The 101853-nt window shown below is 41.4% G+C and overlaps 5 protein-coding genes and 2 long non-coding RNA genes across 9 annotated transcripts; 5 read left to right on the forward strand and 2 right to left on the reverse strand.

Moving 5' to 3' along the window:
- Positions 1 to 24000: 24000 nt before the first annotated feature.
- Positions 24001 to 37747, reverse strand: LOC122779488 (core histone macro-H2A.1). Of its 2 annotated transcripts, none has more exons than XM_044041904.1 (9): positions 37429 to 37747; positions 35518 to 35712; positions 35176 to 35282; positions 34897 to 35088; positions 34317 to 34424; positions 33051 to 33150; positions 29206 to 29295; positions 26524 to 26698; positions 24001 to 25449 (listed from the first exon to the last, which is right to left on the reverse strand). In XM_044041904.1, the coding sequence occupies exons 2-9, from the start codon at positions 35687 to 35689 to the stop codon at positions 25284 to 25286; spliced, it is 1110 nt and encodes a 369-aa protein (XP_043897839.1). In that variant the 5' UTR covers positions 35690 to 35712; positions 37429 to 37747; the 3' UTR covers positions 24001 to 25283. The 2 variants fall into 2 exon arrangements, with proteins under 2 accessions (XP_043897839.1, XP_043897841.1); XM_044041906.1 differs by lacking the exon at positions 33051 to 33150 and adding an exon at positions 31725 to 31815 and having other exon boundaries at positions 37429 to 37745.
- A 2403-nt stretch (positions 37748 to 40150) lies between these two features.
- faxdc2 (fatty acid hydroxylase domain containing 2) lies at positions 40151 to 48747 on the forward strand. The gene is made up of 9 exons (XM_044041907.1): positions 40151 to 40241; positions 41394 to 41437; positions 42473 to 42570; positions 42819 to 42922; positions 43569 to 43690; positions 45511 to 45716; positions 46723 to 46828; positions 47171 to 47337; positions 47718 to 48747. Exons 2-9 carry the CDS (start codon positions 41396 to 41398, stop codon positions 47872 to 47874), a joined length of 1002 nt encoding a protein of 333 aa, XP_043897842.1. The 5' UTR covers positions 40151 to 40241; positions 41394 to 41395; the 3' UTR covers positions 47875 to 48747.
- A 526-nt stretch (positions 48748 to 49273) lies between these two features.
- On the reverse strand, positions 49274 to 81546 carry larp1 (La ribonucleoprotein 1, translational regulator). Of its 2 annotated transcripts, XM_044041909.1 has the most exons (22): positions 80795 to 81545; positions 72803 to 72841; positions 68974 to 69038; positions 67425 to 67490; positions 64546 to 64617; positions 61460 to 61610; positions 59546 to 59680; positions 58988 to 59140; positions 57965 to 58127; positions 57425 to 57569; positions 57145 to 57323; positions 56859 to 57021; positions 56120 to 56215; positions 55703 to 56029; positions 54736 to 54859; positions 54439 to 54644; positions 54245 to 54351; positions 53723 to 53880; positions 53442 to 53586; positions 52888 to 52997; positions 52656 to 52783; positions 49274 to 51995 (listed from the first exon to the last, which is right to left on the reverse strand). In XM_044041909.1, exons 1-22 carry the CDS (start codon positions 81198 to 81200, stop codon positions 51762 to 51764), a joined length of 3372 nt encoding a protein of 1123 aa, XP_043897844.1. In that variant the 5' UTR covers positions 81201 to 81545; the 3' UTR covers positions 49274 to 51761. The 2 variants fall into 2 exon arrangements, with proteins under 2 accessions (XP_043897844.1, XP_043897843.1); XM_044041908.1 differs by lacking the exon at positions 72803 to 72841 and having other exon boundaries at positions 56120 to 56230; positions 80795 to 81546.
- Positions 56224 to 59430, forward strand: LOC122779491. The gene is made up of 2 exons (XR_006361573.1): positions 56224 to 56283; positions 58966 to 59430. It is a non-coding gene; the product is annotated as an uncharacterized LOC122779491 (long non-coding RNA).
- A 1014-nt stretch (positions 81547 to 82560) lies between the features above and the next one.
- Positions 82561 to 84425, forward strand: LOC122780117. The gene is made up of 3 exons (XR_006361656.1): positions 82561 to 82611; positions 83951 to 84078; positions 84293 to 84425. It is a non-coding gene; the product is annotated as an uncharacterized LOC122780117 (long non-coding RNA).
- A 2601-nt stretch (positions 84426 to 87026) lies between these two features.
- On the forward strand, positions 87027 to 91515 carry zgc:56585 (uncharacterized protein LOC393297 homolog). Its single transcript, XM_044042722.1, has 7 exons — positions 87027 to 87197; positions 88487 to 88610; positions 88935 to 89041; positions 89158 to 89254; positions 89338 to 89414; positions 90657 to 90814; positions 90916 to 91515. The coding sequence occupies exons 1-7, from the start codon at positions 87105 to 87107 to the stop codon at positions 91034 to 91036; spliced, it is 777 nt and encodes a 258-aa protein (XP_043898657.1). The 5' UTR covers positions 87027 to 87104; the 3' UTR covers positions 91037 to 91515.
- Positions 91516 to 92292: 777 nt separating this feature from the next.
- znf346 (zinc finger protein 346) lies at positions 92293 to 97914 on the forward strand. Its single transcript, XM_044042721.1, has 7 exons — positions 92293 to 92396; positions 94281 to 94384; positions 94819 to 94908; positions 95231 to 95378; positions 95467 to 95748; positions 95856 to 95955; positions 96489 to 97914. Exons 1-7 carry the CDS (start codon positions 92339 to 92341, stop codon positions 96742 to 96744), a joined length of 1038 nt encoding a protein of 345 aa, XP_043898656.1. The 5' UTR covers positions 92293 to 92338; the 3' UTR covers positions 96745 to 97914.
- Positions 97915 to 101853: the final 3939 nt, after the last annotated feature.

Here is a 101853-nt window from a genome sequence, read left to right on the forward strand (position 1 = left end):
GACCACTGACTTTTACACCGCACACACACACACACACACACACACGTGTCTGGACAGCATCAGACCTCACTTCAAAGTGCAGGATCCCCCTTTTTTTACAAGCCATATTAGGCTCACATCAAAGCAGGTTGAGAGTTTTCTGGTCTGTGCCTCACATCGCGGTGATGAAACGCCGCCGCACGTCACCTCAGACCTGACAACCAAACATCTACACAGAAATATTACAGCACGGACGCAGACCGGGGGCACGAGACTCTGACCTTTGACCTGTTTATTACGAGCGGCTGCATGTGATGTCACTGAAGTGAGATGTTGCTCTTGTGTCTTTTCAGACGTGGAGACTGAGGAAACATGGCTTTGATTGCTTTTGGTGATTCTGCTTATTTTTTTTTTATTTTTTTTATTAAGTTATTTTAAGCGTCATAAACTCAACATAAGTGTGGCTGCATTGACACGTCAGCGTCTCTGCCCGGTGCACTCGCTGCCATCACTGTGTAAAATCTACACCTGTGTCACTTTATCTCACTGTGTCCTAAGTAACCAGTGAGGAAATTCTTTGTGTCGTCTCATCTTTACAAAAGGAAAACAGCAATAAAAAACATGAATATAAAATCATAAATATTAAAAACAGTTTAAATGTCTAAAAATGAACTGGAACTTAAAGATTTTTCTCTCTCGGTAGCTTTGAAAAAAAAATTATGTTTATCTTTTATTTTATTATTTCTTTCTTTCATTATTTCTTTCAAAGTGAACACATTTTCTAGGGATCAAGGCGATAAATGAAGGTCATCTGCGTCAAATGTTATTGACATATTGACATTTAAGACACTTAAATGAAGACATTTGAACATGAAAGACGTACACATGAAGCAGCAACTCTATCAAATCCAAATAATTGTTCAATATTTATTTAAAAAAAAGGTAAAAACAGTCATGAAAACTTTTTAGATTTCATAAATTCAACAATCTGTTGTTTGTTATATACAGTATATCTATATATAAAACTTTATACACAATGTTTTCTTCATTTTATAGATCAAATTTATTTGGGTGGAGAAGAATAATCAGTCTAACAGCAACAAAATTCAATAATCTGCCACATTTTTAGATTGATATCGTAAAAATGACATTAAAATGTTATTAAAAACCCGCTGTGTCAGTTTTCCGGCGACTCGCGAGTTGATCTGTAACAAAACCTCCTTTAATATTCAGAATAAACTAAACGACTTAAAGCGAGCAGATCTTGTTAATCTCAGGCTTAAATAAACTAACACGTCATTGCCAGAGTTTGTATAAGCGCACATCTGATTCCTTCATCGACACCAAAAACCTTTTCCACTCATTTAATGTTTGGTCTTTTTTTGTCGTTTCCAGGAAACAATGAGGTAAATTCAAGGCTTTTTTTTTTTCGTCGTTAATCTCCTGATGAAAAGCACTTCAAAGCGTCACGCACCGTCCCACTCAGCCATTATTGCCTTAGCGTGTTTCACGCCTGGATTCCCATGCAGTGTGGCGTCATGGCGACGACAATGATGATGATGATGATGATGCTGAGAATCCCCACATACATCAAGCTTCTCTCCGACTGTCGTCGTGATAGAAACCAAATAAATAGTGAGTTGGGTTATTACACGGAATGGTGTTGACAAAGAGCGGCGATCTGTCTTTTTGACAACAGGCGAGTCCTTTGATAAACACAGGCCGAGCCCACGGCTGCTTTCAGATACTGTAACGCTTTGTTTTTCACTGGTTTCATGTCAGGAAAAGTGTACACAAGAAAAGCTGCCACCGTGTAAGTGCTGCAGCTACCGGAGAATATCCAACTATTAATCCTCACAATGACTTTGAAAACTTTATTTTTTGGGCACAAAAGTTTTGTTGGAGATGTCACGTAAACTTTGACCGCAGTGTCAAAACAGAAAGACAGCATTTTTCTCTGCTCTCGCACCTCACTCGCCACTCCTCGCCCTGCCAAACACACACGTAGGCCGCCTATTCATCCACGCTGCTCTGCTATTTGTTTTAGACCCAACGTGTTGTTTCAGCGCGTCGCGTTTAAGAGGGAAACTCCCTTCCTCCAAGTTGACTTTGTGCAACCGTACGTGTACCACCCGTCTTGATTCAGAAGTCCCACAATTCATCACTTCCTGCATGTCACACACACACACACACACACACTACGTCAGAGCGTCTTCAGAGGACACGCCTCTAAGCTATTGTGCACTGCTCGTTTCATAACGCACAACACTTTCCCACGCAACATCATACCACAGTTATGAGAGGAGAGCAGGGGCGTCAAACTCGCTTGAGGTCAGGGGTCACATACGACACCAGTACAATCAGAGCACGATGACCTATAAACAACAACATCTGCACATTCTTCCCCTTTTTCAACAAAACTTTATGCAAAAGTTTACCATTCACACACATTACAGCAGGCAGGCCGGATTGGACCCTCGGACGGGCCGTATGTTTGACACACCCCTGGAGTAGAGGGTTGATATTAAAAAGTTTGAGGTTCTTGTTCATTAACAGCTGGAAATGCACTCGTTTTGTATCTAATGAACGTACGGATATGAAATCTTTCAGATGCTGTACTTTACCAGGCGTATGTGGCCAGTTCACGGTCGAGCAGAAACACATCGGGGTTGTAACTGGAGGGTTCTGGAGGGCCGGGGTTCCTCCTGAGCACCGGTACCTGATCCTCATTTTTAATGTCCAGTTCCACGCCGGGATAAATGGCATCCGGTGGAAACATCTCATCATCAACTGTGGCGACGACCTCTCGAGAGAAAAATGGTGTGAAAATGCAACTTCTTTGTCATCAAAAGAAAATATAACATGTCAAAAACTCAGGCTGCTGATAAGTTTAGTTTAACTTTAACATGAAGTCTTACAAGAAACAAAGTGTCATGGTGTCACCTGGTCATCACATCACAAACATCAGGCCTCTCTCATGTTCTCACTCATGTTCTCTCTCATGTTCTCTCTCATGTTCTCTCTCATGTTCTCACTCATGCTCTCTCATGTTCCTCACTCATGTTCTCACTCTGTTCTCACTCATGTCTCTCCTCATGTTCTCACTCATGTTCTCTCTCATGTCTCACTCATGTTCTCTCCCTCATGTTCTTCTTCATGTTCTCCTCATGTTCTCACTCATGTTCTCCTCATGTTCTTCTCATCATGTTCTCCTCATGTTCCTCTCATGTTTCTCATGTTCTCTCATGTTCTCTCTCATGATGTTCTCTCATGTTCTCTCACTCTCTCTCATGTCTTACTCATCTTCTCATGTTCTCTCTCCTCCATGTCTCTCTCATGTTCTTTCATGTTCTCTTCTCATGTTCTCTCTCATGTTCCTCACTCATGTTCTCACTCATGTTCTTTCATGTTCTCTCATGTTCTCTCCCATGTTCTCTCATGTTCTTTCTCATGTTCTCTCTCATGTTCTCTCTCATGTTCTCTCTCTTCTGTGTCAGAAGAGTCAGTCTCGACCACAGTGTTCCTCCTCCAGGGAACCCGTCCTCCCTCTGCTCGTCCTGCACACGGTGTCACCGGGACGACGGTCCCTAAAGTCATCAGAGCAGCAGAGAGTCAACATCTGAAACAAGAACACCGTCTTTCTAAAAATCTCCGAACAAGAACAATTAACTCACTCTATTCTGCACTTTCAAAAATTCAAAGGCTTTTATTGTCGATTTTTCCTATGAACAGGGCATGCAGAAAAATCCAAATCCGGTTTCTCATCTCTACAAAACTAGGAGGATATGTAATAGAACAGCAGATATCATATACAGTCAGACTTCATGAATGTGTAGTTTCTAATGAACGTTTTCTACAATAAATGATTCCTGTTACACTGTAACCTCATCATGTCATTCAGTGTATAAGAATCTGGTAGATGACTCAAAGTAAATGTTGAATTAATCAAAACTAGTTCTCAATTAGAACACAGACGGTATTGTTGAGGTGCAGTTAAACCAAGGAGGAGCAGATTGATACAGAACGTACTCACACCTCTGGTCATTCATGACGACAACACAAAGTTATTTCCTCGCAAACAATGAAAATGCTACATGCATCACAATTTTGCACATTTACATGCTTTGTTATTTTTTTATTTGATTTTATTCTCTCATCATCATCATCATGGTGGTCTTTGTCTTTTTAGATTCTTGTTTTGTAAGCAGAATGACTCACTGCAAGGCGTTTTCACAGCAGAGTAAACTGCACAGGCACAAACTTCCTCCCATTCATCATGCAGGTATGTGTGAGTGTTGTCTTTGCACACAGGAGGAGGGATGCAAAGAAACAGGGTGAGTGTGAGTGTGAGTGTTTGAGGCTGTGCCCTCTCCAAGCCTTCAGCCTTCATACCATCTGTGGCTCGTCCTATCTCACACACAGAGGAGGCCTGGGGTGTGTGTGTGTGTGTGTGTGTGTGTGTGTGTGTGGGGGTGTCCTGCAGAAACCATTGCAGGATTATCACAAAGTCCTCTAATGGAGCCTGAGGTGCAGAGTCTTTGCACATGGCAACAACATTTAAAGATCAACACTTAAGCCTCAGGTACTTTAGGTTAGTGTGCTCCGCTCCTGGTGTTCAGCAGCACACTGTCTGTGTCTGTGTGTCCTCGTCATTAATTAGGAAATGAGTCATTAGGAGGTGTCAATTTTCTGCTGTCTGAGTAATTATTTGATTCAGTACAACGTGGACCAGTCGTCTGTTTCTGCTCAATCCTGACGAGTCCTAATCCAGGTTTAATTCTACATGTATCTTTCTGCAGCTGCAGGTTTCACCAGCCATTTTCTACAGATCAGATCATCTAAGGACAGAGGTTTCAAGGTTTAAGTGTAACTTTATGGGTACTTTCCACTTATTGCATGAGGTTTAATAAGAATCAAAGAATTACAGAACTAGGATTAGCAAAATGTGCAGAATTCATTTTCATTTATTTTAATGTTGCATGGCCCATCAAATAATCCAGAGATGAATTGTTTAATAATTAATAATAATAATATGATGTGGCAAAATTTCTTAGTAATGATTTGATTCAGTACAACGTGGGTCAGTCGTCTGTTTCTGCTGAGTCCTAATCCGGGTTTAATGCGACATGTATCCCTTTCTGCAACTGCTTTGGTTTATTTTCAAAGTCAAACACAGAGTCACCTCCTCTTTTCTGCTCTTCTGCCCCAACATTCTAACGACCGTGTCATAAATTTAAAACTCGTCTCCCATGTGAACCATGTGATCTGCGGCTGTTTGAACACGACTCATATCTCGTCCACAGAGACACAGAGGACAAAGAGGTAAAGCCAGATAGGCCACGTCCACCAAATCCTCCCTCACTCATTCATTCATTCACCCAAACCTCTATCTCCAAGTCAACGGGGCATTAACAAGGATCTAATGAACTAATTGCCATTAGTAATGGTTGTTATCAGCGGGGGCTTTAGGGCGGCCTATCACCCTGTGCCAAGTGTGTGTGTGTGTGTGAGGGCCCTCGCCCTGAGGAGAGGCTCTTGGGTAATCCTGTATGTTGACCAGAGGGCTTCGTGGTCCATTACAGGTCACGGCTCTAGACGGAGGGTAAACAAATTCCTAACTAACGAGGGATGAGGAGGGAGGTGGCCAGCCTTCAAACCCTCCTCCTCCTCCTCCTCCTCCTCCCCCTCCCCCTCCTCCTCCTCACTCGTCACTGTTCCTTTTGTCACAGCGGCTCATGACGCTTCAGATTGTTCTCTTCATTTTCTAATCTCATGTAAATGAACAAAACTTAATTATTTTAGTATCAGTGGGGAAAAAAGATTTCATTGAATATATATTGTTCTAGAAAAGAAACGTAAAAAATGATAATAATAAATGTTTATATAATAATTACATAAACAATATCACTGTAATAATATCATTAGAATTTAAATTTTCTTACGTGACATCTGACTCAATATTAGCAAGGACGATCATTCCAGACAAATAATCCCATAATGATTGTTTATTATTTTAACGTACTTGTTATGGGATGTTTTATGACTACATGATATTATAACGGCTGCTGTTTCTCACAGAAGTCGTGCACAGACCTGTCGCGGCTTTACTCTGCTGTTTTAACTCCCATTTACACAGGAGCACAAAACACATTTCAGGGAGGAAAACAGCTCAATCTGTCTAATGAGGAGGACTCAAGACTTTAACTCTGATCCAGAAATTCTAATCTGTAAATGTCCAGTTACTACAAACAAAGAATAAACTGAGATTAGCAAAATGTGCAGAAAATATCTGATAGTTTTAAAGTTACATGCCCATCAAAGAGCACCATTTTAAATGTTTTAATCCACAGATGAACTGCTTCATCATGTGATAATCTGGGCCAAAATAGCTCATAGAACCCCAGACCCAAATATATTCAATTGTTATTGCATTTAATCTCTAGTTGTGCCCATGTATGGTTAGTTTTCTCCATTAATCACAGTTTGTTTTTGTCAAACTGTCACATGTGATTTAAAACTAACAAGCAGATTATACAGATACTGATTTAATCCGATCATTTTCTCTCCTCGTGTCGCTCTCTGAAATCTGTCACCTCTGTCGTAAACTGAGGCGTCAGCTGTTGATTATCTTTAAACCTTTTTTTAGTACCGATAATACGTTTAAGCCTCACACGCACACACACGCACGCACACACACACACACGCACACACACACGTACGCACACGCGCACACACACACACAGGTTTACACAGCAGCTGCTGACAGTGAACGGCTTCCTCTGCGTTAACATGCAGATCAGATAAGGACGACAATCCCACCCTCACTAAGACTCAATCACACACAAACTCATCCTCTCACTCAGTCACACTCAAACTCATCCTCTCACTCAGTCACACACAAACTCATCCTCTCACACAGTGACACACAAACTCATCCTCTCACTCAGTCACACACAAACTCATCCTCTCACACAGTCACACACAACTCATCACTCACTTCACACAGTTCATCCTCTCACACAGTCACACACAAACTCATCCTCTCACTCAGTCACACACACAAACTCATCCTCTCACACAGTGACACACAGTCACACACTCATCCTCTCACTCAGTCACACACAAACTCATCCTCTCTCACATCCTCTCACTCAGTCACACACAAACACTCCTTCACAAGTCATCCTCTTCCAGTCACACAGTCACACAAACTCATCCTCTCACACAGTCACACACAAACTCATCCTCTCACTCAGTCACACACAACTCATCCTCTCACTCAGTCACAAACTCATCCTCTCACACAGTCACACACTCAGTCACACACAAACTCATCCTCTCACACAGTCACACACAAACTCATCCTCTCACTCAGTCACACACAAACTCATCCTCTCCTCAGTCACACACAAACTCATCCTCTCACACAGTACACACAACTCATCCTCTCACACAGTGACACACTCATCCTCTCACACACACACTCATCCTCTCACACAGTCACACACAAACTCATCCTCTCACACAGTGACACACAACTCATCCTCTCACACAGTCACACTCAAACTCATCCTCTCACTCAGTCACACACAAACTCATCCTCTCACTCAGTCACACACAAACTCATCCTCTCACACAGTCACACACAAACTCATCCTCTCACTCAGTCACACACAACAACACTCATCCTCTCACACAGTGACACACAAGTGACACACAAACTCATCCTCTCACACACACACACAAACTCATCCCTCTCACTCAGTCACACACAAACTCATCCCCTCACACAGTGACACCATCACACATATCATCATCATACTGAGCTGTCACTTATGTCAGGTTCATTTTAACACCTTGGGTGGGACAGGATGGGGGGTGGAGGGAGGGGCGGAGTCCAGTTGACAGACGGCCTCCTCTGACCTCACGTTCACCGCTCGCTGTGACACACGACCAAAGTATGACGACGACATCGAAACGTGGAGATTTGAGGAGTTTAGAATGTTCACTCGCTGACTGTTAAAGGTCATGTTTTATTATATAAATGAAGAACTTTCATTTATTTTATTTATTTATTCCTAAACTGATAACGTTTCGTAGCGTTTTATGTACAAACTGCTTTGTGGCAAATACATTTCTAATAAAGTTTCTCTAATCTAAAAACTGACCTTTTATTTACAACGTTGGATTCAATTGATATTTTCTTAACCCTTTAACACCTAATGTCCTTTGAGTTAAGTGTAACTTTTGTGCATTTTTTCCAGAATAACTGTCACTATGTGGCAGTTGTTTATAATTTAAAATGATGTTTTATTGAGCAAAAACACCAGATTTTTGTTTTGTGTTACATGAACATAAATTAAATAAAACATATTTAAATAACATTTGTTTGAGTCTTTTGTCTAAAATGTCCAAAAAAATGGAAACTTTTAAACAGGTGTTTTTTCCAACTCTCTCGTCCCTGTCAACAAAGACACTAATTTGAGTGAAATTACCGTAATAACCAGACGTTGCTTTTGACGTGCGACCTCTCAGCTTTCACAAACTGTGGCATTATTACGGTAATGTTACTTTTCTCTGGTTTCCAGATTGTAGAATATAAATCTGAACTCACTTGAGTAACACGACTGTAACAAGTGACTGATACAGTGTTAAATAATATCGGAGTCTCTTCACCTTTAACCTGCAGTTTGCTGTATTTGTGTCATACACAAAAACTCCATGGAATTATAATACGGTATGTGTGAGAGTATTTTTAGTGGGTTGTCGTCACAGTGTCACAGAGAGAGAGAGAGACAGAGACAGAGAGAGAGAGAGACAGAGAGAGAGACAGAGAGTGTGGGATTGTTGGTTTAGGAAAATGCACGTTTGTTGTTTTGTTCATGACACAAAAACACACACAAACTTCATCGCCTCGCAAACACGAGAGCATGAGGCAGGCGGCGCTGTGACGACAGGAACCATCAACACACACACACACACACACGCACACACACACACACACACACACACACACACACAGAGTGTTGTAATGTGCAAATAATAATCTGTACTTTACTTTTACTCCACTAAGTTTCCTCTAACTCTCTTTGTTACTCGTTACTAATCAAATAAAATCACAGGAATAAGAAGTATTATGGTCTGTATTTATAGAGAGCTTTTCACTACACTTTTCACCCATTCACACAGGAATTGAACACACAACCTTCCAGCTGTAAGACAACTTGCCCAACCACTGAGTCAACATGTCTTTTATAACTTAAGTACAGTTTATATCAGAATGAAATGACTTAAGTGATACTTAAGTACAGTAAAAGTCATATTTTAAGACTTTTACTTGATGTAATATTATACAAAAGTGAATTTTCTGGTCACATCCTTGTACTTTTACTCAAGTATCACCTTTAAGATCATTTATAAAAGACCTTAAAATAGTAAGAAATGTTTTTAAATGGGTGATTCATTATTATAAGTCTCCTTGTGTTGATATGTAGGTCATTAAATGGATGAGTAACCAGCGTGTGTGTCACGTCTGCACTGACACTCACACACAGATTCACCTGTGAATCCACGGCCGTGACGATTCTGTGTGTGTGTGTGTGTGTGTGTGTGTGTGTGTGTGTGCAGCTCAGGTCAAACATTCACCACGAGTCAACAACACACACACACACACACACACACACACACACACACACACACACACACACACACACACACACACACACACACACACACACACACACACACACACACACCAGTTTATCCTTCTACACAATATAAAACTATGTCATAAAAATTCAAACTAACTACATTTATTTTTCACTGTTTATCTTGCACACTTGTATAGACCAGGGGTTTTCAACCTGTGGCTCTTCAGCCCCTCTGCAGTGGCTCCTTTATGAATGACATAACATCTAAATATTGTTTGTATTTGTTTGGTACAATGAAATGTCAACAGTTTTCTTTTTGTCGTTCTTAAATTTCATAAATGTGAATAACTGTAGCGCTTTCAATATATTACATACAAATACAAAAACTGTTACCTACATTTTAAAGGTCAAATGAGGTTTTTTTTGCGCCTCTAAATTCACTTTTATTAGGGTGGAGAGAGGATGAAAATGTCTCTTTTCATTGTAAAGGACACACACACTTTCTCTTCTATCTCTTTGTCTCTTTCTCTGTAAAATATAAACCCTGAATAAAAGAATAAACGTGAGCTTCAGGGTGAAATAAGTGTTTGCCACACGTCGACAAACACTGAGACAAAACCTGCAGCAGCAGCAGCACAGAGAACACACAGAATAAGCCCCTGGTTCTCAGCTCCCATGTGTTGTTAATTATAAATAAATACACAGTCTGATGAATGCGTCCACAGACGGATTCACAAGATTCTTTCCTCCTGTGTGTGTGTGTGTGTGTGTGTGTGTGTGTGTGTGTGTGTGTGTGTCTGTCTCATCCATCGTGGATGAAACAAATCTCATAAACGCTGTCATCATTGAGGGGGAAACAAGAGCGCGTGCACCTTAACAAGGTAACTCTAGCACAGACGATGTGGACCAGCTGTGCAGACTCATCTGTTACCTTACAGGGGATTTGGGGGGCGAGCATGTGAACTTTAATTGAGCATTAATTCCAAACAGTGCAGTTTCTCTCAGTGCGTGATTAGGGTTTGGATTCTGAGTTGAGTTCCTTTTCTTCCTGTCACTCTGGGTACGATTAAACCTCATTATTTCACTTTTCTTTGAGAAATCTGGAGACTTGTATTTAGTGTTTGGCTGATTTTAAACACAACAATTAAAACAATATTGTCATAATCATTTCCTATTGACTGTCTCTTCATTCACTTTAAATAACTTAACATTATAACAGAATATTTAAACGTGTGTGGGGGGGAAAAACACCTTTTTTCACTCATTTATATATTGATTTTGTCTGTAAATGAATATGAGTTACGTTGTCATGTCAACTTACAACAATTAAATGAGTTATTTTTATTGAAATTAACCATGTGGTATCTAAGTTATCAAATGTAGCCCATAATTATGTTCTTTATCAACATTGTTTTGATCAAATCCTGTGATCTGACCATTAAAAATATGTTTATTTTGTTTTCCTCGACATTTTATAACACATGACTTTGTTTATAAGCAGTGCACACATATAAAGACACATTTAAACAACTAATAAATAAAATCAAAGCATTAAAGCACACGTGTTTGACTGTGATGTCATCTCTGAAACGGTTCATTTTGATTTGATGTTTTAGGTCAAAAACTCATGTTGGAATGCACGAGTGAGACGTTATCACATGATCAGGGTCGGCTTTTATTCTGTGAGTTATGACGGCGCTGCTATCAGGTATCTGCTCAACACACACACACACACACACACAGATATAATCTGACTGAGCTTTATTCACTTCTTTATCAGCCGTGTCCTCTCTCAGCTGTGAGTGTTTGTTTCAAATACAGCACTTGACCCAGACCTGTGTGTGTGTGTGTGTGTGTGTGTGTGTGTGTCCACTTCCTCCTCAGATTTATGAGCTCTCGTTGTAGTGATATTAAAAGACACACAGACCTGATTCTGTTGCTGCAGCAGCTGTGAGATGATCTGTCAGGATGTCTTCCCCCTGCAGCAGCAGCAGCAGCAGCAGCAGCAGCAGCAGCAGCAGCAGCAGCAGCAGCAGCAGCAGCAGCAGCAGCAGCAGCAGCAGCAGCAGCAGCAGCAGCTGTTCTGTCCTCTTCTGTGTCCCGTGGAAGCCACAGATGATCTGGAACACCTTCAGCATATTAGAAGCTGATTTCTTTCACCTGTTGGAGGCTTTAAAAAAAAAAAAAACCCTCTCTGAATTACACATGGTCCGTATCAGCAGCAGTCTGTGAACACATAATTGCTTTTAAACGTGTTGTTTTCCCTCCATAAAGAAGTTTAATCCGATCAACTCACAATGGACTTCTGGTCTCTCGTCAACACTTGATCTTTGATGGTCTGACATTTTCACATCCGTAGTTTATTTATCTGACATATTGTCTTTTCCTCAGAGTTAATAACAATAAGAACCCTTATATGAAAGTAAACATCGACAGTGCATTGTTTTCTCAGTTTTAATATCATAAAGCCAAGTATAAATGAAGCTATAATCTACAGCATAATCCAGACTCAGAGAATAAATGATTTACATACAGAAACAGATATAAGTCCTTTATCAGCACCACAGAAGAAATTCCCTAGCCACTGATTTGGTACATTTGTCAGGATTAATCCAGCCCTTTTTTGACCTAGTGAGGACTCAAACCAGCAACCCTCTGGTTACAAGTCCAGTTCCCTTTCCACTTGGCCATGAGCTGCTCAGTCTTTGTTCACTGTTCCGTTACAAACATGAAATCCAGTGTTTGTACACTTGTTTCCATGATTCCTGGTGAGAAACAAACACAAGTTTAAATTCTTTAAACGTCATAGAATGAACAAAAGAGAAAAAGAGAACAGCTGATACAACAAACAGGAAAAACTCAACTTATAACACTCTGTGGATCTAATGTCATCATGATTCGTCTGTCATTTTGCTGCTGAAATGGATTATTCTTGTACTTTTATGTTTTCCCCTAAAACCTTGTAAGGTGTTAAATATTAAAAACATTGATATAATAGTTAAATCAAAGTCACCTTGACCTTCGACCAAACTTCAGACGTAGACACAGAGACACAGACTGAGAGAAGACATTTCTGTTCCACTAGATCTGCCTCATCCCTCACTGTCACTGTCGGAGAACACGACCATGAAGAACATGTGACGTGTGTCACCTGTGGCCTCCTGACCACATGTCTCTGCTCGTCAGCCGCTCCTGAACAAACGTCCCCACGAGGTGATTTGGTTTCACGCTGCTTTGAAGCGGCAGGAATCGATCGTGACGGCGGTTTCATCCGGCGACCGTGACGCAGTGATTTCCTCCTGATGTCACGTCATTCCTGCGCCCTGCTCGTGTGTCAGTGTTTGAGTCGTTTAAAAGACAAAGCACATGTTTGAGCTGCTGGAGCTGGAACGCGAACACTGGATCAGCTGCGTCAAACACATTAGACAAAGATATCACTTCCACTCAAAGATGCTTCTGCTAATTTATGTATGAACCATAAGCACAGGTGGAAAATAATGAATTACATTAGTAATCATTTTACGCTGACTTAAGTATGTTACTGTAACTTCACTATGTTACTGTGTTAAATAAAATAATTCAATAATAAAACAAAGAATGGCAGGTGAATTAATAAAGGTCCCTGAGTGAGTGACATGGGTGACCTTTGACCCATGTTGACTGACACATTATGTGTTTATATATTTTATTTTGTAAAGTTTTTAAAGTCTTTGTTATAAAAGTAACTAAGTAACTTTTACAAAAGTATATATTAGTACGCTCACTTCCACCTCTGACTATGACATCACATACTTTTCTTACTATTACTGTATAAGTCGCTTAAAAATAACGCCTTTGAAAATGTGATTCTTCTACAGTTACAACTACTGTTGTGTTAGTCTGTGTGACTCAGGTTCCAGCCCATAATATCTCTATTTAAAATAATACAGAGTGTTTGGACGAGTGTGAAATATTTTAAAGGCGTTTCCACATCACTGATGTCGTCTTGAGCCTTTTTTATATTGATATTGTAACGAGTGATGTTTTCATTTGGAGACGACACTTTGTCTCATTGTTACTTTTAGACTGAATAACTTTTAATTGATAATTGATTTGTATGCTGAATATTTGTTGTTTGTGTGTGTGTGTGTGTTTGTCTGTTTGTACTGATGTTTGTGTGTCTGTGTGTGTGTTTGTCTGTTTGTACTGTGTGTCTGTGTGTGTGTCTGTGTGTGTCTGTTTGTACTGATGTTTGTGTGTGTGTGTGTGTTTGTCTGTTTGTACTGATGTTTGTGTGTCTGTGTGTGTGTGTGTTTGTCTGTTTGTACTGATGTTTGTGTGTCTGTGTCTGTGTGTGTGTGTTTGTCTGTTTGTACTGATGTTGTGTGTGTCTGTGTGTGTGTGTGTTTGTCTGTTTGTACTGATGTTGTGTGTGTCTGTCTGTTTGTCTGTTTGTACTGATGTTTGTGTCTGTCTGTGTGTGTGTGTGTTTGTCTGTTTGTACTGATGTTTGTGTGTCTGTCTGTTTGTCTGTTTGTTATGATGTTTGTGTGTCTGTGTGTGTGTGTGTGTGTGTGTGTGTGCTGCTAACAGGAACAGGAGGGCGATGGCTGACTCTTCTCTGGTTTCAGATTGATTCAGCTGCATGTTTCTGAGGATTACAGCCAGTAGCCAGTCAGTCTAGACTGCTCTCCTGTTACACTGGACACACACAATGATGGGGACGGAGACAAGACAGGACACTGTGGACTCTCTCTGTCTCTCTGTGTCTCTGTGCATGAGTGCAGCCATGTGGACGGTATGTATACTGTAGTACATCATTATGTGCAATACAGTATATTGTCTAATATCATTTATCAGTAAAAATAAATCATTCATGACTGAAATGACAAATAAATTAAAAATATGTGTCACTTCAGCAGCTCTTTACATTACAGTTAAAAATGCTAAAACTATGGTGAGTCATAATTTAGTCATACTGAGGTAATATTACAGTAAACCTGGTAATAACAGTGGTAATAAGGACATATAACAGTAAAATAATGTTATTTTTAAGCTAATATCCAGGTAACAGGTTGATAATGAGAATTACTACTGGAGTATAAAATAAAATGATTGCGAACCAACACTACACACACACACACATATATATATATATACATATTATATAAAATAAAATTACAATGAAATACACAACATAAATAAAAATAATAAATAAAGAAATAAAGCTTTTTTTAAAAAATGTAATCAGATGTAATTACTTCAATAGGAATCAGACTTAATGCAATTCTGAGCCACCACTCAGAATTGCAGTTGCAGAATTACAACACTTTAACATTAACTCGTGATTGTCATCATTTCCTTTTCCTTTTTTCTTCTTCTTTTGTTCAGTTTGAATGTGTTTGTGTGTCAGTAACACACGCTGAACAGTGCTGTATAAATAAACTTACCTAACATGTTCTCTATGGTAAAGGAAAGGAGTAAAAATACATTATTACAAAGACAGGAGCACACACACACACACACACACACACACACATGCTCTCCTCTGTCAGTATTTGTTAAGACCTGTAAGCTCCTAATTGTGTGTCATTGTTCTGCTGGACTTTGAAATCAGAGGGCGACTCGATGACACCCAGACCTCTGTGTGTGTGTGTGTGCGTGTGTGTGTGTGTGTGTGTGAGAAAGCATAAAGGGGGGAAAAGGCTTAAAGCGTCAAGAATCCTGACAGCCACAACACGCACACAAAGACGTACATGTGTGGCCCGAGCAGCCGGGGAAAGATGATGCTGCACGCACGCACACACACACACACACACACACACACAGGTACATGTTTACATATCTCCTCCACCTCTGAACCAATCAAATATTAAGATTTTCTTCAGATAATCTGGGCTGAGATGCACTACACAGTAAAAATCTGAGTTTTGAGCATCTGTCAGGTGGAGTACAGAGCTGTGGAATTAGATTTGTGTCAATGTTTTATGAATTGAGCAAACAAAAACTAAACACACAATCAAAATATACACATTTCTGTCCGTCTGGAAATGGAGTTTTGTCCACGTCGTCATTTGACAAAATAATTGTAACTATCTAATGTTTATAATGACAAACGTTACATACTTACAATCATTTTGTCAGATGTCGTTGCAGACGGACAGCGACTCAGAGCCTGTGACTACTTCCTGTCGCCCTAAAACTCAGTTTTTAATGTCATCACGACTGACTGCAGCAGGATACTGTAGGTGTGTGTGTGTGTGTGTGTGTGTGAGACACTGATGTAAACACAGGTGTAAATAATGAACTTAATTAGATTGACAGAGCTGTGATAATTAAGCCTTTATCAGCAGCACCTGTGCTTTTCCTCAGGTACAGTGTGTGGCAGAGTGTGTAGTACAGTGTGTGGTACAGTGTGTAGTACAGTGTGTGGTACAGTGTGTGGTACAGTGTGTGGTGGTGTGTGTGTACAGTGTGTGGTACAGTGTGTGGTACAGTGTGTGGTACAGTGTGTGGTACAGTGTGTGGTACAGTGTGTACAGTGTGTGGTACAGTGTGTAGTGTGTGGTACACAGTGTGTAGTGTGCAGTGTGTGGTACAGTGTGTGGTACAGTGTGTGGTACAGTCTGTGGTGTGTAGTACAGTGTGTAGTAGTGTGTGGTGCAGTGTGTGGTACAGTCTGTGTTACAGTGTGTGGTAGAGTGTGTGGTACAGTGTGTGGTACAGTGGTACAGTGTGCAGTACAGTGTGTGTGGTGTGTGGTACAGTGTGTGGTACAGTGTGTGTGTACAGTGTGTGATACAGTGTGTGGTACAGTGTGTAGTACAGTGTGTAGTACAGTGTGTGTGTGGTACAGTGTGTGGTACAGTGTGTGGTACAGTCTGTGGTACAGTGTGTGGTACAGTGTGTAGTACAGTGTGTGGTAGAGTGTGTGTTACAGTGTGTAGTACAGTGTGTGATACAGTGTGTGGTACAGTGTGTAGTACAGTGTGTAGTACAGTGTGTGTGGTACAGTGTGTAGTACAGTCGCCTCTCATTCTCACTCACTTGATACTTGGTACAGATTGGTAAACTTCTTTTAACTTTCTTTTTTTGAAGTGTGTGCAGGCTCCCACATGTTTACGTACGAACACACACACACACACACACACACACACAGACATGAAAAGCAACATTCAAACAAACAGAAAAAAGAACCTGAGTCACGACAGCCTGAGGTGCCCCCATCATCTGCCCTCTCTGCTTGGGTGGGGGTCACCCTGGCGTCACCTGTCTCCTTCTAAAGGTGTCAGAGTACTAAGGTGAGATCGCGCTCACTCCTCTGAAGATCCACGTCGCCAGAGGCCGACCTCCCTCCGCCCCTCACAGGGATCAACGCCCTGACTCTGAATCGAGCATTTTGTCTCGTTCACTTTCTGTTTGGATGTCACCTTGTCTCCTCTCCTCTGCTCTCGCTCGCTCGCTCACTCGGGCCCCTCCCTCCACGCTTTGATACCCTTCATTTAGCGTGTCAGTGGCGATGACACACACACACACACACACACAGCCATTCATCCGCCCCCCTTGTCTACATTGTTGAATGTGTTTTCCTTGAATCAAGCAGGAACAAGCACGGGTCCTTTTGTCTCCGATACTGAACAATTTTCTGCCCAATAAACCTGCAGACATTCACACGGCACAATCTGTGGCCTTTTCACAGCGGGGAGAGTAACACAAAAGCCAGGAGGGAGCATCATTTGTGCGGCGTGTTTTCACAGAGATACCCCTCCTGTCAAAGGTGAAGAGTCTTTTATCTGCTGGGGTCTGGAGTGGCTCTCGTGTCTGGTTCAGAGCCGAGCGGCAACATGAGCGGCAGCGAGGTCGACGGCAACGGCAACATCGCACAAATCCTCCTCTCTCTGACCCACAATCCTCAGGAACGACTGAGTGAGCTGCTGCGAATCACCTTGAGCTTAATGATTTGTGGATAGACTGAGAGAATGGGGGGGACGGGACGGGACTGGACCCTCCAGGGCCGGAGTTTATCTCTGGACCTGACCCTTTGATCTGGCCCACAGATTAACCCTGCTCACAAAGAGGTACGGCCTCTGTGAGTGTGTGTGTGTGTGTGTGTGTGTATAAGAACTGACAAAGCTCTTGTGTACATATATCCAGTGTGAATATATGTGAGTCTGGAGAGGTTTGAGTAACCTCCGTATGACCCCGAGACCCTGGCACGACCAATAAAACGCCATTTACAAGAGTGCGCGGGCGCGTCAGACGAGCCTGTTCTCCTGTCGCCTGTTGTCCGTCGTTTAACTCACACGTTTGTTCTAAATAAGACGCTTGTTTGACTCTGTGCTCGCCAGGTTGTGATCAAACGGAGTGGAGTTTATTTAGAGCAATATCTGGCATCGAGTGCGTGTGAGCAGAGCGACGAGTAAACCTCTCGTCGCGCGTGTGGAAGCAAACACTTTCTGTTTTCTGACGTGTTTTAATAAAGAAAAAACCCACACTGGACCAAACTGGTGCTGCTTTATTCCACTACAGTGAAAATGCTGCTCTCCAAACTGTGGACGCAGACATCACAGCGGCCACCCACTGAGACGATGACTGATGGAGCAAGAAAGAAAGAAAGAAAGAAAGAAAGAGAGAAATAAAGAAAGAAAGAAAGAAAGAAGGAAAGAAAGCTTCACTCTCATGAGAGAGAGCGGCTCCTCCCTTCACACAGGAAGTCGTCAGTGATGACAAACACATGTTTTATGATCCTAAAGATGTAATAAGTAACTCACTTATTAGTAAGTCTGGTGCGTGAGAACTAGTGACACTTACTGGTGGGATTGCAGAAAGCGACAAACGTCCGCTCGGCCGTGTCTTTCTCCAGAAATGAACGTTGATAAAAGTCAGATAGTGAGATGTTATTCTTCTTTATTTGACGAGTAAATGTAAATCCAAATCCATTTAGGCAGAAATGGAATATAGAACAAAATAAAACAATCTCACCGAGGGCCGTAGTTTGGACACCCCCGATCTAAGACAATGAAAATGAAATGATTGTTTTATTGGGTTCTATATATTCCATTTTGCTGAGTTACTTTTCCCGTCACAGATCAGAAGTCTGCTTGTTGTTCTCCCCACAGCAGCATAAGACTGACGGCTCTACTAAAGCTGCAGACACCGTGACACCGGCGCAGAGATCACCACGGAACGTCTCCACCTCCGAGTCCTCACAGTGACTGACACATGCACTGAGACTTTTATTCCTGCCACACAAAAGCCACGTTTGAAACCATATTCACAGTTTTCTTCACGGCGGAGCAGGAGCGCTGCATGGATGGACGGGGATTGTGGAAGAGGAGAGCAGGAAGGGAGGGTAAAGCTCCCCAGATGAAAAACCTAAATCAGTATGCCCCACTGCCGCAGCTGAGGCCTCGGCAGGGATTGGGTTTAATTTATTCTCCTAAGCCCGGGAATTGGCCATCAAAAGGAACCAAACTCTCAGGTTTCCTGCACTAAATGGCCAAACAGTGATGTGGCCCAGTCTGGGATCTGACTTAACCCTTTGGAGGTGGCAGGCGAGCGTCAGAGGCGGGAACCTTCCATGTCAAGTCTAATTTATGTCCTGCCACCTCTGCACGAGCTCAGTGAAGACATGTGGACCGAAGGGGACACGAGTGTGGACAGAGAGGGGACGGTGGCAGATGTTTAATGCTTGTGAATCAGGGGCTTAAGGGACACAGGCTCCTGCAGAGGTTCCTTTCTCAGTAACCTGTGGAAACATCAGCGCAGTCTCTCCAGGAATTCCCCCTGGATTATTGTGCATTAGCAAACAGACTTCCTCGTTTCTGCTGTTTGTGCAGCGAGACAACAACGTGAGGACCGTGACACCAACGTTTACATCAGCACCAATTCATTCTCAGTGCTGTCTCTGTGGTTTATGTGTTAGAGCCAAACTTGGGGAATAAAGTCCTAATGTTATTCACGTAAAACCTGCGTCAAGCTGCGAAACGGTGGCGCATTTGGTGAAGTTACACTTTGATTCTGGAGCTCCACAAATAAAGAAATACTTCACCTCATCGTCACATCAGCACCAGATTATCTTTAGCATCAGGACCTTACAAACCTAATCTAAGTAATCTAACCCGTCGCAGGACAAACAACAATTCACTCTCATGTTCACACCTGCGGTCAACAAGAGTCAGATTAACACAGATTTGCCCAATCTGTGTGGGAGGAAGCTGGAGTTAACTACAAGAACCCACACGCAAGACCCTTGGTCAAAACCGGTGACTTTCTTGCTGTGAGGCAACAATGCTGGCCACTGCACCACTGTGTGACCCTTACCATGTTTTCTGCTGCAAAAGCTGCAAAACAAGCTGCAGTTTCATGTGATAACAACAATTAATGTTTGATTATAACCACACATATCCATGATGAGTGTGTGCATCCTGCAGAAAAAGGATCAATATCAATATTAAGCTCCAATTTATGTTTATCCCGAAGACTCAAATGCGCCTTATAACATATAAATATATGAAAAGTACTGTCAGAGTTGTGCGAGAGGTGGTTTGATGTTTGGCATTGGTTTGGTTTGAGTGACAGGAGAATTCCGTCGGTGCTTTAAATCACACTTTCAGTCATTTATTGCTTTATTGCTTGTGTTTGACTCACGGTCGGACACTGGAGGAGCACAGTGACGAAAAAAAGGAAGAAACAACCAGAATTAGTTCTAAAAGTGCGGCCACAGTGTGAGATACAAGAGAAAAGACGGCTGCCAGGACACGATCGCTTTAAGAACCCTGTGAACATGTGTTTCCAGGGCTTTAAAAGAGGCTGGCATTGACGGGTAGGAAATATAACTGAACTCGACAGTGGGTTTTTTTTTGCAAAATCAGCCAAAATCAACGTTGTGTCTATGGTGATAGGTTTGGAAAACGCTGAGGAAAAAAAAATGTGCCAAGACCTGATTACATTCACGTTTATTTCAACATCCACCGGGAAAAAAAAAAAAAAAAAAAAAACAGATGCTGACAAATTTACATCGACTATTGTGTGTGTTTTCATCTTTGTTTGGTTATCTTAGAAATATGTTTTAATCATAATCTCCTGGAAGTTTAGTTTAGTTTCATGATGTCGACAGGCAGGAAACAGAAAAGATGAATTTTTAGCTCTCGTCATGTTTGTCATTTTAAAACCAACTAAAAGTCACTGTTTAAGCACAAAACACACACACACACACACAAACCTCCTCCTCAGCTGAGTCTCAGTGTAACCCAAATGAGCATATTCATATCTTTTAAAGATTTTAAATAAAGTTGTGCACAGACATTCGATTTTAGATTGGTGTGTGTTGTGCTCTCATGATGAATGAATGAAATGAAACTGAAGTTTTTGTGTCCAATCACGGTGTAAATTAAACAAAAAAGACTTTTGCTGTTGTTGTTATCAGATTCACTCACTCACTCGCTCACTCACAGGCATAAAGAACATAATACTTCTCTCTTATTATGAACACACTGAAACTCTGGGCAGATCAGCGATGACCAGCTCCTTACCCCTCTGCTCCTCTCCTTGATCTTCCCCTCAGTGTTTGCTTTATTTTATTTCTGTTTTTCCTCGCCCCCTCCCGCGCTGATTTTTTCGTGCAAAGAATAAAATTTCATCGGCGCGGGCTCTGGGAACGGCGGCCCTCGGATTGGCCCTTGCCCGTACAGATGCTTTGAATTTACGGGGGGCTTTTCTGCCTGCGAGGAGAAGCACAGAGCGACGGTGGGGACGGATGATGGGATGGAGGAAGGTGAACGGAGGGGGTGAAACCTGCCTGTATTTCCTGAGGATTAGGCGTCAGATGGGCGCCCTCAGAGGAGGTCTCGGGTCCCGGCCTCCCTGGATGGCTGGGAAACTGACCCCCTCTGACTCCCCAGTCCTCTGCCAGCATGTAGCCCCAGGCAGACAGCGAGGCCCGGGCTGATGACCTGGCAAACTCTGCTGCTGCTTCAGCCTGACGTTATTTTAACCTCCACAGCTCTTCTCAGGACTCACGACAGGGCACCAAGCCTGGCCTGGTCTTCCTCAGGAGCGGGCGTGAAGTGATAATGGCCAAAACGTGTGATGATGTTGGGGTTTACTAATTATTATTATGTCCTGAGACTTTGATTTTACAGTAACAACTTTAAAGCATTAATAAGTAATACTATGTGATTTCATACTAATGCTGCAATGTTGCATGTTAACAGTTTTTATTCAAATTAGTATCAAGTGGTCAAACTGGCTCCTAAACTACAAATACAAACAGTTACAAATAACAAAATAAATAAAAAATAGTAACCAGTAAAATCAACTGATTCTAACTTAAATTATGGTCAAATCTAAAGGAAAAAGTCTGAGCCCAAATGTGTTTTGGTCCTTTAACATAACTATGCCAAACACACATATATATATATATATACATACATACATATAATATTTGCCTGTGTTCATTTTGGCAAGATTGTGTATTTTTATTGGATTATTTGTTATTTCTAGCTCAGCTCCTACAGTGAGGCTACAATGAACTTTGTACAAACAAGTGTTACACTCGTACCATTGAGTGCAAAAATGTCCCGCTGAAAACCCATTCAAGCTTCTTTTTTTTTACTACTCTCCACTAGGTGGCATCATTTTAACCCTATGAACAGGAAAAAACATGCTATTTCCACTAGATGGCACTGTCACACGTGTTGCTGCTAATCACTGACATAATCACAGGCTGTAATAATAATAATAATTCAAAATGTAGTAGCACGTAGAATCTAATTCATATTTTCTGATTGTTGTTTTTTTCATCTAAAAACATGGTGGCATCATGACAGAAACCTGGCATTTAAAGGGTTAAAATCTTCATAGGGTCAATAATTAGGTCAGATGTAGGTGCGTCCGCTGAATGAAAGTAGAATATAATAAAAATAAATTATATAAAATATAATAAAATCGTTTTATAGTCTTACTTTTTTAAAAAGCACATTTTTGGTGCTTAGCATCATGAGTGTGACTCAAATTAAAATTAGACCACGCCCTGAGGGTTAAAGCTGGTAACAACATCAAATTCAATGTGTACAGCGATAAACACACGCAGTCAGATGATAAACACAGGGTGTAATAAAAGTTTTTATTCTATTGCTTTCATCTTTACTGTTTTTGGTAAACTCCCAGCCCAACATGAAAAGACACAAAGTATAGTTGGTGGAGACTAAAACAGAGAATAAAGCAGAGTGAATATTGGACAGAGGACTGGTTTGCTGAGGTCTTATTTTTTTGTATGGAGTTTGCTTACATGGCTCCAGTTTGTTCAGACCACAGGCAAATCTGACTTTGTTCCAAACTCAGATTATTTCCAGTACACTGTGTCCGCACCGTTAATTGCATGTGATCAAATTGGATTTTGGACATTGTGTGTCCAGACATTATCTGTTCCCATGGTAACGATGTAAGTGTAGCCGTGTTTGTGGTTTTGCAGCTTTGGAGAAAAAAAACGAAGGGCCGATCATCTCACGCTCCAAAACAATCGCCCTGTCAAGTCACCGGTGCCAAACCCGGTGTGTCACATGAGATACTGCTGTGTTCTGTCATGTTGTCACAGTCAGCTTCATTGTGTGGTGACTGAGAGGGGTGTGGCACTGACTTCTGTCACCGTGCTGTTGCCTTAAAAGTGATGCAGAATCCTCATTTCAAACCAGATCCAGGTGTGGTTGGAATCAGATTTGACATCTTATCTATCTATTCATGTATCGCCGTTAAACAAGTGTAGTTAAAGTTCCAGTCAAAGTCGTTCAAAGCAAAAGCTTAAAGACTACATTAAGATCCTGTGAGCCGTCCACCAGTCTTACAGCTGTAACACTACAATTCATCAGAAAGAAAGAAGGAAAAAAAAGGGAAAGTAATTGAAGTGAAGGTCTTTGTTTTCTTGTTCGGAGGCCGTTTGAGCCTCGTAAGATCAGCACAGGAACACAGATGCCTGAGGATCTCCAGGCTTTAACTGTGGCTTCCAGTCAAATCAAATAAATGTAGCATGTCATCCCTCTGTTTTCTCCTGAAACACTTCAAATTAATACAGCAGCGATGGATTTATTGTTGCCTTCACAACACAACACACACAGCTGTACTCGACACGGACGTCGACCACAGGACTGCCGGTCCTGACAAGGTCAGTGCTCCAGAAATGGTTCTTATGACAGGTTTGCACGGCTGTTCCTGTCAGGACGGCGTTGCCTTCCCCTCACTTTGACAGCCAGACTAAAGCTTTAACCCTGAACCCAATCATAACTAGTTAATACCAGGCTTTAACCTTAAGTAACCTTAAGTAAAGACCAGGCTTTGGTCCACATGAGGACGACAGGTCATGAAAAAAAAACGAGTGCGTTTAAAGCAGAAAAGGTGTTTTTTTTAAAGTTGTTTTATTATCGGAGTGTGTACAGACCTTTTGTAGAATCAATTTCAATAGAAAGCATTTTACATGGTTATTTTTTGTTTTGTTTTACGTAAGAAAGTCGAGCCGCTGAAAAGTCCAAATGCAGCAGAGCAGTCTTTGTACACATCCGTCAATCTCAATTCAAATCCCAACTCAAATCCACCAAGTGTCTGTTGTCTGTGTGAAGAGAGGCCTGCTGCTGTACAGGAAACAAAATCCAATTCTTGATTACAGGGAGCCACCTAGTGGCAGTTTGAGTGAACGCGCATAAAACCAAACCTTCTTCTTCCATCAACTGATTTATGACACACAAATAATGACTCTTTTTCTTTTTTTTTTCCTCCTTCAAAATCACCTATACAATCAGTGTTCAATCAGAAATTAAAATAGAAAATAAAAATCTATATTACAGACTTTAATATCTTTGCTATAACAAATTCACAAATACTCCATCTATAGAAACACAGATATATCAACACACACTAGAAACCAAGTGCCCTGCAAAAACCTGCAAATCTCTAATTTGTGTCATAGTTTAATTTTTACTGAAACTCACGGCCAACCAGAGTATATAATATATATGTGGGTATTTACAGAACTTTCTTTTTAAATGTAAAGGACATTTTTTGGGGACACTCTGAGGAAAACTGAGGATTATGTGACACGAAAACACAACACAAAACAGAAACTCAAGTCTCCTGACGACCAAAACTGAAGCAAACTGAACTTTTCTTTTACGCTTTTACCTTTTTTACCGTATACAGTACAGTCATCATCATCATCATGTGACACCAAAAACACACATAATTAAGTGTCTTGTGTTTGTGTTTGTGAGCTTGAGAGGAAGAGAATAGCTGTTTGTTTTTGTCTTAACATGCATGAACCCGTATTTGTCCCGGCTTCTCGTCAAGCCGTTGTAATTGAGGTGTTGCCATCGTACATAATAATAGTAATATTTTTGATAATCATAATGAAAATGATTCAAATTAAATACTGAAGTGAGCCTTCTCACTCGCAGAATCCGCTCTGTGTGCGACTGTTTGTGTTAAAAAAGACGTCGAATGAACAGCACACGAAATTAAAAACAATAACAGGAAAAAATAGAATGCAAAACCAAGTTTCCCGGCCATTTTTTCTTCTTCTTCTCTTCGTATTTAACCAAATCAATCACAAAAAAACACCTTCCTTTTTTCCTTGCAGGGAAAAAAATAACAGGAGCAACGAGGCTTTTGTTTCATCCCCAGATTCTCTTAGCTCGTCTCCAGCTTGGCCATTTCCTGCACGTAGATGCCGATGCTCTCGCTGTCAAACAGCACAAAGTAGACGGTCTTGATGGTGGAAGACATGGTGGCCACAAAGTAGCTGGATATGGCCTTTAGGATGAGCTGGGCCGCCGTCTGCTTCGGGAAACCGTTCCTGAGAACACACACACATTTGATCAAATCTCACAGAACACGTACAAATATTCATATTTACTGAAACAAGCTTCATTTATGACAGTTACTTAAACACAAAATGCAGTGTTTTAAAGTACACAGGGCATACTTGCACAGTTTAATCGCGCTAAGTCCGACTAAGACACACAATTATACACGAGTGTACAGCCAGAGGAGAACAAGGATCTAATGGCCGTGTACGTCAGACTCCGCCTCGGTATAAGCTAGTGTGTATTGAATCCGTTTCCCGTCGGCGTTTACGTCACAGAAAATCAAAACTGTGAACGACGAGCTGGACGTTGCTGTGCTTGAGTATTTCTGTGTTTCGTACCTGCTTTACTGTACGTGTTAATCGTGAAAAGTCCAAAAGTGGGTCTTCTTCACAGCTTTCACTCTCGCCGACGCCGTCGTGATGTTTGTTGTTTGTTGTTTGTCTTCGTCTTCTTCCCCTACTTCTACGTCCAGGTCACAAAGACCGCAGCCGTAATCAGACTATGAATCACATTATCCGGGTACGTTAGTCTGACTAAGACTAGCTCCATTTTAAATCGGACTAATGTGTTTACATGACATTAAGAAAACCGAACTTTTATCATGCATGTAAACGCATTGATTTCTTTTTACTATTAAAAAGGTTTATTTCGTCAATTTTGTCCCTCACCGTGATTTGTAAATATTGGCTATGAAAAAAAATCACTAATAAAAAAGTCGCCAACTATATTTCATTATTTTTTACCCTTTTCAAGATCAAATTTTGAATAAAACAGAAGTTAGACCTTTTCTTTTCCACAAGTTGAAAATGTTTTTAAATTATTATTATTATTATTATTATTTAAGAGTCTGAAAGTGAAGGTGTTTATATTTGGGAACAGTGAGATTTTTGTTGGATCAGAAGAGAATTAAAAGGCCTTAACATCACAGCATCTCGCCAACATTTACTGGTCAGGTTGTTATTATTTCTGCAGCCATTTGTTCAAAAAAAGAAGATGACATTTCAGGAGAATCTAAATCTTTGATTGTCATGTGTCATGTCAGGTGGATTTTGTCCTCCTACCTTCCGCTGCCGATGGAGGGGAAGGCCACAGACTTGAGTTTCTTCTCGTCGGCCAGAGCGAGGCAGTTCTTCACCGTCTTCTCCAGCATCTCATCACACTTGTCCGAGCCCCAGCCTGGACTGTTACAGTGTATGACGTACTTGGCCGGCAGACCAAAGCCAGCGGTCAACACGGCTGAGGAGGAGCAGAGAGAGACAGACGGAAGGACGGTCAACCAGGAGAGACGGAAAAGACAATGCAAACAATTTCCTTGTCTTAAATCCCTCAGAATATGTTATGTAGTGTCGTCTCTTGTTATATGTCACGACGTGAAGCTACATTTGTTCAGTCAGACAGATTTCTAATACTTTCTGTCACAAATGAAAGCTCAAAAGTTCATTTGGACGATGTGTGATGATACAGGAATCTGTGTGTTTTATCAGCCAATGTACAGAAGCTCAAGATGGTTCAATTCAGTGAGGTCGACCACAGAATCAGCAAAGAAAAGGAGAAGAGGAAGAGCAGGGAGGACAAGAAGGAAAGACAAACTCCAGGAGTCTGAAGTTGGAACTCTGGACAAGTTTATTAGTCCACAGTGGAGTAAGAGGAAGAGGACGAGCGGAGTTCCAGATGGAGAAGATGGACAGACTTCACACGGCAGAGCGAGAGCCAAGAGCATGAGGTAAAGTCACGATTACACTTTTTAACAAGCGCCTGCAAAGTTCAATTAGTTTTCTGCTTTGTGAAGTGAGAACATGTGAAGATCACCTGTCAATCTAAAAGATATAATATACAGTTCTGCATTAAATTCATCCGAAAACAAGCCAAACAAGACAACAAATCCCATGATGCAACTCTGCTTCATGTCTCATGTCATCAAACTAGGTCGTTGTTGTTGTTATTGTTTGGAGCAGAACTTAAGCCATGTCGATGTCGTACCTCATGAATAGACTCATTAGAATTGAGGCTTCTGTTTCAAGAGCAGCAAATGACAAAGCTTCTATAAACTCAGATTTAGCTTAGATCTAAAACAATTACTCGATTTTTTTTTCATGATTAAAACAAGATCTCAGATTGTGTCAGCTTCTTAAATGTGAATATTTTCATCATTTCTTTGCTCCATAAAACAAAGAAATCATTAATATTTCTTTGTTTAAAACAAAAGTTTCCACGTTTGACAAACACTGACATTTTATGGACCAAACAATGCCTCAATTAATCAGGAAAATAATCGACCCATTCATCGATTACGAACATCAACGTTAGTTGCAGCTCTACTAATAATTCAGAATACAATAACTACTGAGTTATGTTTATTGGAGCTCAAATCCAACTCCTTTTATGTGTTTTGCTCTTCAGACTGTGCTGAATGTTCTGACCACAGAGGGATCAGGTTTTGTTATCATGTATTGGCTAAATTGCATCATTGTAACATCATATGACCATGTGCTGCTCAGTGATGAGCAGACTGTCAGCAGACTGTCAGTCTGTCAGCAGCAGATCACTCTGACGATGAAAGTTCCAGCTGTTTAAGACAAATCTACTTCAATAACTTCCCGGAAAACTCTTGTACCCGACATGAAACGGAGGAGTTTGCTCGTAAAACTCCAGATGAATTAATACTTGACATCTTTTTTGAAGGTAACTCTGGTCAAAGTGACCGTTTGGCTGATGTAAAATCCCTGAATTGCCGACAGGCTGCGCTGGCTCTGTGCTCAGTCCCTGTACTAATCTATTTATGAGCTCCATGCAGAGACTGGGATTACAACGCTGAGCTAACTTGGCTGTTTGAAAAAGAAAGAGCAAGCGATGAATAATGAGAGCGACAGATGGAGAAAGTACGAGAGCGACGACAGAGAAGAAGAAACAAATGAGCCGGAGAATAAAATAATCTGCGAGGGCTCAAACAATACGATTCTCACACGACTAATAAAACCCGTAAAGTCACCGGGAATATTATGAGCCAGGACTAAATGTCCAAAATAACAAGCACTGACACAATGTTTCATTTGCAGAAGTTCAAGGACAACGTGAACGATGACAACATTTATTTTAACGATAGAAGAGCATGTGAGTGGGGAAAAAGGTTTTAATTACTGGTTAATTATTCAGGAAATGTCTTTGTTAAAATAAACCAATTACAATGTTGACGTTTGGTTGATCACCTGTGTAACCAGCAGAGAACCGGTTTCTCACATTGACTGGACTGATTAACGTGTTTGCTTTGCAGAAAACAGACGCCTCGAGCGAATCACCGTGCACTCTGCAGAACCTTCAGTGTGGTGTCGCTGAAGTGCAACGCAGGAAGAGAGTGAAAAAGAAAGAAAAAAGTGTACAAACAGCAAAACAGAACGATGAAAACACAAGCGAAGAGATGGTTGTAACTAACAACCACACCTGTGAACCATATCATTGATTATTTTATTGTTTTTATTGTATGGTATTGTATTGTATTTCTTCTTGTGTTTTGTTATGATCTATAATCTTATTTTATTTCATTTTTACTTAATTAGTCTTTTATTTATTCTGTACAGCACTTTGGTCCACTGTGGTTGGTTTTAAAGTGCTTCACAAATAAAGTTGGATTGGATTGGTGATAATGACCTTAGTCTGTGTGGAATTTAAACCTAAAAGGTCAAGACCCAAACACAGACTTTACCATTTTTATACAAAACTCAAAGACATTTGCTCTCTGCACTTACCACCAGCCACCTCCAGGGGGCCGTTCTTCTTCTTCAGCTCCTGCAGTGCATCAGCAAACTCCTTCCCTCCCTTCTTTTCCAGAGCAGAGCCTGGTGAGCGGGGAGAAATTTAAAAAAATCAGGGTGAGTGAATCCTCACAGGTCGCCCGACAGACAGACAGACGGACAGCAGGATAATGGACAGGGGATGTCATGCAGACAGACAGGTGGACAGGCAGAGAGGCAGACAACACCACTGTTGATCACTTCATGTAGCCTCTCTCTCTCTCTCTCTCTCAGTCTGAGATCACGCCTCTCACATAACAAACTGAGGCTCAGTTACTTTATTTGTGAGGTGAAAACGTCTCATAAAAGTGCTGCTGTTTTCCAAAATGACTCATCCTGACTCAGTTAGTGTGGTGGTGTCTTTTTTTTTTTGGGCAAACTGGAGACCACAGCGTGTCACAGATGAAATGATGTCAAAGCTCACTTCAGCTTCGTTTTACAGCACAGGCTCAGTTTCAACTGTGAGAAAGAGGAAGATGTTGTGAGACCAGTGGGGAGTGATTACACGTCCTTCCGTCCGTCTGTCCGTCCGTCCATCACTCACACCATTTCACATCATACTCTCAGAGCTTAAGAGAGAGAGAGAAGCTACAAAGGAAACCATAGAAGAGAAGACGAGAGAGGTGATTCAAGTCCACCACAGCCAGAAAAATAAAGGCCTGGCTGCCATATAATTAAAAACAGACAGGAGGGGGGAAGAAAGGGCAATAAAGTTAATATACTTGCAAAAAAAAAGTTAGTACAGTACATTTTTTATGCAGCAGATGAAGAAAATGGTGTAGTTTCATAATTTGTTGTGTCGCTCAAGAATCTTAAATTTAAGTCTCAACTTGGTGGCGTTTCTCTGTGAGACAGAGGTCACAGAAAAATGAAGTCCCAGATCGACCATGTTTCAGTCGAGTGGGGGGAAAACAACAAGCAGCAGCAGCAGCAGCAGCAGCTCAGTTTTCAGTGAATTACTTTATGAAAAGTAATTCTGTAAACTGTAAAGATAAGATTTCTCTTTCATTTAATGACTAATGACTAACATTTAATGTTGCCTTGAAGTCTCTCTCAAATAAAACAATAACAATAGTCCTAGTTCGATTACTTTGGGAAGCAGTATGGAATCGAGAGCTTTGGCTCTCTTTCTGATTATGTGACAGATCCTCTGTCTTTTTCCCTGAAGCTGCTTTATAATCCACCTTTTATGTAAGTTGCATATCCCACACATCAATCAGCTCCCTGTCTCACTGTATGTCATTAGTGATGGTGAGTGTGATTAGACGCAGCAATACAGCGCTGCTGAAAAAAGGTGTTCAATGCCGAATGTGTCACAAACACAACACGTCCTGTAATAAGGAAACATTTAGAAAAGGAAACATCTGCAGGACCAGCAGACGTGCAGCTTCATAGTGAAGTCGAATAAAAGCGGGTGACATTATTACTAATCTAAGTACTTTAAGTACTTTTTTTCTAAGTACTTTCTTTAAAGGGCTTTGTCTCTGCTTTTATACTCTTGGCCATTTGACTGGACTCATGCTGCATGTTGTGAACATTAACTTGCAAAGTTGCTGCAGTACGTTATTAGTTTATATAATAAGCAGCATTACAGAGTTACAAATAACCATTTTTAAGATGCATTGTGATGCGACACATAAGTTTAGTAAGTAAACGGACATTTTTTAGACATAAATAAAAATCTACCTGGATCGATTTATACAACATACCACTACTGATACCAACGCGAAACCATAACACAAAAGGTCATCCCTCTGTCTGAATCCTGCTTGTTGATTTTTCAGTATTCATATTTAATATATAATCAGATTACTTATACTTTTAAATGAAAACATGATGCATAAAACATCAGGATGCATCGTGATATCGGCTCAAATTCAGTTCACAGGAAGTTTTAGAAAAGTTGAGCAGAGTTAAGCGTTGTTTTTTTTTTTATTTCTGCTTATGTCTCATTTTCACTAATTTCGCTTCCTACTTGTGAGCAGGCAATTTTCAAGCATTAATCTGAAACAGAAACATTTTTGATGCATTAACCTGACAAATTCACCCCATATTTTTCAAAAATCTCCACATTTATGCTTCTTTTTTCTGTATTGAAAACACAAGCTCGTTGGCAACCGACTATCAAATCAGATTGCACAGGTTATGGCTCCGTAAAATCACTTCCACTCATGATACATGTTTCAATCTGTGTTTAAACTAAATGACATAAAAAATGTAAATAAAAAAACTACAGAGAAGAAGGGATGGGTGTTGTGGGTTAAAGGTTGTTGTCAGGCAAATTAACTTCTTAGCAGTTCAGAATAAAAACTGTGCTGCTGCTGTAATGTTTGTCCACAGACTGCAAACGTCAGGAAAATGCAGAGAGAGTGAGAGCACAAAGAGGGGGAGGGGGGGAGGGAGGGAGAGAGAGAGAGAGAGAGAAGACAGGCAGCCATGCCTCGACGTCTCGGTGGTGTTAATAGTTCCTTTACCTACTTCACCACCTGTATAGAGGGAGGAGTTGGTCGGGTGAACGACAGCGTCGCTCTCCACGATGGAAATGTCGGCTTGGACAACTTGCAACTACAGACGACAACGACGACAAAACGACAGGCAAACACAACACAGTGGTAAAAAAAACACAGTGAGTGGTCCGGAGCGACAGGATGGAACAAATAAAAGTGAGAGGAAATAAAAAAGAAAGAAAAGAAGAAGAAGAAGAAGAAGAAGAAGAGACAACAGGTGAGCGTGCTCCTTATATTGTCTGAGGATATCACAGGAAACAAGGAGGCCACTGTGGACACGGTGACACACAATCAGGAAGCAAGACTCCACAGTCAGTCAGAACTTCACTTAAGTTTGTACACATGCATTTTAAAGTGTTCAAATGTTTTTTTCGGTGGTTTAAAACCTGAGTTCATTACGAACACAAACAATGATTTAATTAGTTTTTCTGACTAATTGCGTCGTCCTGATTTCATGGCTCATTAGGCTGAGCGGAGGAGTTTTTTAACGACCAGGCGAACAACCTCACACAGCCAGGCTGCAGCCAGCACACAACAACAACAACAACAACAACAACAACAGCAACAGCAACAGCAACAGCAGCACCTCACTTTCTCATATGAAGGTGAAGTTAACTTCAATAAATCATCCTGAATCCTGTTATAGTGATTTAATATAATGGTTGAGCACTGTGTGAAGGCCTGGTTGCCGTGTGAAAGGAGTGCGTCCCCGAGAAATCAACCCTCAACACATCTACACAAAAAAGGAAAGAGCAAGCAAAACCACGGCTCTAAAAATCCTTGAATATCCACTGAAAATTATCTTTTTTTATTTTACATTTTGAGGAGAAAAATGCATGTTTTTGGTCTTCACTTTAAAAGCAAAGAGCAGCATCGTCATGTATTCACACTGTGAACAACACCACAGAAGAGGCGACTAATAAGAAGACTGAACATGTGTTATATTTTAATATAATGCCAATAATACTTGGAGAACGTCTGCTTCTTGCATTGGAGTTTGTGCACACGTGTTACACCCAAAGCTAATTTCCACTAAAAATACCCGCATGTCTGGAACAGTTCAGCTTTAAAGGAATTTCACTTCACATTAAATGTTCACACCGGTAAAACATGAGAGAAAAAACCCTAATGAGCAGCAGATCATGCTCCTTTTGGCACTTCAAAATGACAACGACCAGATTGTCCACAGTGTGAATAAGAAAAACATGTTTTAGAGCTGTTGAACATTCAAGGACTTTTAATATCTAAAGCCCTGTGGTGAGCAGAGTGGGGTTGTGGGGTGGGGGATCTCACCTAGATCATCTTTAAGTTCAAGTTCAGCAGTGGTGGGGTTGATGACCCCTTCCACATCAAAGCCAGCCAAGTTGCTGACCTCGCTGTGGATAAGGTTGAGCTGCAGAGTGCCGGGGGCGGGGCCAGGGTGAGGCAGGACATGCAAAGGAGGAGGAGGAGGAGCAGGGAGGAAGATAGGAGGAAGCAAAGCCATTAAAACCAGATTCAAACTCACTCACTCACTCACTCACACACACACCACCACCAATTGAAAAGGATACCTTGACGTTGTGAGGAGTTACACAACTGTGACACAAAGAATGTGCTCCGTTTGTTTGGCATCAGACCTCTGAGTAAACACTGTAAACACTGTAATAATGTATATTTTAACAGCTAACAGAAGACAAATGAGCAGCAGCAGCAGCAGCCGTCATAATGTGAAATGGAACGAGTGCAGACACTGACGGTAGAACATTACTGCGCACATGATTCATTTCATCCACTGACACGGTTGGCCAAGTCTGTCAGCAGAGCCGGCCAAGAGACAAAATATCCTCAGACTAAAAAGTCAAAATGTCAAGGTATCCCTAATTTCAGCGAGGTAAATGCTGTCAGCGCTTAATTTGAGATTAACTTGTCATTGGTTATACAAACAACATAATTCACCAACAAGAAGTGAAGAGCAACAACAGAGTAGGAAATGTGAGAATAATAATAATAATAAAAGTCTTTTCCATGTGCAGGTGCATTATCTTAATCAGTGGGAGGTTGACAGCATTTATTTTTTGGTTCATTGTCACTCATTGATTTCAAACGCTGCTGTAAGTGAAGCACTCAGCCAGACGAGGTTTAACGACAGCAGGCGAATGAGCTCAGGCTTACGCTCAATTTCACTCAATTCAGGTGAACAATATTCTCAGCGTGTGATGTTTCTTTCCCAGTGTTCTTTTCAAAAAACACAGGGATGGGGGGGAAAAACACTGGTCTTTATTTTTTTTCAATTGTTTCTTTAATTAGATGTTAATAAAACGATGAAAAAAAAAAAGAAGAAATAACAGCCAAATCAATCAGTCTCTAATTCAATACCACTTAATCATCGACTAAAGCATGCAGCACATTAAGAAGCTAAGGCAAAAACAGGTGAGACACATCAGGAGGTAAACTTATAACACTAATACAGTTCACAAAATCAATCTGTATTATTATATTATTTCTAGAACAGAGTCCAGTACCTCTTCATCATTCATTACAGTGAATTGTATATTCATTCATTCATTCATTACTGACCTTCTGACCCAGGAAAAGGCTCTTGGTGGAGAGAACGGTGAAGCTGTCTGTTGGAGATCCCTCTGTGGTGCTGTCTGCCGACGCCGCCTTGCTCACCTCACTCTGTTTCTGATGACAACACAAAGACAGAGCGCAGAGGTTCGGGGTCAGTGACGGTAGAGATTTAAAAGAATAGTTCCTTGGTTCTGGCTGTGGGGTGATGCGCTTCAGCTCACTTACTGATTGTGATTGATCCTCTCTGTCTCTCTCCCTAAATCACACCACACAACCATCTGCTTTTTAAAAACACCGACCGGCCGACTCGACCTCACACTCTCCACACAAAACGTCCTGTACTCGCTTCAAAGTAAAAGCATTTCTGTTTCTATTCATCTTTTTCAACAAGGCTTCTATTGTGAAACATTTGCTGGTGTTTTCTTCAGTGTGGAGGAGCATTCAAAACTTTATTAATAATGACAATTTTCGGAGTTACCTTTAATATAAAAAGGGATTTCTGTGGTGTTGGAAACATTTTGGTGAATGTCTAATTCTGTACACAACAACAGCGTTAAATCTGTATTGTGTTCCTGTGAAGACTTACCTTAACCTTTCCTCCTCCCTTTTTCCCGCTCAGCTTCTTGGCCGCTGTTTTCTTGACCGGCTTGGGCTTCTTCTCGGGGGCAGGTGACACGGGAGTCTCGAGTTTGCCCTTGGCTCCTCTCTTCTTGGCCAGCAGCTCTGGGTGGATGTTGGGCAGAACTCCGCCTGCTGCAATTGTCACGCCTTTAAGCAACTGAGACAAGAAGGCGCAGGTCCATGACAAGATTCAAATAAGCTGCCATTAAATGTACATGTTCTATATTGGGTCAATATAACTGACCTGGTTTAACTCCTCGTCGTTGGCGATAGCGAGCAGGATGTGGCGCGGTGTGACGCGACCCTTCTTGTTGTCTCTCGCTGCATTTCCTGCCAATTCCAGGATCTCGGCTTCACGGTAACAACAAAACATCAGAGTTGTTCATCAATAAACACTGACGAGCGCAAGCATCTTAGAAAACAGAAGTTCACTGAAGTTGATTAACAAGAATATTTATGTACTTTTGGGTCCAAATATGACAAAAGTAGGTCACGGTATGTTGTGCCTTGGATGTGAGAAGATATAACCACATATAAAAGATGTTAATACATATTATGTTACATTAACACGTTCACAAATACTCACCAGTAAGATACTCGAGTACAGCAGCCAGGTAGACGGGCGCTCCCACCCCTATGCGATACTTGGGCAGACCCCTCTTGATATACCGCAGCATACGCCCGACAGGGAAGATGACCCCGGCCTTAGTGGACCGCGAGGTCTTGGTCGTCTTCTTCTTGCCTCCTCGACTGGACATGGTGATGAAACCAGTGTGGCACTCTGCAGGGACAAAATCAACCAGGATTCATTATGAACTCATTTGAATATCACACATTTTATTTCCTCCAGTTTCATGTTTTGGTTTTCTTGAACAGAGCAAAAATACATTCAATAAAAAATGTTTTTACACATCAAAACAATGCATAAATCATCCTCTAGATCTCTTGTCTCGCTGAATACTACTAAATCTACTAATCTACAATGGGATACTTTATTGTAAAGACACTACAAATACATAAATCACACTCCCCACTTAAAAAAACAACTATTCTCAATTATTCAGCATCTGAAATCATTCAATCAGACTTATCTGACAACTTAACCTCATTATCCCTACTCTGTGGTGAGCAGGACTTTAGACTTTGTACTACCTACCACTTATCTCTGTTAGCGGACGGACACACAAACACATTTGTAAAAAACACTGTAAGAGGAAAACAGTCTCATCACTCTATGAACAAAAACTCCACATGTGTTGGTGGTTAATTACCAAAATAGGTTTCCATTAAAGGTTTTACCAAGTAAATTCACATTAGTATGTACATGTTTTTCTAGCCACTGCTGTTTGTTCACCAAGATAAGTAAACATCTGTTTCACCACAGATGGATTTGTTGTTATGTTGTGGTGTTTTTCATTTCTGCGGCCACTATTCCATCCACTATTGAAAGATTTCACACAAACACGCAGTCCAAATACATGCAGATCAAGCGAAAAGGCCACAACTACACGTTTTTAAAGAAATAATAATCATTAAAGCCATATTTATATGCAACATGCAAAACATTTACATTCTGTAAAAAAAAACTAACTGGTAATTGACTGTAGGTGTGAGTGTGGATGGTTGTTGTTGTTGTTGATTTTTTTCTCCATGTGGTCCTGTGATGGACTAGGGACATGTCCAGGCTAATCTCAGCTGGGATTGGCACCCTCGTGTGGAGGACTGAAGTGGTAGAAGATGGATGGATGAACGGGTGGATTTATTCCCCCCTTTTTGCTGTCGGGAATTATCAATAATTAACTATTCATTTGTAAAGGACTTTGATCATGGAGGGAAAACTACTAAAAAACATCATTCCAAACCAATTCGATCCAATCCAGTGGGTAATTTCATGACAAAAATAGAAAATATTATCATTGTACCGGATGCACCAATTAGCTAAATCTGTTACTGACGATCAATTAGCCACGAGCACAGGCCACACATGTCCTCTGTCAGCTTTAATGCAGGGACTCACAGCAAACACAGAGACAGGCATGTTGACGGACATCTGCAGCCTGTCTCTGTCCCCAGGTTTCCGTCCAGGTGAAGGTGTGTTTCACCGACACCCCGCTTGTTGTGTGTCCCCCCCCGCGCGCGCGCTTGTCCACAGCGATTTCCTGTTTCATGTTAACAGCTCCGGCGCGTGTCCCTCACAGGCAGCGGTGCTTACAAACACACACTAACGGCTTAAAAGCGAGCTAACAGATATTTTTCACGCTAAAGTCAGCGAGCTTTGAGAGTGTAACTAACCCCGGCGGAGGAGAGGCAGCTGCCCGCCGCCGCTCCTGCTCCTCCTCCTCCTCCTCCTCCTCCTCCCTGTTGTCAGCTCGCGCTCCGGCTCTCGGCCTCTCAAATGCCAGAAAAGCACGAAATGGCAACACAAACGCTTTAACGCTTCGGTTCAACGACGACAGTAGCCGCGCTCGACGCGGCAGAACTCCGCGTGTTTACTTACAGACAGAGCGGAAAATGTGTCCCGGTTCCTCCGGTGAACAAGCCTGGGCAGTGTCCTCCTTCCTCCTCGACTCCCACAATCCACAGCGAGTTGAAATGTCGAGCGCGAGCCAGCGTCTGCCGAGTGTCCGCCCGCGGAGCGACGAGAGCCGAAGCACTGGATCCGATCCGCGACGAGATCTGATCTTTTAACCCCTTATCGGACTCCACTTTGCACAGGAAGACACGTGGACTGCTGATGTTGACGGTTTCCTGAGCAGATCGATGTCAACTATCACATTAAACCTTTTTTTATTTTCCTACACGTCATGTTTTAAATATAGCTGATTCACGAAAGCCCGCAGTGTGACTCTATGAGCAGGGGCGGCACTAGAAAATCTGGGTACCTGCTGGGGATGGAACGATATAGATACCGATACCAGTATCACAAACTCAAGTATCGACTGATACCGATATCCAGATGTGGAAAGAGTTACTGAAATATTCTACTCAAGTAAAAGTACCACTATTGTTGATATGATTTCACTTAAGTACAAGTAAAAGTGCTGCTCTAAAACTGTACTCAAGTCATTCATTCACCTGTCCTCATCAATCACCTGTCCTCATCAGTCACCTGTCCCTCAGCCACTAGATCTGAGGCCACAATAGAAGTAGATAAAACAGTTTGTTGCCCAAGATTCATTACCACTTACTAATTTATTATTCTACCTTCATTAAAATGCACATATTTATAAGTGACAGAGAAAATATATAATATATCAGCTTTCTCACAAGAAAGCAAATGAACTGACTAAATATATTGTGTCCTGTTTTGATTTAATTTACATCATCATTTACACCTTCTGCTCCTATTTTCAAATTGTGACCTATCCAAACAACCTTTGACCTTCTGATTGACCTCCTATACTGACATGATGGTCAGATAAGTCAGCTACTGAAGTATGATTAAGCAAAACAAATGTTGATTATGAAGCACTGAAGGTGAAGTTACTACATAATTCAATTAAAATCCACACGCAACTGATTTTTTTACATGTTCCAAACCCTGTGCAGCAGCTCACTGATGCAGCGGCAGCAGCTGAACACTAGAGGTCAGCCTCAAACTGTACGTCTAACATTGCACAACAGCATTTTATTCTGGGATAACTTAATCTGCCAAATGAAATACAATAAAATAAAATACAGCTCCAATAACAGTGGGATGAATATACAACCTCAGCTCATTTGTAGTCGTACATTTCTCATAGATTCATATAGAAAAAGCTCAGAGTGACAATATTTAAATTCAGTTGTAAAAATTGTGTACTAATTTTTGTCATTTAATAAAAAGCTTTGTTTTTATAAAGTGCACACAATGTCAAAAGGGTTTCAACTAAAAGTCTGTTTTATATACATTTTGACCTTGACCTCCTCACGTCTTTAAAGAAAGGTCACGAGTGATGTGGGAAATAAAAAAATAAATCATAGCACCATATTCATAATGATATTTCACAGAATTTCAAAGTAAAAGTGCTTGTTGTGACATGGAAGAGAAACACATTTCACAATAAAACAACATAAATAAATACTAAAAAAAAATAATAACATATGGACAACTGCAGGTGACTGATGTGGACAGGTATATGATGAGGACAGGTGAATGATGAGGACAGGTGAATGATGAGGACAAGTGAATTGGCCTGAGTGAGTGACATCTGTGACCTTTGACCCATGTTGACTGACACATTATGTGTTTACATATTTTATTTTGTCAGCACTTTAATTTGTAAAAGTTTTGCCTTTAATTAAAAACAATTAACGTGAGATTTGTGTTCCCTTGTCCTTTTTGCACGACACAAGAAAGGACCTTGTTACTAAAGTAACTACGTAACTTTTACTCTGGGTACATTTTAAACTTTTTTTACTTTAAGTTGAGTACATTGTTAGACCAGTACTTTTACTTGTACTTAAGTAAAATGTTAATAGAGTGATACTTTTACTTGAGTATAATATTTCAGTAACTCTTTCCATCTCTGGATATTATATTATGAATACACTTACATAACATTCATTGTTAGACCAGTACTTTTACTTGTACTTAAGTAAAATGTTAATAGAGTGATACTTTTACTTGAGTATAATATTTCAGTAACTCTTTCCATCTCTGGATATTATATTATAAATACACTTACATAACATTCATTGTTATACCAGTACTTTTACTTGTACTTAAGTAAAATGTTAATAGAGTGATACTTTTACTTGAGTATAATATTTCAGTAACTCTTTCCATCTCTGGATATTATATTATAAATACACTTACATAACATTCATTGTTAGACCAGTACTTTTACTTGTACTTAAGTAAAATGTTAATAGAGTGATACTTTTACTTGAGTATAATATTTCAGTAACTCTTTCCATCTCTGGGTATTATATTATAAATACACTTACATAACATTCATGTACACTCTTCTCTTAAATGCTCTTTCTTTTGCTGTCATGTGATTGGCTGCTGCTTGTGTTGACATGCAGTTGAACGGGTGTACCTAATAAAGTGGCTGTGGCTGAGCGCAGTTTCACTCCCTTCAGACTCAGCCATCGCTCTGAGACTCAACCTTCACCTGGATCCATGTGGATGTGGCCAAGAGTGGAACCTGCGTCAGCTGACGCGGGCAGCAGCCAATCACAGAGCCGCGCACGGTTGTAAATAAAGGGCTGGTTTGAAAACGTCCAGCTGAGTCCACGGAGGAGAAGACAGGGAAGAGGAAGAAGAAGAAGAAGAAGAAGAAGAAGAAGAAGAAGAAGAGCACGCAGGAGACGAGAGTGTTGCCGGTGAGTGGCAGTGACTTTGTTTCCTTTAAAAGATCTTTAAAAACAACAGTGTGTGTGTGTGTGAGACATTTCTTTGTCTCTTACGTCATCATTGTTACTTGTCTTCTTTAGTCATGTTGCATTACATTTGCATAAACACGATAACCACGTGACTCGTTGTCGCAGCAATGACGATGATGTAGATTATTTTAGATTTTGCCCAAGCCAATAATAATTTTAATCCATAAATGTCAGCTGGATTACACGATGCTCAAAAAGTGAGGCTGCAACAGTTAGTGATTTGGTTAAAAATCTATTATTAAATAACTAATTATAACAATATAACAACACATTCTATCGCTTCTTACATGTGAAAATGTAAATCAACACACATTTAATTTGAACTCCTTTGTAATAGTAACATTATAATAGACTATTTCTACCATTTTTTTGACAAAATAAGTGACAGTCATGCAACTATTATATTATATATTACTATTCAGCCATAAAGGGTGTTTAAATAAAGTTATTTAACATAGTACAGTTAAAGAAAACAACTGTCATGTTTGCATATTTATAAATAATCTGAAATAATTGTGACTTGAATAAAAGATAAATGAAAATGTACTGAATTGAGTCCATAATAAATCTGCTGATGGTGTTAGGGATTGAAATCATTATCAGGGAAGTTTAATTTTATTCAAATACATCTGTAATTGTGTGTAAAGTTGTGTTTCTCTGTCTCAAATGTTCTGTTTTTAATCTTTATTTTTTCCTCAGGCTCCGACAGTTTAACTCTTACAACGTATGAATTGAATAAAATAATCACAGTAATATAAAGACCTCTGTAGTTCATGTAAACTCTAACAGAGGCACACACAGCGTGGATGTGGGTCACGCGATTATGCCAAAAATGTCTGTGAGAAAGTGCTCACTGTAAAATTTGGATTATTACAGGATTACATTTAATCCTCTGGCTGTATTTTATTTTCCTCTCTCTCCGTGTAACTCTGCACTCACAGAGTTCTGTGTTGTGTCACAGAATGTTGTTGTTGTTGTTCATTGAAATATTCAAATTCATGGAGATTTATTAACTTTTTGCTGAAATACACGTCCTCATAGATGAATAAACGACAGATATTCATGTGTTAATGAAGTCACCTGTGTTCACAGACATGAGCGGAGCTGCCGTGATGAAGAGCAACGGTAAACAACAGGTGAGAAAGTCGTTATGTTACATGTTATATTATCACCTTCTTCTTCTTCTTCTTAGTCCTGTGATCGACTGTGACTTTCATTCAGCAGATGATGAAGATGAAGCACTTCTGTTGTGTGTAGATACTGTGACATTTCAGTCAGATTCCTGTCTAACAACCTCCATTTAATACATTTTCTATAACATGTTTATGTGTATGCACCTACAGAATACATACAAATCCTCTTCAGATGCCGAAAAATGCCTTCAAACGGCTGCAGAAACAAACTGGCACCCGGCTTCATAAAACTCTGTTATTGCACACGTGTTTTTCCTCCAAATCCCAGATTGTTGATAATCTGCGTTAAGGTCGACAGAACGACTGCAGTCGCTCTTCTTGCCTGTTGTTTAGAAACTCAGTGTGTAAATGTTGTTTTTGGCTTTAAAAAAAAAAAGCCCAAAGTACAGCATGTCATATTTGAGACTGTTCCCAGCGTTGCCGTGGCGATCTGCTGCTGGGGCAAAGAAGGTCTGGTGAACAAATCCCAGGACTTAAATCCTGCTGAGGGAGCAGAGTCGTTTTACTGAATGCTCTGTGGGTTCATTTGTAGAAATAAAAACTCTCGATTGTCTGCAGCAGAAGATTCAAATAAACCTTATAATCGTTGCACCGCAGTGTAGAAACAATAGACACACAACTGACAAAAGTTGGTGCAACTAAAAGAAGCGACAGAGCAAATTCTGAACTCAGGGTCATCATAATAATAAATAATAATAATAATGATGTTATATAAGTCTAAATACTCGGACGTTGTAGAGCTATTACAAATGTTTAATGTAGATTTAAATGCTAATTATTATGGGATGTCTGCAACCACATGCACGACATGCACTCAAGTGCCTCACCCAAATGAAAACACCTCCCCGCTGTTGTCTTCTCACTGGTTTCACTGTTGTTGCAGAGAAATATCGACACTGTGAAAGGTTTTTGTTGGAAACCCTGATGATGTGGATCTCACACACACACACACACACACTGTTGTTTTCCTCTGCTCAGGAAAGTCCTACAGGACTCTGGGACTCTGTGAAGAAGGCGGTGTTTGTCATCGGATCTGGGATCTTTTTCTTGGCCGCCTTCGGCAACTCGTTGACGTGGTGAGTTTTCACTCTAACGTGCAACACATGACAGATGTGGACAATAAAAACGAAATAGAAAAGACCGGGATTAAAACGAATTAGAAAACTGAATCTATGCGACATGAAACGCCATCATATATAAGCGTGTGATGAACATGTCCACACCTGCCAGACCAGGATAGGACGAACCTGTCAAAAAGGACAAACGTGACATGATGGATATTAATAGCCATAATAAAATGACTTTAAGTGTCTGTGTCCTGCAGGCATCTCCAGAAGTTCTGGGGAGCATCCGGAGACTTCTGGCAGAACCAGTGGTCCAGGCTGTACGTGACCTTTGAAGGTCATGAAGCTGCTTTGTTTTACCTCGGTAAGAAACAGCTGGTTACTTTTTTACTCGACTCTTCTCTCATCTGATCTAAAAACAAAAAGGAGGATCGTTATTGACTCAACAGTGAGATGTTTGTGAGGACAGGAACACGTCGTCGTGTTCACGGTCATGCTCTTTGTTTGAAATGACATCACATGCATGATCTAAAACAGGCACAGAGTCATATTGTGTGCGTGTGTGTGTGTGTGTGTGTGTGTGGTTTCACTGAAGCACCGTGTCGTGACCTCTGGTGGTGATTCACTGCTCTTTTTTACGATCACGTTGTTGTTGTCACACAATCTGACGTGACACAGACGTTATCTTTGTCTGATTATTATCTCTATTACGGGATAAGGTGCTTGCCGTCCAATTATTATATTAGTGATTATGTAAAGGTAACACTGATAGTGAGCCTCTTTTGTGATTGCAGCTCCTACCTCATAACCTAAACGTTGTTTTTTTGCCTGGATTTCAATCGTGAGGCTAATATTTGGCAGATTATACCTCGCCCAGTCCTCTGTACTTGTTGCAATACACTTAAAGGGCCAGTACAACTCATAAAATGTGCATTCCCACTTGCCACTAAGTGACTGCAGCTCCTACCTTGTGGCGTAAAGTTTTTAAAATCACCTTTCACTTCCAACAGGGACCATGTTGATGCCCACTCTGGTTTTCTGGATACCGAATGCTCTGCTGCTGTTTGTCGACGTCACCGGTAAACCCTCGTTCATCACTCGCTACCGCATCCAGATGGACAAGAATAACCCGGTGAGCTCCACACTCACACACACTGTGTTACGTCTCATTATCACATGTCTGGAACCTGTAGATGTATGAAAACGTCGCTGGGTGCTGCATGAATACAGACAGAGTGCGCTTGGTTGGTTTGTTGATGCTCCTGCTGCTTTGAACAAGAGCTGGTGTCGCTGGAGTCACTGCAATATCTGGGAATGACAGGGGAATATGTTGTTGTGAGAGGATGAAAGTGTGGTTTACAGTAAGTGCCGTCATATGGTGCTTTTACATTATGCATTATGCAAATAACTCGTTCCCACGTCTTAGAAACTACGACATAAGTAACTCGTTCCCACGCCTTAGAAACTACGACATAAGTAACTCGTTTAGAAACTACGACATAAGTAACTCGTTCCCACGCCTTAGAAACTACGACATAAGTAACTCGTTGTTACGCCTTAGTAACTACGACATAAGTAACTCGTTGTTACGCCTTAGTAACACCTATGTCACCAGAGAGTCTCCGTACAAACATACTAAATGTTCCACAGTGGACCTTTAAGGTCTTCTCTCTGTACCCAATGAAATGAGGTTTAACAGATGAACCTGTGACCAGAGAACTGCTGCTGTTGTTGTTGACGCTGCTGTTGTTGCTGCTGCTGCTGTTGTTGCTGTTGCTGCTGCTCACTGAACTATTTTCTCATGACGCGTAGAGACAGTTTGTGCTGATGAGATCTGTGTGATGATGGCACACGATGCCCCTGTAGTAAGTGAACTGTACTGTGTATAGATGGAGAAACAGGTGAAACAGGAAGGACATGATCTGTAGGATAAGAAACACTCCCTCCTTGACAACAGTCTTACATATTTTTAGATTAGGAGCGATGATGAGGTGATCCGGTTTGTCCTCATGTCCATCTGTCCAAAGTCCCTGCACTGTGTTTGATTAACAGACGCTGTTGGACGTTGCAGTGATAAAAGCCAACATTGCTGATAACAGCAGTCGGACATTACTCTGATTATCGATTACCTTTCAGAGATTATAGCCATGATCAGTGTCATAATAGAGATCAAAGTCACTGCATGAGCTCGCTGCATTAAAGGTGCAGTGTGTGAAATTCTGATTGTATTAATTATTGTTTTTCATGACTCCAAAATGAGCCTTTTATATTTGTATCAGATCTATTTTGGACCTTAGCCTATAATGGACAATATGACATACGCTTCCATAACTTTGTCACTTTGTGGAGATCATTGGTGAAAACTTGAGTGTTCGGGTAGAAACGAGTCTCTACGGTCCATTACTCTGATGACAGTCACAGGAGTTCACTGACCGACAGTAACCATGATCTGAAGTGTCGTATCGTCGTAAACAAAGCCAGGATGAGCCGCCATGTTGCAACAATGTCACTTAACAGTCACAATTTATCGCTGTTTGTTTGTTTGTTTGTTTGTTTGTTTGTGAATAGCATAACTCAAAAAGAAAATGATGTAGATCTCTGATTAACTTTCCTTTTCCACAAAAAAGGAAAGCGTAGATCTGGGTCTAAATGTTTTCAGTCACGGCGTTCATTAAACTTCTCATCCCTGCATTAGAATAAAAAGAGTGATTTCTCGTGTGGTAAAACGTCATTAAAACATTCATTTTGAACTGAATCAAAAAAAACTATTATCCCAAATTAAATTGCAATAAGAAATGTTTATTTTCACTCAGATATTTCTTTCTTTATAACCTGTAAACATGTGAAAACACCTGTTGTTTTCACAGATTTCATTTTTAAAATAAATAGTTGACAACACGAGACACGAGAACGTAAATAAACTGTTATTTTCTTGCTGTCGTCGTGGTTCAGGTGGACAGAGTGAAGCTCCGTCACGCTGTGAAGACCGTGATCCTGAACCAGCTGCTGATCTCAGGCCCGATGGTCGTGGCCGTTTATCACATCACCAGCTGGAGAGTGAACCCCTGCGGCCCCGAGCTGCCCACCTTCCACTGGGCTCTGATGGAGCTCGCTGTGTTCGCCCTCGTGGAGGAAATCATGTTCTACTACTCACACAGGTACAAAGAACACCTCACTGCCACCTACTGGTGAGGGGCCACTATTTCAGCCTTATGTAAAAACCGGAGAGCAGAATTATTAAATCTAAACAAAACATTCACGTGAGTTTATATCAGGGTTTAGATCCAGTGTCGTGGTGATATTCCCACGTTGCTCAGAGGCAGGGCAGGGGGTGGAGCCAATGACTTTTTTGTGGTCAGAGGATTTGAATAAACGTAGAAAGAGTTCAAATGTAACCGTCATGTAGCTTATATTATGGACATGTTCCAACATGAATTATATAATAATATAAGAGTCAAAGCAGAATCACAAACGTCACAGATACTGAAACAGAACTTAAACTCTGTTACTTATTTAATCATTTAGTTAATAACAAGCAGCACATTTGAGTTTATGATTATGGGATGTGCTGTACAAACAGAGTTAGTATCATGTTTCATTTTTACCTCGCAGAGCTTGTTTTCATTTGAATCTGCGTTTTCATTTGAATGAATGGAAAAATAAGCATTAGATTAATCTTAATATACTGTAGAGACTAAGTCGTGTACTTACAGTTAGGTGTTGTTTCCACGTGCACTCAGGTTTAAATCACGACCAGATTCCTCCTGAGTGTCTGAAATGATCTCAGCGACTTATTTTCCTTCCGGTGTCTGATTATTTTTCTAAGAAAAACAAATTCAAAGGAAACTTTAAACCTGAGCACAGGTTTGTCCATTTCAATCTGCAACACCTGAGTGAAATGACAGGTGACCTCAAATTAACCCAGCGTGACCCCAGCCTCAGGCAGAATATGAGACATGAAATACGACCCCCTAGTGGTTGGGAGGGGAAAATCTCACACATACAAAATGAGACATGGCTTCAACACTGTCCTTGAAACTTTCTTTCCCAGGTTGTTTTTCTTGTTTTCAGATGAAGATGCAGAATACAAACCATGTGATGTAGATTTTCTGTTCACTAACAGTAATAATAATAAATAATATAATCCTCGTCCTCTCCTCTCAGGCTGTTCCATCACCCCAGCCTCTACAAACATTACCACAAGCAGCACCACGAGTGGACCGCTCCTGTCGGAGTCGTGTGTATTTACGCTCATCCTCTGGAGCATGTGGTAATTCATCCCTCCTGCTCTTCACCATCTGACTCTTTCTCCTCCGCTTCTCTGGGTTTTTAGCGTTGCATATTGTATATTTATGTGGTGAAATGTGGTGAAAAGTTTTTTTTCCCCTCAATAAAACTTTTTTAAAATTGTTGATACTCCACTTTAACATGCAGTACATTGTAAATAACGGCCAGATATTGAAAGTTATTCTGGAAAAATGGGCAAAACACTCACAGGACATTTTCTGGGCCTGTTATGGTTAAAATACGTCTAAAATAACAGTTTAACAGGCTCAGGTGTTAAAGGGTTAAGTCACAGATCTCCCTGACGATTGTCCGTCTCTGGTGTTAGCTCTCCAACATGCTGCCAGCCGTGGCCGGACCGGTCATCCTGGGCTCCCACTTATCCACCACGTCGCTCTGGTACTGCCTGGCTCTGGTCAGCACCACCATCTCCCACTGTGGATATCACCTGCCCTTCCTGCCGTCCCCGGAGTTCCACGACTTCCACCACCTCAGGTGAGTCCAGACGTTTCTTTTGTTTACCTAAATCTAAAATCTATACCTGTAAATAAATCAGACGATTGGTGGTCGATGAAGTTGTGCTCCTCTTGCAATATGAGGTTAAGATAACTGTTGTGCATTTGTGTAAAGAAAAAGGTGATAATAATTAGAAAATACATCATAAACATCAAAAACATTTCAACGTCAGAAATTTTAAATTGACACATTTGTCCCTAGCAGCCAAAAATGTCACCTTCCCGAAAAACTAAATATTAAATATTAGTAGTAAATATGAATATCCTTGAGCGATATTTGTTCAACAGACAAAATGGCTTTGTCCTTCACTTCACTCCTGTCCTCCTGTCCTCATGTCCTCATGTCCTCCCCGCGCCCAGGTTCAACCAGTGTTTCGGGGTCATGGGCGTCCTGGACCGACTTCACGGCACCGACAGCAAGTTCCGGGAGACGAAGCAGTACGAGCGCCACGTGCTGCTCACAGGCCTCACGCCGCTCAACGAGAGCATCCCCGATGCACCAAAGAAGGGCCAGTGATGTAAGCCGTGAACTCTGACCTCTGACCTCAGGCCCAGGCCTTGCCAAACGTTTTGGGAATATTTGACACACGATGGGTGGACATGAAGCTCCCCAACAACCGAAACGTAGATAGTTAGATGGAGATTGAGGCGGTGAACGACAGCTCAGAATGTTTGAAATCATGATTTCTAATGATTTCTCATCCTCCTGTGATCTGGGAAGACTGATTCAGTCACATGATTCTTAGTTAATGGTTGTGTCGCAGAGGTAGTTAATATAGTTTAGTTAAGTTTCATTTAAACGCCCATAATCTGACAGTGGTACAAGTATATAATAGTGTGGTAATAAGGAGAGAATATGATATTAATACCTTTGGTAATTGCTTGGTAATGAGTAAAAAACCTATTAAAATTCATCCTCCCTCATATACTACACACATTTTACACATTGTCAAGCTTTTACTTGGTGATTACTATAAAAAATAAGATAATATTCTCAAATCAGGGAGAAGAAAAAACAAAAACAAAGGAAAAATAAGTTGGAATTGGTGTCATTTAATTATGGTTCCCTTGTACAAATAGATGTTTTTACTGTATAATGTTATGATTTACATTAATGTTTATTAAGATGAGAACTGGACAGGTAGAGAGAGAAGTCATCGAATGTAAGTTTAAATAAAAACATTCCAGTTATCGTCCATGTGAAGAATCGAACGCTGTTGACGAATGACATAAAAGTCATTTGAAATCATTTCAGTGTGAACAGACTTGTGTCATTTTTCCATTTCAGAAAAATCGTACTTGCCGTTTGACGTACGTATGATTTCTGTTTTACCTCATGTTTAATGACCACTCGCCCATAAAGCACTTAAATAAACCTGAATTATGTTCAGCTATGAGTCGTTTGCCAGAAGAAACAAATGTTAGAAAACTCACGTTTAACTTTTCTGTGCGATTGTGAAGAATGTTTGTACTAAATTACTTAATAATAATAATAATAATAAAGAAAATAGAAAAAAGGACAAAAAGAAAATGGTGTACAGTGATTACACACACACACACACACACACGTGAAAAAAGAGTCGTCAGTCGTCGTCGTTGAGGTTTTTTTGTCCGTTTTGTGGTTTTTTTCTTTATTAAAGGAAAAGCATAATTACTACAAATTACAAATAACACTAATAGCGAATCACATCAGCCTACAAAGCAGATATTATGAATATTAAATGATATTATACAGGATCTCATTCAAGTATTTTACATTTTTCCGTTTTATATATTTTTTTTGTTTGTTCTTTTCTCCTCGTTTTCCTCTTTTTTCCCTCGCCGCGGCAAAGCCTAAGATATTTATCGTGACGTAAGATGAACGACGGTGATGCTTCGTCACTTCTTATTCATATGGCTTTTATGGAATTTTGTCCTTTTTTTTTTAATCTTCTCTTTTAATCCCAGTCTCCAGACGTCCGAACCAAAGCCTCGCTCCTCGTACTTTCTCTCCCTTCTCTTGCTTCCTCTCCTCCGTCGTTCATCCCTCACGTCCGTGTAGTTTCTGCTTTTCTGAATTTTTTTTTTTTTTTTAAACCGTAAAACTCAACGCATCGTCAACTGTAGGCTTCTGAAAACTGATCCCCAAAATCTCCCTGACGTTAAACCAACAAGACACTGACGGGGGGAAATGAAGTAAGTACAGCTTTGCTTTACTTTGCTTTTTCATCTTTTTTGCAGAGGTGTTTTTCTTTTTAGAGGAAGAACGCGGAGAAACAGCGACTGTGACGTCCACCTCTGCTCTGCTCGCTGGGAAATTAACCAACAGACTGAAAAAAATGAATTGAACGCATTTGAACACTAGTGCGTCGATAATTAAAGGCTCACTCTGTCAAGCAGCAGTCGTGGGGGGGGTAAAACCATGTGTGTGTTAAGACTAGAGCCAGAACTTGTCTTTTAAATCTCTTTAAATCAACTTTGTTCCTCTTTAAATCACAGTTGTGTTGTTGGCCGCTGTTATATTGGCAAAAATTAACTCAATTTCAACATGAAAAACTATAAACAATCTTCTTTCCCTTTAGTGATGTTCCCATGTTTGTAACAGCCCCGACACAACAAGCTCTCCATCTTCATCACGACAACGACGACAACAGCAACAACGCTAGAAACACTGCAAATTGAAATTAAAAGCATTAAAAGATAATTATGAGACCATTTAAAAAAAAAAAAAAAGAACTGAAAAGAAAGAAAAAGTTAGAGGACATAAACGTGTGTAAGGCAAATATTTATCATCTGCTCTAACGAAAGAATAAAACGAGGAGCAGGGAGCGGTCGCCTTCTTCTCTTCGTCTGTCGAGATTCACATTTACATGAAAGGAGGAAGGAACATGTTTGATATAATCAATACTTGAGTTGGAGAACGATGGAACGATGGAACGATCCACGCCGACCGAAGGAAGAGTGACGAGCGTGAGCGGGAGAATCCAAAACACGGGGAGCGGCGATGATGCGTTTAAGTCTTTGCTCATGGCTGCTACATCTGTACCTGCGTCAGCGCTCATGCCGGAACTGACGCGCGTGTTAAGCTCCTCCCCTGTCGTGCGTCGACCGAGCAAACAAACGGCAAAGAGGTCGTGAGGTGTGAAATGTTTGAACCTCGTCAGCGTCTCCATCCACGGGGGGAAAATCAAAAAAAACATCACCACCACCACCGTTTTTTTTTTCTTCAAGTAATCCAGATTTTTAGATGATTCCAGTCCTGTAGTGTCACTGATGGATGGATGGATGGATGCCAGTGAAGTGGATGGATTCACGGATGGATGCAGCTCGTCTGACAGCGAGGCGGAGTTGGGACAGAGCTTAAGTTAGGAAGCACAGAGAGGGAGGGACGGAGGGAGGGGGGAAAGGGGGCGGGGACACAAACTTCGACCTGATTCACGTGTTTCAGCACAAACACACAGGAAGGATTCTTGGATTTGTAACAGACCATAATATTATGACACTTGGAAGACACCTGAGAAACGGTGACGGAGGAAAGGAGCGAGGGCGAGAGGTGGAGGACAGCGCCACTTGGTGGCATCTGCTGGAAACGCAATTACGGGCGATTTCACTGCTGTACAATCAACAATGTGGTGACGGGCGGGCAGAGGGCGGGGCAAAGTCTGAAGCAATAAAACCATTAAAATAAGGCAACTTTCAATGATCGTGTCCACACTGAGGGAACAGAACAAGTCTTTTTCTCTCTGTGGTTTATCATTTGGCTCTGTAATGTTTCTGCCCCTCAGTGTTTCGGCCGTAAAGTAAATCAAATCTCTCCGACAGCACTCGACGGCGGCGGCTGTGGTGTGTGTGTGGATGAAAATGTCAGCACTCGGGTTCAAACCACTTTGGTCCAGTTGGAGGTCGGGGAGCAGCGCCGCCTCCTCCCCGGCGGCCACCAGTGAGAACAGCTCAGTTCAGACATTCAGTCAAAGTTTCCAAAGTTTCCAAAGTTTCCAAAGCCACCACATGCCGAAAAAAAATAATAATAATATTAATAATGATAATGATCATTAATCTGAGATCTGGGCGAGAAATCAATTATCCTTTAGCCAGCGTGACAGTGTTGATCAAAGAGGAACAGGGGGCGGGGTCCAGTGGTGGAGGAGGGATCCACGTGAATTAAAAAGAAATGAAAAAATAAAATAAATCCAGGATCGTTGCTAAAGCTCGATATCTCAAATTCTCAAAAAGAATTTTTGTTCTAACAAATAAACAAAAAAATTGTTTCTCAATTTAAAATAAAAAAAAAAAAAGAAAAATCTCAAGCTTGAGTGAAGAGCTGGACACGCCCCCCTTCCCCTCCTGCCTCCCTCCCTCCCTCCCCCCCAGGTTGTTGTGGTTGAGTTGATCCATGCAGAGCCGCTGAGTTTGGAGAGAGAGACTTTACTTCAGCGTCTTGGCGTCAGGCGCAGGTTCAGCTGCAGGAGCCGCGGCCGCGCTCGCTGTTTTCTGGCCGGCGAGTTTGGCGGCGGCAGCAGCGGCGTGACTGTACGTCGCCGCGGGGGCGGGGCCTGAGCCGGCCTGACTGTGGGGGCGACTGGAAGGCTGCGAGAGGTGCCGACGCCGACCGTCCCCGCTGGACGAGTGTCTTCTGCGGCCGCCTTCCTCCATGGGGGGCTACGAGCAGAGACAAGAGACGCGTTTAAATGTGTCCAGTTGTACGACACTGTGATCTTACTTACGCCCCTGAACTTTAGAACACACCACCCTTAGATATCAGGGAAGACTTTTTTAAGTTTATTTTAAAGTTAATACAGGATTTTAACCTTGTGACGAGTTTTCCTGTTTTATTACACGCTGTGTTTTATTTGCATCTTTTGTTTTATTTCAAAGTTGAAAACAGGATTTTAACCCCTTGACTTTAACCTTTACCTTCCACCTCGTGTTGTGTTTTATTTGCATCTCTTTCCTTCTATATTTCTACATTCCTTTTATTGTCAAGCACTTTGAGCTGCAATCCCTGTATATACAAAAAGTATATTATTGCTATTACAATAATTACACAGTAGTATAATAAAAACATAATTCTGCTAAAATGATCGTGTTTCTCACTCGATGATCATTAGTTTAAGCTCTTTTTCAACAACACGATCTAAGGTTTGTGGAAGAAAATAAGTGATTTATTCAGAGCAAAAGTGATTTCCAGTACAAATGAAATGCACAGTGAATCGATGGTCGATATAAAAATGGGTGGAGTATTTTTTTTTGTGCATCTTCTCGTCTATTCTGACATAAAAAAGTTCCTTGAGATAAGATATGCTGTGGTTTGGTACTCACGTCGATCCTGAAATCTTCCAGTCGCTTGAACTTGCTCAAACATCCCTGCAGCTTGGCATCAATCTCCAAGTTCTTGGCTTTGGAATATTTAAGGAAAGCCCAGAACTTCTCCAGTCCATAAAGCTGGCCTGTGAACGGGACCCAGAGAGACGCCGTTATCATCATCATCATCATCATCATCATGTAGAAGAGTTCTTCAATGATTCATATTATATTATCTGTGCAAACTCACCAGCTTCATAGTCTTTCATCGTTTCCTCCTGGAAATCCTTGAAGATGTCTGGCCTGAACTTCCTCTCCAGACCGTAGCTGTAGTACCTGAAGAGACACTCCAGACCGTACCTGCAGCACACACACACACGCACGCACACACACACACACACACGAGAATTATATAACAAATAATTATAAAGTGTTTGAAAAAGGAAAACACACCCATCTACCTCCTAAACTGAGTTGCACAATATCTATGCAGGCACACACATTGCACACAAAAGATTTGCACTTATATCTTAGAATTAAAAAATATGACGTACTATTTTTTTAAATAAACATTTTAAGCATTTTTTTAAACACTTTTCTTTTTAACAATAGTTTTCCAGCTGCTGCCGACTGATTTGTCTTTGTGTTTCCTGTTCCTGCTCTGATTGTATCCATAGTTTTGATGTGTCATTGTACCAAGTATAATGACAATAAAGAAATTCTGATTCTGATTAAAGAAAGAACCACCAAAAAAGCAGACAACCAGTGGTCAGTGGTGGAACATGCAGAGAGCAAGTGTCTCACCTGTATCCTTCTTTCCCGTCCTCGACCACCAGCTGTCTGAACTCCTCGTACATCTTCCTGTTGAAATGATCGCGCAGGAAAAACGACCAGAAACGGAAGAGCGTGTTCATCTCCTGGGACTGACCGATTCCCAGCCGCTTTCGCTCTGTGACACAAGTTTAAAGTGGACACAGATCATTAAAATATACCGTATGTACATAACTAGACATGTACAACAAGACGGAATAAAGCAAAAATAAACTGAAGCAGAAGCTGAAAGAACGATGAAAACACGTTCTTACCGTTTAGGCAGCGCCGGCGATACTTGTGGTAAACGTGTTGCGTGAAGCCGTTCTCTTTGAGCAGCTCGTGTGACGGGTGCTGGAACTTGGGCAGCGACTGAGGCGTACAGCCAATGTTCCCCAGGGCAGGGGTTCCTTCTGACGGGCTGGCGTTGGAGCTGAGAGGGAGAGGAGGAAGAGGAAGAGGAAGAGGAACCACAGGAGTGTGAGAAAGACAACATTCACATAAGATCATCACTGAAACGATTAATCGATTCATCAGTTTGAAGCTTTTTTTCATGTTTAAAACAAGATTTCCGATTGTTTAAGCTTCTTAAATGTGAGAGTTTTCTCATTAAAAGTGAATCATTTTGGTTTGTGGACAAAACAAGACATTTGAGAACATCATCATTTCCAGGTTTGATCAACATTTTTAAAGGTTTTCTGAAATTTTATGGGCCAAACGATTAATCGAGCAGATCATCGACAGATGTTAGTCGCAGCTCTAATCATCACATGAGAAGACTTTGATGTGACTCTCACCTGACAGAGGCAGTACGTGACCGATGCTCTCTGGAGTCCATCACCCAGCCCACGTGGCACTCCATGGGTGGATTGGAGCTGTGCCGGGTCTTCCTCTTCCTGGGTGTCTGGAAAAAAAAACACGAGCAAAGCAAGTTAAATATCAATACTGTGTAGAAAAGTTTGTTGGATGGTAAAAAAAAGATAAATCTTACTTTGGCGTCGACGGGCCGACTCTCCTTCACCACGGGGTAGAAGCGCGGCGTCATGGTCGGGTCCTTGCGGTGAGGCGTGCGAGGTGTGCGGGGCGTGCGGGCACTGCGGTAGTTGGGTGAGTCAGGCACAGTCGTCGGGAGAGAGCGAGCTATTGAGGACGGCTCCGGGGCGCCGAAGAGTTTGTTTGCCAGAGCGTCTGTGGGGACTGAGGACGAGAGAGCACGGTCGTTAACGCTTGTTTCGTCCTCTTTCGTCTCCTCTGTGATTCTGTCACGCGTGTGTTTCTGTGTTCTTACTCTGCTGGGGTCGCGGTGGACCGGGTGGGACTTCTTGGTTGGGGTCAACCGGGGGCTCAGGGGTCAGGCAGTCAAACTCTTCCCGGGTGATCAGGTGGACCTTCTTGAAGTTCTCCACCTCTTGCTGTAAATGATAAGAGGATCTGGGGTTAATGCGACGAGGGAGAGAAAACACCCTCCTCTTCCTCACACCTCTGACAGAATACATGGACTTTCATCCTTTTCAAACCCGTCAGAGCGTTTTAAAGAAAGCCAAAGGAGTTCCAATCGTCACTGAAAACAAAAGTAGACGTTAAAGAAAACAGACCTCATCTGCAGCAGCCGTGAAACCGTGACGCAGCAGCAAAACACGGCCGCCAAAAACGCTTGTTTCACCTTCATGTTTGACGTCTGTCAGTGTTCTGACGCCGGCTCACTGAGCTGCAGACTCACGTCCACGCTAACCCTGAATTTTCTACCTCCTCATAACAAAAGAGCGACTGCCCTTTCTGCAACAACAGCTCGTTTAATAAATAACCACACACAGAACAAGCCCAGCGTGTCTCTCTCACACACACACTTGCCCTTTCATTCCACCAAGCATCCTCTGATCTTCGAGCGTCCATCCTCGTCTTCTGTCCCGCAGCACCGTCACCTCGTCCCCTCGGGCCGAGGCCTTGAGAGTGAGCGGCTTTATCTGGAAACAACTGTTCTACGCGATACTGGATCTGTGCAGGCGACCGTGTGAGAGTCGGACAATGCTACAAAAGGTTCAGCGGTGACAACACAAACAAAGCACATCTAAAACAACAACACCGCTTCTGTTCTGTGTGGACTTTCCATGTCCAGAAAAAGCTCTGGCTGAGGGAAGAGTAAATGCCAAAATGATGGAGATGAAACCTGGAAGCCGTCAGAACACACAGTCTCACACTCTCCGGTGAAGTCTCATCAAAAATGACACACACAAACAACCTCTCCCTCCTGTTACCTTGATGGTGGCGTACTCGGGCTCGTACGTGTCGTCCCACAGGTCCTGCTCGTAGTAGAAGAGCCCGTCGTTGATCACCTTCACCAGCTCGCTGCTCAGCTTGGCGCGCGACGTGTGGTGGCCCGTGCGGTCGCCGCCGGGATGCTTCCGCAGGTACGGCGGCGTCTGCGTGACGATCAGGATCTTGTTGACGTCGTGGTCGTCGATCTCGCCGTCCGAGTCCTCGTCCGACCAGTCGGTGAACGTGTTGCGCCGCCCGTCGATCTGCTCCATCTCCTCGTCGAACATGAAGTCCAGCTCCTCCGGTTCGTCCTGCTCGGCTCCGTCCTGGTCCCAAAAGAAGACAATCCCAATGTTACCTTTAATAACATTAATGAGTTTCATCTGAAGTCCAGACTTTGGGTCTTGAGAACCCACCTTGTTTCCTGGAGTAGCAGGAGCGGGTGTGGAGCCAGGCTGTTGCACCGGGGAGCGACTCGACTCGTCCTTTTCCTTCTGCTGCTGCTGCTGCTGCTGCAACGAGGGGGCCTACGTCAGTCAATCAACACCGAGCAACGGGAGAGGGGAGCGGGGAGCAGGAGGTGATGGATGGGGGGAGAGATGTGGAGAGATGAAAAACCAAAAATAAATAGATGGAGAACTGATTTCTTTATTTTGCGACAAAAAAATTATATTATATAATTAAGTCAAACACAAAAAACAAAATGGTGGTTATAAATCAAAGATGCTGCACGACAGAAGATGAAAGGTTTAATGCTTTAATGCTGAGATCAGAGAAGTTAAAATGTTCTCCAGTGATGTTTCGTCAGAGAAGAGACATGAGGATCTCATCACTTCTACAGCACGGCTGCATCGTACTGTATTTATGTAGGAATGTCCTGATACCAAAACCTAGTATCTACCGATACCGATATTATTCCATTTTAGATCATTTATGAACTTTGAAGCTGTGAACAACACAGTTGTGCCGAGTCACTTCAAAGATACAATTCTCCAATGGTGTCACAAATATTGTTCTCCCAAAAACCAGCTTGAACCAGTAAATGTCTTAGAGTTTTTCTTGATGACGACCTTTAAACACGTCGGTTAATGACTTATTATTTCAGGGCTACTTTGGATTGACACAAACATAGAATTTCACCTTCTCCGTGCTGACCTTGGGTCTGGCGGGGGACGGCCTGGGCCTCTTCTTGACCTCGATCCAGGACTCTGAGTCGAGGTCAGGAAGGCTGGCTGAGAGGCCCTTGGGCATGGTCTTAAGGTTAGAGGTGTCTGCTTCAGTCTTGGTCTTTTGCTGCAACGGTGTGGACGCGGGGAACCTGCACCGAGCACAGCATCGCAGACATTTATTTCATTATTAACGCTCCAAACAATACAATACCAGTAAAGACTTGTCATGCAGGGTTTGCTGGGTCTTAAAAATAATAAAGCTACATCAACACTCACCGCTGGAGTCCTCGGGCATTTGTCTGGGGACAAACTCGGGGCAGTTTATGAGCTGGGAGAAGTCGGTGTGGGTCTGGTTCGGCATATTCAGGCCCGGAAGAGGCCACTTGTCAGGATCCACCTTCCGACGGATCTTCATGTCGATTATCTCCACTTCCTTACTGTCCTTCAAAGCCTGACGGGAGAGATGATGGGAGGGGCATAAAAGGGTCAAAAACCACATCATCATCATCATCATCATCCTCCTCCTCCTCTTGGGTAAAGAGGCGTGCTCACCTCCAGAATGGTGTTGACGTCGGTGGTGAGAGCCTGAACTCTGTGGAAGCTGGCGATGAGTCCGATGGGCAGGAATCCCTCCTGATCCATCTTTCTCCGAAGGAAGAAGTCCCGCTCCAGGTTTTCCAGGCTGAAGTAGTACTCGCTACAGGGAGGAGGTGAATGAGGACACACACGGTCATCATTACAGAGCTCAAACTGGACAAGACTGACACGCAACACACTGTGACACAAGGACAAGAAAATGGATGCTCTATTTTAACAGCTCAGAGGGGAAGATAAGACAGAAAAACCACATTATGGACGGCATGACAATTAACCGGATTATATCTGCCGGGCAGGTTCTGGTTACAGTGACATCTGTCAGCAAGATGACTCAAAGTCTACTCTGAGGAAGAAGCCACTGATAAAAAGGAGTGGACAGAGGAATGTTTGTTATGAAAGAGCGTCCAAGAACAGAAGCTAGGAAAGATTCTTCACACACGTTTCTACTGAAGGAAGCACACAAGGAAACGGTTAAACCCTCGTCACACGACTCACATTTGCCTCTTGATGTAGTCCTTCAGCAGGTCCTGGTCCACGGAGTAAACGTCGTTGCTGCTCATGTTGTCGTAGTAGTAGGTCACAGAATTACCGAACTTCTGGCCGTAGGGTCCGTCTTTCATATCGTACGACTTGTAGCCGTAGTGAAAGTCATAGTGGCCTGGACAGGAGAGGACAGGAGAGGACAAGAGAGGACAAGAGAGACACAGTCCATTAAATTGTCTTTCTTTTGTAATCATCATGTATTAACATTTTGAACATGGGCTGTAATGTAAACACACAAAGGGACAATGGTCACCTGCTAACTATTAACTGACCATCACTTCAGTGCCGCTCAAAGTAAACAATGTGTCCTTGTCAAAGACATACTTACTTATTCTTTTCTCGCCTTATTTTGTCACACTTTTCTTACATCTTGCACCATTTTAAAAAGGTATTTTTAAAAGTATTTTCTACGGGGGGGAGGGGGGAGACTCAAACAGGAATCCTATTACTTGTGTTAAATGCAATGTCTTTTCCGTCATTTACACATTTCCTGGTCATTTCTTCTCTTCTGCCAGACTGGACAGACACTATTTTGTTACAAACAGCCTGGTTCTGTTGGAATAAGTGAAGATTTGTTTCATTTATTAAGTAACAAGCTCGGTTTTTCCGAGGGACGTGTTGTCGTAAGCCTTTTATGTTCGATGTTTACGTTACACATCCTGTGAGGACACTTCATAGTTTCATTTAACAGCAAAACAAATAAAATGAGGGTATTATCTCCTCAAATTATCACATAAAATTACAGGCAGGACACTGACATTTATCATTATCTAATGGCTGTTTGTGGCTGTGCTTCGATGCCGAGATCAGAGATATAAAAAATGTTCTCCAGTGATGTTTAGTCAGAGAAGAGACATGAGGATCTCATCACTTCTACAGGCTCTGAGTGTCTTGTCAGCATTATTGTGTGTGTGAGAAATACACTTTGAGTGTTCCCGTGTGTGTGGCTCCAGGTGGTGAGAACATGAACCATACCTCTGCCGGCGCCTCTGCCTCGTCCACGTCCTCTTCCTCGTCCACGTCCGCGTCCCCTGAAACCTCCGCGGAACGGCGCTCCCTCGCTCTTCACGCTGGACACTTCGTCGTGATCGTCGCGCCACTCCCGCTCGTATTTCTGACTGTGCCAGTCTGCGGCGAGAGAAGACACTTACACGTCATATATCTGCACGATCACCAACACTGAAGTCACAGATCAAAGCCAAGAGACAAAAAAAAGAACTTTGGGAACTCTTTGTGACCGCAGAACAAACATCACAGTTTCTTTTTAAGAAGAGAGGACGGAACAAAGCCAAGTCAGTCTGTGATGTTTCTATGAAACCATGTATATTTAGAAGGTTTTAAAGCAGAAGCAACAAATTAGAACACAGCACGAGTCAGTCATTCAGACACAGAGTGGAATAAAATCCTGCAACCAAAAAGCAGCAGCTCATATAGCATTGGTTATTTATGTCGCTTCCCTCCTAACCCTGACAAACTGGGACGTAACAGTCAGATTAAATAATCTGTAACACGGCACAATGAGAGCACACGCACCTCTCAGGTCGTTCCTGGCGTTAGGAGGGAGGCGGGGGTTCTCGTTCTGTCGGCTGTTGTTCCTGGAGGCCGATCGCTCTCGTGGACCCTCCGACTTCACCTCGATCATCAGAGGAACCCACTTCTGCTTGTTTCCTGTTTGGAATGTAACAAGAACAGCGACGGGCATGAGACGGGTGGACGGATACGTTATTAATCCTGCAGGAGCATTCAGAGTACAGAGATAACTGCAGCTGCAAATAAATAATTATTTTCTCGAGTAAATATTAACAGTTAAGGTGAAACTTGCTTTAAACATCAAAAAAGCTTCAAACCGATTAATCGATCATCAAAATAGTTGATTAATTTTGTAATCGATTAATAATCAGCTCTAAGGAAAATGTCAATGAATTCATTTACTCTTGAATTTAAATGTTATCTTTTTAATTATTCAACTCATAGACACTCAAAGTACATACATAAATACACATATACATATATATAACACATACATACATATATACATACACATATACATATATATGTATATATACATAAGTATATATCCATAAATAAGTATGCATGTATATAAAATAAAGACTTAGAGAGTTATTTCCCACATTTCTCATATGGGTTGGAACAGAATCATTTAGTCACTAAATGAGTTGAATGTGCAACAGTTTTTGTAAAAAAAAACAAAAAAACAATCATCATCATCATCACTGCTGCTCCTTTAAACCTGAGTCAGCCCTGAGTCAGCAGCACTACCTGTTCTGACCACCAGGCTGCATCAGTGACCTGATGTCAAAAGCAGTGTCAACGTGATTATTGTGTGATTATTACAAGAAACACAGACAGAAAAAAAGATCCTCCCTGTAGAGGTAGAAAAAAAAAGACTATTTTATATTATATTAAGAATTTGGACGACTTGTTTGCATCAATGCTGAGATCAGAGTTGTGAAAACTCTCTTCATTGTTGTTTAGTCAGAGAAGAGACATGAAGTGCTCATCACGTCTACAGCACGTCTGCGTGTAACTGTGTTGGTCTTTCCTGATGTGTTTCAGTGTGTGTGTGTGTGTGTGTGTGTCTGCGTACACAGCAGAGCACTGTGGAGCTCTGTCAGTGTGTGAAAAACATTTCTTTAAAACACTTAAGGGAACTAAAAACAACAGCCTGAGGAAACACACACACACACACTGACTTGTGAGGACATTATACTGACTCGCACTCATTTCCTGGAGACTGACTTACCTTAACTGTAAACACTAATATAACTCTAATCTCATCCTAACCACGTTAAAACATAATCATTTACATAAGGGCTTGTTTTTTTTTGTCCTCACAAGGAAGACACGTCTCCATAACCACACATACACGCAGTATTACCACACACACACACACACACACACACACGGTGTGACATTGCAAATGCTTTTCAATGCCAGCATTGTTTCAGGTAATAAAAAAAGAGCGTGAAGACCACCAGAGAAACAAAGCCAGCATTGGTCACTGAGGGTAACCATGTTGTGAAGGTCAGAAAACACTCGCTGCCTGTGTTTGGCTGGAACTCTTTAAAAAGCTCTGATTGCTGCCAAATCTGAAACAAACCATCACAAAGTGCTGCTCCCTCCCCGCGAACCCTCCCCCGTCCGCAGTGAACAACTCCGGCCTGCGATTGCTCGGGTTGTTCTGAGACAACGGACACATTTCTTACAATTACAGCACTGCGTACTCGGGTGTAATTTGATTTAAACCGTCAGTACACATCGTCTGTGCATTATTTTTAACATCTATGTGTGCAAGTATGTACACATGTACTGCTATTTGTACATTTCATTGTGTTTGTGTAGTTTTATTGCATGTTTACCTATTTATTATCTCAGGACTAGGGTTAAACCTAACGCTAACCCTTCAAAATGTACAGTGAGATTGACCTTTTTTCTTCGGGCCGTTCTTCTGGGAGTCGTCGTCGCCATTCTTCTCCTCTCCAGAGTCGTCAGACTTGGCCTTCAGGTTCTCCTTGCTCTCCTCGTTGCTCTCCTTCTTCTCCTTTGACTCCTTCTTGGCCGTGGTCCTCTTGGGGACCTGGAGAAACAAAAACAGGACTACGATTTAAGGAAAGAGCCCAGGGCAAACCGTCAGGTGCAGAGGAAATGGAAAACAAGGATCAGACACAAATGTACACACTGGAGAAATACAATATTATAACAGTTATTGTCTAACCCATGTTCAAAGTTCTTTGGATTCCTCAGTGCGTGTCACAATGGTGGACGTGGGTCTGTGGCACTGAACTGGAGACTCTCAGGGTCCAACAGGTGCTCTTTACTTTTAGCTTTCACACGACCTGAGACTTGCTGACCTTTCACATGTGACATGTGGCTTGAGGCTCAGTAGCAGAGTTTATTATCAGGTATTATGACGCTCGCCTTATTCAATTAAAAACTAAGTATTTGCAGATCATCACCGGTCAACACAGCTGACCATTTTACATTATATCAAGAGTTTTGACATCGCTGATGTGAAGTTTTGCATCAATGCTGAGATCAGAGTTGTGAAAATTCTCTTCATTGGTGTTTAGTCAGAGAAGAGACATGAAGTGCTCATCACGTCTACAGCACGTCTGCGACACACAGCTACAATATGTCTGCTTTTGTAACAGGGACGACACGATGACATGATTTCACAACTAATCGTGGTATTAAACGCTTTGGTATATTAGCGTATATAATGAACGCTTTGTTACGATCAGACAGTCGTCTCTGTACTCCTGCAAACCTGGAAATGTAACTCGTTTTGTCTGCGGCTCCGATCAGACCTGGTATCAACATCTGTCCTCAGTGATCCAGTTCCAGCCTTAAGTACTAACGATCACACCCGGCATTAAAAATCAGTCGTGGTGCATCTTTGGCGACCACATGAGACTGGATCTGGGCTCGTCAGAGAGACACTGATGTCATGTCTGTTTGGCGAAGGGCAAAATGATGCTTTTAACGAGTCTGATGACAACACTGTGAGTCTGTGCAATTAACAGAGAGAACATCCATCTCTGAATGTGCTTTCTTTGTACTCTGATCGGAGGATGCACTGAGGACACTGCTAAATACGTACTTGGTGCCATCTTTTAAGTGATGGGATAACTTTTTAAGCCAAATCTGAATGGGGTAGAATATAAATTGTAAATATGGTGTTTTGTGGCGTCTGGTTACAGTCATGTCACAACATCAAATACTGGATAACACCCAATATTTAAAATGACTGAGGATTTGAGTGGTTAAGTGACACGTCATTGTTCTTACTGGTGACTTGGAAATACATTTTTGGAAATGATACAATCCCAGTTAATCCACTAACTCCAGTTTATAACCAGCACTCATTAAACAAATGTGTAGCGTTTCAAATCTGCAAAGTGTGAATTAAAAAATCAAACAAGCAGATAATTATGACATATACTGTAACATAACACAACCTCTTAAGTTGTGGAATAAACACCAGCAGAGTTATGACCAGGGGGGTTCTTATGTTGACGTTGTAAACACCACCTCCTCCACAATAAAGGCTTTTCTACGTGGTTTTTGAGGTCACTAATCCAGGGTTCTCCGGCCAAGCCCAGACGCACAAAGAGTAACGGACATGGGCAATTCACAACATGTGGCGCAGACTATCTCTGCTCACACAGCTAATATCTAAGTTTATTCAAATCAAACAGAGTACAGCCACTGCAGCTCAGCTATCAGCTGTGCACATATCTGCAAACCCTGATACTCCCACACGAGGTTTGTTAAAGGAGTTTATCTTCAGTCCCGCGAGTGACTGGGAGGTTTATACCACACGTTTAATTCCCAAAAACCATTCAGCACACGCACAACTGGTCATGCTCAGCACTCAGGGTGTCGCAGGGTTGACGGATGTAACCACACTGAACATAAAGACCCCACTTCAACCATGCACATGACACCAAAAACACACACACACACAAGGCAACTCAGGATATAGCAAACAGCAACTCGTTATAAAGAGATAAATTAGACAGGCAGAGAAGATACTTTTGAAAACTAGAACACCACATTACATCTCTAAACTAAACTAGACATTTGTGTAATGATAGGCTCCAGAGCCTCTGGTGTTTGTTTGCAGGTTAAAGACAATTTAACCTGCATTTAAGACATTTAGGGCTTTTACTTTAAAGATCTGTAAAAGGAGACATAAAGGGCATGTCCTGCAATTGTCTTTTCTCTTTTATTCTTCTTGCCGTTTTATGTGATGAAATGGAGAAAGGTGATGATGATTAAACAGAGACAGACGCAGAAACCAAAAACTAAATGAGCCAAGTTTGGAACTTTAAACAGAGCAACAGGTTAACTGGATTAACAGGTTCATAAACATATACCCGGAGGACGATATAAATTCTTCCCAAATGCAGTGCTTTCTAAGTGAAATCTAATTCACTTCACAGATCCAGTGAAGCAAATTCAGCATTTCTTGTCTTCACACAATGTTTATGTTAAAAAACAGTGAGTGAAAAAGTCATTTCTCTTGGGTTGGCTTTTCAAAAAAATCTAAAAATATGGCTTTGTGATGCACATGAGCCAGGGTTAGCTCAGCAGTGTCGTTTAACTGCGATCACCTGTTCACTCGTGAGTCACTGCACCTGCTCCTAACTCTACTGCCTCGATAGTTGAGGTGTCTTTGTAACGCAAATGTGTCTTAACACCAAAGGAGTTACATATGGACGCGCTTTGCTATGAACTTCCTGCATTTAAAAAGGGCTGCTAAATTTAAAAAGCCACAAAAAAGCACTCTGTGGGGAAGGGAAGTTATTTTCTAACTTGAACTGTTTAAAGATGAATGGTGTTTCGATAGATCAGACTTGGTGCCACAGTTCTTTGTGCAGTGTAGGAATGTTAAACTGTAAAATCAAGATAAAAAAGAAGTGACTGGATGTCAGCAGTTAGGCAGGCAGCAGCAGCAGGGTTCCCCGGGCTGCAGAAAGCAGGGTTCCCGGGCTGGAGGTTGAACTTACAGTGAATCTCCACGAGTCCCTGACCTGCCTGACAGTCGGCGGGCAGGACACGGTCCGTGTCACTGCCTCGATCTGAACAGAGGGAGGGAAGAGCAGTTTAGAGACGACAGGAGGGGGAGACAATGGTGTGCATGCACGCAGACATGAACGGAAACATACATGTTACTCAACAGAAAATGAACATGAGTTGCGGTGGATTGAAAACAAAGTGTAAATGTTGACTTGAACACAATGACAACGCTGCACGGGCTGTGGATAATAAGCAGCATCTGCAGTCGACTGAGCTCCCCCCGGGCTTCATAAACTATATCCAATATCATTTCACTGGCTAAGTGGCTAATGCTGTGTCATTACGTGAAGGCGTTTGTTTTGTTGACGGCTCCGGATCCCGCACACGTGGGAACAAGAGGCAAATTATTTTTAGCGAGACCAGAGACTTGTGAGATGATGAGGGAGCGGGTGGCGAAGACGCTCAGGTGTGAGGGCGGTGAATGGAAGAGCGAGGGATGACAGGACACGTGGAGAGATGATGGCACAGGACGGTGCTGATGGAGCCGAGATCACAGTGACGAAAAACTGAAGGATCCTCAAACGCCTTCAAAGCATCCGTCAGATTTAGACAAGAAAGACAATTCCCTGGTGACATCACATAGATACAAGCTGACCCAGGAGGTGGTGAACAGACAAACATAACATAACTGTTCGTGGGTAACTTTATTCTTAAATTCAGCTGAAACTAAGGCAAAGCTGCAGCAAGGAGGACATTTAAAAACAGTGTATTTATATATAACAGTGTGTATGTATATGTATATGTATATATATATATATATATATATATATATATGTATATGTATATGTATATATATATATATATATATATACACACACACACATATTATAATATATATATAGCCCAATAAAACCTCAGCCTAAAGTAGAGATCTAACTTGATTTGTCACTGAGTTGTCAAACATAAAATCAGCACCACATTCTGCAGCCAAAAGCCCAAAAATAAAACTCCTCCTTTATCAAGTTTCACTGTGCACTTCCCAGCATGCAATCTGTGGAATTCAGTGAGCGACCAGCAGCTTTAAACATTACATGACGGATAGTGAACTCTAAGTATAGCAGCAGCACAAATCCAGTGGCAGTTTATTGAGGGGGGGATCCCTAAAAGGACATCCCTTCCCGGGGCTTGGCAAGCGCCTCAAGCCCCGCCTCCTGCCACTGTACCCACTGGTTATTCCTGGCTCTGATGAAGTGACCCACATTTTCCAACTTGGGGATACGCACCCATGAAGACTGAGCGGCCTAAAATAGGGGAGGTTACTGGGGCCGCTCTCCCAGTGACACACTAACGTCCCGGGGAGTGGAAATGGAGAACGACGAGAGGATATGATTCACAGCTGGACTGCTGCAGGAGGAAGCAGATTAAACGTTTCCCCCTGTTTGGGTAAAAGGTCTTATGTAGCGGGGAATAAGTGAACTCTCTGTGGATTAGGAAAGTCTACATTATTGACCTTTTTGTAGTTTCTTCATGGCCATGTGGTCCAAGAGGTCATGGGGTGGAGGTAATCCTGGACTAAGCCTAACAGAGAAATGTGCAGTGGTGGAGTGCACACAGACGGCTCTGTGAGCTGCTGTGTCATGTCAGAGCAACAACTTCAGCAGAAAACTACAATCTAGCACATCGAAGAGCAGCAGGAGAAACTCAGCAGCTCTTTTTGACTTAAAACTACGAAGACAGACACTATTAAATCAATGTTTGCACAACCTGAGAAACTGAAACGACGGCCGCCTGCGTTTATTACCAACATCCACCACAACGCCTACTTCTACTCACTGTGTGAAAACACCGTTCTCTTCTCCCAGCTCTTACCATCTTACAATTCTCTGCAGACTTTCTGCAAAAGGAAAACAATGACTGAACTGTGTTTATTACCAAAAATTCATCTAAAATACAAGTAAGTGCCTACATGACTGTTATTCACGCTAAAGTGATTAAGGGTGGGTCAAAGGGCAGAGAGGCCAGCAGAGCACCGTCACCCCTTGCTCTCATTTGTCTGATCTAACAACACGGATGTCGTCTGTAACTCAGACGACTGAACCAAAGCTGTAATTTTGCTTCACTTATTTATTTGCACACATAAATCAAGATTTTGCTTGAAAATAACACAAGACTACATTACTCCACTTTCACTAAAAGGAAAAATCAATGATTCCTTTTGCTCCAGGGCCAGAGGAAAACTTGAACTTATGTACGTATCCAAGTGTGAGGCCTCAGTCACCCTTTGTCGTCATCCTTCTCTTGTGTTTGGAGATTGTTTGACAGTGTATCAAACTACTTTCAATGAAAAATAACTCAAGCCACCCTGAGAAGACTAGATATCGCTAGAACGCGTCATGTCCTCAGCAAACTCAGACACAGGGGTGAAGAAAGTGTGTTTCTCTCTATGTGGATGGCTACATTTCCTGAAACAATATCGTGTTTGAGGGAAACTTTATCCACAAAGAAAAAGTTTAACTTCGTTCCTTAACTTTTTCCTTATCTCATTATTCAGACGTGTACTGAACAAAACACGTATGCAGATGTCACTCTGGACATTCTCCAGAGATCCTCCTTTCTGCCAGCTCTCATGTCCAAGTGAGCTCATGTGACAACAATACAGGACAATCCACAGTGATGCCACCCCCCGACCCTCCACCCCCCCTTTGCCTGGTTCCTCCGGAAATTCTCCTGCTGTTGTGAACACAACTCACTCAGCCAGTGTCCCCGCGTCATTCATGTGTGAGCAGCCGCCTCTGGAGACTGTCTGGACCCAAATCTCTGCACATTACATGAAATTAATGTTTTTAAAAAAGCAAACAACGACACTTACCTGCATGTCTTTAGTCGCAATCTCCCCTGGTGTCGGCCAGCTGTTTGTGTCGCCAAAATCTCCAACCTGTGACACAGTAAAGAGGGGGTGAATAAAGATTCTGATAAATGTGGAAACATCAGCTAACTCATCACGACTGCCAGGATTAAACCACATGTTCGCTGCAGTTTGTTAATTTCTGTCCTTTGTGCCGGGCCTTGACTTCAGACGATCGTAAAGTTTGCGGTGAAGGTGTGGTTAACAAGCCTCTTGTACGCCGCCATCAAAAGGTATGAAGTTGTGAATGGCATGCCATGAGGAGTGTCTGCTTCATCGCCCAGGCCACTGGCTCAGTCTTTGAAGGATGTTGGGAGGATACTACACACACACAGCCTGAGGCCTGACAGGTAAACACCAACACTCTGACTGTAAATAACTCCACAGGTGACTTCTGACAAGGTCTAGAGTTATTTTATTTGTCGCAGGTTCCCCCGCTGCAGCACGCATCTCCAGTTGAGCACTTACACCCGCACAAGAAATGGTGATGGTGCTTCGCTGGTTAGATAATTAACAGGGAGGAGAGATAATGCTATTACTGTGCCCTGCCTGGGTTTAGTGATAGCAAGCTGTGGTTATACAGGAATCCTGGCCCACTTTTGTAGTGGGTATAATACACTGTAAACCTGTGTACTACACAGACTACAGCATTCATTAGAACTACAGATTTCACCAATTGTCTGCTGTACTACACACATGGAACGCTCTAAGCACATCAGTTCACACTTAGATTAGAATTAGCGCTACAACTAACGATTGTTTTTCATAATCGATTAATCCGTCTATTATTTTCTCGATCAATCGAGTAATCGTTTGGTGCATAAAACGTGACAGAATGTTGACAAATATTGATCAGATTAGTGTTAAACCTGGAAATGATGATGTTCTCAAATGTCTCGTTTTTTGTCCACAAACCAAAATGATTCCGTTTTTAATGATTTCTTTGTTTTATGGAACAAAGACACCAGAAAATATTCACATTTAAGAAGCTGAAAAATCTTTAGAAAACCCTCAAACTGAATAATCGATGATCAAAATAGTTTGAGTAATGGTTTCAGCCCTAATGGTAATGTGTCTCTACTTTGGACCTTCACTTTAATCACAGTATATGCAAACACATCTGTAACAGCTGTAAGAGGTAATGTAGATATTAGAATATGAAGCTACAGCCAGAGACGACAGAACATGTAGCTTTTCTTTTGTTAAGTAAACACCAAACAGAAATGTAAAACGGCAGATAACTTGTTCTTTTAACAACACATTAAAACACAAAATCTCATTTCTGTGCCATCGAGCTTCAAAACTGTGAGCTAAATTAGGTCACATTAGTTTTTTGGCACAATGAGACATGGAACTCAGTTGTTATCTTTAGTATAAATTCCAAAAATAACGAGAACACTGATGTAGAATCTGAACGGATTCACATTGCGACAGTAGCCTAATATATAGTTTCATTGTTTTTAAACCTTGGGAATAGTTGGAATACTGGAATAGACATTACACAGATGATTACCTTTCCTCCTCGTCTGGGTTTGGGTGGGTTCCCTGCTCTCACCACCTTGGCGGGGCCAGTGGACTCTGTGGAAACACATCGAGATGTTCACGGTTACTAGTCGCTCTGCAGACGTAACAATGACAGGTCTGTAAAGATGTTTAGCAGAACGAAAGTGTGAGGCAAGAGGCAAAGAAGGAAATGATAAAGTACATTTTCCTACCCTGACATTGTTGTGATCAGATAAAGCTCACTTTACGAGGACAAGAATAAAAACACTGAGAAACCAATGAAGAGGACTAAAAATCAAGATGAATAACATCAGTAAATTACGTCCACTATGTTGTTCCTTCTACTTCAACATTAAAAACTTCATTCAATCTTCAAAAAGTTAATGGTCTGAAATTGAATGCACATTTTGCTGTGGTTTAAAAATAACAACTTCTTCAAAATTACAAACTGTCTGCTTCTTACTACTTCCACATCTTTATAAAACGTAGAAACTTCATTCAAATTTCAAAGCCAGAAACGACACGCCCTGATTTCTAATGTTCCATTCCATGTATGCATATTTTTCAGAAATGATTCTGGCTGCTTGTGATAATTAGTAGTTTGCCCACATACTGAATAAATTGCCTCAGTTTGACTTCAGGCTGACAAAAGCCCCAACGGGTAAAAAGAAAACAAACAATACACAGCTCCAGTCACACCTGAGTTCATAAGCCAGCAGTCTTACTTTCTGATATTATTATAATAATTTGTGTAACACAATTTTATTGCGTTAGAAAACAGCATAACAACAACAACACCAGTCACCACTCTTTAACAGCTCAGCAGAACATGACAGAGAGCATGAAGACCTGCAGCGTGACTGCACTGATGAGGTCAGTGCGGCAGGAAGCAGCATTTTCACAGAATCACAGCAGCGGCCACTGGATGGAAATGTTCTTCTTTACATGACTTCTTTAAACTTCAGACTTGAATGACTTGAGACTGAACTCACCCTCTGATGTGTGTGTGTGTGTGTGTGTGCACTCAGGTTACGTGCTTGTTGTGTTCTATCCCTTCTCTTTGACTCTTCCTGACACCTAATACTGCGGATCCTCAAACAGAAAACACTCACTGTTCACACCATGACTGTGACACAGTTTAGCAAACAAAAAGGGAGTGGTGTCTTATCATGAAAAAATATGGACCAAAACATGTGATGATAAGCATTCAACTCGCTGTACAGTAGACGTAACTTGACGCTTTGATGCAACAGTGTCGCTGTGCAAAAAGCAGCAGAAGTTGGACACTTCATTATAACCCCACATTAGCACATTACATGCTGGGAATAAAAGGGGCCAAGTAAAGTACTTGAGCACTGAATTGTTAGTATTGGCAGCTCAGCTTCTTCTTCAACTGCTTCATTTCACTGTTAAATAAAAGCGTCTTAAAACCCGGTGCCGTCTCGAGTGGTTAACTCGACACCTCTTACACACACATACACACACAGGCATGTTGCTTCAACAGGGTCCTGATGATCCTAATAACTGCTGCTGCTGGCATCATGTGACGCCGCCATTCAGCCAAGAGTCACTAATGACACACAGGAACAAGAGGATTTCTCAGACGGAAGTGAGAAGGTTGCAAAGACGACCTTTTCATGAGACCATTTCCTCATCTAGATAAAAATAAACTGCATTTGTGGGACTGATTTCTTCTCCGTCAATCCTAAAATCTGGTGACGTGAGCACAAATGGAATGACCGTAAGGTGGCATGTCATTACACAGTAGATCAAACCATCCCAAAGTAGTCACGCTTTCCCACTTCTGTCCACAATTAAATGTAATTTCAAGCTTCAAAAACAGGACACGTGTAACTCTGGATGAACACTTATTTCTATATAGATGGACACTTTCAGCTGCTTCTCTTTATGTGTAAGCAGAGACGTTCAGGAGCAGGCTATTAAATAATCTCGACACCTTTTCTGTTTGTTGAACCAACCTTGACTGGCGTTGGTTTCACCATGTGTGTGTGTGTGTGTGTCGTTTCATGTCACAACATTGCAAGACAGTTTACAGGTGTCTAATTCAAAGATGGGTGTGGTCTAACCCACAGAGTCCTGATGTAACAATGCAGTAACAATGTAGTAACAATGCAGTAACGGCAACAAAGCACTGCTGAGTCAGAACTTAGGTCTCTGATTGAATTATTAATGCCAGAAAAGAGACAAGAACTTACAGCCAAACAAATTAATTCCAGTGAAACTCGCCGAGACACCAAAGCATGCATCCAAAAAACTGTCAAATACACTTCAGCAGCCACTGGCATGTCAACAAACTATGTTGTGATCAGGTCGTTGTCCCGCTTCTCACTGTGTGAAGACACAGCAACGTTCTGATCATGAAACACTATCAACTTTTTATCCTAAACTCCAAATACTAAGCAACCTTGTGTAGAACGTCTGTTACAAGCAAAGGCTTTGTGCTAAATTTAGTAAAGGAACTTAGATGAATTCCTCAAGTATTTATCCCCCTTATATCTGCTTAGATTGAGAACAGGGTGTGAACAATGGTAGAACGTTTCAAAAGTCACACTGGCAGCAACGCTGCATGACCGAGCGTGTTTGTACAGGCAACTATGTACAGTAACTCAGATGTTGAAATATGCAAACTGTACTGACATATGAATACGTCATGATCATTGTGAGGATGGTTTATTAAGAAACTACTAGATTAATCTCTTTGATTTCCGATCATCATCATCGTCTAGTATTAATCGATCGAGAAAATAATCAAACACATGACAACAATCATTAGCTGCAGCCTTTATACATTTTCATATTTTCTTACTGAACCTTTTCAACCACTACAGTCGGCACCAGGCCGTTTCCCTTTTATCTCAACTCCACGCAAAGATCTTGCCAACATCGCCATAACCTGCTCTGAGGGCTGAAGCGTGAATGAATGAATGTGCCCCACTGTCTGCTCACAAACTCACAGGCATCCACATCAATTAAAAAGCTATTAATTAATACTTCTGACATTTGAATTGTACGTCAAAATAAAATAAATATGGTTCAGGCCCTGGCTAAACAACGTCACCATCCTAAATGTGTTGGATTGGCACCAAAAACCCAAAACAATGACCAACCCCACATGGATGTAAGGAAGCTGTTGAAGGAAGCCTGGCAGCTTTCTGGAAGTGTGTGTGGAACCACTGGCACGGTCCATCAGATGCAGCATTCATGACTCATGTATTTTAACTTTGCATCCTTTTTTAATCGGATTTTAACTTCAACAATTACGTTCTCAAAACAGAACCGTGAGTGTGAAAGCACCTTGAGAACAGTCTGACTCCACGGGTACGACTGGAGGCTGGAGTGTTATCTAAGCGCTATGTGCTCAATTCTGCAAGAGCCACGATAAGAGTGCCATATTCTGTACGACCCGAGAAGAGCAGGCCAGGTGTTTGTGCGTGTGTGCGCGCCATAGGCTACTGTTCGTGCCATTTTTCAGACAATCAAATAGGGACAGCTCGTCTAAATGACAGAGAAAGAATGAGGTTTGCAATTTGTCTTTTTCAGAATCCAGAGTTAGAGCAAGTGTTGAGCTGTAAATCTGCTTGCCAGTCTTCTTCATGTGGCAGGTCCAGGTTCTGTGCATCTCACAACAACTCCTGGAGCCCCCACGCAACACGCCGGGGCACAATAATGTCATCTCTGCCACGCCCATTCTGCTGGATGCACGACGGTGATTATAAAGCAGACTTCAGCCAGTGCATGCAGATTGCGTCATTAACGTGATCGAGTCAGCGTAACATTAAAGCAGGCACCACTTTAGCTTTGCACACGTTTCTACTCACCACGTAAGACTCCACTGACACTGCTGCTCAGTCCTGCACCTAGAAACCAAAGTATTGAAGCAAGTATTAATAGGATTTCACAGACATAATTTATTTGATAACCATGAATCATGAACAATAACGTAACACAAGTTATGAAAGGCACAAACTGAACTACTCCTCAGGAGACTTAATTTTGTCCCTTACACTGAGCCATAGGTGTGTGATGTAAGGAGAGCGACCACTTCTTCTCTGGTGTCATTGTCTATTTTTAGCTTCAACTGGTCAAGCACGACTCGCCTTGCTTGTCCTGCAGAGACTCATGTCCATCATGTCTTCTCAGAGGTCCTCCAATCTCATCACCATTCCCTCAGTTCAGATTTTTCTCTCAGACCTTTGCGTTTATTCTCCTTTTCCTTACTCTGCCTCCACAGAGGGGGCAGTTGTTGTAGCCTGCTGTGCACACCAGACAGCCAGAGGCTACCATTAACACTACCCACCCCTACCCCCCCGCCACTTCACATTAACCACTGTCTCTCCCTGTGTCACACAATGCCCCCCCAGTTCAACTCACTCAGCTTTGTACTCTCCTTGTCAGATTCATTTACATAACCTAAAAGTAGAACTTTTCATATAATGACTGGAAGAAGTAACTGTTGTATTATGAAACAGCTTCAGTAACGTCATTGGCACAGAACCTAACTTTGTGCTGCAATGTTTTCTTTCAGGCCACTTTCAATTACTCAGTCCCCATATGTCGTCGTCTTCTTGGAAACCAACCGCGCTCTCAGCTCAGGTGGAGTCCAAAAACAGATTCCCACAGGTGACACAGTGCACACAGCAGCAACAATACCTGCTCCAAACCTCACAGGGTTTATCACAGGGTGAAACCTTTAAATAAACCATGTGCCACATCAGCCCTTTAGTGCTAGATAAACATGATGGCATTGGGGAACTGGCCTTGTCCTCCATTAGATGCTGGGACTTTTTTTTGGCTTTGGCAGGAGGGTTAAAACCATTCTTAAGTCACACTGTATTTGAAAGATTTAACTATTTAAAGGAAGTGGAGGATTCTGGGATTTCAACTCGGTCAATAAATATCAAAAACAAACTTGAACGTTGACTAGACTGGCCCCTTCTCACAGACTTGAAGATCATGTGGTCCCCAGGTCATTTCAGTTTGAGACCAGTACTCTGGCATTCTCCTCACATGATGATTTTCAACAAGACTTCCACAGAACGCAGAGGCCCCACATGCATTTCATTCTCATAAATAGTTCTTCAGTCCTCTTCTTTAGATTAAAGAAATGACAAACTCTGCCAGAGCTCGTTTAAATACAGACACAGAGTTCCCTACGAGGCACCGAAGGCAGCAGATTAGAGGGGGAAACTGCCTTCACACGAGGGAGGTGTGAAAACCGTTTTGTAAATGGCTAATCATTCTCATAATCAAAATTCCCTGTAACCTTAAATCACTTTTATCCACAAGCCGCATGCAGTCTGTCACATCCACTGCAGAGCAGAGTGACGACAGGAGAGAAGCCCGTCTGCAACGACCAAATATGGAGGACAAGACACCCACGCTGTGTAACGCTGCAGTCCGCCCTCCTCTCTGCTCCACACACACGTCAAATACTCGACCCGAGTGCTGTGGTGACATCGAGATCAGACAGCAGTGGACGGAGCAGCAGTAACAATTCACACACACAAGGGTAGCCCATTTTCCACGTTAAAAAAACAAAAAAACACCACTACCACCCACTAACATCTGACTTCTGTCTGCAAAGTGTAATCACCATCCACTCCAGGGTCAAAGGTCACTGCATTAGGGGTGGGTTTCTAATCGGCTCAGGCTCCGACTGGCGTTGATGTAGAACATAGATCGTAACATATGGATCATTTTGACGTCTACTGCTTTATTTTGGCAGTCTGGTCTAGACCAATTAATCTATAAGGCCGAAAAATCAGGCACATTTTCCAAATTTTTTACGAAACCGCATGATCCCATGACTATTGAATGATTGATTTAATAGTTTTTTTTATTACCCAGTTTATGCATTTAATATTTTGTTTATTCATATTTTTTTAATCTAAAATATGCAAATGCATTGCAGAGAAAATGCAGAATGGAGGGGCGGGTCTTGGGCGTTGTTTAATTAGTGTTCACTTAATTTAAGCGTAATATAAGTATATTAAAAGATTATGTTGTCTTTTAGGTAGTTTTCTTTCAACTAAAAACAATTCAAGAAACCACCGTTGTTATCTGCTGTATCACGTTCAATGTCACCATACCCGTACAAGCACAGCCCACACCCTGTCTAAACCATACCATACCAAATTGAAATGATGGAATCACAGTATAATATCCCAGGCTTTAATGCTAAACACAAAGGGTTAATTACGTGATGAAATCTCAAATCAAATCAACGTTTTGGTGATGTTGGGAGGAATTCTCACAAAAAAACACAACAACCCTCATCTAAAATGACCAGGGTTGCACTGAACGTGTCCGTGTCTCGTGTTAATTTAGAATATAGCACTACCAACAAAGTTCAGCTAACTGTGAAAACGACAATAAATCTCGTGTTATATAAATATATAAATATAGGTGTTTCAAAATAAATGAATGTTTTAGTAACAGCAAAGCAGGTCGATCTAAGGGATTCTGTTGGGGGCGCACTGACTGTCTGATAACTGTGTTTCCAAAACTCGTCAGAGGTTGTTCTAAATGTCCACACCCGCTGGCTGGGTGAACAGCCAGTCATCACAGAGAGAGGAGGAGACACACGCTGGCATAACAATGCACGTCAGTTTCCTAGAGGACATTCACAGCGTTGTACTAAAAGAGACGTTTAAAACCATTTAGCTTCTCATTACAGCAAAACTCAATAGTTTGGGGAATTTAAAGGAACATTAGGTCATTCGGTGTGGGGTTAAGTCACTGAACAATTAACACACGTTAGCACTTCTAAAGTAGCCCATCATACAGGTAGAATCGTGCACAGCTGTGACGTTTGACACAGCACAGTTTTACAGCAGCGAACAAGTTTGCAACTACAGAAACTGTCAAAGGTTGACATTGCTCTAGAAAATGGTTTCCTGGCCTTAAATCTAAACCGACTTCTCTTTCAGAAATCCCCGTACTTCCTGCAACAACCTGTAGCATCTACCTGGTACAGTAGAACTCTGATCAACCATTTCTTCCCTATATGAAAAACTATATCCAATCCACACGACTCCATCGGGTCCTTTTTTCGGCAGGACTTTTTTTTTTTTAAAAACGCCAATGACTGGACATGTCCTTGTTACAAAATATCCACACCCTGAGAAAACGTCCGTGCGGCCAAACCTGAGAATCATGCCTCTATCACGGAGGCCAGACACAACCCTGAGACAGATAAGCCCATATGAAATGGACAATTCAGGACACGGGCTCATCTGAAACAGCTGACAGAGAGGGAGGGAGAGTGTGTGTGTGTGTGTGTGTGTGTGTGTGTGTGTGTGTGTGAGAAGCACATTGCAGGAAAAGTGGAAAAGAGTTAATAGGATGAACATTAGGCAGCTACTTACACTCCAGGTTAATCTGCTCTGGGGTTCTGACCTTCTCTGCTCAACGATTGTTTTGACTGACGAACAGTTTTAAACCTCAAGACGGACAATTTAAAAAGACATAAAAATGAAGCCGAGAACAAACTTTAGCTTGTTGAACAACTCATCGATGATTAAACTGCCTTATTAGGTTTATTTTAATTAAATTACAGATAAAATATTATATCCTCGTGTTTCTATAAGTGGCTAGTTGTAAACCATGGGTCATAACACATTAAAACCTGTTTACAGCTTTCCCGTTCTTGTTCCAACTCTTATATGAAGCTCTATGATATAAAAACATTTTAACATTTGTTAATAAGCGATGTGTGGCACTCATAATGTTGTGTTGAAATACACCTCTGAAGACTACTTTTCTTTCAAAACACAGAGACAAAAAAACCTCTCTTCCAAGCCATTGTGGAGCTGCAGCAGCATCCACCCTGCCAGTACTTCCATGTCACCGATTCACACCTCAGCACTTCACTTTCATGCCCTTTGTTAAGTCCCGGCACCTCGTAAAAAATCCAAATACACACAAACATCTCAACACGTCTCTTCTCAGGACCAACAAAGAGGAACAGGATTCACAGCACAGCGACAAATGTAGGAGACGATTTAGGCGTCTGTCATCGCTTTGAAACAGCAACTCACTGCTTTCTGTGATACATACACAGTGTATGCTGCGTGTATGGTTTTCCATGCTCCTATATATATATATATATATGTGGCGAGTATAAGTAGTCTAAAATCTAGTTTTACTTCAACACATGTCTAAGAGAATCAGAATTACCGAATTATTTGCATGTTTTGTTGCCTTTTCTCTCTCTTATTGTACAATATTCCACTTTATGGTGGTGTCTGATTCTGCAACAACACTGAGGAAGCATGGATACCTGACCCAAGCCCGTACGAAAGGTTTGAAGATTAAAAATAAGACTGCCTGACTTCTGAGATTAAAGTCGGAATTCTGAGATGAATTATTCATAGGTGTAATTTGGGCAACACATCAAACCAATCAGAGTTCTACTTGTCAATCCCTTTAAAAGCCAGGTGCACCTGTGCCTGGCACATTGCTGTTTAAATGGTGAATCCAGGAAACTGAAGAAGCAAACGACTCTGCTGAGGAGATGGATCTGCTCGTGAACAAGGTGAAGGTGTGCGTGCAGAATAAATTAAAAAAGGGATGAAAATCAATGTTTATAAAGAGAGGTTTAAAGAACTAAACAGAAGACGGCGGTGTCGAAACAGGAGCGCATGGTCTCACATGATGTGCAGCTGCGATACAAATTATTGTTATTTTACATTAATGTGAGACATTTTGCTTGTACGTATTTAGAATCAGCGGAATCAGCAGTGTAACACTTTACTCATGAGGAGGAAGACACTGACGTATAGCAGCAGAAATAAGGGGGCTACACTCAACGACTCCATTAGACTGCACAGGATAAGGAATCGCACCAGCAATCAACCTGCATTTCAATGATGAGCAGAGGGAGAAGGAGCCGATGTTGGCGCCGTTTAACAAACATGAAAATACAGCACCATTGAGATCTCGAGGCACAAAATTGACCTTCTTGGTTTTGAATTGAGTGATCCGTCTCGTGTTTTACTCACAGAGAAAAGTACAAGTACGAAGTACAGGAACGGCATGGAATTCACTGAATGGAACGGCATAAATGAATATCCACTGGCCTTTTCCTATCTTTACAATTCATGTCGCTGTGTCCATATAGTTACAACGATTATCTTCCCAATCAATAACAATAATCCCTGATAAAACACAATGGCTACTGTGCATGCAGATTAAATCTTAAATTAAATGATGATTAACTTACTAGCTGAGGCATGCTGCAGAAAAAAGCAGCGACTAGATTTTAGATTTACACTAGATTTGCTGCTCGTCTTTGTCACAGATCACATTAAAGGCTCTGGTTACCTTTCGTGGACAAGTTAATTAATGAAAAAACAAAATAATGGACAAACTAATTATGAAAACATTTGTCCAGCCCTAATCCAGATCCACCCTGCTCTGTGCTAAGATTTAAGACACATTTGGCAACATACGCCCTCTGTGATCCCAAAACAAGCTGCGTGGACTGCGGAAATTAATTTTCAGTCGTTCAACTGGTGTTTTTTATCCAGGGCAGGAGTCCGGGATCTCGCTCAAGGACACCCTGGATACACAAGATCGATAAGGCAGCAGTCAGTCTACCTGTCAAAAAAGTACTCTTTTGTACACTTTTCTTCAGTGGACAGTCTCTCAACTAAACAGAAACTACTAATTTAAGAAACACGACAAACATTTTGCTACACCTCAGTCTACACTCATCCCCCGACTGAGGCAGATTTACTCAAAATCTAGTCTGACGTTTAATCAATTATTTGCTTAACTGATCGATAGAAAATTGATTGTCAACTGTTTTGAATGATCAGTCATTAAAAAGGCAATTATCAAGAGAATACAGCCTCCAGTTGTAGCTTTATGTTTGTACTCAATTACAGTTGTTTTCATGATAGTTGCAGTGTCACAATGTTGTAGTCTTTGTCGAACAGACAAGCCACCTGAATAACACAACTAAATGCTAGGTTAAAGGGCAATAAGTTGGTAACAGCTGGTAGAAACAAGCAGTTCCACAGAAAGGAGCCATGGCCCACAAAACAAACATAACCAAAATGTTCTTCACTCTTTTAGAAAACAGTCACAAAAACCTCCAATGTGTCTAACAACAAGACTGACACATGGATTGTGGATTAAACCCCTTTAAGTAATTGAATTAAACACTACTGTCTGGTTCAGTCTTGCTGACAGCTTTACTTTCGGACACATATGACCCAGAGTGATCCAGATTCAGGGTACAGTGAGGGTACAGTGTGTACCCTCATGACCAGCCTAGAGCAAAAAGACAACACATGCTGCTGACAGAGCTGGAAGTGTCCAGGAAAAAGCTCCTATGGCTCAGAGACATGGGACCACATTGACAGGACAGGAGGAGGAGCTGCTCCACGTGTATCACCAATAATCATTAGAAATTATTGATCTGTGTCTTAGTCTTTGATTACTATGATGACAAAATAAATAAAAAATAGGCATCTGTGACGTTTGAGTGCGGATAACAGTCAGACCATGAAGGAGCCATGATGACTGTGCCACGCTAGCAACCATGCTATCGACAGCTAGCATGGGTTGACGGGGGGGGGGCAGCAGTCCGGTGTGGGCTGACAACGTCCACAGGACGTGACAGTGGCTTTGATGACCACCAGAGAGCCGATCTGCGCCACGTAGAACACCATCAGCGGTGTGTGGCTGCCGCAGTTTAGCGCCGATGTGGTTATTAACGCGGGCTAGCCGGCTAACAGCGGCCATGCCTTTATCTCGCTCAGTGGAACACGTGGAATGAACACGTGACGTCTCATAACAAACCCGCTGCTTTTTAGGGGATAAAAGAGCTGGTGTTTAACGGTACCGACGTGTTTCGGTGTCGGGAAACGACTTTAAAGAACATCGGGGAGTTAAAACGCCTGACAGGCTTCACACGGAGTCGACTGCGGCGGTGGCAACATAGAAGCTAGGCTAACATCTGGGTGCGAGGGGCTTGATGGCAAACTAGGCCAGCTATGTGTGTGCGCGCTATTGTTAGCTGTTAGCGGCTACACACACACTAAGCTCGTGGGTTTTAATGCTAATTGGTGGAGAGTGGGACACAGAGGTTGTGTGTCGACACCTCCATCGGAAACAACCGCTTTAACACGGGGGACACGAGTTACGTTGCTGTGGACGAGGAAGCACATGAGAAGCTCGAAATGGCACAAAAACGTGTTCGCTTTTATGTCTTTGAGTCTGAGCTAACTTTGAAAGTTCAAAGTCACTGCAGAACGGTGACAACTGCTACAAGTAGCATGACTTCACTTAGAAACTGGGGAGAAGAAGGAAACACACCCACCCAACAAAACCTGATCTGCTCAAATCTGCTTTGTCTGATGTGATGATGACATAACTTTACTACAACTACTACTGCGTCTACAGTACAACATTAGACCACCTTAAAGCAGAGTTGAGCAAGGGCAAGTATAAAGTGTAAGGAATAAACTTTTTGAATCATTTTAGAAGAGGGAATGATGGTGCTCTCTTGTGAAATCAGCCACCCATGATTCCACACTGCAAATTCAGGAATAGTCCACACAGGGGGAGGAGACGGTGGGGACTGGGACTGGGCCGGGCAGGGGGGGGGGGTGCCATGCACTCCAAAAATAACCAGCTTGCGGGGTTTATGTACGCAGCCCTTTGCCTTATTTTAGTGTAATAAATGCGATCTGACCCCATTGTGACAATTGCTTGGTCATCCCATGAGCTCACACCTGGACACACACACACACACACACACACTGACAGCCAGGAAATCAACATGTAGGGAGGGTACAAACCGTGGTGTGCTTGTCCATTCACGCTGACCACGGTCACAGCGTTCATTTTCCTAGTCCACGGGTTCACCTTGGGCGGGGGAGCTTCAGTAAACTCCTTTCTGCTGCTCTTAACTCCCTCCTCGCCTTGCTTGTCCTCGCTGTCACAGTCTTCTTTGCTCTCCTCCGTCGGCTCTTTGGAGCTCTGCTCCTCCGCACCAGGGGTGCCTCCCTTCTCGGGGCTGCTGCCGCTGCTGCTGCTGCTGCTACTGCTGCTGCTGCTCCCCTGGTCGGCGACATCAGTCTGCCGCTTAGCCCCGTCGCCCCGGCGGCCAACCTCTTCCTCCGGCTCACCTCCAATCATTTTGCCGTGCTCCTCCGCTTTGGCGAGCGGATTGCCGGGCAGGAGAGCCTCCACCTGAGTGGCCATTTCCCCACCACCGTCTTTCTTCTTCCCCTCAGGATTACCAGTCCTTCCCCCGGCCCGAATTTGTCTTCAATTTCAAGGAAATGTGAAGTTGTTCCGCGGATTCTGCCGCTCCTAGACCAACGAGCTTCAGTCTAAGACGCAGAGCAGTAGGCGCTGGTTAAAACATATGTAAAAGAAAATATATAGAAACGTGTCCGAAGGCTTCTCAGGATTACAACCTTATCTCCTCCACCAGCAGCAATATGGATGATCCCCACCACGCGAGACCAGGGTGCGCGCACGCACACTGTCGAGGGGGAGTAGACACGTAAACACGGGAGCGCGCGCTTTGGGTCAGGCCGAGGTGCTGCATTCAAGTGTTTCCTGGTCAAACACGCTCTCGAAAATCATAAGGTTCCACTTTGTCAAAATGTGTTTAGTATTCACATTATACTGACTTGGTGTTATTTTTTGGACTACATTTGCAGTTTACAAATCCAGATTTGAAGTAATCGAGAAAAACTACAAAGAAAAGGCGTAGCAGGCATGTTTTTAACCATTATAAGTGCCTTCAATAAAGTTACATAACATACACATAAAAAATGAAGGTATACAATTTCTGTTTGTTTTAAACCAACATCAGTCGTTTTCATACATATCAAATATTAATGTATTTTTGTCATGATGTATCTTCATTTTATGGTCTAAAAAACACATTAAACTTCATGCAAATTGGATTGTTTGAGGTTTGATTGTTGCAGCTGCAGTCTGGTATATGTGAAAGATGAGCAGAAACATTTGTTTATATGCATAAGCATTCCTTTTTTGCAATGTAATATTTCATAAGTTTTTAACCCTTAAATTGCCAAGTTTTTATGCATATATGTGTTAGTGTGCGTATTTTAGTTAACCTTGTTTACAATAGATCAAAACATACAAAAAGTACATGGAAAAAAAATGAGAACACTAAAAAAATGCACAACCTGGCATACATTTTTAACAATACGCATAAAAAAGGACTACAAAATGGTACGTAAGAAAGTACAGTTCTTTCTTGTGTGTGTGCTTTACATTTAAAATGTTTACATCAAATAAAAACAACATTCTACCTACGGCATATAACGTCAAGTAATCATTGTGTTTGTGGAGTAGCAGTTATTAAGCAGTTATTAAGCACACATGATCTATAATGTGTGACTTGATCAGACTCAGAACTGTTTATCCAGTTATTAATGTGTATTATTAATGTGTATTCCGGAAATCAGAAATTTAAAAAATGAAAATAGATCAAATATAACACATCCCTTTCTTACACAACCCCCTAAACTGAGATGTAAATTATTTTCACTTTTCCCAACTGACGTGAACGCACCACGGGATCCACGATGACGTCGGTCTCGCCCCGTGAACACGTCGAACCCCCGTTAACTCGGTAATTATCTATCACAAACTACACAGTTTCACTGTAACCACAGCTTCTGAAAACCCTCCAGACTTTTTGTGACACATGTTTATCAAACAGATGAATTTTTTATTGTCGCTGCTGGTTTTTAAACGTGTGTAAACAGATTTGTGTGCAAACGCAGTTAAAGCCGCTGTTGACGTCTCCCCGCACACGTGTCCACAGTGGAAGCTGCACGTGTCCAGCTTTTTAAACAGTTTATTTTTCTCTCCTGAAACTTTTAGAATTTCGTCGCAACAACAAACTATACGTTCAAGTTTGTGTCTGTGTTGTGTGAAAATCTACTGTGTGTGTGTGGGGAGACATATAATGTATTAAAATCATCTTATTTAAATAATTACAGTATCATTTGTGATATTTGATACAGTGTGTGTGCTAATGAGTTACAGACTGAATGAATGAATGAATGAATGGGTGTATTTATGGTTAACAGGAGTTAATGACTTTTACATTTGATCTGATAAAGACAAATGAAAGTGTTATTGTTTCCTCCTAATAGTGGAACGCAGGTGCAACCTCATGGACATTATGAATTATGAACACATTTTAGAGACAAACTCATTTATACAGCAATAAAAACATTGATCCCTATGTTCACTGTACATTCAAGTTTTCAAGTAACTGAAACTGAAGCATCATCAATTATAGACGGCCTGGTTTTATGAAGTATCAGTGGCCTGATAAACCTGTTTTCAGTCTCTGCTCCTGACAGCTCAGCTGCGGTGTGAAAGACTTTAACTGTAGTTAATGTGTGTATTACAGATTGACAGGACCTAATATACAGTTTACACACCCAGTGTGACATTAATACAACAGAATAAAGTCTTAACTTTGGATGAGATTGTAAAGTAACATGTTTACAGACTGGACAACACAATTTCTAGTACTGCTAACTGTTAATAAAGTTGAATTCCCAAAAGCAAAACTATGAGTGGCATTTTAAAAATGTACTATGTACTATGAAAATGTCCTGTAAAAAAAGTGCTGGCAAACAGCAGAGAAACTTCAGCTGCTGCTCGTGGCCAACAGTTTATGACTAAAGCCAAAAATATGCCATCAGTCTGCGTTTGATCATGACATGTGTGTGTTTTCTCACAGTAGACTACAAATGAACGCTTTATCATAAACTGTGTGTGTTGAGTGGTGAATCAGCAGGACCTGCAGACCTTTGCTCTTCTTTTTTTCACTTTCACTCGTTTTAACTCAGACATGTTGGTGCACATATGACCTTTGAGTGTACAGTAGCTACTACCTGGATGTACTGTATCTGAAAGTAAAAACTATGGCTTTCCTAACTTATTAACTGCAGCTGCACCAAACCACGTGTAGCCCTCAGACTGAATGGAGTGTGGGGGACAAGACTGGACTGGCTACACTGTAAAGTCTCTGTCATCCACCATGTGGTCACATGACTGTTCAACAGACCCCCCTCTTCAGGTGAGAACAGGTTTTCCTGCCTGAAAACTGTGTTTTAAAGAAGGGTTAACTGGGTGTGGGAATGTAAAGTCACAAGCGTCCCATCAGAGATATGATATAATGGCATAATGGTCACATTATAATTTTTTCATGTTGATATTTGTTATTTGTTGTGACCTTGACTTAAACAACACTTAATGTTGTAAACCATCATTACATTACACCATTTTTGCAGCCTTATTTGAAAAGGGAGAGAGGGTGGTGACGAGAGGAGAAGGGGGCCAAGCATAGATACCTGTGGTACCTCAGGGGTAACTAAAGGACCGCCGGAGCCAAAGTGACCAATTCAGAGTGGCACAATATGAAGAATTTAGGTAAGAGAAAAGATTATGAATTCTACATTGACCCACGACTTATCCTTTTCAATATTTTACTTATTTATTCACGCATCAGAGTCATGAATATAAGCCATAATCTACTAGATGGTCACTTTCTTTACACTCAGCACTGAAATAGTGAAAGTGTATATTGTCATGTGACTTTTCCTGTTTTCAGAAGTGTATGAAAAACAAGTCATGACACAAGGGCGTCCATCCTGTGTGTACAATTCCTCCCCTAATCCCTCTATTCTACATGCTTCCATCTATGTCTGTGTCTTTTGTCCCCACCGTGCTGCTGTTTGCTGGTGTTAATAACAACATCACCGCCATGACACACACACAAACACACAAAGGTGAAGCACATGTCTCCTCTTTAACTAACTCTTTTAATGATGCATACTTTATTTTCTTTTTGGATTTGCACTTCCATGTTTAGTACTGCTGTCTGGATGGTTTTACTGTCCTCATGCACCTGTTGCTTTATTTTTACTCTTATTAAAGCATGTTTTAGTTTTTGTTTGAAGGTGATATTAAAGTAAATGGTCTATTTTTATTTATTTATTTATTTATTTATTTAGTTAGTTATTTATATATATATTTATATTTATCGCACCTTTCTAGCCTTGATGAATTTGATAGTTTGTATTTTTTGTAAATGCTTAGTTTTAGTTTTGTTTTCTAGCACGCTATCTAGCTAGCGAGCTGTAATTTTCTATGACAAGAAAACAGAGCTAGCTCGCCAACTATCTGTCTATCAGCAGTCGACGCTGATGAGTAGCACAGTAAATAGTGTGTTTAGGTTTAATGAGAGACGTCACGTCCACTCTGCTGGTCTTGAGTGTTGTCGCTTGTTCATTGAGAACATACCAGTGTGGTGTTTATGTCACTTTCTCTGAGTGTGTGTGTGAGTGCTGAGGTGTATCACTGTCTTTGCTGGCAACACAACAAACAGCCTGCTCTGTAGCACCTGTCGCACACCTTCACACACACACACACACACACAGATGAAGCGAAGCCTTTGCATTCACACACACACACACTGTAAATAGGGCTGATATTTAGTGAAATGGCCGCGTCCTATTCTTTGTGGCCAATGACACTGGTGACACGTAAAGCTCTGCTGCATTGTCCGGCTCTCTCCAGCTCTTTAGCAGTGTAATCACCAGTGAAATGGGAACGGGCCGCTGGGATGAAAACACAAGTCAGCAGCCGGTCAGCAAATCCCAGCTGAAAGCTGTAAAATGATTTGCCCCGTAAGCAAGACGAGCTCGAGGGGCCTGTATGGAGCCGCTGTTTGAGAGTGCCAGTGCACAGAGTTACAGGACACACTCTTTAATATCTATATACATATAGATTTGATGTTTTTACAAAGGAATCTATCCACTGCTGCCTTATATATGTTATTTAAAGTTTAAAGAGTTTTATTCGACCAAAACACCCTTTATGCACACAAATGCATTGGAAACATTGGGGGAAAAAGTGTGTAAAAGTAATTAAAGTAGTAAGTAAAATAAAGTAAAAAGTAACACAATCAGAATCAAGAACAGTGGTAGACGAAAACATGCTAACATCATGTACATGAACTCTGCCCTGTCTGTGCACATGTGCTCTATCTGTATGATGTAACATGGACTGAGGCAAGAAGTCACCATGTGGCAACTCTGTGCTCCCTCTAGTGGCAGTAAAGGACAAACACACACACACACACACACACACACACTGGTTTCCATGACTTCAGAGGACAAGGCATTGACTTACAGTACATCCATTTCCCGTAGACTTACTCTAACATTAACCATAATTATGACTGGCCTAATCCGAACCCTGACCTTAACTGTAACCTGACCCTGACCTCTGACCTCAGCCTTACTTTAAAACATGTCTTCAACTTAATGTTCTGGAGACTTGATTTTCACAACATAAAAAGATAATACCAGACACACACAGACACACACACACACACACACCAAGGTTATTATAGTCAACGAAAACTAACGAAATAATAAAAAACTAAAACATTTTCTTTAACTGAAATAAAAAATCAACAGTTTGATTTTCATTTATAATAAAACTTCATTCATAGTAAAATGTTGTGGTTAGTACATGTGTCACATGAGGGTTATTTATTATTATTTATGTTATGTTCATGTGTCTTTAGTCTGTTATATTTGTTAATTTGTCCTAAATACATTTTTGAAATGGCATCTGTTGTTGGGTTTTTATGACACAATACTTATTATTATTATGACCTTTTTGCATCTTACACCTAACTAACAGTAACACTAAAGCATTTCCAACCAATAAAAACAAATTTACAACAAATAATAACTAATTAAAACAAGCTAATTTTAAAAACAAAAAGTCAGAACTAAATAAAAACTAAAACTAATGAATAATCCATGGTTAACTTGTTGATCTGATTAGAAATGTTCATCATATAATTAAAGTGTGTAACTTGTGTTGCTGCTGCCTCTGACTGAGCAGAGCAACTGCACCCCCTAGTGATCAGATTACAGAAATACAGTCACTGAGAGAGTGAAGCCTCCTTCTTTTCCTTTGACACACACTCCTCCTTCAGGGCTGGACTCACGCCTCAGCGTTTAAGTACAGTGACTCAACTCTGACAAACGTTTTCTCTTGTTGTTTTTTTTCCTCTGCAGCTGGAGAATGAGTTTGAGTGGTAAAGTGGCAGTGGTGACCGGAGCCGTCATGGGGATCGGAAAAGCGATGACGGAGAAACTTCTGCAAAATGGTGCCAAGGTAAAGTCAAACATTTCATTTCATTTCATTTGTTTGCCAAAGCTTTCAAATCTTTAATCATCCCAAACCAAACACTTTGAGTCCAACATGTTCCGCTTTTCTTTCACGTTGTTTATTAAAGTTTCAGTGCAGTGCTGTGGGAACATCTAATTGTTTTCTTAATGTTCTGAATCATCCGCACATTTATTCAGACTGCAGGCAGCGTCAGGGACAAAGCCTGACTGCACCCTTTCCCTTGGCACAGCTGATGAAGAGGCTGAAAGAAGTCGGAGCTCTGACTCACAATTATTGTCCTGCAAACTCAAAAGAAAGACGGCGGTTTCTCTTTACCTTCTGCTTCTATTTTGCAATGTGTGGGAACTTGAGAATAAAAATAAGGAAGGAAAAGTGAAAATCTGTGCCCTGAGGCTAAAAACTGCACGGGAACAATTCACGTTGGTTACATTACATGTAATGTCATTTAGCAGATGCTTTTATCTAAAGTGACTTACACTTTGTACAGTCAGCCAGGGGTGGAGTTGAACTTGCGATCATGATATCTTTCGCACACAGGGTACCGGTCTTAACCACTGAGCCACTCCGCCCCCCTGTTCTATACTCGGGGAATGTGCAGCCAGCGTCTGTGGATGTCACTAAAGTACAGCACAGGTCCTGTGAGGACACATCGTTATATAAAGGAGGTTGCAACACAGCCTCAGGATGCACGTTGATTCGCTGACTTCTGAAACACTGATCAACATTTTATGGACCAAACAACAGATTCAATGACTGACCAAGACAATAATTGAAAGATACATAAAATCTTTTTCACATTTGGCTCTATGTCCGCTGACCCCCGTGACCCTCATGTGGACGATAGAGGGGTAGAAGATGAGTGAGTGAGTGAGTGAGTGTCTCATTAGTGAAACCTCTCAGTAAAACAGTCGAGTTAGAGAATAACGACAACATCAAACAGATCTGAACGTCACAGTCTTCACGCTGGTTGAATTTTTAAAGGTCTTGCGGCATTAGAGGTACAGGAGCCTTTACATAGGCGGAGCTAGAAGACCAGAGTTATTCAATTACCTACTTCAAAATGAGAAATTAAACTGGGCCAGACATTTTCCAAAGGCTGGGAGTGGCAAATCGAATAATACTGTAACCTGAGACGTCACACGTCTCAAAGTTAATGTGTTGCATTCATGATCGGCGCCTTTGTGGGAATCTTTGAGGCACAGTTTTCTCAGTGTTTCTGGGCCCACGAGGAGGCAGCTTTAGGACTGTGGACTGACTGTGGCTCGTCTTTGCAGGTCGCTCTCCTGGACATGAATAAAACCGAAGCAGAGAGTTTAATGCAGACGCTCACCAAACAGTACGGACAAGAGAGGCTATTGTTCCTGCACTGTGACGTCGAACAGGAGGAGCAGGTCAAAGGTAACGCACGCATGTAAACAACTCAAAAACAAGAACAACTCACTTTAATGAAGACACCCGGAAACACGTGAAGCTAAACAAATGTGAGCGGAACAGTCAGCAGACACTAGGAAGCTCGGGAACATCGTTTCCTCAGTTATTTCTGTGAATGTTTAACGGAACATTAATGTTCAGTTAATGTTTTAAACTGTTAAGATTTGTTTGATCTCTTTGGTCTAAAATACTGATCAAAACCTTCAGAGGAGATTAAAACTGACCTGAAAAGACTTCAGTGACACAAGCATTAGATTTAAAAGGTAACTGTTCTTCTTCTCTTCCCTCCAGCTGCCTTTCAGAAAACCATGGACACCTTTGGAGGAATCCACATCCTGTGCAACAACGCTGGGATCTTGAACGAGAGCACGTGGGAGAAAATGATCTCCGTCAATCTGGTAAGAAACAGAAACGAGGACGGTGCGTTGGCAGTTTTTGGTGATTAAATTTGGCCGGGGAATGAAATATTTCTGCGGTTGACAGCGAGAATAAACAGATTATTCCGCGGTTGTAGGTCGGAGTTATCAGAGCGACTTATCTGGTTCTGGAGCACATGAACAAGTTGAAAGGAGGGCAAGGAGGAGTCATTGTCAACACAGCATCCTTGGCAGGTAAAGTTAATCATTAACAACTGACATCAGTGTATAGACTTAAGATAAACACCAGCAGAGTGACTGACTTAAATATCCTGCAGGTATTGGTCCTCTGGTGAGCTGTCCGGTCTACACAGCCTCCAAACACGGAGTGGTCGGCTTCACTCGGGCCATGTCGGTAAGAGAGCAAACACGGTTGTTATTTACAATGAAACACAGGCATGTGCTGTTTGCAAAGAAGAGGGAGAAGGAAACTAAAGAGTGGATTAAAGTGTTCTTCACGTGCATGCACAGACATGTGTTTGTAATCTTTGGAAAGCTTTGCAAGTCCTCACCTGTGTGGTTCCCGCCTTAGAGGGCGTAGCAGCGTATGTAACTGTATCTTTATCATTATTTCCAACGTGTGATGCCGGGCTGTTCAAATGGCGGCCCGTGGGCCACATGTGGCACCAAAAGCAACCTCTCACTGTCCCTCAAATCTTCCTACATGAATTCCTACAGTATTGCTGACCCTGCGTGACAAATATTCATCTAAATGCAGAGAAACGAATGCTGTTGCTAATATTGCGCACCTTTTTTTTGCACTCATTTATTCAACTGAAACAAAACATTACTTCTACTACACCTCAGATTCTGTTCACATACAGTTCTTTTGTGCTGGTTTTAAATGTGTAATTGAATAGATGTCATGGTAAAAGAAGGGAGTGTGTCGATGAAACAATACAAAGGCGACTTTTTCCTCATAATCTATTTAATTGCAGACAGATTTAAGGCCACGTCACATCAGTGCACATCAAAGTCCTTTCTTTGCACTCAGCTCACAGACAAACAGACATAGACAGAAATGGTGGTAATAATAATAATAATAATAATACTCTATATAACTGTGATAAAACCAATGCAAAGTGCAAGTAATAATTCAACTTACGTTATCCATAGAGACAACGCCAAAGGAGTAAGTGAGGACACAAGGACAGGGACACATGGACCACAGAGGCAATGGTCTTGCGGACTCTGACGCAATAGATTACAACACTGATGAGCCTCAACTCAGATAACCATCACACAGTCAGCAGCCCACTTTTATTTAATATTTATTTAACTGTTATTTAACCTTTTATTTCTTTTAAAAGTCCTTCTGAGATTGAGAACTTTTTTTTTTGACCAAGCACAATTAAAATATAGCTTCATGTTGCAGACGTACGAGACAACAGAAGACAAGGAACTATAGGCTACAACCTGACATCTTTACATTTGAATGTTGCATCAGTGTGTTTGCTGCTGTAACAATGCAAATTTCCCCACTGCGGGACAAATAAAGGACTATGTTATCTTAAATATCTGAGTATTTAGAGAGGCCATGGAGAGTGTACAGTGTTCACATGCAGCAGAAAAACTAACTGTGAGTGTTTGTCACCAGGCTGCCAGTGCACTGTCGGGATACGGCGTACGCGTCAACTGTCTGTGTCCAGGTTTCGTTCAAACCGGCCTCTTCTCCAACATCCCGGCCAGACTGGGACCATTCTCTCACCTGAAAGATGGAACTCAACTGCTCGTTGAAAAGTTCGGGATAGTGAAGTGAGTACCAACCCTCGCAAGTATCTGCACCTTGACCTTTGCCCCCGCCCCCCTTTTATTCCCACTGTTTGTTCTGACGTCTCCGTACGCTTGTGTCTCAGTATGTCTCAGGTGGTCGAGGCCTTCTTTGAGCTGGTAACGGACGAGACGAAGGACGGGGCGGCTCTGCTGGTTTTCCAACAGGAGAGAAAATACATGCCTGCTGTGTCTGTAACAGACTAGCTCCACAACGCGACCGGGAAAAAAGCTCTAGACACGAGAATTCATGAGCTAAATTACACCAAATACACTTAATACATGTTATAAATGTCTGTCCATGTTTTGAGAACTCAGCCTCTCAGGGACATCAGTCAGGTCATAGATATTTAAGCAGTCAAACCTCAAGGTCACTGTGACCTCAAGCTTGAGCTCGAAAAACACTAATCATGACATACAACAACTACAAGTCTGGACACGCATATAGATTATTGTGATTATGTTATTTTTGACGATCAGTCGTTATTATCGTATTTGACTACTTTAAGGTTTAACTGATGAAAGAAGGTTACTGTCAACTGATTTGAAATCAGCATAATTCTGTGAGATGATCACACAGTAATGCAGCAAACTTTAATTCATTCCATGTCATAATGATGTCATTCTAAATATAAAGTTTTGTTTGACGTTTCAGTTTCCCGGTAATAAATATGCTTCATACTGTATATCATATACTGTTTAATTTCAGAAACATTTCCATGCTGTATAACAAAATCAGTGAACGGGAATCGAATGTGAATTTAGAATTTTCTGTTTTAGTTTTGGGAGTGAGTTCAGCATTTTCAAGTTCAGTTTTGGGTTTGGATCTTTCTTGCATTTCTAGTAAATCTTTGTTGTTGAATGCAAGATATTTTATTGACAGCACAAGTAACAAAGTGTTTAACTTGCTGAGAAGGCGGGTGCTGGCTCTCGACTGTTTCTTTTGGTTGGGATTTGACTTAACGTCTTGCTTCATTGCACGTGTGTGAAGCACTTTTGGGAATTGTTGTTTTAATTAAATCTCAAATTCGATAATTTTTCGATCAAGAAGTGCAATTATGGGACTTTTAATTTGAAATTTCTCTCAGTATGGTAGTAGACAAAGATGTTCTGATCACATCCTAGTCAGTCCTGGTCAGAACCATTTGAAATTTTGTTTTTATTTACATTTTAAAGTTGATCATTTTTTTAATAAAACAATATTTTTGGACTTTAAATTTGAAATTTCTCTAAAACGGTACAGTAAAAATGTCTCATTTACAGAGTGGTACTAATCAAAGATGTCCTGAACAAATCCTAGTCAGAACTTTACAGTAAAAATGTCTGAGATCCAACTTTTCTATTAAACTGCAAGACGTGCAGCGTTAACAACAGCAGGTGGCGGTAATGCAATTAAACAGATATGAACGTCCGGTTTGAAAATCCAAAGAAGAAGAACCACGCAGGAAGCGCTTTGACTCTGCTGCGCATGCGTGATAGGACGTCTGTGTTTTGTGAGCAGTCGAAATTATGGCCGTAGTGATGCAGACGGAGGACTTTCCTTACCTACCCACGGGTCCGGCGGAAGGTACGGCGTGTTCTTTCTTCCATTTGACCTAATATTGTGTCTGTCACTCGGTCACTAAGTGGCGATAAAAGTGCCGCAAACAGCCAGTGTTGTTGTTTCCTTCCTCCGTGCAGGCTAACGTTAGCTGCCGGCAGCACGGCTCGCGCGTGTGTGTGTGTGTGTGTATGTGCGCGCGCGGAGTAGGCTATCATGCTAAGCTAACTGTAGCCGCTTCAGCTCCCAAGGTCGACGAGAGCGTGTGCGCATCCGTTTATCTTGTGTTTGACAGTGACTCCGTGTGTGCGTGTCCGAGGACCGGGACTCCATGAGTCTGTGGGAGGACATTCAGACACGCAGCAGCAGCATCTGCGAGGACATGTGATATATTTGCAACGTAATCCCAGATTTCTGCTCGTGTACACACGGTGTTCGCTGAGCTCAATTCCAAACTTGTGAACGACACAACATGAGCTAAAGTTCTGATGGGTGGTCGGAACGTAATGATGTTGTCACCGTGGTCACATGATTGTGCTAAATCAAGTTAATTTGTGCTAAATCAAGTTAATTAGACACTAGTGTTGTAATCAGGACTAAAACATGTGCACCTGCGCTGAGAGACTGGACGATTTGTGGAAAATATGTCTATCTTTCTTGATTGAGCCCTATTAATCCAATCAAATCGTATTTATAAAGCACATTTAAACCACAGGGTGCAGTACATACAATAAAACAATAAAAATCAACAATAAGACACACAAGCTATTAAGTCAGGACGTTCAAAATCTGATAGACTACTAGTTGCACTTGTCTGCTATGGTTTTGTATAAGTGGAGGGAACTGTTACCATAGTACATGTGGAAAAAAGGACTCGACAGAGCATGTGGAATCACGTGATTGGGGAAATTGCAAGTGCTACAGTCTCCTCTACTGTAGTTGCAATTTCATTTGCAGTGTTTACTTTTATAAAGTCTAATTTCAGTTCAATGTTCACTGTGGTGTTGGTTCAAAATAAGATGGAGCGTTGCCACGTGAAATCAAACTATCGACTGCTATTCTCTCATGTAAGGATGAGATCTATGAGGACATGTGCTATTTGCAACGTAATCATGATTGAGCTCTATTAAGTCTGGGCATTCAAAATCTGAAGAGAAACTAGGGACGGGAATCGTTATCGGTCCGATACTGGTCAAAATGACAAAATCCAAAAATCCTATATATCGCATTTTAAGAAAATGTAAATAAAAAATCTCTCGTCATGTTTGGGTTGTTTATTTCTTCTTTTTCGGGAGAACAATATTTGTTTCACACTTGGAGAGTGATGGCTTTGAAATGACTCGGCACAAATGTGTTAACAGCTTCACACGTTCATAAATGATCTAAAATGACTGTGTCGGACTGAATATCGGCATCGTCCCGTCCCTAATAGAAACTAATTACCCCTGTCTGCTATTAAATTGTGAAGCTGCACAAACAGAAAATGCATGTGGGCAAAGGGACTTAACAGCATGTAGAAAGTGAATCGGGTGATTCGTGATTGTTCCAACTATCCCCAGTCTCTCCTCTACTGTAATTGCAATTTCAGTTGCAATTTGTATTTTTTAAGTCAAATTTCAGTTCAATATTCACTGTGGTGTTGATTCAAAACAAGAAATCAAACTATCAACCACTGTTCTCATGTAAGGATATGTAGATATGATGTAAACTAAATGGTAATTATTTAAAATGTAACAAAATAAGTAAAACACATTATTACATATTAGTCTGTGAGCATGTCTGTGTAGACATTAAGTTGTGACAGACGGACTGACAACATGCTCTTATTCATGCCCTTGATAAATGAAGATTCTTGTTTGAACTGTTGCTATGAAGATATATGGAGTAATGTACATTTCTTTTCTCCTGCAGTAAATAAGATGATAAAGGAGCACGGCGACCTGTTTTCTGACTCCCAGTGTAAAGTCTGCAATGCTGTCCTCATTTCTGAGTCTCAGAAGTTGACGCATTATCAGGTCAGTGAGCCCACAGGTACTAATGCTGCTGCTGCTGCTGATGCTGCTGCTGCTGATGATGCTGCTGCTTGTCCTGTGATGCTGCCTCTTTGATACTTGCACAAAACTGCACAATTAGTATCTATTATGAAGAATCTAATTATTATTGAATGCCCACATAACATCATTTTTATTACTCAATGTAAAATGTTTCAGTGTTTTGTGTGTTTCCTATCTGGCAGCTCATCTTTAACACCGATAATGTTTGTAGCATGCATGAGTTTAGTGGCACCACATCACTATAGTAATAGAAAACTAACTAAACCGTGTAGAGTCGAGCCGTGCCGGTGCCGGTACCATGTGGTGGAGAAGTGCCATAACTAAGGAAGAAATGTGTTTGTTTTCCAGTTGCTGATGTTGGCTGATGTTTGTCATTTGTGCGTCTTTTCTTCCAGAGCAAGAAACATGCTAACAAAATGCGGCGATACATCTCCATGCAAAATGAGGAGCCGGCTGTGAAAAAGTTAAAGCCATCACCTGCGAGTGTGAGTAAAAAAAATTATATATATATAACTTGTGCGTACACCCAAATATTACTTTGTTTACCTCGGTTTTTAAAGCTTTACTCCAAAAAAATACTACTTATTCCACAAAAATACTCCATTCTAATTCATGTACTTTTTAGACTAGTTATACTTTTTCCAACTACTTTAATGCCTTTTTAAAAGAATAAAACTTCAACTTCTTTTTCATACAAATTCAAGTGACTCAAACTAGTCCCACTGCAATTGCCTTTTCTAGTTCAGATATGTGATCCATTTTGTGACCACAGATGGTTTATTTCCCCGTGTGTGACTTTGTCTGCAGGATTGTAATAATGGAGACACTGATCGGACTAAGGTGTGTCCTCTGTGTAACATGACGTTCTCCTCTCCCGTGATCGCCGAGTCTCACTACCAAGGCAAAGTACACGCCAAGAAACTGAAGCTGATGATGGTCGGCCTCCAGGACCCCGGTATGAAGCACCGTCCTCTGAACCTCCAGCTCATGCAAGTTTCAATTTGGGCAAACCTGATGTTCTGATGTTTGTGTCTCTTCTGCAGCAGCCTCTCAAAAAGCAGCAGCAGCAGCAGCGGCGGCCGCAGCAGCAGCAGCGGTGGCCGCAGCTCAGCCAAAGAAGAAACCCGCAGATGACGTGAGCGATGTGCCGGTGGCGGGCGGCTGTAACAAAAACAACAACAACAACCCGGACCGTTTCTGCTCCACCTGCCAGGCCTCCTTCAACAACCCACTCATGGCCCAGCAGCACTACGAGGGCAAGAAGCATAGAAAACGCATGACCAAGCTCAAACTGATGGAGACGTACGGTCCGTCCACAGCGCCAGGTCAGACCGCAGCGTTAGGAACCCACCGTTTTCAATCCTGGCGCGTACAGAGGTCGTCTGTCCTGTGTCACGAGTTGACTAGATTTTCTCCTTTTTTATGTTTGCAGCTTCCACACAACAAGGCTACCAGTGTACTGTCTGTAAGATTGAACTTAACTCTGTGGAGCAGTACCAGTCTCACATCACCGGTGCAAAACATAAGAACCAGTAAGTACACGCGCACACACACACACACACACTGTGGGGCTGCACGACTCTGGCGAAAATGTCAATCATGATTTATTTATTTAGTTATTTTTTTGCTTAGAATTGAGATCACTATTCTCTGGCACAATTTTTTTTTGTTGCGCTCATGAACAAAAGATTAGAGACATTCAATTCAGGCATTCAAGCTACTTTTGATGTTATTGTTTTTATCATTATTGTAGTGGCTTAAGTGACGTCATGTGGCGTGTTTCCTCTCGCTTGACCTGTTATTTTGCTTTTCCCTTAGTGATAGTACCTGCTCCTTTTTTTTGTTAGGCACAAGAATCAAAACGGAAAAATCCTGAAAACATGGGTTAATGTCCAACATTTAGCAAAGGAAATGTCTAAAATCTTGTCATTTAACAAGGGAATCTGGTGTATTTAGCGATCACGCGCCGAATGTGAACGTTTTTCCGGCACAAGGTCGGGTGGTTGTGATTCTCGTCTTGTATTTATTCCTCTTTGACGCACACTTTCTCCTGTCCTGTTTCAAGAATGAAGAAATTAGGCAAAAACTCCGCTGACAACCAAGAAAGTGCAGAACCATCGCACGGCGGCAGCGGCGACGACAACAAGTTCCCCAGTGGAGACGAGCAGTACGCCGCAGCAGAAGACCAGTACGCTCCCACAAACGAGCCGTTTGCCCCCGAGGATTACCAGTACGGAGCTGGAGAGGAGGCGTACGCAGCCGGAGACAACCAGTACACGCCCGAGGACAAGCAGTACTCAGAGGAGTACCAGTACACTTGAGGCTGGAGTGGGAGGGACATTTTCTGTCAGGACTTGGAATAATAACACGCAGCCACCAGCCCCTTTAACTCCATCATTAACAAACCATCGACCTCCATGGACCTTCCGCCTCCCGTCAGTCAGTCAGTCAGTCTCTTGTAGGTTTCGTGCAAACCAGGTACATAAACTAAACCAGAGTTCACAGACCCTGAAGAATGTTGTTGTTTGTTGTTTTTACTTGCAATGATGACGCAGCTCCTTCTGCAGCCACAGTGAAGAATGTCTGCGATGGTTTAAACGGCGTGCTCCGTTTGACGTTTGCTTTTTATCGCGCGAATGTTCCAGAACGACGACGAGCGTCTGAATCCACTCATTAAAAGTGAATTTAACCTTTGTTTTACAGCCTCAGTTCAGACTTCACTGATATCACAGCGCTGAACGTTCAACCACGAAAACTCTATTTTCTGCTCAGAAATGCACGTAAATGAATATAATTTGACATTAAAAAAAAGCTTCTTTAATAGTTTAAATTTTAGTTTTTTTATTATAATTATGGAATTGTTTGTTCTGTATTTCATTAGGTTTCTATAAAGTAAAGTTTGAGTGTTGGCACTTAAACTGTGTCACTCTCACAAACCTCTGACTCTTTAATAATTCAGTCATTGTGAGTTGTTTCCTCGCTATTGTACGACGTTATTATTATGATATTTAAATCGATATTTTATGAACCGAATACTCTGAACAAACAATTTGAGGATCAGACTCATCGATGCCTGTTTCGAGCTTAAATATAAAGTTACATTTCTGCACACGTTCATTTACGGGCGATGAAATGAAAGGATGATTGCACTGTTGATGTGATTCGATCGTCCTGGAGGTGACGTGACCTCTGACCTGTACAGGAAGTGGATTTCTAAGCTCGACAGGAGACTAAACGATGCTTGTCTTTGCTCTGTAACTGCTCTCTCTCTCTGTCTCCCTGTCTCTCTCTCCATCATCACATTTGTACGAGTGATGTCAGATTTAGGAAGTGATGTCAATAACAAACGTTTATAAACCAGTTTAAAAGGAAGGTCGACTTTTTAATATTGAATGTCTTCAACTCTCCTGATGATGAAAAACGTTTTGTTTGTTTGGAAAGTTATTTATATAAAGAGGGCTGATGTATATGTGTGTATAGATATATGTATACATATATATCCATATACGTGTGTGTATGTATATATATATATATATATGTATATATGTATGTATGTGTATATATATATATATATGTGTATATGTGTATGTGTATATGTGTGTGTATATATATGTATGTGTATATATATATATATGTGTATATATATATATATATGTATGTGTGTATATATATACACATACATGCATACATACATACATACATATATACACACTGTATAGTTCATGGTGTATAAAAGTGTTTTCATCTTTGTGTAAGGTGTTGTGATTCAAATCTTACTTTTCAATATGTTACAGGGAACAGAGAGCGGGGGGGAAATGCAGTGACGACTTCCGTTAAGTAAAAAATGTTTGTTTGTTTGTTTGTTTGTTTTTTTAAAGGCTGTTCTTTCAGTGTGAGAATGAAGACTGTGTGTGACTTTTGTTGTCGTTGTTGCAGATGAACGGTTTTCATTTGATCAACGAGCATCACGTGACGAGTAAAACTCATCGTTCCACAGAAATAATCCAACATTTGTAGACGTTGAAGGACTTAAAGGGCCACTTCACCCAAAAAATATACAACTATACAGTTTTTTTGTTGTTGTTTTTTTACTAATTTCCAGAGATAAACGTGTTATTTGATCATGACACCGTGGATCTGAGACACAGGAAGTTGCGATTGAGAAAATGTGGAAATAAAAGCCCTGCACTGTTCTTTACTGTGTTTCTGTTAAGATGATGTCTGGATGACTAAAAGATCTGAATGTGAATTAAACACATTAAAAGTTTATTCTTCATTTGACCAAATGGGAAAAGAATGGGTGAAACTGCCCTTTAAATCTCCGTCTGTGTGAACCAAGTGTTTCATTATCATTTTTTTTTTAAAATGAGTATTAGGAGAATAAAGTCGTAAGTAATCAAGCAATGATGAAATTATAAAATTAAGTTAAATAATGAGACAAAATGTCATAATATTAACACTCTCTTTTCTTTGTTGTTCTTCCTCGTATCAACAATTTAATGCAACTGGAAAATAATTGCATGCCTGCGAGTTATCCTTATTATTTTTAAGTGATACTTAGAGGCACAATCATTGTAAATTTCCCCTTAAATTCTGTCACGTGACCTCCAGAGTTTAACAGGGTCAGATTTATATGGAATATAGATGGAAAACTATGGGATGTGAGTCACCTCAGCCTGATGATGTGAATGTAAACGACAGGCAGACACTTCGACTCTCTGGAGTCATTGTTGAAGGCTTTCAGGATCATCTTTGTCTTTGTCACGGTTTCACTCTGTAAAAATCACTTATGTCCAAATGGACTGAACTTGATAAAGTTCTCTGTTCAAAAAACCACATCGTTAAACAAATGTTGTTTTCACATTTGATCCTTAAACCTTTAAACTCCTGCCTCTGGGCTGACGTGGAGGAGTTCGATGAACACATGCGGGTGAAATGTTTCTCTCAGATTATTTACAAGAGATTAAAAAAGAGGAAGAAATCTGACACAAATGTGTTCAAGAAACAAAGCTCATCAAGTCCACAAGGGGGCGCACTCGCTCTTCTCCACCTCTGGTCCCACGAATTACTCAACAAGATAATCTTTCCAAAAAATGGTGAGTAAAAGGTTGTGATTTCTGCTGAATATTCTCTGCAGAAACAATGATGGATTTATTTCATTTCATTGAATCTTCATTTAAAAGATGAAAGCAGTGTGTTTTTAAACTATTATCATATCATTATCATAGAGCTCATAAATCCTAATAATTCATATTCAATAATCTTATCATCTGCACGTGAATAATCTGTCATTCATAAAACTAAATAAATAAATAAAATTATCAATACTTTTTACTTTTACTTCCAAAACGTAACTTTTGATACTTAAGTACAGTTAAGACTTTTGACTTAAATAACGTGATGAAAAAGTGACCACAGTCATTTTCTGGTCACATACTTTTGCTTTGACTCCCGTTTGTCTTGCTCAGGGCTCCAGTGAGTGAATGAGAGTTGTTTGGATTAGAAAAGCAACAGATCAATGAACACATGAACACATGAACACTGGCCTCAGTGACAGTGAAACACAAACGACTGACGTTCACAGGCGTCGACGCACGAGTTGATAAGTTCTCGGACATGAGACGCACAGATCTCCTCTTTTCAAACACACTGACTCCTATTCAGTGTTTGTGTTTTCTTTACAGTGTGTATGTGTAAGTACTTCTCGTATGAATGGATGAATGTATGTAACACACACACACACACACACACAGTTTCCTGCCTGTGGTTTCACTGCTGTTGACCCTCATCAGCCTTAAATCTCCCCTTTAGTGTGTGTGTGTGTGTGTGTGAGTGTGTGTGTGTGTGTGTGTGTGTGAGTACCAACGTACAGAAAACACACACACACACAAGCACAGACTGTTCCCTCTTTATTTTTCATTTATCGCCCACGAGTGAAAACATGACTGTGTTACCTGCACGTTCTTTGACGTTTACATACATGTTTGACATCAAACATTGGATTTCTTTCTGTGAAATGACAGAACCTGGTGTTGTGTTGTGTCACAGTCGACGTCCCTGTGAGTGAGTGAGTGAGTGAGTGAGTGCCATTTTCTGTGTCAAATAATGTGTTTAACTTCATTTTTCTTGTTAATTACCACCCTAGAAAACAGCATTCGTTTAAGCCTGAGAGTAATTTCAAGTGGATTTAATCCAAAATGACTGTGATGTGACTGTTTAAATGTAAACCATAAAGTGCAGAGTAACGCATGTTTTTGTCCATTTAAAAAACAAAACAAAAAAAAATGGTTAATTAAATCCATCTCCTCCTCTTGTTTTCATCATTTTACAGATTATCTGCAGATCTTAACCGTTAATTAAGATAATCCAAAGCAAACGACTGTAATGATGTTTTACTGAGAGAAAAAGTTAAAGGACGACTGTACGAGGGAAGTGATGTAATCTCACCCTCGCGTGTGTTATACGAGGGATTAATAATTCCTCACCGAGCGTTTACACTTTGTATTTCCGTATATTACGATCTGTGGAGAAGTTGCACATCAAAGCATCGACGTGTGGTTGTTACGGTAATTTGACTCAAAGCCGGAGAATCAGCGTCTTTGTCGCCACAGAGGAGAGAGTTGGAAAACCACCTGTGTGACACCTGTACTTAGTTTTGTACTTAATAACACATGTTATTTTAAACTCTTTATATAACGACAGTGGACACGACTATGTTTTATACAAACGCAGGAAAAACACAACAAGACGGTGACAACAAACATCAAACTATGTCTTTCATTGTTTTCTTCTTCTAAATAGAAATCACATACTGTGCTTTTAGGTGTCGGCAGCGATTGTTCCTGAGACTCTGAAGAGAGAAGAAATCAAATATCTCAGCTCGACGTTCTCTAAACTCTAATCATAATGATTAAGGGACGTTAGTCAGTCCAGATATTGGAAGTTATTCTGAAAAAAAGCAGAAAACTTTCCTCAAAGTGAGTGAGTGAGTGAGTGAGTGAGTGAGTGAGCAGAGAACTTTCCTCCGGTGTCCTCTTCCACTGCCTCACGACATCAAAAGGCCTCAGATGTCACCAAAGTGAGTGAGTGAATGTTGTACAGCATGTGATCTTTAGGTTTAATCCTCAGTGTCTGATCCACATCTCACATCAGAAGTCAAAGAAAACACGGCAGTGTATTTTTCTTCTTTCTCTCCTCACACAGAACAAAGGGAAAGGTTTTCAAGCCTCAAACGCTCCCGCGTGTAACTTTAGACATTTGAAGCAGAGACGGGAAAAAAAAGAATAAACCGCGTCCTGCTTCTTCATCACAGACACTTTATGAGTTCATTACTGTACATGAATTAGTTTTGTCCTCAGAGGTCATTTGTGTGTGTGTGTGTGTGTGTGTGTTCATGTAGGACTGTGTTAAAGACAACTCCAGTGCAGAAA

Source organism: Solea senegalensis, linkage group LG13 (genome assembly GCF_019176455.1).
Source record: "Solea senegalensis isolate Sse05_10M linkage group LG13, IFAPA_SoseM_1, whole genome shotgun sequence".
In the NCBI taxonomy this organism is placed as follows: Eukaryota; Metazoa; Chordata; class Actinopteri; order Pleuronectiformes; family Soleidae; genus Solea; species Solea senegalensis.

What these genes read in the sequence shown, in the direction of transcription:
- znf346 (XM_044042721.1), top strand. Translation starts at nt 92,339, where the DNA reads ATGGCCGTAGTGATGCAGACGGAGGACTTTCCTTACCTACCCACGGGT. An exon ending in GGTCGGCCTCCAGGACCCCG is followed by an intron (nt 95,379 to 95,466) that starts GTATGAAGCACC and finishes TCTCTTCTGCAG; the next exon opens with CAGCCTCTCAAAAAGCAGCA. An exon ending in CGGTCCGTCCACAGCGCCAG is followed by an intron (nt 95,749 to 95,855) that starts GTCAGACCGCAG and finishes TTATGTTTGCAG; the next exon opens with CTTCCACACAACAAGGCTAC.
- LOC122779488 (XM_044041904.1), bottom strand. Translation starts at nt 35,689, where the DNA reads ATGTCCAGTCGAGGAGGCAAGAAGAAGACGACCAAGACCTCGCGGTCC. An exon ending in TGAACTTAAAGATGATCTAG is followed by an intron (nt 29,296 to 33,050) that starts GTGAGATCCCCC and finishes CCCGCTCACCAG; the next exon opens with GCTCTGCTCTGGAAAAGAAG. An exon ending in CCCCCTGGAGGTGGCTGGTG is followed by an intron (nt 26,699 to 29,205) that starts GTAAGTGCAGAG and finishes GCTCCTCCTCAG; the next exon opens with CCGTGTTGACCGCTGGCTTT.
- zgc:56585 (XM_044042722.1), top strand. Translation starts at nt 87,105, where the DNA reads ATGAGTTTGAGTGGTAAAGTGGCAGTGGTGACCGGAGCCGTCATGGGG. An exon ending in TTCTGCAAAATGGTGCCAAG is followed by an intron (nt 87,198 to 88,486) that starts GTAAAGTCAAAC and finishes TCGTCTTTGCAG; the next exon opens with GTCGCTCTCCTGGACATGAA. An exon ending in GCTTCACTCGGGCCATGTCG is followed by an intron (nt 89,415 to 90,656) that starts GTAAGAGAGCAA and finishes GTTTGTCACCAG; the next exon opens with GCTGCCAGTGCACTGTCGGG.
- faxdc2 (XM_044041907.1), top strand. Translation starts at nt 41,396, where the DNA reads ATGAGCGGAGCTGCCGTGATGAAGAGCAACGGTAAACAACAG. An exon ending in AGCTGCTTTGTTTTACCTCG is followed by an intron (nt 42,923 to 43,568) that starts GTAAGAAACAGC and finishes CACTTCCAACAG; the next exon opens with GGACCATGTTGATGCCCACT. An exon ending in CTCATCCTCTGGAGCATGTG is followed by an intron (nt 46,829 to 47,170) that starts GTAATTCATCCC and finishes CTCTGGTGTTAG; the next exon opens with CTCTCCAACATGCTGCCAGC.
- larp1 (XM_044041909.1), bottom strand. Translation starts at nt 81,200, where the DNA reads ATGGCCACTCAGGTGGAGGCTCTCCTGCCCGGCAATCCGCTCGCCAAA. An exon ending in CTGCTACTCCAGGAAACAAG is followed by an intron (nt 56,030 to 56,119) that starts GTGGGTTCTCAA and finishes TTTTGGGACCAG; the next exon opens with GACGGAGCCGAGCAGGACGA. An exon ending in GTCGGCCCGTCGACGCCAAA is followed by an intron (nt 54,352 to 54,438) that starts GTAAGATTTATC and finishes TTTTTTTTCCAG; the next exon opens with ACACCCAGGAAGAGGAAGAC.